The sequence below is a fragment of the Hibiscus syriacus genome, unplaced genomic scaffold (genome assembly GCF_006381635.1).
Source record: "Hibiscus syriacus cultivar Baekdansim isolate YM2019G1 unplaced genomic scaffold, ASM638163v2 tig00111276_pilon, whole genome shotgun sequence".
Taxonomy (NCBI): domain Eukaryota; kingdom Viridiplantae; phylum Streptophyta; class Magnoliopsida; order Malvales; family Malvaceae; genus Hibiscus; species Hibiscus syriacus.
Genome location: NW_024063043.1, coordinates 1471925 through 1605661, shown reverse-complemented (window position 1 = coordinate 1605661; position 133737 = coordinate 1471925). Strand labels below are relative to the sequence as shown.

The window sequence follows — 133737 nt, the reverse complement described above, 5'->3', positions numbered from 1 at the left end:
AGGCCAACAACGCCACCTTCCTAGATAAACAATGAGAAAAAAATACTTCTCAAGTTATACTTGAATCACCGAATTTATAAAGATAATTATACTTTTCATTATGTAAATTTTTTAATCAATTTGATTTTTTATTTTATGGATCTATAATATTATATTTTTTGACGTATATTTAATGATCAAAAGCTTTTTACATTTCATAAATAATGATATATATTTTATCTACTCAAAGATTTGATGTGCACGATCAACTTGAGTAAAGTACTAAGTATATCGGTTAAATTATTAAAATATTAATAAAAATATATAAAACTACTATACTTTTATACTAATATGAATGAATCGTTCCTCATACATACACTTAATAATTTGATACGTTAATAGTCTATAGTTTTATACATCATCTTTTTTTTTAAAAAAAGAAAAGAAAATATACTAATTAATCTTGGTTTCAGATTATGTGCCATCATCAACTTTGCAAATTATGAACAATTGTAGGGATATGTCATGATCCACTACTCTAGTGTAAAATTGAAATCGTTTTTACATAATTTTATATAATTTATATTTTATTAATTTAACTATTAAATTTACAACTATTATTATACTTTTTATTACTATAATTTTTTTTAATAAATCTGATATATCTTTTATAATAATTCAAAATCTGTATCAATATATTCAATGATTGAAAATACTTTACATAAAATAAATTATAAAATATATACTGTATATGGATAAAATATTTAGTGATTAGGGTAATCTTACCTAAAGTTAAAATTATATGAATATATATTCTTTATATTGTTAGAAAATGGTAGGAAGATTTTTCATGGCGTCAAAATTGGCATGCATTCATATTGGGAGAGCACTTTTGTTGTAGGGCCCTAGGAACAAATTTTAGGAGATCTTAACCGTTTATAGAGGGAGACTAACCCTAAATTGACCTAAAATAATAAAAAGATGGAACTCAAAAAAATCATGGGTTAGATTCTATTTGGAAAACAAGTAAAATAAAGGTCAAAAGAACAAATGATGGGGTGGGAGATTATCATTTTAAGGTTGAAAGTAATACGTGCAATATAGGTAAACATAAATAAATAAAAAAATTGTTATAATATTTTTTTATTAAATTATAGTGATTACAAAGTAATATATGTTTTAAATACCCTCAACTATTTAATAATGAAAGATCGATCACCTTGCTGCTTGCTGCAGTCACTGGTGCACGAACTCGGATATTTAAGAACAATAACAATTCTTTTAACCACCAATATAAGTTGATTCATGCACCATTATAATATAATTTATCTTTAAAATAAGAATCATTTAATGATATATTGAATTGATATCAAATCAATTTGTAATACTATTGACACGTACGAGACATTAAATATTTCATTATAATAAGAATAGATATCGATATCATTTATTCCATACTTTCACAACTCTAAATTGTTTAAGGAATGTGTTGAATGATTAGTTGTTGCTGAAATAAATTCGGTCTAGGGTTGGTGACTTGGTGTAGATACAGACTAGTAGTAATATATTTGAAGCCGACCGAAAGACTGTTGAAGAGAGAAATGGTGGATGAAAGAGTTGAGATCAACTCGGCAACGGCAGTTATAATCATAGAACAAAACAGTACTTTTGGACGTGTCGTGTTTTCACAAAAGAAACTTTGTATTATGTATTTATATAATGGCGGGTACTGTCTCCCACCATTTTATATTCAAAGGTTTTACGCTCATTCAGTGCATGAAAAACGATGCTCAAATCCCCTACCATTTCTATGTTTTGTTTCGTCAAATTTGGTTTATGGACACAAATTATTCACAATCATGAAAATCACCGTTCCATTTTAGGGTCAGGACTTTACGTTATCAATTTACAGGAAGAAAATAGGAAATTCAATAGTTTAAACTTTAGATGTAATATATGAATTATTATTTGATATACGAATATATAAAAATTATTTTAATTTTAAATATTAAAATCTAAATTTTTAATTTCTAAATTCTAAAATTTAAAACTTAAATTATACATTTTAAATAAAATATCTAAATTTTAAATAAAATAATTGAATCTTAAAATAGATAAATTTATACAACTTTATAAGTATTAATTAATATTAAATATATATTTTTAAAAATAAAAATTTTATCAAACCCCCTCAATTAAAAAAATTATATTTATAAAAAATAAAAAATATTTTAACCATACTATAATAAATTCTTAATTTCGATCTTGAAATCGCTCAAAATAATTTTTAAGAATTTTTTTCGTGATTTTTAGGCAGCCAGAAGGGGCCCCACGCGCCCCCACGCGTTGCCACTGCGCGTGGGGATGGTCCAAATGACCGTTTTGACCAGTTTTGGCGCATAGTTGACCGGTTTGACCGGTCATAACCCGACCCGACCCGTTTACCCGACCCGATCCGTTTACCCGACCCGATCCGTTTACCCAACCTGACCCGTTGACTGGCGTTGACCACTGTTGATCTGCTTTGACCGGGCATTAAACGACCTTTGACTTCAACCGAGTATTCTTATCCTGACATTTTTCGACGTTCCAAATCCGATTCCGCTGTCTGTTTTTTGAAATTTGAACCCGAAGGCCTCGAAATTGCCGGTCAAACCCGTTGACTTTGATTTTGACCGAAAATTTCAAATTTCCGAAAAGTCATATTTTATGCTTTCGACGTCCTGAATCCGAATCCGAAGTCCGTTTCACCAAATTCGAACCCAGTAAGCCGTCTTTCACTGATTTATCACCCAATTCGATCCGTTTATCGCAATTAAGCTCCGTTTCTGATATAATTTATGTTGATATGAATCTGAGGAATTATTGGAAGTTGAATTGAAGATCAAAGGCATTCGAATAGAATTTTTATGGTCGATCAATATTGCATGGAAATCGAGGTAATACCTTACTACCTCTTTATGCTTTATGGAACATGTTTATATTAATAAATGCATGAACAAGATAATGTTGGTCACTTTGGTGGAGTTGAATAATTTATACACTCGATATGATGTGGTAGAAATTCTGTAACTGATTACGGATCGAATGACTAATATAAGAGATTGAGGAATTGTTAGATTAAATTACAAGTTTGTGATTAGTGATAAAGAAATCAGCCATGTATCTGCAACTTATAATTTATTTCATCAAAGGTTAAATGTTAAAGGTACTTGGATGAAAAATTATGAGAATACTCCGGTAGGGTAAAATTATGAAAATACCCTTATGTTATAAAAAGACAAGATTTGAATATAGAAGTTAGATAAGAGGATTTTACAGACATATTGATCTGATAAAAATATTGATGTGCATAAGAAATGTTAGTTTTATTTGGAAATTATGGATAACCGGTTTTAATCCTAAGAGAGTTTGTGAAGGATACTAGAAGTCTATTAAGGGAATCATTTCAAGATTAGAGAGTATTCAAGAAAGTAATTAATCATAGGATCTCTAAATTATATTATTTTCGTTAAGAGCTAATATCGAAATCATCTGGTTAAGAAATTACGAAAATGCCCTTGAAAGGTAAAATAGTCCGAGTTGACCCTGAATGAGAAAATACTTTGAGGATTTGTACTTAACTCGATTAAGTACGGATATGATTGTTAAGATCCTGACTTAGTGCAGGAAAATTCCTGATATTCCATTTGTAAAATCTGAGAAGGCACTTGACCCGAAAATATCCGAGTTATGAATAAATACATGAAGAACAATTTTTCGGGGGTGTTCTGTTGTCAGAATTGTTCGAAAGGATGAAATAAATGATAAGATTAAATTTAATAGTAAGATCAGACGGAAGGAAATAATTAAAGTACACTGAATCTGTACAATGACAAAAAAAATACCCATGTAATGGAAATGACCCAAGAATATCACCAAGCTTAGGAATGATTGGATATTCTCAAGCTTAGGAATGATTGGATATCCTCGAGCTCTGAAATGAATGGAATAAAACTGAACACAAAAATTACCAAAATACCCTCATGACCTATACCAAGTAAATACGTTGGATTAATTAAGGAATCCAAATAAGCATAGGTATTGGCCTACCTTTAAAAGTAATGGAACATAATTTAAGTGAGTAGATCAACCCTAAAGCTATGTCAATACCTGAATGGCATAGATATTACTGGAATGTGTGTTTGTCTTCTTAAGTTTGACTCGATGATAAATTTTGGAAGTATTCAGCTTAGCTCAACTCTGGATCATATTCAGTACAAAGAATTAGATGTTTGTTCGACAAATCAACCACGAATACCAAACTGAATTGAACAAAAGTACAATATGTATCTAAAATTCAGGAACGCTTGAATTACTCTGGAAAATCCCGAAGTATCTGGAATGAACTTGAATGCTAAATAAATTAAGTAACCACAAGGACTGAGGATTGAATAAGTGAGTTGGATGAATCTGGAAATGTTAATGAACATACATGATGTAATGTTCTTATGGATCATGAACTACAAATCAAGCACGTCAGCATTTCATGATATAGTGAAAGCGTGAACATGAAATAAAGACATTGGAAGATTTATTTAGCGATGATTCCGAAGATGATATATGGACTAGAAATTATGGTATTAAAGAGTAAATATCCTGGAAGAACGATGAATTGACCAATCGATAAGCATTAGTTCTAGGAACTATTCATCTAAGAGTTGTTCGATAATAAGATCAAACAACATATTTTGTATAAAGATTTCTGAACACTTTCCTGATGCACATGAATCATATCGGAATTCTAAAGTATCAACCTTAAATGTCGGATTAGATTGGTTAGCAATCGATTCCCTTCAATAGGACCTCATTTTTAGAATCTGGTCAAATTACATCAGTTTCATGTTATTCATTATGATAACTACTAAGTGTCTCTGAGAAATACTTGGATATCCTAGTGTGTTCCACATGTACCACATGACGATTTTATATGTTTTTAAATGAGTTTCACCGAAACTATTGATTTACTGGTTTATGAACCATGACAACATGTTATATGTTTTCCGATTTCGGGTTTTACCGAAAAGTATGAATTATTCCTGATTTATGACATCATGGAATCTACTGGTTTTATGAACTATGTTTACTTGAAATATGTTATCGGGTTTCCTATTTTTATTGGAAAATATGATCTTGATAAATCACGTACTGAATATTTTTATGAGACAATACTCGATGTTCTGAATACAGTTTATTTTGATATCTGATTTACCACATATTTTGATATGGTTTCTGGTTACGGTATTTTTGTACATGATTTCTAAATATGAATTAATTACCGTTACAGTTCCCCCAGGTCCCTTTGCTGTGTGCAAGGGTAAGCCTTACAGTTCCCCCAGGTCCCTTTGCTGTGTGCAAGGGTAAGCCTTACAGTTTCCCCAGGTTCCTTACAGTTTCCCAAGTTCTTTTGCTGTGTGCAAGGGTAAGCCTTACAATTCCCCCATGTCCCTTTGCTGTGTGCAAGGGTAAGCCTTACAGTTTCCCCAGGTTCCTTTGTTGTGTGCAAGGGTAAGCCTTACAGTTTCCCAGGTTCTTTTGCTGTGTGCAAGGGTAAGCCTTACAGTTCCCCCAGGTCCCTTTGCTGTGTGCAAGGGTAAGCCTTACAGTTTCCCCAGGTTCCTTTGCTGTGTGCAAGGGTAAGCCTTACAGTTTCCCAGGTTCTTTTGTTGTGTGCAATGGTAAGCCTTACAGTTTCCCCAGGCTCTTTTGCTATGTGCAAGTATAAGACCTTATCGTTTTTGCATGCTCCTCTCCTTTGTGCACAGGGTAAATATGTTTTAAACTGCTACTGTTTTAAAAGATATGTATCTTTTCACTGGTTTTACGGGAACACACTAGATAACCTGTTCTGATCTCCTGAACTCAGTCATCCGAAATATTTCTCTGAACTGAAAGCTCATTGTCCATTACCACCTGAAATATCAGTATGATTCTGCTCAGCATAAAAATCTGTAAATGTCCGGAAACAATAAGGAAATATATATTTATCTGTATCTGCACGTTCATCAGCATCATCTGGTAGTTCTGTATTACTGAGCTTTTCGAAGTTCACTCTATTACTCACATTTTCAGGTTAAAAGAATTGTACCAGTGCAGCTATCGACATCAGTAAGGGAGTTCTTCCGGCGTTGTTGCAGAGTATGGTATATGTGATTAGGGGGCATGTAATTGTATTTTGATTTATATACGAGTATGGAAATTTGTTTTATTTTTAAATAGTGATAACTTTTATTTTGTAGTGGCAAATGATTTTATGAATTTACATGTTCTGATAAAAGGTTTTAAATTTTCCGCTATTTTCACAGTGGGTCGCTCCGGTGGCCCTAATGTGACTTCTCGGATCGGATCGGGTTACCCGCATCGGTCTGTGGGGGTTACAATTTTGTTAGTTTTAAAAAATACGAGTTTAAAAGTGCATGTATTCAATTAAATTTTTATATTTTAAAATTCATCAATTTATCTATTAGATTAATATTGATAATTAATTTTAATAAAATTTTAAATTAATGGGTAGCACATGCAATATCAAGATATTATCCAAATAATATGTTTACATGTTGAATAAAATTATATTATTTTTTATAATTTAATTTATTATTATTAGAGAAATTTAGAAAGGCTTAATATCAAATTAAATGATCAAACTATATCTTTTTTTCTCGAATAGGTATTTAAATTATTTTTTTGACTCATCTCCGTTATCATTTTAGGTGCATAACGTTTTTTTCGTTACCATTTTAGTAGTCCGGGCGTAAACCGTAGTTAAAAACCTTGTTAAGTGACACTGTCACGTTCTGGTAATTTTAAAAATTTTATTTAAAATAAAAAAAATATAATATTTAAAAAAACTCAAAATTTTATTCAAATCTTACAAAAATCTAAAACTTTTAAAACATTAATTTTAATCATTTTTCCATTGCCGACCACTATTAACACCGTCAATAGGCCAAACACCCAATAACATGTGACCGACCAACCACTCATGAACAAAACCCCCATACTTTTGCACGGTTGAACACCAAATCCCCTAAATTTATAAATTCGTAAAAATAAATCTTTAAACTTAATTCCCAAATCCGTAACCATAATCCTAAATTTATTATTAAATTCAACCTAAAATATAATTAATTGAAGCATGGGGATGATGGGGAGAACATAGGCGAAGCGAATAATGGGGAGAACATAGGCGAAGGGAGGGGGAACGCGGCTGGGTGAGGGTTGGAATTACACAGTTTTTTAATTCAAAAAATATTTTTTTTAAAATAAAATTTTTAAAATTACCAGAATATTACACGTATCACTTAAAGAGTTTTTTTAACGGCGATTAATGTCCGAACACTTAAAATAGTAATGAAAAAATGTTAACAAAAAAAATGTTAAACACTTAAAATGACAACAAAGAAAACATTTTATACCAAGATAAATCAAAAAATAATTTAAGTATCTATCTCAAAAGAAAATATATAATTTAAACATTTATTTTAGTATTAAGCGATTTTAAAATTTTATTTTTACTTGCGTGTGATGATATTTATGTGTATATCATGGCAGCGAGTGTATGTAAAAAGGTGGTACAAGGGGACGTTGAGAGGACGCCACTTGTGTGTGATGGTAGTTTTTGGAGCAGCCCATACAAATGGGGAAAGAAGATATGAAAGAGCAACCTTAATCTTCTGGGTCGGCAAATACCAACCTCAGCCTCTAGAAAGAGAAAGGGGCAACAGGTGTTGGCTATCTATCGATGCTACCGACTGAACAATAGGGAAGTTAGGCACTTTATAATGTGAGGCTGAGGCTGCGGCTGAGGCTGAGGGGTCAAAACTGGCTTCTCCAGTACGACCCACCACTTTTGTTCCTATCTCATTTCCTTCCCCCTTCCTGCTTCGACCCTTGTCTTCTAAGGCGGTTCGTTTTCTTGTCGTCTTATGAATTGTGAAATATCTGTTTCTTTAACCGTTACCTAAATCTCATACCCTTAACCCGGGGCACATGCATTCATTGCTGCCTAACTCTGAATCAAGTATAACTGGAGTGAACTTTGATTTTCTTTTTTTAAAGGGATGGAATGGACTGTTAAACTCGCTCTATTGCAATTAAATAGCGCAAAAGGGTGGAGGAGAACATCATCTTTTTTTAGGGTTGAAAAAGTGGGTCACCACTCGGTATCCTTTTCGAAAAGTATTATTTACTAATGTTTTGGTGACGACATCATCTCAGTAGTTCTGTGTTTCTTCGTGTTATTTACTAATATTTTTTTGTTTATATAAAATATAACGCGTTAATAATTTTACTTTAAAAGCATTTATAACATTTTTATGTCGTGTTCGTATGGTTTATATAATATATAAAGTAACATACTCTTAATATATAAAGAAAATAATCATACGTGGAAGCCTTTAATTTGGACACGTGGCTTTATTGTTTGTATTATGAAAATTTATCATATAGATGATTTTCATAATGTACTTTATTGGAGTCACTATAGAAATGTTAATCTTATTTAAAGTACTATGTTTTTTGTCTGGCATTAGGTTCAAGAATTGGGCAGAGAGGCCACACTGTTGTTTCATTTAATCAGGTAGTGTGGTCCAGAGTAATTTGTAACCACGAATTAGACGCGCAAGAAAGTCCAAACTTCATTATGAGATTGAAAAATCCATTCCAACAACCGAATAAACAAAAAAAAAGGTAGTGGGTTTTGTTTTGGGCTTCATAAATATGGTGAAGAGATTTTGGGTTAACTATATTTGACGAGGAAGGGCCACCTCTAAAATACCCTTGTAAGCTATCATTGGCAGAGATAGAATCTCCTGAACTTCTATGTATCCCTTAGTTAGGGATGACATATAGGTATAATTTCGGAAGTTTTGTATCGTGTCCATTCTAATTGTAGCAAGGATAAATATAAATTTAATGGATAGTAGGTGGGTATAGATGTAAAAGGTCATACTTGCCGTGAGCTGTAAATAGTTGATGAGTTTAAAAACTTACTCGCTCTATATTTACCCACCCACTAAGTACCCACCATATAAATTTTGTGCTATTACAAATGTTAAGCTAAAAACTCAATCATTGATTTATTTTATCATACTTCTTAATAGATGTGTTTGTTTTATATTTTATTGTTTATGTAATATGTGATATTATTTGTAAGTTAACCCCTAGTCTCACCTGTCTCACTCGTTTGCTATCTTAACCCCTGTCTAAGAAATTAAAATATTGGAGAAGCCCATGGCTTTAAAAATATAAAGAGATGTAATTTTAAAATTTTAAAAAAATTATTAGATATTAATACATTTGAGATGGATCAAAAGTCAAAACGTAAAATTATGTTGTTTGGATAAGTAATTTTTTATATAAATATTTAGGCTGTTAAACTTTTATAAACTTTTAAAAATAATTAGAAAATATCTCATCAAGTAATCAAAGTGATTACAGTGGTGAAATTTTTTTCTAGAAATTTTATGTTTAAGCAGTTGATGTATATATTGTTGATAGCTAAAAAATTTATAACAACTGATTTAAACTAATTCACATAAAATAAGACTCAAATTTAAAACTAAAAAAGAAATCCATTTTCCATGACTTGAGCAATTTTAACATGCTAATCTTAAGAAAATATACAATTAACGAGAAGCACCCAATAAAGGAACCCTAATGATTAAAAGAATAAGAAGAGGAGTGAGTTCCTAGAACTAGAAGCATCGTTTTGTGATGAACAGAGTCTGAAACACCCAATAAAGGAACTCTAACGATTAAAAGAATAAGAAGAAGAGTGAATTCCTAGAACTAGAAGCATCGTTTTGTGATGAACATAATCAAAATGGCTGAGTAGCCCTGAGAGCTGTTAAAATATTAACCCAAGAGATACTGGAAAATACTTCATTCTCATATTTGTTTAAAGTTACAAACCAATGTATTTATACAACAGCTAGGTGTCTAACTAACTTATAAACTAACTAACTAACTAATTTTCTAATTGTACAAACAAAATAATCTCCTACAACTATTTTCTACACTCCCCCTCAAGTTGAGGTATTAAAATATTTTTCATCCCCAACTTGCCACCAAATAATTGTGTTGTTGTATCCCAAGTGCTTTGGTTAAAATATCAGCAAGTTGTTCTACAGATGATATATACTCAGCCTTGATTATTACTTCTTGTATCTTTTCTCTAACAAAATGGAAGTCTATATCAATGTGCTTGGTCTTTTCATGAAAAACTGGATTTGCTAAAATTTGCAAAGCTGCTTTACTATCACTGTACAACTTTGCTAGTCTCGAAACATCAGTTTGTAACTCATTCAAAATACCATTTAACCAGACTATTTCAGCTGCAACAATTTCCATACTTCGATATTCAACTTTTGTTGAGGATCTTGCTACTGTATTCTGTTTCTTTGATTTCCAGGATATCAAAGAATCACCTAACTTTATGCAAAAACCAGTAATCAATTTACGTGACATAGGACATAAAGCCCAGTCTGAATCACAATATGCTATCAATTGACTATTGCCTGATTTCTTTAATAATATCCCCTGTCCTGGTTCATTCTTTAAATACTTGACAATTCTCAATGTTGCCTCTAAATGTGTTCTCTTTGGTTGTTGCATAAACTGACTCAGATGATGAACTGCAAATGTAATATATGGTCGAGTATGTGCTAAGTATATTAATCTTCCAATTAACCTTTGAAAATGTTAACTTTTCTTCAACCAATACTTCATCTTCCTTTTGCTGCAAATGTTCATCATATTCTGTTGAGGTAAGTTTCAAATTCTACTCTAAAGGAGTCAAGGTTGGTTTAACTCCTTTAAGACCAGTCTCCTTTAACAATTCTAAAGCATATTTCCTCTGATTCAACACAGTTCCTTCTTCTGACCTCAAAACCTCAAGCCCCAATAAATATTTCAGTTCTCTTAGAACTTTTATCTTAAAATTGCAATTTAACATTTCTTTCAGCTCATTAATCAAAGCTAAATCATTACCAGTTAATAGGAGATCATCTACATAAATGAGCATCACCACCAATCTTTCACCCTCTTCTTTTGTAAACATCGAATAATCAAACTTAATCTACTGATATCCTGCAGCTACCAATGCTTCACTAAGCTTCAAATTCCACAGTCATGAAGCTTGTTTCAAACCATAGAGAGATTTTCACAGCCGACATACCATATTCTCCCCTGGCTGCAAAAACCTTTAGGTAGCTTCATGTATATCTCCTAAAAGAGATCACCTTGCAGAAAAGCATTATGCACGTCCATTTGAAAAAGAGGTCAATCATTCATAGCAGCAAGAGCAAGAACAGTCCTAACATGAACTAATTTTGCTATAGGAGAGAATGCTTCAACAAAATCAACATCCTCATTTTGATTGTAACCTTTAGCAATAAGACATGCTTTAAAACACTCAACTGTGCCATCGGCTCTATATTTCACTCTAAATACCCATTTACAACCAATGAGAGTCACTCCTTGAGGCAAAAACACTACAGACCAAGTACCATTGTTTTCTAAGGCTTGTATTTCCTCTTACATGGTTTTAATCCAAACCGGGAGTGAAATGACTTCATAATAAGACTATGGTTCAACAATGGATGAAGTGGTAGCAAGAAAATGTTGAGTATGAACAGGTAAATGATAATAAGAAATACAAGTGGAAAAAGAAGAAGAAGACCGATTAGAACACACATAATCTTGTATCCATGTTGGAGGTCTAGATACTCGAGAAGACTTACGCAAAGGAATAACAGAATGATATGATGATTCGGGTAAAGCTGGTGACAAAGAATTACCAGGAGATATAGGAGGTTGAGACAAAACCAAGAACTCAGAATCATCCTCATAAGACTGAGCAGAAAAAAAGAATCAGATTGTTGAGGGAACTAAAAGGAAAAACAGATTCTTGGAAAACAACATCACGATTGAAAAAGAAAACCTTTTTTCAAGATCAAACAAAAGGTAGCCTTTTTGAGTGGATAAATAGCCAAGAAACACAGAATAAATAACTCTCGAAGCAAATTTATCAGTTAAATATGTCTGAGTTGCATAAGCAAGAAACCTAAATACACGAATATGAGACAAGGAAGGGGGCTTTTTATACAACAATTCAAAAGGAGTAAGCCAAGACAAAACAGAGGAAGGTAACTTATTTATCAAATAACAGGCAGCAAGAACACATTCACCCCAAAATTTCAAAGGAAATTTAGAATGAAAACGTAGGGCACGAGCAACCTCAAGTAAATGCCTATGCTTACGCTCAACTACCCCATTTTGCTGAGGAGTACGAACACAACTAGATTGATGAATTATGCCAAGAGAGGAAAACAAAGGGGAACATACTGAATTGAAGAATTCTGACCCATTGCCACTACGAATTATCTTAACAGAAGTATAGAACTGATTTTGAATCATCAGAAACAAGGCTTTTAAATGAATAACGACATCACTTTTGAGTCGTAACAAAAACACCCAAGTCATACGACTGAAATCATCAACAACATTAAGAAAGTAACGATGTTCACTATGAGTAGAAACTCCATAGGGACCACAAAGATCAATATGAAGTAATTGAAAAGGATTGTCTATTCTAGAGGTACTTAAAGGAAATGGAAAACGTGTTTGTCGAGCCATAGGACAGACTGAACAATGTTGCACATCACTAGGATTAAATTTAACAGACCGAAGAATAGGCAACTTGTGTATTTTATTAATGGCAGCATGCCCAAGTCTAGCATGCCAAATTTCAGTAACAGTAGGAGAATGATGATCAACAAGTTTACAAACAGAGGAATTTGCAAAAGAAGAAACATCAATAGGAGATGAATTAAAACCCAAGTATGCAAAAGAAGACTCGAGCAAGTAAAGACCTCCACGTTCCTTTCCAATCCCCTTGATATTTCCATTGGAGATGTCCTGTAGGATACCAAATGCAGGATAAAACAAAACAACACAGTGAAGCTTATTGGTCAGTTTAGTGATAGACAAAAGGTTATTTTTGAATTTAGGGACAAACAAAACATCATGAATTATGTGATCATTACTAAGAATGTAAGAACCAATATAAGTAATTAGGGCTTTTTTTACCATTATGGAGATGAATAAACCGATTCTTTGAAGCACATGCACTAGGATTTGTCAAACAAGAGAATTTAAAGGTAATATGATTAGTAGCACCAGTGTCCAAGATCTAATTTATAAAAGAAACATTACCTGAAGCTTGTCCCATAAGATTAACAGATGACTCAGAGGCAAGAGCTTGGTGCAACAAATTCAGAATTTGATTGTACTGTTCTTGAGTAAAAACTGGGGCAGAAGACACATGAGATAAAACGGGAGCCGAAGTAGTGACAGGATCTTCAAGTTGAACAGTAAGAACAATTGAAGCATCCTTCTTTCGATTGAATTTGAAGTCTGCAGCAAAACCATTCAATCTATAACATTGTTCCTTTTTGTGACCTTTAATCTTACAATGGTCACAAGTGCCATTGAATCAACGCCGACCCATACTGTCAGGAGATGTAAAAGAATTAGAATAAAAAATAGTTGAATCATTGATTGAGGGTATACCAGTGGAATGAGATCGCTGAGACTCTTCTTGAACCAGCATCGAGTAAGCCTGATTAACAGATGGTAATGGATGCATCAGAAGAATTTGACTACACATAACAGAGTACGAATAATTTAAACCCATCGAGAATTGGAAAAGACGTTATTGAAGAGAATTAACGGTATTTTACTGAGCATTAGCACAATCACACGAAGGAAGAGGCACCAAAGCACCATATTCATCCCAGAGAAGCTTCAATTTGGTGAAATATGACGAAATTGAAGAATCCCCTTGAACAAGGGTTGCAATTTCTCGGTGTAGAAAATAAACCCGAGAACCATCAACCTTATCAAACCTTTCTTTCAAGTCAGGCCACACAAGAGCAACACTAGAAGAGAAAACAATACCAGTTGAAAGATCATTGCTAACAGAAATGATTAACTAAGAAAGCACAATTGCGTTGCACCGATCCTATTGCGGTTGAAGCTGCTCCACAAAATCAGACCGACAACAAACCCCATCAATAAACCCTAATTTGTTCTTTGCAAGGAGAGAAATACGCATAAACCTACTCCAAACGCTATAATCATGAACGCCAGTGAGCTTGTGAGAAACAAGAACAACACCCGATGTATCGGACGGATGCAAATACAAGGGATGTGTGAAATCGATCTCTGAAATATCTTGTGGAGGCATCGTGAAGAGGAATTGAAGCAAGAAAAACGCAGAAAAAAAAAGAACTGGAATTGGGAAATTTTTCACGGAAACGAGAATGAAGATGGACTATTGTAAAAGAAGCCCAATAACCCAAGAGCCCAGGAATATACCGACTGATATCATGTTAAAATATTAACCCAAGAGATACTGGAAAATACATCATTCTCTATATATTTAAAGTTACAAACTAATATTTATACAACAACTAGGTCTCTAACTAATTAATTTTCTAACTGTACAAACAGAATAACCTCCTACAACTGTTTTCTACAAGAGCCATTATTGTAAGCCCCATAATTGAGCATCGGGCCACACAAGTGTTGCGGGAAGAGTATCCAATCAAAGCAGAGTCGTAAAGCAAGGATCCAAAACGCTAGAATTTTCATGCTTTCCCTTTGCTCCACTACCCCCGAGGTGAAAAATAATTATGTTCCCTTAATACTATAATTATCTCATTGACTGATTCTTCTTCCATCGTGCTCCATCATTTTAAGCACAAAAAACATAAATGCTTCCCACACTAAGAGAAACAAATACAACTTTTGCATTGCTTAATCACTTGAGTTTTATGAATATGATTCATCATCCAAAATATAATTTGAATTGTGGAGGGATTGTTGAATGCAGTCTCTGGTAATTGCATGAACGAACCGGATTCTTCATGAAACCTTTTGTTTGAAACAGTCGCTGGACCTTCAAACTATGATGAGGCATATTGTTAGAGAATAACAGATAATTTAAAAAAAGAAGATATATTTGCTTTTGAGATATTGGGAGGAACATATCCAAACTAATTTTCTTTTCGAATGGGAAAAGTTCTAATTCTACACAATTTTTTAGAGCTTTAAACGAACCACTTTCCAAGTCTGGTTTGGTTAATGAACCAATTTCCAAGTATGGTTTAGTTTACACAATTTTGTCCACTCGAAACACTAACTGCAAATACACTGTTTCCTTTAATTACATATATATATATATATATATATATATATGATCACGAAGCCTGGAATTCAATCATATCCATTAGCCCCAGAAAATCGTTGCCAAGCAAATGAAACTGGTGTTTCAACCATTCTCGATTTGCTTCTATTAATCAAGTTTTTTCCCCCAAAGCAGAGTTCCATACACATTAGCCCCAGAAAATATTTGTTTCTTTGATTTACACGAAATCCATTCAAGGTTTTTCATTGTCGATTTGAACACATTATCAACTTTCACGACAGAGGAACTTTCTGGTTTGCTGGAATTGTGAAAAGGAAATAATGGTGGAAGGGGGTAATATATCAAAACCAGACAAGACAGAGTTCAATGAGTGTTGGAAAACAACATGGAAGACTCCTTACATTCTTAGGCTTGCATTGTCCGCTGGTATCGGAGGCCTCTTGTTTGGTTATGACACAGGTAAAATTACGTCCTTTTCCCCCCTATCTACAGGATGCATAATAAATGTTGGTTTAGTTTGCTTACTTTGTTGAATTACAGGAGTGATTTCGGGTGCCTTGCTTTATATCCGTGACGATTTCCGACAAGTCGACCGGAAGACATGGTTACAGGTTACATACTCTTCATTGCCTCACTTCACGGAAGGAAAAAAAAAAAGTATAAAGAGTTCATTACAATTGCTGGTTGAGTGGTTTATGATGTGTTGATTTTCAGGAACTCATAGTGAGTATGGCTGTAGCCGGTGCTATCGGTGGTGCTGCGATCGGAGGATGGATAAGCGATAGGTTTGGCAGGAAAAAATCGATTTTGCTTGCTGATGGACTGTTTGCTGCAGCTGCCCTAGTTATGGCATTTGCTCCAGCTCCATGGATGATTATTCTTGGAAGGGTTTTTGTTGGTCTGGGAGTCGGAATGGCTTCAATGACCTCACCTCTTTATATTTCCGAGGCTTCCCCTGCTCGAATTCGAGGTGCACTAGTTAGTACAAATGGTTTGCTCATTACAGGAGGCCAGTTTCTGTCTTACCTTATCAATCTGGCCTTCACTAAGGTAAAAGTTATAGTCTCTAAACTCGAAAATTATCATTTTAAGATCGAATGTTTGATAGACCCTATGCAATCTTTCCTTGAACAATTGTGTTTCAGACAAGATGGACTTGGCGTTGGATGCTTGGAGTTGCAGCGGTTCCGGCATTCGTTCAATTGTTCTTGATGCTATCGCTTCCCGAGTCCCCCAGATGGCTTTACAGACAGGTTAAAACGTTGCTCTAGTCTATGCGTTGTTGCTATGTTTCGATTAAATTTATAACAATTTGTTAGTGTTCAGAACAAGGTAGGAGAGGCCAGGTCCATCCTAGAGAAAATATTTCCTGCTAATGAAGCCGATGACGAGATGAATGCCTTGAGACTCTCTGTCGAAGCAGAAAAAGCCGATGGGCACGCCATTGGCGACAATCTAATACAAAAACTGAAGGGTGCTTTGAGCAACGTTGTAGTCCGAAGGGGACTCTATGCTGGTATAACGGTTCAAGTGGCTCAGCAGTTCTCAGGAATCAACACTGTTATGTATTACAGCCCAACAATTGTTCAGTTTGCAGGATTTGCTTCAAACCAGACAGCGTTGGCGCTTTCTCTCATCACATCTGGTCTTAATGCCGTTGGCTCGATCGTCAGCATGGCTTTAGTCGACAGATATGGCAGGAGAAGGTTGATGCTTGTTTCCATGGCCGGTATCATCCTTTGTCTCCTGTCCTTATCGATTATATTCCTCGAATCTGCCAATCATGCTCCGAAAATCAGCCAGTTTGACAGCAATTTCATTCCCAATGGTACATGTCCTAGCTATATATCAGCACCTAAACCCTCACCATGGAACTGCATGTCTTGCTTGAAAGCCAGTTGTGGATTCTGCTCGAATGCGGCCAATAAGGCAAGCATATATACATTGTAACTTTCTATTTCAATTGCTATTAAACAATGTAACAAAACTTGTCTGATTGACATCGATCATTGCTCAGTACTCGCCAGGATCATACATGGAACTGACCAGGAAACAAAGAGATTTATGCCGCGGACAACATCGGACATGGTTCAAAGACGGTTGTCCGAGTGAATTCGGGTTCCTGGCGGTTGTTTTCCTAGGACTTTACATCCTTTCGTATTCACCAGGAATGGGGACTGTCCCATGGATAGTGAACTCGGAGATTTATCCACTGAGGTACAGAGGTGTTGGCGGGGGTTTGGCTGCTGTTTTAAACTGGATTTCCAATCTGCTTGTTAGTTTGACGTTCTTGAGCCTGACCAAAGCTCTAGGTTCGGCTGGCACTTTCTTCTTGTTTGCTGGGTTTTGCATCGTTGGGTTTAGTTTCATTTATAGGCTTGTGCCTGAAACCAAAGGGCTACACATTGAGGAGGTTGAGAAGATGTTGGAGACCGGGTACAAGCCCAAGCTCTTAAGGGCCAAACCCCAGTTTGTTTAAGCCCATGTAGTTCATGACCAACAAAATAATTCTTGAATTACCACAATATCTCATGGTTTCAACCCTAGAATTCAAGAATGAAACACAAATCCCTGACTTTGCTACTTCATCACCAAAAATCAACTTCCGAAGATGGCACCTTTCAATAGCCACTCTCTTTTTGAGTATTTTCTCAACTTGATAAACTATTAAAATATTAAAATGATACTCTCGTCCGTATAAATCAATCAACTATATTTCGTGACACGTCACAATCAACCTAATATAGAAATATTTTATGAATCTTTCTCACCACATAATTAAAACATGTCAACATTTTTTTAATCATCATTAAATTTAGATTTAGTTTTTAATTTTTTTTTTCCATATAGAACTAAATCTACATATCTTGTTCAACCTCTTGACTTTCTTCTCCCCCTCTATTCGTTAACCATAATCATCGTAGTCACGATCAATTTGCATTCTTCTTCTTTAACCATAATCACCACTCTATCATATTTTCCATCGATCCTCCCGATCATTCGTCTAAATGGGCTATCCCATGCGCGACCCGACTCTTTCCTCCTCGCTGCTCTATCGGGCCTTCTCATGTCTCTTTCTTCAACACTTTTACTTATCGGTTCAGCTTCAAGTACGATGTTTTGTCGGAACATCTGTCGTGTATCCGGCGTGATCCTTTGGATTCCCTCCATTTATTTATCATCGGGCTAAAAGGATTTCTTCTTTCGATCAAAGTGTTGGGAGAAACAGAAGATATTTCCCTTAAGGAGCTTTTGATTCGAACTGATTGTAAAGCAAGCTAAAAACAGATGCTGTTAAAGCTGAAAATTCCACATCTACTCCGGCTTCTGCTGTTTTCCCGCTATATGCAGCGAGTTTGGCGTTTTCGCCGCACTGGAAACACGTCATTTACTTGACGTTCCCGAGGGAACTGGTGGTTTTCGATTTGAAATATGAAACGACGCTCTCCTTTGTTGCATTGCCGCATGGCTGCTCCAAGTTCCTTGATGTGTTGCCCGAGCAGAATTAGGAGTTGGTTAACCAAGGGAAAAATGAAAAGTGATGGTGGCAATGGTGATTATGGTCAACAGAGGGGAGGGGAGGGTTAAGAGATTGAGATTTAATTTGGATATGAAAAAAACAAACAATTTAAAATTAAACCTAAAGTTAATGATGATTTAAAAAAAGTTACTGAAATATTTTAATTTTATTGGTTGGGTCTATATCTTGCGTGGTGAGAGTTCATAAAATATTTTCTCTAATAAGTGGAAAATGATACAAAGAAAGCATAAACATGATAATTCCAATCCTAATAATATGTGGGTCAAGAATTTTATTCAACATAAATTAGAACATTAAAATCTTACTCAAGTGATTTAACGGACGACAAAGAAAGAATGTGATTAACTAAATTGTCCAAAGACTTGTAAGATGAACCTCCTGGTTTTAGACAAAGATTCATCTTGTCTTTCAATAACTTGATCCTGTCTCTCATTTCCTGTCCCTCAACTTCAACCATTAATCTCCTGATCGCCTTCTCGATCTCCCCTCTCTCGATCTCAGATTCCAAATGAATCCCAACCCTCCATACATGGCTTACCAATCTTGCATCTACCCTCTAGTCACCAAAAGATGGCTGACAGATCATGGGAACCCCTTCACATAAGCTCTCCAGGGTTGAATTCCATCCACAGTGTGTCCAAAACGCTCCCGTTGCAGGGTGAACCAGGACTTCCTGTTGGGGAGCCCATTTCACTATTTGACCTCTTTCACCTACCATTTCTGGGAACCCATTTGGCAATGGTTCAAGCCATTCGGCACCCTGGACTAACCCGGGTCGAACCACCCACAAGAATGGCTGCTTGCTGTTGGCCAGTCCCCAAGCCACCTCCAAGAAGTCCATCTCGGTTATAGCCGCCACGCTTCCGAAGCTGACATAAATCACCGATTTAGGTTGTTGTTTGTCTAGCCATGATACGCAGGTCATGTCTTGAGGCAACAAGCTACTGGAAGAAGCTGGAAAATACTTGTGGAAAGGACCTATGAGAAAAGTTGGGATTGGAAAGGACAAAGAAAATTTCTTTAGATATTCTTCTTCAAGATCTTCACAGGAGTTATATATAATCCCCGAAGAGGCCTTGGTTTCTTGAACTACCATATCCATGAATTCGAGAAAGCTTCCCGGATCAGTTGCTTTAAACATTGAAATGTCTTTGAGTTTGAATTGTGGAAGCTCCGGGACTTCCATTTCTGCTTCAGAATCTGTCAAGCAATAATGATCAGTATTAAGGTATATGGAGATAAATTACTTATAAAAAAAAGCTACAAGTGATGAATACCTTGCAGTGGAAGGTAACCCTTTTGGAACAGCGATGGCATGGACGCCAAAACAAGAAAAGACAAGACATTACTTGTCCTTAAAGCAATCCTCGGAAGCCTAAGCTCATCAGCGACAGCTTGTGTGTTGTACCACAAAACATCAGAAACAAAGCAGGCCACGGGATCTTCGTCTTCCGAGCCTGTCGACATCAACTTGGCCAAGCAATCACGGAGAGGAATTTGGCAACTGGAATTGATGAGCTTTATAAAGGAGACCATAAGATTAGGATCCGATGAAATTACGTAGTTTTCGGGTAATCCATCGGGAATAGGGTAGAATCCGAAATGAGGGTAGTTTGCAGGGTTTGGGGAGTTGAAGTGAGTGTGGATTATGGAAATGGAAAAGCCTCTTTCATGGAGGATGCTTGCAAGCTGAAGCATGGGGTTTAGATGCCCTTGAAATGGCATAGGAAACAGTATCACTCCACATCCCTTCATCTTCATTTCAACTCTATTTTTTTCTCCTCTTCCCGATCTAATACCTCTACCATATGTAGCAGACATAAAGTATTCACATTTATTGTTTCATGACATATAATGACTACACCACTTTTCTGTATCAAATGAATTTTCTATTCAATCTTTTATGTTGGGACAAACATATGAAGCTGAAACTGAGTCTGCCGTCCTTGGTTTTGGATTTAATATTTGGATTATCCTATACTTTAATTAATTCTTAAGCTTCCCCTATTTCTTTTGTTTAAATATAGACATATTTTTTATATAACCGACCGTATTTGATCTATTAATCGACTAATCCTAATTCAGTATTGTATAGGTACGTTGTGAGGGCAACAATCCCAAACTAGTTTGTTCCATTCATAACGTCAAAATTCAAACCCTTAATCATATTTAAAGAATTTAATACATCATTCCAATAAACCAATTAATTGTTGATAATTATAGATATATTTTTAAGAGTTAATTGCATCATACGTCCTCAAACTATGATTCTCATTCTATATTGGTCTCTAAATGTTCTAATTTTATCCTTAAACTATGACTATCATTCTAAATTAGTCCTGAAACTTTTGAACATCTTAGTTTCATCCCCAAACTATATCCTTCATTCTAAATTAGTCCCAAACATTTTCAACATTTTCAATTTCATCCCAATTTATATGTATATACTGATCACATTCCATGTTAATAAAATCGTTAGGTTAAATTATATTATTATATGTTTGAAAAAAATAAAGTTTAAGTTAAATTATGGTTAAAATTAATTATATATTTGAATAAATTTGAGAATGAAATTGAAATATTTAAAAGTTTAGGGACCAATTTAGAATAAGGGTTGTAGTTTGAGGATGAAATTAGAATGTTCAAAAGTTTAAGGACTAGTTTAAAATGAGTATATTAGTTTGATGATGAAATTAGAATATTCAAAATTTTAGGGACTAATTTAAAATGAGGATCATAGTTTGAGAACATACGATGCAATTAACTCTATTTTTAATTAATAGTAAATATATCGAATAGTATCTTTATCATATCAGTATGATTGAATATACATGTATTTGAATTTATTAGTATCTTTGTAATCCCTCAGATTGATGAGGGTGGCCCGATCTGATTCGATGTATCATATTAGGGCCACCGGAGTGACCCGCCAAAAAAATTGAGAAAAAATTAAAATTTTACCAAACATAATTTAAAAGCCGTAAAACCATGTCAGAATAATTACAAAAATCCAGAAGACATTCAGACATTAAAACAAAATTCACTAACATGATAGAAATCAAAACAAACCACTGACTCTTATATACAAACAAAATATGACCCACATTCCCCTAATTATACAAGTATCGTACTCTACAAGCAACGCTGAAGGAACTCTCATTATTGATGTCAATAGTTGCATTGAATCGATTCCTTTAACCTATAATGGTGAGTAAAAGAGTAAGCTTTGGGATGCTCAGTAATACAATATTACCAAAAGATGCTTAAGGACATGTCGATAAATGAAAAATAATAAAACTTTCATTTTGATTCAAACATCTACAGGATTTCGTGATGAGTTTAAGTTCCACTGATATTTCTTCAGGTAATAGTAGGAAGTTTATGGTTCATGAAAACGTTCAGAGGATCATGTTCAGAAGATTGAAACAGACGTCTAGTGTGTTCCCTCAAAACCAGAATAAATGAAATCATAGTTTTAAAATTGTAGTAATTTGTTTCAGTAAAACAATTTTTTAAAATCATTGTAGTACCCTCCACCTGTACACCATATGAAATACCACTAAAAAGACATCCATAAAGACTTACCCTAGACCCCTTAGATCTAGGAGTCTAATATAGAAGATCAAACATAAAGGAATTACTAGCTAGTTGAACCTCAGAGACTCTATCCTACCCAATCAATACCCCACTATAAATTAGTTTAATAGTAACCAATAATATAAGAGATCGGAAGCCAAATATATTATATATCAGAAAATAAAAATCAGAAACTAGGTTTTTATTTAAAACACAGAGTTACCCTCCAACCGTACACCAAATGCAAATCCCAGAACAGACATTCATAAAGACTTACCCTAGACCTCTAGGATCTAGGAGTCCAATATGAAAGATCAGAACATAAAAGAATTACCAGCTAACTGAACCTCAGAGTCTCCAGACACCTACCCAGACAATACCCCAATGAAACAGTTTTAGATAAAACCAGTAAAATTAAAAAAGCGTAAATCATATATTTTATAGTAACAATAATCCAGAGAACATGTACCAAAAAATATAAAAAAAAATCAGATCAGTAAAAATAGAAATAAAAAAAATCAATAAATAGAATCATGCTTTCAAAATTAGTTAAAACAGATAAATATAACATACAAAGAACACACTAGAGGGTCCAGATATTTTCAGAGGCACTAGTAGTTATTAGGGAGGAAAAACGTAGGACTTATGTAGATTGGCCAGATTTCAGAATAGAGGTACTTATTAAGGAGTTTCATTTGTTAATAGATCTAATCAACATTTAGAAATTGATGTTTCACGACTAATTATGATTCAGGTGTATCAGGAAGGTATTCAAGAACTTTTATATCGGAGTTATTTAAGATCCATATTTAATATGAGTGATCTCATTATTCAGATCATTAGGGGTATTTTTTAAATTTTGATTCATGAAGAATTCTTGGTAACTTAATCCAATCAGGGTGATACAATGATTTACGATATGCAAGATTCATGTCGATTTCTCAGGATATCGGGTCAACTTGAACTAAACAAACCCTAGTATTGCGTTATATATTAATCATTCAGACTGAGATATCTTACGAATATTTACTTTTTAACACTGACTACGATAACTGAACTGATCACCTTCAGAGTCCTGGCTGAACAAATCTTGAAGAACTGAACTAGTATTTCAATGGTATTTATTCTATTTTTGTATTGCAATAATTTCCAGGGTGACCAACGTGCTTGGGTCGTCTCGATAATCTTTAGGGTCAATACAATATTTAATGCTTTACTGGTACTTTTAGAACTTATCCACAAAAATTTCCTTAAATTCGGATCATGAGGGTATTTGAGCCATTTCAGTACTATGGGTTATTTTAGTCATTTTGGGGCTTGAGTGTATTTTAGTCATTTAGGGTCCAATGTTAATTTGGTCACTTCATTCAATTATATCATTATCATTACTCATGGTAAATTAGTCTTCAGGTTGTTTATTCAAGAATAAGATTTTTATGTCTTTTTACAACACAAATGTATTTTCATAATTTCACCTTGTAGGGGTATTTTTCATAATTTCTTATCCAAGTATTCTCGACACTCAACCTTTAAAGAAAATAATTGGAATTCACATATCTTGAAGTCAATTGTTGATCCTGAAATTCTTTTCTATCTGTCTTCCAATTCCTTATGCAAGTCATTCGAGTCTTATTTAGTATACAAACTTTATACCATATTAAGTTCGAGTCTTAAACAATTTAATATCCTTTTACCATATTCATTTTGAATTTAAGATTATTCATAGAGATTTAATTGACTACACATTTTAAATCATGCATCAGTTAATTACCAACATGTACCATAACCCGTACATAGGGTAGTAGAGTATTACCTCGATATTTGTACCACATCGATCGATAATAAAACTCTATTAAATCACCTTTGAACTTAAATTAAATGTCCCATAATACATCAGAGTCATAGCGAAAGAAAATACGTTAGAAGCGAAACTTAATTGGGAAAACTATTCGAATCAAATATATAAATGTTGAAAATCAGCTTACCGGGTCCAAATTTGGCGAAAAAAACTTTCGATTCGAACTCAGGACATCGAAAAATATCAAATAGGCCTTCTTCGAAACAGTTGCCTTTTTCGAAAAGGTTGACTTTTTAGTCAAAGTTAACGATCAACGGGTCAAAGTCAAAGTGAACGAGTTAACAAGTCTGGTCAATGGTAAACGGTTGAGGTCAATGGTCAATGGGTTGACTCGTTCTGAGTTAACTTGGTCAAATCAATCTGAGTTGACTCACCTTCTCGAAGACTCGGCTGGATGACAACCCTATGTATGAAGGAGGTGCTTGGCAGCACGTACGCGATGGACGACAAGGACAACGACCAATTATCTCACAACGTTCCACTTTCTGAATTCAACCAACCAAATAGTTGAGATTAAGCCAAACAATGCAAAATGAATAAATAAAATGGATCGAAATGTACTGAGCAAGGATTACTATAGTGAGGGTGATGTGCCTAACCAGTGTCGAAATAGCTCCCTAGTCCCTATAGACAAAAATCAAAGGGGAAGTTTTATGTATCTGACGAAGCTTTCGAGGGCTCTCCACGGTAGACGGTAATGAGCCTCGGCGAGTAGGGCAATGAGGCTCGACGAGTATGGCGTTGGGCTATGACCGGACGAGGGAGACGCTTTTGATGGTGGTGGTGATGACACACACTGACGGTCGACAGATTGGATTGGATTTTGGCCTTCGAATGTTCTTTTATTATTTCAAGAATGAATGAAAATGATTTTAGGGGATTGGGGGTCAGGTTCGAGGTCGCAAAAGGTTGCCAGAGCAGTGGGTGGTGGCGGTGTACACCATCGCTGATCGGAGGTACGATGAAACCCGCAGATAATGAGGCAGATTATTTATTTGAGAATTTTGACTTGACTCCGGACCTGAATTTGAGTTGTTACCGCTTAAATGCTCTGTGGTGATGATCTCGTAATCCACTTTTATAAGTAAAAATATTGAGATTAAGATCTGATACCCAAGTAGATTGGAGAATAAGGTATTTGGTCCAAACCTAAGTAGGTGTTATGCCTAAAAAATATCCTGCACGGATGTACTAAATTGGAGAATTATGGAATCATGCTTGTTACAATTTTATGAGTTTGGAACCCAATAGGTTTCGAGCCATGTGCCTCAATGATTTGACTTGTATGAGATTAAAGTAAATGTTTGAATACTTGGTAAAGTGTAAATCTCGAGGTGATGCTGCTCGAATAAAAGAAAACAGTTATGTATGCTTATTGCACTGAGAGTAAACAAGTGTTATTCTGATTAAGGATTGGTAATTAAGGTAAGTTTGGTTATATGAGGAGAATTCTGTTCAAATTCTAGAATTTTGATTAGGAAAAGTTTTGCCTAGAACTATTATTCAACTGGTTAAAGTCTAGTAGAGGAATCATATACCTGTAAAGGATACCTGATAGAATGAAGATTGAATGGAAGCTCAGTTTTTACATTTCTACGACTTAAGTAAATTTTGATGACGAAATTTCTTTTAAGGATGGGAGAATTGTAACACCCCACTTTTAATGAAATTAGGGACTAAAATGAAAGATTCAAAACATTGCAGTCTAGATTTGAACTTTTAGGGAGTTCAGGTGCTAAACTTGGAATTATATATTTTTTCTAGTTAGTGAAAAATAAACCCCCGAGCAATCAATCAAAATCCCCAATTTCCCAAACCCTACCTTCAACTCGCCGCTCCCCGCCTCCACCAAATTCATTATCGTCGGACCGTCATTGAGCATACCACTACCCTCATCTGACTAGCTGTCGACCATCAATCAAAACTCGAGCCTCTTCACACCAAGCCTTGGCGTTGTTCGTCGTAAATGTTCATCGTAAAGCTTCGCCAAAACCTACCCCCATCGCCTCAATTTTTTTGCGTTTTTCGGTCGATCCGGTGGCCATCTAACCTCACCACCCTCACTGTTGCTTTCCATAGGTGAGTCCAATCAAAACCTGGTAAGGATTGTCACCTCACCATCGCTGCTCCGTTCAGCCACCGTGGGTAAGTCGTCGGTCACTTTTATAGTCTTTTTAATAATGATTTTGGCTAGGTTTGGAATTATTTGGTTGTTTTGGATGTATAGATGCTTTTAGAAAAATCAGACCGCCTTAACGACCCTTTTTGCCTCTGCATGCTCCACTACGCGCCTATAGTGCGCGTAGGATTCGTCTGCCAGTCCAGGAAGCTTATGGAAACTGTCCAGTCAAATCGGTCTGAACCAGGTCTGTTTGACCCGATCGAGTCTACCCGGACTGAGTCAACTCGTCTGAGTCAACCTGTTGACTTTGACCCGTTAACTTTAACCTGTTGACTTTGACAAACAAAATAATTTTTTTTGAAAAGTTCTATTTTATATTTTTCGACGTTCTGAGTCTGATTCTGAAGTCCATTTTGCCAAATTCGGACTCGATAATTCATTTTTTAGTGTTTTTTCTTTGGATTCAATTTGATTTCTCAATTAAGTTCAGTTTCTAACGTAAATTCAGTTGCTGTGATCCGAGGAATTATTGGACGTTGAATTCAAGTTCGAGAGTGATCGAATAGAGTTTAAATGTTCGATCAGTGGAGAACAAAAATTGAGGTAATACTTTACTACCTCTTTGCATGTTTATGGAACATGTTGATAATAGATGAACACATGGATGTGTACAATTGATCTATTATGCATGCTTGGTTATGGATGGAATCGAACCAAATATGGTTTAAGTGATAAATTGATTAATACTCGATCGGATTACATAAAGGAATTGAAAGACTGATAAGAAATTATTTCAAGTGCAGTGATTAGCATGAAAAGAAAATAACCTCAGAATTATTAAATTCTAATTATTTTCGTTAAAAGGTTAATATCGGAATCACCTGAGTATAAAATTACAAAATTACCCCAATGGGATAAAAATGGTCTAGAATGACCTGAGAGAGAAAATACTATTATTGTTTGAATAATTCAAAAAAATTGAATTAAATGGAAAAACTGGATGGAAGGAAAGGACTGTAATAACCTTAAATAGTAATTTAACTAAAATACCCTTACATTACAAAAATATCATGATTACCCCTAAGAGCAAAAAATAAAGCTGAACAGATATATATGACGAAATTACCAAAAAGATGTATGTTTGGATTGATCTGAATTACAAAAATGTATTCGAGCTACGAAATACTAAAATAATATCTAACGTTCAAATGACCAAATACCCTGAACTTTAAAGGAACTAGAATACTTTAAAGTCTAGTTTATTGGAAGTAATGTCACTGATAGAATTGCATGGAATGACGATAATACCCATAAAGCGTAAAAAGGACTATGGATGGCTATTATAATGGAGATGACCTGAGAACTTATATTTTGATCCACTTGAACCTTAGAATCACTGATTAAATTCCTGAGCTATTTGAAAAACACCAAAAATAAACTCCTATATTTGAAAATTCTTAATATGTTGATCTCAGTGTTTTTGAATGAGTATTTGAAGACTAGATTACTGGAAGTGCGACACATCGCCGAATTATTTAAATGATGGATTATCCTCAAGTTTTGAAATAACTAACGAGTCAGGACCCGATGACTAAAATAACATCGAATATCGAGATGATCTAAATACCTTTATGACTTGGATCAAATGAATATCTTTGGATAGACTATAGGAACACTTACGAACCTAAATAATGTACTGCCTCTAAAGGTTATGGAGCACGACCCAAGTCGTCGGACATTTTGGGATACTATTACAATGTGGAAATGAAATAAATACCAATAAAATACCTATTCGTCTCCTTAAGAATTGATCAAGGATGATTTTGATATTGATCAGATCAACTGGAGCAATTAGTAATAAAAAGTGAATAATAGTGAAGTATCACGGTTTGAACAATTTACAAGTATCGAAGTATTGGAATCTGTAGTTCAATCAGACTCAAAATTTTGATAATTCAATACATAATCTGGAATACCACAATTCATTGCTCTATCCTTATTGAGTTAAGTTACTGAGAATTCTCCAAGAATCAAAATATCTGGAATACTTCTATTTGTTTGAATAATTGGATCATTCATATTATATCTAAATCTTCAATAACTCTGATGTAAAAGATTCTGAATGCCTTTCTGATTACTCAATTGCCTCCACAAATATCTGAATATTGTTGATAAATCACTTACCGAATGATTGATGAATTAGTTAGCTATCAAACCCCCTTTTATAGAAATCTTGATTATGAAATCCTATTAAATTACAAAAGTTTCATGGTTCACTACTTGATAAATACCAAATAGCTCTGAAGAATATATGGCTCCTCTAAATTGTTCCTTATGTGACATATAAATGTTTTACATGTTTTAAAACGTGATTTTCCAAAATTTCGGATTTACTGATGTTTTGAATTACTTTTAAATGAAATATGGCTACATGATATGCGCCCCATTGGAAAATACAATCGTTCATGATTTATGGATCATTGAATCTAATGGTTTATGAACTATGGTTACCTGAAATGTGATATCTGATTAATTGTTTTCACTGGAAAATATAATAGTCCCTGAATTATGGATCATGGAATGTACTGGTTACTACTTGAACAATTTTTTTGGGACATTATCTGGGTAGGCTGTAGTATGGAGGTTCAGCTCTAATGAAGCTGGTAAATCCTTACAAACCTAAGGTGACCCTTGGTTAGGCTCTGAGACCCGAGAAACTTTCTTGGGTAGGCTCTCAGGCCCCAAGGTATTCCATTGGATAAATCATGGGACTATATATGGTGTACGGGTGGAGGGAAGTTATGTGATTTATTTTATGGTCACTCTTACGAGATTTTACTAGATTACAATCCTGTTATTATTGTTTACTGTTAAATCTGATTTCTACTGGATACTGCGTGGGTAGGATTTTGGAGTATGGAGGTTCAGCTCTGATCAAGCTGGTAAATCCTTACGGACCTAAGGAGATCCTTGGGTAGGCCCATAGGCCCCAATGTACTCCTTTAGGGTGGCTCTTTTGCTGTGTGCTTAGGGTAAGTCCTTATGGATGCAGTTCAGAGGAATTGAAAACGGTGTTCGATTGGAGAGTATTATGTGTTTTTAAAAATATGTTTTAAACTATAAACATTTTAAAGATTTATATACGTTACCCTGTTTTGTTGGAACACACTAGACATCCTATTTTGATCTACTAAGAACTTGGTACTCTGAATGTTTCCTATGAGCTGAAATCTTCAAGGCTTTTACTCGATGAAATATCAGTGGAACCTCAGCTCATTACAAAAACCTGTAGATGGTTGAGTCAATAAGGACAAATTTTATTGTTTTCCTTTTATCTGCAAGTCCTTCAACATTCACTTAGTAGTTATGTATTACTGAGCTTCCCAAAGCTCACTCTTTTAATCACCATTTCAGGTTAAAAGAATCGTACCAGTGCAGCTATCGACATCAATAAAGGAGTTTCACCGGCATTGCTTGCAGAGTACGGTGCATGTGATTAGGGGGCATGTAGGTTGTATTATGTTTTTATTTCAGTCTGAAACTTGCATATTTTAATCCTGTTTATAATATATGAATGGTTTTTCTGAATTTGTATTATTTATAAATTGTTTTATGATTTTACGTATTTTAACAGAAATTTTAAATTTTTCGGGATTTGTATTGAGGGTTGCTCCCTATGTGACACCTCGGATCGGATCGGGTCACCCGCATCAGTCTGTGGGTGTTACAAGACCCAAAATAACTCGACCCGAAATGACTCGTCCCAAACCCTATTTGAATGACCCATTTTCCACCTCTAACTTTGACGACGACCCCGTGGTGGCGCTTTCGACGGGGTAGTTTAACCACAGGAAGAGGTATTTGAAGTATATCAACATTCATGCAACGGAAAAACTGTGAAGGCCAAGGTTGTGGATGAATGCGAATCGACGATGGGATGTGATTCCGACCATGATTACCAGCCGCCTTGTCCGAATAACATTGTTGATGCCTCGAAAGCGGTTTGGAAGGCTCTTGGAGTGTCGGAGGATGACTGGGGTGACATGGATATCTATTGGTCTGATACTTCACTTAATCTATATTTATAATTATATGTTTGTACACTGTAATCTTTATCAAAGATTTCTTCAGCCTCTTTGTCGATGTTTATGTTATTATTGATGATACCCATTTTCATTAAACATGTACGAAATGAAACATAATTATTTATCGGAAAGGGAAAAATTAAACAGAGAGAATTTGAAAAATGCTCCAACTCAATCACAGCTATTTGATTATTAAAATTAAATTAAATTTTGATATCAAATGTCAACATATTCAAATTCAGTTATTTAATAATTCAATTTACTAATAGGACAATGAACTTTGATTTTTAAAATCTAATTTTTTTTAATCAAAATAAGATTTTTTTATAATCTGGGTAAATATAAGATAATATTTGTTTACAGATAATATTTTTGACATTGAACACTCATACTTTTAGTATTTTAGGTTCTCGAACCCGAACAAGTAGATTTGTTTTTAAAATTTTCATTATTTCTATCCAAACTAATAGGTTAGTTTTAAAAATTTTGATTTTTTTTACATAAATGAAATACTTCGTCCAAATGTGATAGAACACTCTCTTAAATGTTTTTCTCTTCAATCTTAAATTAAATAATTCATATTGATTTTAAGATATTAAGTATTTTTATTTACCTCATTAATGAGATGTCACATTACAGTCAATTAATTAGTAAGGTATTAGGTATCCATACTGATCACTTTCATTGTAGTCCAGGGATAAAAATAAAGAAAGAAATAAAAAAACTTGAAATAGAGGACTCTTCAAATTGTCTGCCCCAAGTGACACAGAGACAGAATTGGTAAGTGGACAAGTGGGGACAAAATGATCCTAAAGTTTTCCCACTAAATCTAAGCATATAATTGATGAGTGCTTCTCTACCAGCTTATTTCCCTTGCAATAATAACATTTTCTTTATCATGCTGCTGCTACTATCCCTGAAAAAAATAATCCATAACCAGATACAAGGATAAAACAAACAGCCAAGCAAATCAAACAATATGTACTATATTTATGGTAATGTTACTTGGATTCGATGTAAATATCATATACGAGTATGTATGTAATTTTCTATATTTGTTTTTATACATATATGTCGAATACTTGTGTTATATATATGCGAATATAATTCTCTATATACATTTAAAAATGTTTTGGAATGGAATACATATGATATTCGGTATGTTAATATAAGATCCATCACGCAATTTTTAATTTACAACTTACACCATGGGGATGGCAAAATAAGCTTGAAGAAGCCTAGTAATAAAGGGAGCCTGCACAAACAAAGAATAAAAAGTCATTAAAGATTATATATATTCAGAAATATGTATCACCAAAAATCCACTGCTTTCATACCCTGCCACCAGTTCCCTCTTGAAGCACCACTGGAATTTATTCCATTGGGACCATCATCTGCCTCACCCTTCTCCAACTGTCCATACAAAAATACCAATAACATGATTTCTATGTTAAGAATCATATTTAAAGTACATATTATATGAATTTAGATATAATAATAACTCACTATTCAAAAACAAAAAGGAGATATACTAATAACTCATGTTATATAGATCCTGATAAATTAATATTCTTGTCTCCCTTAAAGAAAATTCTTTATAAAATATTTTAAATTATAATGTCGTAATTTATATTATTTTTAATCCAACCCTAATGTTATACTTACATAACTGAGGGAGTCGGTGGTGGTTAGAGAAAAGTAGTCTTCTTGGCCTCCATAGTGGATAGATGAGCATAAATTGCAAGGTGCTGTTGTTTCGTAGCGATGAAGGGATGGAGTTTTGGCTTTGTAAGTTTTGCCTTGCACCTGAAATCAGATAGAAAATTTTAAAACATTGCAGCACTCAGATCAACCGGAAAAACCTATAAACAGTAGAACAAGGAGGAGGATATAACTAAAAGAAGAATTATTTTACCATTGATGGAGGAGGAAACATAGTCGCAAAAATCCCCCTTTTGGGTGAACTAGAAGGGTACTTGGGACCAAACAAATGATCCAATGATGATGAAGAAGATGAAGAAGAAGAAAAAGAAGAAGAAGAAGAGGAGGAGGAAGAAGTAAACACTTGGCTTTTGTTTTCCATATCAGACAAAACCTTAGCCCTTCTGTTTTTAGTTTTAGTTTTTTCTCAACATAAAAAAGCTTTCTTTGTCACCCAACCAACAAAACTACTGTTTAATAGATCAAACAAAACTGTGAGAAACTGCAGATTGTGAGGAGATGTCGAGTATTGGCCGACGGCTTTGGCTATTTATAAGCCCCCAATAAAAAGGGTTTACTTCCTTGAATTGTTGGGACTCTTTTTTATTTTATAATCTGAGTTTTTGTTGGTTGTTAAGATTTACCCTAATTAATCGTACTGATACCCATTACGTTTATGATAATAAATATAATAATGATAAAATCACCATTATCTTTTAATCATCATAATTTATATTTTGTGTCAGTTTTTCCAAATATTAAATAGACTTAGTTAACTACGTAATTCATAGTCTTTATCAATAATTTTTTTATCTTATTTTTTAAGATAAATATTTACCTCTTTATTACATATAACTAAAGAGTCTATAATTATTTTAAAATTAATAAATATAATTTATTAAGACTATAAATGATATGATGAGTTTGATGATAGAATATTTTTTCTTTTTTTACACATAGGTGTATAACTCAAGACCAACAGACACGTGTTCTTTTGCATTGAATTGATCGCCATGTGTCTCTTTGCGATTTAGTTTGACCCTTTTTTATTTGGAATTGTTCGAATTTTTAAAAGAGTGTAAAAGATTAATGATAACGATTTAAATCCTCTTATTTGATTTTATTTAAAAGATTTGACTCCCGATTAGTTATTTATCTATTTATTGTTGTTACTTTGAAATTAAATCCCTCTTATAAAAATTAATTTTTAGTATGATTTTGTTTATAAAAAAATTAAATTTAATTATTTTTTTAATAAAATGGAAAAAAATAGTATTGATAGGGTGAGAAGTAAAAATGTACATTGTTTTTGTTGGTGGAAGTGGTTGAGGCTGGTTGGGTTAAGTGTTCAAATTGATGTTGTAGAAGATGCCTTTCTTTCATAATAAACAGTTGACTTGTTTGTCTTTTCAACATCTTAAATGTCATGCAAAATGGAATATTGAAGCAATATATATTCGAAGAATCAACAATCAGATCCTTGTTCTTGAAAATGATCGAAAAAAGGGGTCAGCTTCGACTCATTTCTTCAAAATAAGAAAAATGAAATGATTTTCATATAATTTAAACAGGCTAGAGTTTCTTTATATATATATATATATATATATATATATATATATATATATATATATATATATATATTAAGGAATACATTTAAATATTTAATAATTTAATAATAATATATTCACTAACCAAACGTAAAAAAGAGAGGATAAATTACGTTGATGGATTTAATATTTATATTAAATTCGTAATCTTTTTAAATATTGTAAATTGAAAGATATTATTTGATTTGAATATAGTAGGATAATTATTCTTTTGAATATATCAAATTAAAAAATAACTTATTATTTAACTTTGAATATTAAAAGATAATTATATACTTTTGAATATTTCAAATTAAAATAATATTTATTTAAGTTTGAATAGTAAAAAGTTTGAAAAGTGAAAGGAGTGTATATCTTATTAATATTTCAAATCTAAAAGATATAATTATCTGCTTATTTTTTATATTAAAAGTTAACCAGTTGGAGGAATTCATCACGTCATAATTAATGTCACGATTTGAATATAACCACTTCATGAAGCTCAGACTTACCTCAATATTTGTTTTGACTTACCTCCAATTTATCAACTTAATGCTTTTGGCTGAGTGGCCCCATTTTATTACACTCATTTTACCTCTTTCTTCTTGTTTTTTTCTCTTACCTCGGGAAATTTATCGTGTCATTATTAATGTTACTGTTTGAATATAACCACTTCATGAAGCTAAGACTTACCTCAATACATGTTTGGACTTCTCTCCAATTTATCAGCCTTGTTTTCAGCAGATTGGCCCATTTTATTACATTCATTTATTAATAGGTTTGTGAGTACTTAGCTTCAAGATTTCTTAAGCTTATTAAGAATAACTTGTTATAGTATAGGTGTCATTAAAAATCAGAAAATTTCATCTTTAGAGTTCAATCCCCAAGCGACTGACCTAAACTAAATTCATTTACTCCACTATTCCATTTGCAAAGATTAGGAAGTGTGATCTATTAAGTTTCACAACTTTGTATATGTAAGTTGTTTCACTTTATCAGCTCATAAACATAACTCAATATCTTGCCTTTTTATTATTCGTCAATGGAAGGAGAATGTTAACTTCAATCCTGCAAGAAAAAGGTGTGACCCTCAAATGTAACCTTTAAAGCACGATCATGGTTATTGCTTTTACAGGGATTCAACCTTGTTTATTCATTTCATTTCATTACTCATAGTCTGAAAAAGAACAATGTTTATTCAACTAAAGCATTTCCAAAATATTCATAAAACAGAGAAAGAAAGAAGAACAAATTCAAACAAAACATGTTTTCAAGAAAGTGCAAATGCTATGTGGTGGATGGCCTCATATGTTGATCTTTGAATTTCCTTCATCTTGAAACACTTGATTTGACTTGAATCCCCATATTTTCACTTTAATGCCCGATTTGGTTTGTTGTTCATTGCTCAACCAATTATTGCGTTAATGTTCCTTTTTCAACAAGCTTCTCTATCTCTTTCATCAGTGACCAACAACTCTTAGTAGAATGTCTAAACTAAATGGAAATAACAAGCACTATTTTGATCATGGCTATAAGCAGAAGGATTTGGGACCAATTTTATCAGTCTCGAAGTGATGTACTGGCCTTTAATCAAATGAGGGAACAATTTTGATATGGGTCTTTGGAACACATCTAGAGCTTTTCTCACTCGATGAATCTTCTTTGGCTGATCTAAGCGATTAGTTGGCTCATTTCTTTTGTGATTGTGATGGCTCTGGAAATGGCATTCATTTACCTCATTATTTTTTTGCCTCTAAATCAATTGGACTTTTGGAAGCATCTTTTAAGTTTCCTTTGTTGATCGCATTTTCTATTAGTTCTCCACTTATCACAAGATTCTCAAAGCCCACTATTGAGTTTGCAAGCATTAACTCAAAATAAGGAGCTGAAAGAGTTTGATGGAACATATGTGACACTTCTTCCTTCGACATATGAGGTTGAACTCGAGTTGACATCATTCTCTATCTCAATGCATGCTCTTTGAAGCTTTCAATAACTTCCATCTTTAATTTCTGGAGATCTTGACGATTCGGAGCTAGATCTTTGACATATTGATATTGCCCCATAAATGAATTGGCCAAATCGATCTATGACTTGATTTGTTCTTTACTCAATTGATTATACCATACTACAACATGTCCAGCAAGACTATTATGGAAACAATGGATGAGCAAATTATCGTCATTTAAATATCCTTCCATCTTTCTGTAGAACATCTTCAAATTGATCATTGGACAAATAAAACCATCATATTTCTCAAAATCAGGCACCTTAAACTCACGTGGAATGACCAAATTAGGGAACAAGCAGAGCTCTCTCACTTCTAGATTCTTACAGGAGGAATCAACATCTTTCCCTACTCTAACCATATCATCTAACCGATTGGCTTTATCTTTACATTGCTCAGGATTAGTGATATTATTTATTTCATTCACATATGATGCCCTTGGATAGGTTGTCAACCCTAACATATTGAGCTGACAGCACTGATATCCCTCTGTAGGCATTTTCTCTCTATTAACAACCCTTGTAGCTAACACTTAGGTCATTTTCCCTAGTGTTTCTTGTTGAGAAATCAGTGCTCGATTTTTCATATCAAGTTGCAATGTGGTTAACTGATCTCTCATATCACCTTGAGACTTCCTTATTGCTTCCAACTTTTTATCCATAATGATAGATGATTGATATGTGAATGGATGATATCGGTATTACTGCCACATAGCCCCCATGAATTAATCTTATTTTTGAATGGTTGTAGAAATGTTTGAATAAATGCAATACAAAATGCAAATGAAGAATGTGAATGCAACAAAGGTATTAGTACCAAAAATAAATGTTCCTAGAACAATTCTTTAATAATTGAAATTGTCTCGGTACTATGGGAAAGTGAAAATCAAATATTATAGAAAATATTTGGATCATCTTCTAGTTGTTCAACTCCTGCTAATGGTTGGATAACACATTGTTCTTTATCAAATTTTGGCACTTCAAAAATCTTCATAGCTTTTCTTTATCTCCTCTAGCAAAGATTTATCGATATTGTTCATGATCTTGGGCTACTACCTTTAGCGTTGAAGCTTCCTCAACCTAGTTTATCTCCCTAATAGGTAAAATATCTCTTAATTCTTATTACTTTGCATTATCCATAGATGAATCTTTGAAATTCTATCTAACTCAACGAAAAGCATTTTTATGGGGATGTTATTTCAAGAACCTTTTAAATGAAAAGTTATTTCAGGGATAAATACCTTTGAAAGATATGACATGTTTATGCAATGATAATAAAGCATGCAAAGCAATCAGGCAAACAAGAAATCAAAGTGGTATAAAGAATAATCAAAGAAAAGCAAGAAAAATTAATCAAGAAATAAATTGTAAATACAATAAGTGAAACACACAAAATACACAAATAAATTCAAAGTCCTAATAGCATGCGTTCTAATTCTCTTAGGTTATCTATATGGCTCTAGGGGTGGACTTACTAAATTCTCTATATAACGGTTTGGTTCTAGAAAATGGTTCCCAAGTTGTCCTTACAACATGCTAAGGTTAATAAGGACTACGATTCTGGCCCATTACAGACTTTCGAATCGAATTCAGTCTAAGGGATTACACCACTAACTACGTATCTCAGAACTGATATCCTGATAAACAACTTAGGATGTTTTCTAAAGGTAATTTTTCAGACTCACGCGAGGAAGCCCAATGCTCCCGTGAGGTGTGACGTTTCCCCTAATTAGGTAAAATGGAACAGTAGCGTAAGCATTAACCAGAAAGAAAATAATTTTAAAGTTTTAGAAATATAAATTAAATAAATTCGAACTCGAAATTTCCAAATTCGAAATATAGGGTAATCAACTCGTGGGTCGACTCTCAGCTTGTTTTAGAAAACAAAATATTCCCAGCAGAGTCACCAAGCTGTCGACACTGTTTTTCTCCCTGGTGGGGAAAAAACTAGTATGACTTAGGGTTTTTCTTTGAAATGGTTTTGAAATGTGATGAGTCACCACCAACCATTTTAAGGTGCTATTGGAAGACAACAAAAACTAGGTAATTTTAATAAAACATTTTATTTTGATCAAATTACCAAGTTTAAGGTCTATAAAAACAAAAAAAATGGGTTCAGGAGTCAGATACGAGTGGGGAAGGATTAACACCCACACATCGCCTAGACATTGGTACCTAGTTGATTACCCTATATTTAAAATAAAAAATTTTGAGTTCAAAGTTTTATTTAATTTAGAAATCACTATGAATGCAAAGTTGAATAGGGTGCTCGTTTATTAAAGCCGATAATATTCACCCCTAGGTTAAATGTGGGAGATCAATTATTGTGCCAAATAACCAGTCATTGCTAAAAAAATTTAAAAATGAAGGGTTTTGAAAAGGATGTCCATCTACTTCGGGAATTACTAGTTGTTGCCCCTATAGCATAAATGCAGGAACTATACCATTAATTCATTGGTAAACCAACATTGTCTTAGTTTTAAAATCAAAATGCAATCAAATAATCCAATTATTGAACCTTTTAAACTAAGTGATTAATTAAGGCTTCCTCTATCCTAAAGTATCAAATTATGAAAATTAAAAAACTTAGAGGACTAAACTTGAAAATGAAGGCTCTACTATTATCCTTAATATTTTTTATATCCAATTATTGAATTGAATCATTGATTTGAGTAATCGAGCATTTTCATGTGAAAACTCAAATCGAATCATCCACTATTTGGACTAATGTGAAAATGACTAGAGTGAAGGCTCTAGTTATCCTAATTCAATTATATCAATTTGAAAACCTAGTTGAAATTAGGGACTAAGAGGTGAGAGACCTAAAGTCAAAGGGGTTGAACATACAATCTAAGGCTCTAACTAACCATAATTACTTAAACTAAAGAAAACCTAACTAAAAGTTAAGGGACTAAAGCTAAACTATGGCTTTAATAATTAACTTGATTAATTATTTTAATCGGAAAGTCAATTTGAATCCTTGAGCATGAAGGCAATGACCAAATTGAAAATTCCCCTAATCTTGAATTTAAGGACTAATGTGTGAAGAAACTAAGTCTAAAGTATTAAAATGAAAATAAAGTAGTAACATGCTAAAATAAAATAAAATAATTAAAAATAACATAATTTACCTTAATGAACGTACCTGAAAAGAAAGAAAGAAATAAATAAATAAATTATAATGTTAGTTAATTGTTTTAATTAAAAAAACAATTTAAAGGAAAAATAATCATTAAATTAGGAAGATAAAATAACAAAGGTGGAGAATTAATGAGAAGAGCAATTTAAAATAAATAAATGGAATGTTAGAAACCCGATTTGAATAACTTGAAATGAAAATAAAATAATGAAGTTAGTGAAATAATTAAAAATAAGGACTACATTAAAATAAAATAAAATAAATCAAGGACAAAATTGCAATTAAGTAAATTAATTAAAATCTAGGACTAAATAAAAAATTACAAAATATTTAGGGGTTAAATATTAAATAATTATGTGAATTACAATTGGTGACTAAATTAAAAGAATTATAAAATTAAGAATGAAACTAAATTAATAAAATTATGGGCCATAATGTAAAAACACAACTAAAGTGAAGGGACATGAAAGCAAATAAACCAAAAATTAGTATTGAAGTATGAAATGTAAAATAACAGAATAAGGACAGTTTAATCTAATTAAATGCATGAAATGAATTGAAATAGGGACTAAATTGAACTCAGGGTAAACTTGCAAGGTCTATGTGAGAGATTGGACCATGGAACCCAAAACACACGACATTGACTGAAACGACGTCGTTCGGATCAGCTTATAAAATCCCGATTTTCCATTTTTTTCTCATTTTCTGCTTGTTTACTCTCTCTACTATCCAATTTCTCTCCTCAATCTCTCTAGATTTTCAAAAACAGGTAAAAGCTCCGCCATCGCTGACTGTCGTGCCGGTCACCACATCATCATCGTCTCTGGTGGTCGTTCTAGCCCAAACTTCACGATTGGCTCGTCTTGGTACCGTGAACTCGAATAGGGGCTTCGCTTCACGAAAATTTACTTTATCATCGTGAAATAGGGTCGAGACCCTTCGGTTTCAAACACATTGATCTCTGTCGATAGTCGTTGGATCGAGACAATTTCAATATATGTTGCTCACCTTCTTGATGCGATCCTTCCCACCGTTCGGATTAGCCAATGGAGGTCCTTAACATCGGTGGAAGACTCGATCGAAGGTAACTTCCCATTTCCTTTGTTGTTTATTTATTCGAAACCCCTAAAATAAAAAAACTAAACCCTATAAAATGCCATGCAATGTCATTGATCTTGAAATAGTGAGATCTACGTACCGAAAGCCTCATATCAACGTTATAAACCCCGAAAGAAGCTTAACCATGTCAGGTAAACCTGATTAATCCCTCTTCCTTTTTCATTTTTGCTTCGAAAAAAAGAATTGACGAATGGTTGCTGAAAATATAAAGAAAAGTAAGAAAAAAAAATCTGAAATGGTATATGGTTGTATTTATTTTTGAATGGTGAGATCAAATGATCCTTTACATCGTGTTTTTCTGGGGTTTTTATAAAACCCCTATTACATTTTTCAAAAATAAAAAATAAACACAAAATTGATTTGTTTCTTTGTCTGTATGTGCTTGCTGAGAAGAACGACGTGTGCTGCTTTGTTATCTTTGCCATAATCGTTTTGGCATGGGTTAATCACGGGGAATGGACAACTGAGGTGGTTGAAAGGTGAAGGAGATATTTTCTATTTTGCATGATTTATAAGTGCGATGATGAAGTGTAGACACTCATTTTCGTCTGACCTCATTTGTTATTTATATTTTTATTATTTTATTATTATGTCATTAAACCATATAGTATTTACATATTATATTATATTATATTATATTATATTATATTATATTATATTATATTATATTATATTATATTATATATATTATATTATATTATATTATATTATATTATATATTATATTATATTATATTATATTATATTATATTATATTTATTATATTATATTATATTATATTATATTATATTATATTATATTATATTATATTATATTATATTATATTATTATATTATATTATATATATTATATTATATTATATTATATTATATTATATTATATTATTATATTATATTATATTATATTATATATTATTATATTATATTATATTATTATTTATTTATATATTATATTATATATATTATATTATATATTATATATATTATATTATATTATATTATATATATTATATTATATTATATTAAACTAATATTTTTCCTTTGTTTTGTTAGGTACAACTCATACAACCCAACCCAATTACAAACACAGAACCCAAACCGACCATACTAACACTCAAACCCAGCAGTGATCCAATAATAGAAGACCTGGATCCAAGTACACCGGAGCTCGACCCGAACCGTCTTAATCTTTAACACTGAAGCAATTAGGGTTTCAAAACCCTAACCTTTTTACTTCTGCCCTTCAACGACACATGACTGGCACCGTTGGATCAACAAGCCATGATCTGATGGTCAAAATGACAGCTTGGAGAGTTCTCACCCCGACCGCATCACCCACGTCCCTGATTTTGTTAAAGCCATCGTGGGAATCAAACCAAAACAGAAAATAAATTCAGTTTTCATAAGACTCTCAACAAACCGAAAAGAAATGAGCATTTTCAATCTAAGTAGGACTCTAAAACCGAACTAAAAATAGAGATTCCTAGGCCTATAAATCGGTGTAAACCCAAAGCAAAAATGGAGAAGAAATCACAAGAGAAAAACGCAAGAGATTAAAGCAAAATTTGTAACTCTCGAACGCAATAAAATGGTACTTTTTTACCTTGCTTGGCTTTTCACTTGCATGCAGTATTCGGTTTTTGTTTGTTGTTTTTTCTTTTTTTTTTTGACTCGAAAAATCAAACAAAAAAGGGATAAGCCGATGAACAAGGGAAGGTTTTCAAGAAGGTTTTTCTCAAATCTAGCCCTCCCCGATGCTATTTTGCAAAAACAAAGGTTGTTTTCGAAGAGAGGGAACCGAAAGCTTTCGGAAAATGTAAAAAAAAAATTCACCGCCGATGATCGGCGGCCGGCTCCGATCTACGGGGGACGATGAGGTAGTGGTCGGTCAGATTTTGGGTTTGGGGTTGAGTGTTCTTTGGATTTTTTGGGTTTGCGCTTTGATCGATTTGAGGTAGGGGAAAATGATATTTTGTTTGTAATGTTTGGATTTTATACTCGACCCGTTGACCCGATTTCGACACGATGACCCGACTGGATCCCCTAGGGGGATCCGTGTGTTTTTTCATGGGAAGGGGTTAATCACAATTTCAGTCCCTCATTTGTTTTCAAAGTCTGTTTTACACCTTAAATTCAATTTCAACCCCAATTTTCTTTTTAAATTTACCACCCATTTTATTTTTCTTTTAATTTAGTCCTTTCCTTTATTTTTTTATTTAATTAACGTTCAGGTCTACTTTTTTTATTTATTTAATCTTACATGTTTTTTTTATTTAATTTATTTTCATTTTTTTAATTTAGCTAACCTTTTTACTTTTTTATATTATTTTTTATTTATTTTCTTTTTTAATGTTAGACATTTTTTTATATTTATTTTCTTTTCTATTTAGCTATTTTTTAGAATTTTGACATTTTTTTTATTTCATTCCATTTCTTTTATTTTTGTTTTAGAAATCGTTTATCTTTAATTTCGCAATTAATATTTTTTAGTTTTAATTCAATAGGCCTTTTCTTACATTATTTTTCACTTTGTGTTTTTAATGCATGATTTGTTTTTTTTTTCTTCTATTTATTTCTTTTTATTTCTGTTAATCTCTCAGCATGTATTTATATCTTTCTTTTTCCTTCTATGTTTAAAGTATCATAATTTAACATACATTTTCTCTTTTGATCAATTCAGTGTATTTTAGTTTACAAATCCAACATCATTTTGGCCTCTTAGGGGTACTTTATAATCGATCAGAGGTAAATAATTTAGATCGAACTTTAATTTTTTATTTAACTTTTAATTTTCTTAATTAAGACAACTGAAAATTAAATTAGTATCGAAAGGGCAGTTGGAAAGTGTTAATTCTTCATTGATTGTAAACGACTTCTGAATCCGACATATTTCTGGCAAGACACAGATCAGGTAAGATGGTGTACGATCAACCTTAATAGTTGTTTTTAAAATGATCGGTGGCGACTTTAACATTTTATTCAAGTCGAAGCACAATTACAAACCCACCCAAAAAACGATTAACACGTTGTGGCTACTTACGTGGGTCACGATCGGGGGAGGGGACCACAGTTGTGCACGATTGATTGTTGGTGGGCGTTCACGTGAGCTGGGTAGAGGCAAAGGCGGCGGCGGCTAAAGTGTTAGGGTTCAGTTTAGCCAAACCTAGCATAAATTTTGGGCCTGCTCAGCATAAATAGGCCACTACTGGATTGTGTTCGGGTCAAGTTTACTGGGTCACAATTTTGGGCCATTGTTTGCGTAATGGTGGGTTTGATGGGTTGCGTAAAGGATTAATGGTATGGGTTTTAGAAATGGATTAATGGTATGGGTTTTAGAACTGGATTAATGGTATGGGTAATTGTAAATGGACTGTTTATGTGAATCATATTTGGGTTTATTGGTAATGGGTGACAAATATTTGTTTGGACAGTTCCACTGATTTCGGTTACACAACTTGTGTAGTTTACCATTTAAGCAAATATCAAAAGATCCCAGCAAATTATCTTTATCCACGTGAACCATAAACGGCTCCAATCGCTCTTTGTTTAGTTTTAGTTGGATTAAGGATACCTCGGACAAAATTAGAGTGTTACAGATATTTCAAGAATTTCTCTTTATCTTAAATTTTCTCTTCAACATGTTTTTATAGTGATAGTTAGGGGTGAAAAGGAGCCGAGTCGAGCTCGAGTCAAAAACTCTAAAAAAAACTTGACTCGACTCAAATTCGAAATCTTGAACTGAAGCTCGTGCGCAACTCGAAAAGGTTCGAAATGAAAAAAACAATTCTTAAACTTAACTATATTGAAGCCTCAAACTCGAACCTGAACCTTAAATACATGAAAGTCTTGCTGTATTTTTTTTTTAAAAATCAACACATAAATGTTAATATTATTAATATTTTTTAAAAAAAATAAAATCTTAATATATTATATTTTCGAGCTGCTCACGAGCTTTTCGAGTCGAAATATCAAGGCTCGTTAAGAATTCGAGTCGAGTCCATTCGATCCGAGTATTTATCGAGCCTTGACCGAGTCGATCTCGAGTAGCTCGCGATCTGTCTCGTCTCATTTACAGTCCTAGTGATAGTCGAAAGCAATGATAGTTTGTGATCTCTATTGTTGTGCTACTGTAGCTGATCATCTAGTTGTTGTATCCTAGGAGACAGACGACCAATGAACTCATGCATTAAAGATGGTCGAAAATGTCTGAAGGAAACTGTGTAGCGACATGCCTCAACTGTTTTTTATCTCAAGATCAAAATCCAGAAGTAGTTTGTCATCCATTTGTTTTCCTTAGTTTTAATGAAATTTAATTTCTTTCTTTTATTTTTCTTAGGATTTGAATTTTATCTCGGATAGTTACTTTGATTAACACCAAATTACCTAAGTGGCTAAAGGAATGATTGTTATTCCTGGAGGTCCTATATTCGAGCACCATTGACTGTAGCAAGGGTGATTAAGTGTCCATTGCGAAATGGTTGATAGCATTATTTAGAAAATATACTACTTTGTAATCGTTTTAGCTTAATCAAAAAATATTTAATAATATCATTTTTTAAATAAATAATAATATTAATTTTATTAATAATTTATTATATATTATCAAAATAAAAGTATAATATATATATTTTAATAATATAACTATAACTATAATATTAAATATATAAATAATAATTGTTTGAGTGTTTATAATGAAAAATTCGTAAAATTACTTACTGAAAATCAGACAGTAAGAAAATTAAGTTTACTAAAAAAATAAATTACATTCATCATCTGTTTTTTCCAAACTAACACCGAGAAATGAGAAAGAAAGAAAAAAAATCAATTAAAATATAAACGAACTATAGATTTTCTTTAAAAATAATTTGTTGCTTTTAGGAAAAGTAAAGATTTATGTGTAAATAAATGAGATAATTTTTACTCCCGATATTTAATTCTATTTATTTTAAAGTATATTTTTCGAAGACGCCTTGTTAAAACTCTCTTATAACTAAATTATGCTACAATATGATTAAAATGTCACGCCCTCATAACTTTCAAGTCCAAATTGTCGTAATATTAGAGTTAAGGTCTGACGGGACATACGACCTTAGACGTTTCTTGACATTTCTGGGTCTTCTCTGTGTAACTAAGTAAGCCTCCTTCAAGCCCAAACTGTCGCAATATTAGAGTTAAGGTCTAACGGGATGTACGACCTTAGATGCTTCTTGACACTTTTGTGTCTTCTCTGCAACTAAGTAAGCCTTAACCAAGCCTAATGAGCATGCAAACTCACCAAGGTTGGAATCAAACCCTTAAGGCTTCTAGGATGCGGAAGCTTTAACACCAACGTGGCTACTCCATGCCACCAAGATTAGACTATGGTGTGGAAGTGAAAACACAAGCGTGGCTACTCCTAGCCACCAAGAGAGACAACAAGCACAAAAAGAATAAAGAACAAAGAATAGAAGAGTAAATGCCTCATAGCTTTATTACTCTCCAAAGAAGATGAATGGAATGAGATGTTACAAATCAGGACGAGAGGCTCTCTATTTATAATTGAACTCCCTCTCAATCAATGGCCTAGATCAATTTACATTAACGGTTAAGATATACTCAATTAATACAAGATCCCCTAAATCAATGGATTATATCTACAAGATCTTCTATTAACTAAGGAAACTCAATCCCAATCCTATCTAATTACATCCATTAGTAGGATTCTTTCCTTGGATAGGTGTTCACACTGGATATGGTAAAATTCCCCTACAATATCTTCCTGATTTGTTATCTCTTGCCATATTTACCGAGCTCATGTGATCATCTTCGGATATGATGTCACTTTCCTTTTCTGCACGGCCAATGTGAACGTGCTCCACAACATTCTCCAAGTGATGGGCCAAGTCAGGTGGCCTTGGCAATCTCATACTCTGCATAGAACCTCTTTAGAAGACACTTGCGCCAATGTCGCGGACTTAAATATCACAACTCGTGACAAAAAAAATAAAAGAAGGAAAAAAAGTATGCTTGTAAACAAACCAAATGAACACGAACGAGAGTATGGTTATGTTTGTTCATTTAATTTTAACAGAACAAACGAAAGAATACGAAAAACTAAACGAATGAAATTTTTAGTTTATGTTCGTTCATTAAGAAAATTAGCTTGTTCGTGTTCGTTCATATTTGTTCATTTAAATTATAAACGAACACAAGCGAACGTAAACGGAAAAACATAAAATTATTTGGGTTTATATTTGAGAAGAGTTTTTTCTTTCAAAAATAATATTAAGATTTATATTTTCTTTAATTGACTTGAGTATTTTTATTTGAGTTTAAATTAATTGAGTTTAAAAATATTAAAGGGATTAAGATTAAGATCAAAATTTATTAATTATTAATATTTCAAACGGGTCTGGAGAACATAAACAAACTAACATAAACGAACAAATTATCGATCATTCACAAACGTAAATGAACGAACGAGCCTTTTGTTCATGTTCGTTCATTTAATTAAACGAACATAAAATCTTGTTAATGTTCATTCATTTAATAAATAGACGAACATAAATAAACTTCTTGCCGAACGGTTCACGAATGGTTCGCTAAACGCTTAATTCATTTATAAGCCTAAAAAAGAGTGCACCATACTAATGTTTGTTAAAAAACTGTAAATGAAAAATAAAATCATCATTATATAAGACACGGAAAAAATGATGAATTTTAATATGGTTTAATTTTGTCTACTTTTGCAAATGAGAAAAATAACAGCATACTATAAGAGATCAAATACATAAAATCATCTTATATCCTAAAGTACGATATATCCCATAACACTTAAAAAATTATTTATGCGATATAAATCCTAAAAGTTATAAAAGTCATGAAAAAGATTATATCTCTCACATCATCTCCAACTACTCAAGAACCATCATCTAACTTGCACCCACCTACATTCCTTCATCATCAAGCCTCGAAAATTATCCTGAAATTTCATTCTCAATCATCATCTCTAAAACTTTTAACCACACTGCTCATAAATCAGAAAACAGCAATCATCCGCAAAAGCAAGAGGAAAACAATAACAACAAAAATTGAAATAAAAAATGAAAAAAATAAAAAAAATAAAAAAGGATCCATTTAAGTTTGGTGGATCTCCAATAACTGGAGCGTCCATACGAAGATACCAATAGTGGAAAAGCCTCTCTTGGAGGCGAGGAGTAATTTATCTTTGTTCAAGATTCATCCAAAGCATACGACATAGATTAGAGAATAAGAAATTAAATATATTTTGGAGTATTTTTTGTTGTTGAAAAGAATAAGATATACACTATATGACATGAATTCGTGTTTAGGAGGATAAAAAGAATTTGGTAAAACTTTTCAAAACTTGTCAACTACTTACGATGGTGGTAAGTGGTGATTTATCATAATGAATGCTTGTTGAAATCATGGTTGGTTTGGATAGGGAAGAAAAAGAAAAGGAATAATAAATAAGAAAAGAGGGGAAATGAAAATATATATATATATATATATATATATATATATCTTTTATATGAATCTAAAATGATGTTATTTTGAGAGAGAAAAAAAATTAAAGTTGAGTGACCAAAATAAAAATAAGTTCAAATTCGAATGATGAAAATAAAGTTTATCCAAAAATATATAGTTAAATTTGGTCGAGTTAATTGCATATGAGATCCCTATACTGCATCTTCATTTGAATTTAATCTCTAAACTTAAAAATATTTTATATTAATCCCCAAACTATAATCATCATTCTAATTTGGTCCTCAGACTTTAAAATATTCTATATTGGTCCTTAAATTATTAGTGTCATTCCATTTTGATCCTTATGTTAATATGGTATTAGCTCCTATATATGTTAACATGTAGTTAACTCTACTAGTTAAAAAAATTAATATGTTTTTGAAGGTTCTTAAAATTAAATTCATGACCTAAAAGATTAATCTAGTTTTAAGGACATAGGAAAAAGGTTGCGAGTTCAATTCTCATCTTCTTCAAAAACATATTAATTTTTTAATCTACACAATTAATGTTACATTAATAAAATGATCAAAATACTATGATATTGATAGTTTGAAGATTGATATAAAATGGTTATAATTTTCTTTTTTAAGTTTAAGAATTAATTTAAAATCATCATAAGGTGGGGACAATGTACAATCATCCCAATTTAGCCTGGTAAAATCGCAGTAAAAGACCGTTTTAAGTGCCTTTTCATACATTATCCTGTTTTCCCTCTTTGGCTAAGGAAAACCAATGTTTCCCATTCTCTTCTTCTCTTCTCTGAAGCTTTTCCCCCCACTCGGTGCAAGAACTTTCACCCAAAACAAACACAGTTTTCCTTAATTTCACTGATCACCCATTTCCCATCAATAATCAAATATTAATTTTCGATCATCATTTTAAGGTTAGATATTTTCATTAATTCCTTGAATGTTTCTAAAAAAAAAATATTGTATTTATTTGTTCTCTACATTTTCATTAGAATTAAGATATTGCGTTGTAATTGCTAATTTAATATTGGATTTTTGTGATATGAAAGTTATTTTTTTTTCAATTTAGCAGGTTTTGGATTATACTAAGGATTATCCTAAGTGTAAATGGCATATAAAGTGAATCATGAATATGATTTCTTATTTAAGATTGTATTGATCGGGGATTCGGGTGTGGGAAAATCCAATATTCTTTCAAGATTTACAAGAAACGAATTTTGCCTGGAGTCTAAATCTACCATTGGTGTTGAATTTGCAACAAGGACTCTTCAGGTTGGTTCTTTTATTTTGCTGAGATTATGATATTATCTGTTTGTTTAGACAATTTTTGAATCAAATGGAAGATGAACCAGAGATTTTGTACGTGACTGAGCTTAGGAGCTGTTTCTTTGCAACATTTCAGGTGGAAGGGAAGACAGTTAAGGCACAGATATGGGACACGGCCGGTCAAGAGAGGTACCGAGCCATTACCAGTGCTTACTACAGAGGTGCAGTCGGGGCATTGTTGGTTTATGACATAACTAAAAGGCAAACCTTCGACAATGTCCTCAGATGGCTTCGCGAACTTCGAGACCATGCCGATTCTAACATAGTCATCATGATGATCGGGAACAAATCCGATCTCAACCATCTTCGATCCGTCTCGACGGAAGATGCTCAAGGGTTGGCCGAGGGCGAAAGTCTCTCGTTCATGGAGACCTCGGCTCTGGAAGCATACAACATAGAGAAAGCATTTCAGACAGTTTTATTGGATATTTATGAGATAATACGGAAGAAGGCATTGGCAGCACAGGAATCAGGTTCCGCAACCGGTGTTCCTCAAGGCACAACCATTAATGTCAACAATATGACAGATAACGGAACCAAGAAATCTTGTTGTTCATCCTAGAAAATTTTTTCTTTCAGACAAGAGGTTTCAGAAATGTTGCAGTTGTTAGCCATTTTGTGCATGCCAATTTTGGGACAGACATGAAATCACAAGGTGAGGATTTTAGTGGCAGTCTCATGTTTCGGTTTTGGGATTCAGAAGATGATTTTACCCGCACAGATCAAACGATTAGTAAGATGTAGAACTTGATTCTTTTTTTTTTTTTTGGTAAATGAACTTGATTCTGTTTTCATTAAAATAATAAACATAAAAAGATTTCATATACAAAAATATATTGTAATAATTATTAAAAAATGATAATATTAAAATATTGTGTTTATACATATTATAATTTGATACATACGTGTATTATAAATATTTATAATAAATATTACTATAGCAGAATATTTTAATATCTAGTTGTTCAGTTGTTTGTTTGATAGAATTTTATTAAAATGTTATTATACTCGGTATTATAAAAGCTTATACTTTGCCAACTAGTTTTGGCACGAGTGGTTGAAATTCAAGAATTTGAGCTTGTAAGGCCAAGTTCAAATCCTACCACCTTCACTCTTGATGGGCAATCTGTAAATTCCTATATAAATCCCAATTGGGTCTTAAATATATTCTAACATTAGACTGGAGTATCACCTGACCTAAACTTTTCTTTGTAAAAATAAAATAAAAACTTATACTTTTAGTTTGCACACATATTTAGTATTTTACTAAATATTTGGTATGTGAAATATTTCATAAGTGATGAAATACTTGTATCCGTAAACTTTTGATCATATATTTGAATCCCAAGTAACAAATTTTAGGGTTAACTACAAGGATAGTCACTTATGCTTGTGTTTGTCCACTTGTGGTCAATGATTTCAAAAAAATAAGATATGGTCACTTTGGTTTTTATTTAATTAAGATATAGTCACTTTTGTTTTTATTTAATTAACATGTGGTCACCTGAGTTAACTGTCGTTAACAATAATTAAATATTTTGATCCCACATTTGGTCCATGTTATTTACATATTCTTTCAATTTAGTCATACTTTAATAAACTACAATAAATTTAATCATCCAATCGAATGATGACAAATTTTATGTCACATAGGGTTGTTCAAAAATACTTGACCCGATTGACATAACCAGTCGACCCATTTAAAAAATACCGAATATTTATAATAAAAATACTCGATTTTTAGGGTAGAGTACCCGACCCTCTATTTTTTTTGTTTCTAGGTTGGGTCTGGGTCACAAAATGTTGGTTAACCGGGTACCCGCCGACCCAATACCCGATTTATTATATATATATATTATAGTTTTTCAGTTTTATTTTATATTAATTTTTTATTCATAATTCTCAAATTATTTCACTGCAACATTCTAAAATAATAATTTCTTAAAATTTGACACCATAATGTTCTAAATTCTTAATTTCTTAAATTATTTCACATTAATATTCTAAACTATTTTTTAAAAATATTTATTTTAACTTCAAAACATTTGAAATTTATTTGGATTTCTTTATTTTAATTTTTAATAAATTTTATTTTCAATATGTAATTTTATTTTTTAAAATTTATGTGTGGATTATATATATTACATAATTTTAAAATTTAAATTTTAGAATTTTTTAAATAAATTTTTTAAAAATAATATAATTTAAAGAAAAAATAAAAAATTATGAACCGGGTACCCGTGATCCTGATTATATATAATATAATTATATATATATTAATTTAAAAATATTTTTATATTAACTTATTAAATATATTTTATTATTAACTTAATTTAAAAATATTTTATTTTTATTTTCATTTAAAAATTTATAATTTATTTTAATTTATTAAAAGTATGACTAAATTGATAGAATATATAAATAACAGAAACTAAATGTGTGATTATATCAATATATTTAACTGATGTTAATGATAGTTAACTCGGGTGACCACATCTTAATTAAATAAAAACGAAAGTGATCATATCTTGTTGAAATCAGTGACCATATCTTGTTGAAATCAGTGACCAAGAGTGGAGAAAACAAAAAAAATAAGTGATCATCTATGTAGTTAACCCTAAATTTTATATTTGAAAATATAGATAACTTTTTAATTTTCTCTTTCTAGATAATTCTTAACAATTTATCTAGATATTTATTATTAAAATAAAATTAATAATATATCTTTAAAAGTATTTGTAAAATAGTCTAGATAATTATAATATCTAATATCAGGAAAATTCTACAGCGCATACCGCATTCCGTAATATACCACTAAACCGACGTACCGAAACGTACTACTAGCTAAGTTGTCCTTATTAAGTGAATATTAAAAAGGAAAAAGTATTTGTACCTAAATTATTATTTTTGTTTAGTTTTAGTACTTACACTTCAATTTTTTAAAATCATTGATGGTAATGTTTATGTGGCACAACATGTCAATTTTTTAATTAACACGTCACATTTTTTATTTGTCAGTATTTTTAATTAATTTATTTAACCAATTAGGTGGTGATTTGGGATAAAAAGATAGAAATTATTCTTACTCCTCATTAGAATTGATCTTGAGCATCTTACATGAGAAACAAATCACTCAACCATTGAGCTAAACTAGTCATTTGAGTAAATTTCACCATATTTTGAATTTAACTTATATAACAATATCACTACAAAATTAATATTTTTGGATGATTATAAGATTCAAAATTGAGAAACTTTAATTTAATCACCGAATGCTTAGTCACTCAATTATAGTGTGATTTTTTATTATACTGAACTTAATACTTACTTATATCATTATTAAATTAAAATTTAATTTTTTCACTTTATTTAAAAATAAAAAAATGATATAATTCATATATTTTATAAAAATTATATGAAATAATTATAAAAAGCTATATTTCTAATATTATAAAAATATTTATTTATTTTTTAAAATCAAAATTTTTTTAATTTGAAATAATATTATTTTTAAATTATTTGTTTATTTTTGAATAATTTAAATTTAGGGTAAATTATATGTTTACTATCCAATTATTACTTTGGTTATGTATGATATTATTTAAAATTAGATAGATAATTTAAAAAATAATATTATTTCAAATAAATAAATAATATGATTTTAAAATATAAATAAATATTTTCATAATACTATAAATAAACTTTTTAAAATAATTTAATATAAATTTTATAAGTGCATAAAACTAACAATTTAATTATTTTTTATTTCCAAATAAAGTGAAAGATTATTCTTTAATTTGATAATGATATAAATAAGTATTGAGTTTGATATAAAAAAATAGATTCACATTATAATTGAATGACTAAACTTTCGATCATTAATTTAAAATATCGTGTATTCAAATTTTATAATAAACGGAAAAATATTGATTTGTGGTGATATTATTATATAAGTTAAATGCAATTTTTGATAAAATTAATATAAATGAATGGTTTAATTCAATGGTTGAGTATCTTGCATTTCATGTAAGAGGCTTAGGTTCAATTTATGCTAAGTGCAAGAATAATTTCTTTTGTTTTATCCTCAGAATTGGTGACATGTGTCACCATTTATTAGTTGAATAAAATTAAATAAAAAATACTAACGGAGAAACAGAAAAATGATATGGAAATTAAAAAAAATAAAAAATTTGACGTGTCATACCGCATCACATTATCGTTAATGATTTTGAAAAAAATTAAAATTTAGGTACTAAAACAAAATAAAAAAATAGTGTAAGTATTAAACGTAGAATTTATTCTTTTACTATTTACTTAATAAAGTCAATTTAGCCATTGATAAGTTGGGTACGTCACTTTAGTGATATATTGTGATGTGCGCGTACGCTATATACTCATCCGTGTTTCGTATGAACTTATATGGATCAATAAAAATTTGTTAAAGTTAATTAATTGATAATTAAATTGATTTATTTTTATTTAAAATTAAACTGATAAAATTTTGATAGAGTCGATTGATTTTTAGTTAATCAAATTATTTTAAATGTGTATTTTACGGGTTGGGTTGGTTATATTGAACTTGGATTTATTTTTATTTTATTTTATATTATAAAAATATAATAAAATTGTGAAAATAAATTAATACATTTTACTTCGATTATATTAAGAAAATGGAACGTCTTTGCATCCCGTTTAAAACAAGTGAAAAAATAAAATGCAATCAAAATCCAGTTTGAATAAATAGTTTTCGTAATGACTGGAACGGAACCAGAATCGGCCATGCTTCGCCATCGCCTCTACATTGTAAACTCTCCGCGGGGTTTAATTACACTTTCTCTAACCTCCGAGTTCCAATTAAAATAAAATAATTTTTTGAATTAATTTTCATTTCTATCCCAATTTATCATTCCCCCACTTCAATTTTAATCATCCACTACTGGAGGAAAGCCAATTTTTGTATATATAGAGATTGTATAATGAATCTACTGGGTCCATCGCAGGAGTTACTAGCGGCGAGCGGCGGAGACACCGTGAAGATCTTCGACATTAAGCTTGGACCGAACGATCCTTGTGTTCTAAGTTACTCGCCTTCTCCGAGTTGCTTTGTCAATTCGATTAAGTGGAACCACACTAGTAAGCCATTTTTTAATATGAAATTGTTTGTCACCCCATTTATGCTGCTACGATCTGTTCGATTCCAGCTGAGTTGATGTTATGGCAGATTTAGTGGTGGCAAGTGCTGGAGAAGATAAGAAGATATCTTTGTGGAGGAATAATGGGCAGAGGATGTGGACGGTTCCGGTTTCTGGGACTGATTGTGGAGATAACATTGAGGTAATCCTCCTTTAGTTTTAGTACATTTTTTCATTGTAAAGAAAATTATCGAATATATTATGGAAGTACTTATGGTTTGATTGTTTGCCGCATTAATCTTTGGACTGGAAGATAATGTTTATTGAGTTAAGTATGTTAAATCCAATTTTGTTTTATGTTATGTCTCTTAACTATATATTCGCAATGAAATATTGCAAACATGTACATGAAGAAATAGGAGTTACCTATGAGACGTGCAGTCTTTATTGATTGGCTATCGGCTTAGATGCTGTTTTTTTCTTTTCTAAATCATGTGCTCTGATTTGCGAAACTAAAACCCTCAAGTTTCTATGACTCAAATCCTAAATTGATTATTTGATGATATTGAAAGTTGGATGGTCGTTAATTCCAGTCCTTGATTGGTTTCCAAGGCTATGGAAGTTTATGTAATCTTTGCATGGGCTTTAATACTTAAATTTCCCACCTTTTTTCAGGAGTCTATTTTATCTATTAGCTTTAGCAACAAGGGGTCTAGATACATATGTTCAGGGGGAAGTGGTCAAGTTGTAAGGATATGGGATTTGCAGAGGAAGCGCTGCATCAAATGGTTAAGGGGTCATACAAGCACAATAACAGGTGTTATGTACAATTGCAAAGATGAGTACTTGGCCTCTATCAGCCAAAACGGGGATCTCATTCTTCATAACCTTGCTTCAGGGGCTAGGGCTGCTGAATTAAAAGATCCTAATGATCAGGTTATTTAGTTTTGTTGCACGAGTCCGTGTGTTCTCATTCTTGTTTGCAAGCTAATTTTCCTATGATGGATTTTAAGACCAGGTACTGAGTGTACTTGACTATTCACGGATCAGTCGACACATTTTGGTGACTGCTGGTGATGATGGATCTGTCCACTTATGGGATACCACCTGTCGTAGCCCAAAGGTTCTCTCCCTCTCTCTCTGATAATATTCTTGCATTTGTAAACACATAATTAATCCATTTGCCTTTGACAGGTTTCCTGGTTGAAGCAGCACTCAGCTCCGACAACTGGAATTAGCTTCTCACCATCCAATGATAAGGTCTCATTATTTCTTTTTTTTCCCTTCTACTTATTCCAGGCTTAGTTAAAGAAAAAGGCTGAGATTTTTTGGGGAATTCAAAATGCAGTAATCCTTTTCAATGGTTAGGACATCTTTCAGAAATTTGTTAAATATTCTGACGCTTCAAGTTTCTTCTTCCTTTCTACAGATAATTGCTAGTGTTGGGTTGGACAAGAAGCTATACACCTATGATTCAGGGTCTGGAAGAGCCTCAGCTTTTGTTTCTCATGAGGCCCCTTTCACTTCATTGGCATTTAGAGATGATGGTTGGACACTGGCAGCTGGCACCAGTAATGGTAGGGTGGTGTTCTATGATATTCGGGGAAAACTACAGCCTTTTACTTCCCTTTGCGCTTATAATAGTTCTGAGGTTGGTTTTCTTTTTCCTCTATTTATCACACTTCTTGATAGCAGAAAGCCTAGACATAAAATTTTCTTTTCATTTGCATTCGCTTTCTACATTTTTTTAAAGAACTCTAAACTTGATGTAGAAATTTGAACGGTATTAGTATAAAGGATCATGTTTTATAATGGCAATAGTGATGTCTAAATATACTGTCACTTCTTGCTTGTTTGTGCTCCAACTTAAAAGGTATTATGTAAATGGACAGACTAATGGTAATCTTATTGTTGGGTCTTGAATTTTGAAGTAAGAACTAAGAACCTTGATTCCTTTAGTCATTTCCAACCTAAGTGTTTATAGCATCCATCAGGCTGTTTCAAGTTTATGCTGGCAAAGATCAAAACCATCAATTGTTAATGAGAGTACTTGCACTGCTGAAACTGTTCTTTTGGGAGTTGCACCAGAGGATTCAGTTCTTATGCCCGACCCACTTCCATCTGTGACATCAACAGGCCTTTCATCATCCACATCGATTTCTGGTTCTTCTATCCCTGGCCGTTCAGGTCCTGCAGAAGTATCTTCTGTTACAAGTAGTAGTGGAACAGTGTCAAGCACAGTCATTCTGTCTTCTTCTATGGAAACACCACAGAAAAGCCATATGTGGCCAGGTGGAACACTGATGAGATTACATGCTCCACGTTCTAAATACAATCTCAAGGATGATATGGATGTGTTTTCCCCTGTTGTGGATGTTCAACCAATTACACCCTCACTGGATAAGCTGTGGGATGATCATGATGGTGCAAAGAAAGAGAATCTACTTACTTCCTCCCTGCTGTTTGCCTCTAGTAGGAGGTTTGGTTTTGCAGATGATGGAGCTCGTGATCATCCAATATTTGAATGGAGGCCCAGTTCAATGTCTCAACAGGTTTTACGCGTTGTCATCTTTTCTTGTGCATTACATTACTGCATGGCTTATATATTTTGATTTTCCTGTACAAAATATTACTCTAAATCTTCATGGAAATGTTCCAAGTTAGTAGGGTTATACTAGTTAGTTCTCATTTTCTCTTAAAATGTGAATTTTCCTTTTGTGCATTGTTTCGTATGATTGTAGCTTTTTGAGTGTAAGTATGAACAAGTAAAATGAATCACGTTTGTTTTAAATACATGCTAATAAATTGGGTTTATATGTTTTATAGATTTCTAGGATTTACAGTACCATTTGATGGATAAATTTAGTTCTATTATCCATGAAGCAGAATTTGGCTACTGAAGAAAATATCAGACTTGTAGTTTTCTGCAGAGAGTTCTCGTTTCTGACAATGTTCATTTCTCATCTGTCCCGCATAAATATGTTTGTAATATACCACATTTTGTGCAGGATGACACAAGATCTTTTACATCTTTCGGATCCTTGACTTCAACATCATTCAAGAGTGAAGAGGCCTCCATCACTCCTCCAGAATCTTGGGGTGGTGAGAAGATATCTAATAAATTTTCTAAGCTTCGCCGCATGCCATCTCGATTTGGGATGGAGGCTTCTGGTGGTCTGGCAACAAGCACGTTTTATTCTGGACAATCTGAGTCTTCAATGCTCAGTCAGACAAGTATTAGCTCGCTAACAAGTTCTGATTTAAGCTACAAAAATTTGCAACCAAAAGATGTCTCCTCAAATCAGGAAACTTCAGTGGGATTTCCAGAACACTTCTCCAGCTCCATGTTTGCTTCTCTTGGTTCGAAAGGAATTACTGGAGCAGGCAGCCTTGACTCTCCAAAACTTTCTTCTTTAGCACTGTCTCGAAGGTTTTCAACATATGTCGAGAGAATCAGCACTACATCTGCCTTCGGAGATGGAACATCCCAATTGGGGGCTTCCCCAAAAACAAAGAAAACAGGAGATGAAACCAGAGAAGAGCTGTTGAATACCTTGTTATTGAGGTCCGATTCATTTGCTTCAGTGGAATCAGGAATTCTTCCGACTATGAACGTATGAATCCTGGTTTGGTTAAATAAGTGTTAGCTTCTACATTTAATTTATTACATGTCGGTCAGGTCAGCATGGATTGGTTTAACTATTTTTTGATATTCTGCTGTCATTCACACATTGATGAATAAATTTTATGAACTATGATCTCTTAGTTTTCCTTGGTCATGATGGTTCATTTTTTCGGACTATAACAGGGAGGAACACAACCCCACAACGCTCTTCAACCTGATCCGCAGCAAGGAAGTAACTTTACTCTTCAGCTATTTCAACATACTCTTGAGGAAACCCTGGACTCATTTCAGAAATCCATTCATGGAGATCTGAGGAACCTTCATATTGAAATCTTAAGACAATTCCACATGCAGGAGGTATCTTCCTATCATCTGCTTGTTTTTCTTACTGCTTTTTGGCTTTCAGGTAAATATTAGTAGCTCTAATTTGGGGGATCATCGGCCAGATGGAAATGTCTCGTGTGATGAGCTCCATTCTACAGAACCAAGCTGAACTAATGGAAGAGGTTAAGTCTCTCCGGAAAGAAAATCAGCAGCTTCGTCAATTGCTCTGACCGCAGATTAAACTGCATTACTGTGTCCGGTTAGAGAATGCCTTTCCTGGTTGCATTTTATCATGTTTTCTGTTTCATCGGTATTGGTCATTGTCATATCATTTTAAAAGTAAAATTGATTCTTGGATCTCAGTTGCGTAAAAATGGGGAAAGAATCATGCTAAATGAGTAAATGAAGAGTACAAATGTGGGGTTTAAGCGATTTTCAGATTGACTGTGAAACATGTATCGAAATGCTTCTCAATTGATTGAAAAATGAAACTTTCAGAAGGGTTATATCTTTTGTAGAACCGAGTTCCCTGAAACTACCACATATGTTTAGGCTTACGAAATCCTCATCCTGCAAGAGTTAAAAATGGATTTTCAAATCAATATATATATTTCTGTCCTTATTGTGCACAAATATTTTCAAATATTATTATGATTTGATTATTCAATATATTGACAACAAAGGCTTCTTAATTTTACAAACAAGATTAAAAAAAACATGTCTTCTTTATTGAACTTTTAATTTTTTAAATATCAACTAAAGACATTTAGTAATTTTCACTGTTAATGAATTGACAACTATCCCTATATAATATTTATCTATCTTAATATTAAAGTCATAACTTTTTTTTTAAAATCATAATAGTCAGTTTTATGAAATAAACAGGAAATATCAAAATTATATGAATAATAAGAATAAAACCAATTACATAAGTTGAATGTTTTCACTAAATTCATCAAATTTACAAATTGGCTATTAAAAAAATCAGAATTCATTGAGGGGCCTCAGTGATAAAAAAGTGTTATTCTCCCTAAAATTCTCAGGTTTGAGTAATTGTATCCGTAAGATGTATACGTTGTCAATAGCTAAAAAATATTTCTACATATATAAAATTACATTTTTTTCTATTATAGATAAAAAGGAAAATATAGGAAAGAAAAAATATTTTTAATATTCCATGAGAAAATTAATATTTATTTGTAATTTATAGAAGGAAAAAAATGCCAAAACAATAAAGAAGAAATAATGGAAAAAGAGAAATATAGTTAAATTATAAATCAATTCAATAATTTATATTATTTTATTTAAAATTAATTTAATTTACAATATAAATTATTATCCATTTCCAATAGTTTATATAGAGGAAAAAAATTAATATTAACACTTTAAACGTGGGGACTAATTTAAAATATTTTAGTAGTTTAGGCACTTCGGTGCAATTAGACAACAACCAGAAATTAAAAGTTTTGCGGTGAGCGTGCATCAAACACGCGACCTTCAGATCTTCCGTCTGACGCTCTCCCAGCTGTGCTATCCCCGCGTTTAATTACAATAATAGATATTATATTTTTTTTATCTTTATAAACTTCATTTCTTTTCTGCTTCCACTCCCTTGTTCTGCAGAAAACCCTTTGCCTAGACTCTCACTAGTGCCTTCAAAAAGAACATAAAACAGAACAACGAAGAAGAAAAACCCTTTACAGAATGCCTTTCATATCGAAAATCGAAAGGCAAACAGATTACAATCGATTTCCTTCATCAACTCCCATCGTCATCGACAATGGCGCTTCTTATTTTCGTATTGGGTAATTTAACGAAACAAAACCCTAACCTTTCTCCTTTTTTTTTCAAAATAATTTTATCTACATGCATTTTGTCCCTGAATTATTTTTCTCCATTTATCAGCTGGGCAGGAGAGACTGAGCCACGGGTTATTTTCCGCAATATTATTCAAAGGCCTCGCCACAAATCCACCGGTATTTTTTTTTCTTCTTCAAATTATTCTCAAGTAAAATCCTAAAGTTAAAAATTAATTATTTTAGGTTTTTCTTTTTTTTTGCAGGGGAGACCGTGACAGTTGTTGGTGACCATGATACTGCATTACTGAGATACTTTGATTGCACCCGTTCAGGCCCTCGATCCGCTTTCGATGGAAATGTTGTTTTTCAGTTTGAAATCATGGAATATGTATGTAAAATTTTAACATTTGTTTTTTTTTTGGGAATGGAATTATGAGGAGTAATGAAATCGAATTTTAGTTTGGATGTGAAATTGAAATGGCTTTGTTCTGTTCTTTGCAGATTCTGGACTTTGCTTTTGATCGATTGGGTGCAAATGGAGCTCGGGTACGATGATAAGTTTACGGTTTCCCTTATCATGTCTTGAATGTTCTAGTGTGCATCCGGTTTTGCTGGTGTTTAGGAATAGTCTTAGCAGTACGTGAATCTCAGGAACAATGATAAGTTTATGGCTTGTCTTACCATCTCTTGAATGATCTAATATGCCTCAGCTTTGTTTGGTAATTAGGAATGGTGTAGATGTGAATTGTCTTTGGATAGTAGTTTTTAGGGGAGCTTAAAACTTAAAAGCATCTTCTTCGAACATATATGTACCCAAAAATGTTCTTGCCAATGAACTTAGTTTGACATTTCCTTAATGCTACATGGTTTTATAGGCTGCAGTTTTGTTATCAATGCTTTCTATGTTTGACATATGAATTTTAATCTATTCTTTCTTGTTTTGTTGTTTATTTGAGGGCAGAACAGATTGATCATCCTATCCTGATCACAGAATGTGTATGCAACCCGGTTCAATCTCGCGGTAAAATGGCAGAACTTCTTTTTGAGACTTATGGAGTTCCATCTGTAGGTATAAAATACTCACTTTAAGTCTTTAATGTTGCTTAACATATCAGACTCGATTTGTTTTATCCAAGTGATACATGGTCTTGCTATATTATATGTGTAGTGTATCTGATGTTTGAGTATTTTTGCTTGTGATTGCAGCGTTTGGTGTTGATGCTGCATTCAGCTATAAGTATAATCAGCTGCGTGGGATTTGTGACAAAGATGGTCTAGCTATCTGCCCAGGGTTTACCACAACTCATGTCATTCCAGTATGTTTCCCAGCGTTCATAATTTACCTTGATGCATATTTTTGCAAAGTTGAAATGAGCTTTATTTAGTTTTTGAGCATGTTATCAAGTTGGTATGATGAGACTAACATGGTATGTTAGTTTCTGTGTAGAATTTTCCTTAATTCTTGTTATATCGTAGCATCATGAAAACACAGCACTGCCATCTCACCATGTCTCCACCAATAAACATGTTTACTCACCTCGTACTAACCACAATGGAAAATGAGGGCCTATCATGTAATTTACTTTAGAATGGGATTGCAAAAAATGTGATTGAGGCAATAGATGTTAGATTAAGCTACCTGGATGCAAGGATTGAAGTTCAGGTTTATAATGTGGTTTGTTTGACTTAGTTTGTTGATGGGGAGCCTGTTTACAAAGGATCCTCCCGAACTAACATAGGTGGATACCATGTCACAGACAATCTGAAGCAACTTCTTTCACTTAAGTACCCCCATCATATGTAAGTATAGATTCAGCTGGATTGCAAAAATCCGAACCTGTTTGTGTAGAGCATCTGATAATGTTGTCTAAATGACTATAATAGGGCTAGATTCACATGGGAAAAGATTGAAGACTTGAAGATGGAACACTGCTATATTGCACCTGATTATGCTTTAGAAGCTCGATTATTTCAGGTAATGGCTTCAAGCTTGTTTTTCCTTCTGTAATCCTCTTTGCAACTGCTGAAAAGTTCAATTATCATAATAGATAGGGAGCAAGGAAGCTGAAGATAAAACCAGGTGTTGGCAGCTCCCGTGGGTTCCACCACCAACCGAAGAACCTCCTTCGGAAGAAGAGATTTGCGAGAAAGGCTGCTATAAAGGAAAGACAAGGACAACGATTGAGAGAAATGGCTGAAGCGAAGCGGTCTTCTAGAGTTAATGAACTTGAAAATCAATTGCATGGATTGGAATTTCTTTTGCAACAACTTGGACAAGTTCAAGAGGAAGAAACCCCGTCTTTCCTTTCAAAAACGGGTTATGTTTCTAAACAGGAAATAGAATCAACTCTTACGAAAGTGTCACAGTCTTTAAGAAAAGCAAAAGGTGAAGCAAAGGTTGAACAAGCTGACAATGAGGAGAAGGCAGATTCTTCCGATAAGTATCCTCTTATCAACGTTCCTGATAACATGCTTACATCTGAGCAGGTATTTGTACACTTAATAACAAATATCTGATATCTGTTGTACTTCGGGGTTTTGGATTTGTTAGACAATTACATTAATCAAGATCAAATAGTATTCTGTCAGGGTCTATGGAGCAAAAAAGTACACAGTTTTTTTAACAAGGCCTCGGAGACTAATGATCAGCCTACTCAAATAGATTTGTTGTCACTGCTGATTATTACTTTTGGCTAAAATTATTATATTTACTCTTGGCTCTATTATTATGGCAGCTAAAGGAAAAGAAGAGGCAGATTTTTCTTAAAACAACGACTGAGGGCCGGCAGCGTGCTAAACAGAAACGTGTTGAAGAAGAATTAGAACGAGAAAGGAAAACCCGGGAAGATGAAGAACAACGCCTGTATGTCTCCACCTTATTGAGATGTTTTAGGGTGGATTCCAATTTGCTTTTCTGGTGTTTACTTTTTATATTTCATTGTTTATTTTTTCTATTAACAGGGAGAATCCAGAACTTTATCTAGAACAGATGCGTACTAAATACAAAGAATTGTGTGAGAAGGTTGAGCAGCGGAAAAGACTCAAGACAAATGGAGGCCATGCAAATGGGAATAGTTCTTCTGGGGGCGTTGGTCGTGGGGAAAGATTGAATGCGGCTCAGAGGGAAAGAATGCGTCTTTTGACAACAGCAGCCTTTGATAGAGGGAAGGGTGAGGATAATTTTGGTGCCAAAGATGAAGATTGGCAACTTTACAAACTAATGAGCAAAGATAATGATGATGACGATGATGGACCTGATGAAATTGAAGCTGAGCTGGCTAGAGTTTGTTCTAGGCTCCAGGTCAGTTTATTTGCCTAAGCATATCCGATATATTCCTGATTTCCGCCATAACCCTGTCAGCTGAAGGTTTGTTACTTTCTCTGTTTCTGCAGGAGATTGACCCAGCATTTGTCCCCAAACCAGAATCAACACCTTCACAGCCGACTACTGCTGAGATACCTCGTGTTCGTCCTGTCACCAAGGAAGATTTCCAAGTTGTACTTGGGGTTGAAAGGTTTCGATGTCCGGAAATATTGTTCCACCCCATCTTGGTCGGAATTGATCAAGCAGGTGTAGACGAGATGGTCGGGGTCTCAATAAGGAGGTTGTCAACTAAGAATGAGGCATTGGAAGATAGGTTAACCAGTTCAATCTTTATGACTGGTGGTTGCAGCCTCTTCCCCGGTATAAATGAACGTTTAGAAGCTGGAATCCGGATGCTTCGGCCATGTGGGTCACCCATTAAGGTGGAAAGAGCATCAGATCCAGTTCTTGATGCATGGCGTGGCGCTTCGGTTTACGCTGCTAACTTGCAGTTCCAACAGCAAGCATTTAGTAGGGCGGATTTCTATGAAAAGGGAGAGGACTGGCTTCGTCAGTATCAACTGCGTTACACACTGTAAATTTTTGGAGAGGAGATTGTAAGACTTATAATCCAACAGCTTGTTCTTAACATGTTATTCACTCACTTTGAAGTGTCAAGCATTCCGTTTTATGATATTCAAGTCTTTTGCTTCTCTCAATAACTGAAATAGAATATATTTCGACTTGTAAAACGAACTTTGGGACTCGTTTACGCAAACAATTTTTTCTTGGATAAGTTTTAATTATAAAATTTGAACCCTTTTAAAAAAAATAGATTCCATATGGATGAGTTTTGATTCTAAAATTTGAACCCTTTAAAACTTAAGCAAATGAAAGCCCAATTAGTACATGTATTGCAATGAACTCCCTAACAATTGATTCAGCAAGCTCGGACAGCAATGTACAAAAGAGTGTTTTCCCGGGGAAAAAAACTTTAAATTACAACCTGAAATGAACAGAACACACGAAGATGAACATCGAACAGGGGGGAAATTGCAAAGTGAAAAGAGCTATGGAAGCAAATATGCAAAAGTTCAGGGTATGAAGCAAAAAAAAGGGCATCGTTTCTAGATTTGGGCACATTGTATCCTTGTGCAGGGCCATGCTAATCTTCTCTGTGACACGTGGTGCTTTGTTTTATATAAAAGCTTTCACTTTGCTGTTCCTGAACCATGTTGGATACTTGGTTTATCTGAAGCGGGGTATTGAGGGGCTGCTCGAGTATTTAGAGTGGCACACAAGACTTGAACATTAACATCAAACTAAACACAATAATTAAAAGAAAACATCTGCAAAATTCAGGGAAAGGATCAGAAAACTGTTTGGGGGAAAAATATCTAAAATCTAAATAATGAATTGAGGTATCCACAGTTCCAGAGAGTAGAACAGGTCAAATCCAGAACAACTTCTTAATTGCAATCCAATGTGAGCAAAACCAACGATCATGAAAAGATCGAACTTTATAATTCTCTTGCAGTAAAGAATGTTAATCATGAAAACGGTCAGGGTTCGGAAGAAAATTCAACAAAAAATAAATAGACCATTCCTCGATTTGTGCATATCATTCTTGTGCAAGGTCATGCTAATCTTCTCTGTATCGTTCCAATTTTATCGGATGTCCTTAACAAGAGAGCAGTCAGTATTCAATACTCATTTTTATGTAAAAGGGCCTCAACTTTTGTTAATATCTTGCAATAAGCATGGTTATCCTGAACACGGCCACATTCGACATTAGTAAGATGAGAACAACAAAAGCCACAAAAGCAACAAGATAGATCCTCAAAATGTCATGCACATGCAGAACATAAAGGAATTTTGGCAAATTTTAAAACCCGAAGCATATTGAAATATAGACCATATAAATATGCAAAGAAAACTAGGAAAGCCTTGAAAGTCATGAACATTAACTTCAAACTAAGCACCAAAACCCAATGGAAACACAGTAAGGCAGAAATAAATCTACAAAAGATCAGAGAACTCTGACAATAAAAGCTATCTAAAATCTGAATAATGGATACTGAGGTACTCACAGTTGAAGAGGAGAAGAACAGGCCAAACCCAGAAATGCACTCCAAATTGCAATCCGAAGAGAGCAAAAGTTCGAAAGCCATAAACATGAACATTGAACTGAAATGAATAGAATAAAAAACGAAAGAAAATTACATAATTTGATGATACTTCCACATGATTGTTTCAACAGTTCATATCCTGTCACCTCAAGCTCATTCATCATGTTCTCCAATTTCTGATACTACTTTTCACTAAATTGGCTATATTCTAACAAGGCCATAAAATGACAGATCAACAAAATGATTTAGATATCTACCTAACATGCAAATAATCCAAGTTGATACTAGGATTTCAACCTCGACCACATTGAGTGAAAAAAAAAATCAAAGGATGCGAAAAGGTAGAGGTCGACGACATTGAAGTGAGTTGAACCACTCTTTCAAAGGTTGTACGTGTCATGTGCCAAAACAGCAAAAATGTTATTCCTTAGAGTCTTAGGGACTGTTTGTTTGCTTCTTAATGGAACCATTCTGCGCTGAATGCTGAACTGTTTAACATTCAGCGCGTTTGTTCGCACCTCTAAATGATTCAGTGCTGACTGATTTAGCAAAACAGTGCTGAATGATTCAGCACAAAAGTACATTCTAAATGATTCAGAGCCATTATCAAACATCATGTCATATTCAAAGCTAATTCATTCAGAGCCTCTGAATCATTCAGCATTTGAATTATTCAACGCTTAATCATTTTGAAGTAAACAAACAACCCTTCGAGTTTAAAAGCTTGCACATTTGCATAATATATGACCATAATTAATTGAAATTTGGATTCAGTCTGGTGTCTTCTAAATCCGGCTTAAATCAAGAACAGACTAAATGGTTTAATTTTTAGATCATATTCAAGTGGGTCAAAAATTCGACCTGATCTAAACCTATTTATGATAATTTTTATGTATAATTTATTTTATTAATATAAAGTGATTATATTTTTTTTAATAATAAATACCTTTACAGAGATTCAAGACCTTTAAAATTAATAATAATTCGTTTAATTACTAAGTTCGCCATGTATACTTTACGCGTTTGATATTCAATGAGTCTATCCTCTTGTACAAATACTAAGATCAAATTTATCCCGCAAACCAAACATTGCATCTCCCACGCTTACTCCCAAACATATCATATTATATCAAAGATCAGAAAGTCTTCTCAATTTCTCCGTTCAGCCATTTTTCAAATGCAATTTTGATCGTTCTTACTTTGTAAATAAGAAAAGAAAATACTAATCGGAAATGTTTCCGCAGTTCGGAGCTACGGCGGACACTTTGAGCAAGGCGTCGACGATGGTGTTCCGGATCGGAACCGATGCTCACCTCTACGACGATCCGGATGACGTCAGTATAGCTCCGCTTCTGGACAGTAAATTCGATTCAGAGAAGTGCGAGGCTCTCAAGCGACTCCTAGCTCTCATCGCTCAAGGCATCGACGTATCCAATTACTTCCCGCAGGTAATTTTTTTTATTTAATTGTGAAAAAATGACTAAAATTTAATATCGAACTGTATCGGTAGCTATATTTTGAATAGTTGAGAAATGGTTGAATTGAGTCTGGAGGTGTTGATACAGATAGCAGTTAGTAATTGCATCTTTGATACTGTTCAATAAGGAAATCAGGGTTTGGTAATGGCTACTGTTAAAACCTGTTTTTGTTTGCTTATTGAGGTGCTTATAGTTTTCTTCTCTTTGGTTGCTCCAATCACAGGTTGTCAAAAATGTGGCATCTCAATCTCTGGAAGTAAAGAAGCTCGTTTATTTGTATCTACTGCATTATGCTGAAAAGTATGTTTCTGAAATTTCCCTCATTTAGAGCGAATATTCTTGTAAAATTCCTCCAGCTTCTTCCATACGTTAAAGAAACAATATTAGTAAATCAAGGGAGTATTGTTACAAATATATCTCTAATTACACTGGATGGGAATGGGATCAATTTGTTGTCCATAGCAGGTAAGATGAGAGTAGTTATTAGTTATTAGATCATGGTTTTTTATGGGCTTTTCAAGGTTAATTAATTACGAATCATTTGGAAGTCCCATTCTGCTTCTTAATAAAAGCAGTGCTTGAGAATGTGGAAATTCATTAACGAGTGCACCAAAGGAGAGCCGACTATTGAATGGACTATATTTTTAATGTTTAAGCTGGTAGATTGAACTTATGGTTAATTGTTTCTAAATTAAATGTGTAGGCGCCCAAATGAAGCATTGCTGTCTATTAATTATTTCCAGAAGGATTTGGGGGATACAAATCCCTTGGTGAGAGCATGGGCACTTCGTACCATGGCTGGAATTCGTCTACATGTTATTGCACCTCTTGTTTTGGTGGCAGTGGGCAAGTGTGCTAGAGATCCATCTGTCTATGTTAGAAAATCTGCAGCCAATGCTCTTCCCAAATTACATGATTTGCGCCAAGAGGAACATGCCTTGGCAATTGAAGAGGTTCATTTGATAGATTTTTTCTTCACTGTTATTTTAGCTTTCATGTTTTCAACAATTTATTATGATCTGACTATTTGCTACTACTCATTTTCCATTGTTTAAGATCTGGTAATAACTGCTTATACAAAAACTTAATTTTAAAATGTTTGGTATTTGGAAAATAAGGTATTAGACTAGCTCGACTTGCAATATGCAAAGATAATATCCATTTATATTTTTGCTGCATTTCTTAGGAATTTCTATAATCTGTGGAGAGTACACTTACACTATATATATATATATATATATAAATCTGCTCCTTCGAATTCATATACCATAACTTACAATTTAGGGGTGTTCAAACGGGTAATTCGGTTAACCGACCGAACCGAATTACCCAAATTCCATTAACCGAATTTTTTCCCCATTAACCATTAACCAAACCGAATTTTTTCTTAAAAATTTAACCGAACCGAACTAAGTTCAGTTAATTGATCGGTTAACCGAAATTTATAAATAATATATAATATATATTAAATATTTAACATTTTTGGTTTATTCGGTTAATTTGATCGGTTAATTCGGTAAGAACTGAGTTCAAACACCCCTAAAGCTAAAATATATATATATATATATATATATATATATATATATATATATATATATATATATATTTTGGTTAATTCAGTTAATTCGATTAATTAACCCGAATTAACCGAAACTGAAATTTGAAAAAAACCATTAACCGACCGAACCCAAAATTAACCGACGTAAATTTCGGTTCGGTCGGTTAATTAGATTTTAACCGAACAGTGAACACCCCTAACTTACATACATATATAAACTTTCATATATTTGTGCTTTTTCTCTTGGATGCTCAGTTTTATATGTCTTTAGCAGCAATGGCATTTTAGACGTCTATCTCTTGTTATAATACAGATGGATAGGGTTGGATTTGTACTATTAATTATTTATACTATGCAGATTGTTGGGCTGTTGTTAAATGACCACTCCCCTGCTGTAGTTGGTGCTGCTGCTGCTGCATTTGCTTCTGTTTGTCCATATAATTTATCTTTGATCGGGTGGAATTATACAAAGTTATGTGAGATTCTTCCTGACGTGGAAGAGTGGGGTCAGATAGCCTTAATTGGAATCCTTCTACGCTATGTTATTGCGAGGCATGGGCTAGTGAAAGAATCCATTATGTTTTCTCTGCAATGTACTGAGAGTTCTCATTCTGTAAAAGATGGTTCATATGTTGACTTTGGAAAAGTAAAGGAATCCACTGACATGGGTGGGACATGTGATTATGAATTTGTAAACATGGTTTCCAGGTGTTATATTGAGGGCCCAGATGAATATTTATCTAGGTCAAGTTATGCCAACAGGGAGTCCTTTGAATTAACCTGTGAACAATTTACATCTGGAAAAAGTAATGATGATGTGAAGATCCTGTTGTATTCTACATCTCCACTGTTATGGAGTAACAACAGTGCAGTGGTACTAGCAGCAGCTGGTGTACACTGGGTTATGGCACCAAAGGAGGATGTTAAGAGAATTATTAAACCACTCTTGTTTTTGCTGAGATCCTCTAATGCTTCAAAATATGTGGTATATTACATGTCCTCACTTCTTCTGTCTCATATTGCATATATACTACGGCATCTTTATACTATGATCTATGTTTATATGAAGCTTGATATGTAGTTATGCATGCAAACACAATGTAAAATGTGCTTGCAATCTTTGAATGGTCATGGGTGGATGCTTTACTTCATTGTTTAGTTTTCCATTTCAATGAGAAACTAAGATTTTGCTTTATTTTGTGCTTTCTTATCATAATTTCAATAACTTTTGATTTAGTAGTGTCTTATACCGTTTGTGAATTATACAAAAATTGTGACTGTAGAAGTTCTGTTTTAAGGTTATAACTTATAAGTAGATATTTTATTGGTAAAGTGAGAAGCAGAAATGTAATAAAATCTGTATAATTTATAGTCAGAAGCAAAATATGTTTTCTATTGAAATGGAAAGCTTTTGAGTCCCTGATGTGGAAGTACCATGAGATAACTAGAACCTTTTTCCATTTTAAACAGAGAGCTAAAATTGTTTAAGTGTACGGGATTTTTCTCACAACAGCCTGTAGAAATTAAGTTTTAAGCGTAGATTAAATATGGTTACACTTTTAATATTATAGCTGACATATCATAAGCATACAAAGCATTATGGTTTAGTCTTGCTCCATCCATACTGCCAGGGGCAGCACATAATAACAAATATATGATGTGGATAATGCCACATTTTACAAGGTTCTCATGTAATTGAAGTTCCATCATTTTTTGTTCTGGGGTTCCTACACTTTTCACATTTCCTTCGGTATATCCAATTCTTAGATTTTGATTAATCATCCTAGTTTACATTTCAAGTTTTTATTGTTGGGAGATGGCTAGAATGTTTAATTTGATTTGCATGGCAGGTTCTATGCAACATTCAAGTTTTTGCTAAAGCAATGCCTTCTCTCTTTGCTCCATACTATGAGGACTTCTTCATTTGCTCTTCTGAATCATATCAAGTCAAAGCCTTGAAGCTTGAGATACTTTCTTCTATTGCTACAGATTCATCCATTTCTTCTATTTTCAGAGAGTTTCAGGTACTAGCTGCTGCCTTCATAAAAAACTTTTTATCATTGTTGTGATTTGCTTTTTTTTATATTTAGAAAACAGAATTGGTAAATGTCATTTAAACTTCTGTCTGGATTATTGCAATTAATTTCCTACACATCCATCCAGGTGTTCTAAAAATAAGAAATTACTGCAGTCCTAAGTATTAGGGAGGACGTTATCTCCTGCCTTGATTTTAAACAATTTGGTTTTGGAATATAAAGTTTTTTCAATCATTATTCAATGGAATATTCAGATTCTTTTGAAAAGGGGTTGCATTTTCTTTGAGCTCATCTAAGTTACCATTTACTGAAGTGCTTAGCCCAACCTTATCGATGTAGTACTTTTGGTGCTCAACTGTCCAAGGTCTTATTCTTACACTATGTACCTTGGGAAACCGGAAAAAGAGAAAGAAAGCAAGAAAACAAAAAGAGTAATTGCGACTCCCCTGCTATGTTAGGAAACACAATGTCATTGGGACGCAATGGACTTGGATAATTCAATTATGTTCAGTTTCCACTTTTGAGCATCTAAGTGACTCTAAGACATTCTATTCAATGTAACAAAAGAAATAATCTTGAAGCCAGCTGACTAGTTTTTTTTATATAGAAGTTGGAGGTCTCATTAAAAACTCCCTTCGTATTCTTCCACATACTTAGAAGTATGTAGAAGAACATAGGAAGGAAGAAAAGAGTGCCTCATATTTTATTAAATAGTAGACCAATTACATGTGGTAACACCGATCCCTCATACGGGAAATATACACCAATACAAACCATATCACCTAGAAATCTTACATCTTCAAACAAAAAGCCCCTAAGACAATAACCCTATTTCTAAAATACACCTCAAGATGTAAGATAACATAGCAAAATAAAAACCAACAATTACCACCCAAACTAGAAAACACCTCTGAATACAACCGCCTAACAATCACGATCCAAAAGGAGGAACAAGATCTAAAGAAATATCGCAATCTTCAGGGACCCAAGAATTAGGTTTGAAGGAAGGATCAACTTCATGCACCAAGACATTGAATAAATTATCACCGACCTTCAACTCCAACAACTCATCAATTCTCCCTTTAGCATTTGTGAGTATTTGAATTTTAGCCCTATCAAAAGACGATGGAAACTCACAACTGTTGTCAATTGCTATTAACTTGCCCCACTTAGTTGCAATGTTTTTGAAAGTATCCCAATTCCAAGCGTGAAAAGGGATACCTTCGCAAACTAACCACACGCGTCGGCACTCCACCGCTAGGCTCTCTGACCAAGTTTCCACTCTGGAAAATCATTCTGCAAGCGTCTCTAACTTATCATCCTTCACGCTTCTCAACGAATCAGTCATCAAAAACCATGAGAACTACATTACCAGCAGCTCTCATTAGAGTGAAACCAGCTAATCCTTTGGCTTGTATTTGGTTAGCAAGATTTCCAAGTTTTATAAAGTTCTTGCACCACCCCACAAGACAGTTGCTCAACACTTGTAGCTTATCTTCGTCGACTACGCCCTCAACTTCAAAGAGTTTATTCCTCGAAATATATTCCCTCGCAGACTTACTATGAACAATTGTCGAGGACTTCCTCCAGAAAGATTGTCGGGGTTTATATTTAGCTAAAGAGACTCTAACTTTGCTATCGCATATATAAATACCATTCATCTTTGATATCGCTATCCTGGCTTCTTCAATTGTAGCATAGCGAATAAACCCAAAACGGACCCTTTCGAGTTTCTTTTCTTAGGAATGAAGGCATCAATAACTTGGCTATTATAGCCAAAAATAGACCCAAGTCTCTTCCAATGGATCGTCTCTGGAAGGTTATCGATAAAAATCGTGTAACAACCATTTCTGATCCCATTTCCGATTCTTGGATGATTATCCTTCGACCAATTTTGAAACCCATTTCTTCTCTTTTTCGTTATTTCGGAAAACTTTTCATAGGAGTACCCTTTCGTGGTGCTCTCCTTAGTTCTAACATGATCAAAATCAGTGATAGGAAAAGCTGATGATGCCTATACTATAGAATTCTTTCTGACCTTTTGTTTCCCTCCTTGAGAAGAAGACATTCCATTGTCCTCAGTCCTAACAACAGGTGGTTGACAATCTGAAGTAGCTTTAACAAAGCAATTTTTCAAACGCCGGGTTGATAAAAGACTTTCACCCGACCTCCCTGAATATACCCTTAAATTTTGCTGATTATGGGACGAAGGCGAGTGCTTGTAGGTAGTACCATCGGCCTCAACTGTCCAACCTGCCTCACGGGCCAAGGCGGCTAGTACATCGTTCATATTAGAACACTCGGAGAGATGGAAATTACCGAACTGACTCAATCCGGCCAGCATACGTCTGGTGTAGGCTCGCCTGTTCCTTTTCCGGAGCTTTGTTCTCTCCTTTTCGTTCTCCCTCTCATGTTTTTCCTTGCTGGAATAGGAAAGAGATATTGCGTCGACGAGTCCAGAAGGGGTACTAGTGGGTTTCACAGCGTCTGCACCTCCTTTGGCTGTTGCAGCGACCCCACGAGTTCGCCTGGACTGAAGCGGGCGATGGGATTCCATGGAGAGAACTGGGTGGCTGGAAAGGGATGTATTGGAAAAACTGAAAGTTCAGAGTCCAGTGGTGAGGCTGAGACAACCACGGTCGACGGGAAGCAGCGAAAACCGGCGGAGGATCACGTGAAGATCTGTGTCGATTGAAAGTCCCAATCGCAAATCTAAGGGTAGATTTGGAATCACCGTGAGTCAGTGCTCTTTCCAGGGAAAAACGGCTTCAAACGGTGGTCGGAATGTATCGGAGGAAGGCGGACGGCGGCGGCGGACCATGGGTGGAATGTTGGAGGAGAGAAAAATTATCAAAAGATGCCTGGGCTACTGGAATTTGAAATTTGAAAACACCTAGGTTAGAGAGAAGCTGGAGCTTCGAAGCCAGTTGACTAGTTGAAATTGCATTTGTTATACAAGTATGCTAACCCCGGTCCCTGATTTCATGAATTGATGCTTATATTTTAATTTGATGTTAGGACTATATTAGAGATCCAGACAGGCGTTTTGCTGCTGATACAATTGCTGCAATTGGTCTATGTGCGAAACGACTCCCTAAAATGGCACATATATGTGTAGATGGGTTGTTGGCTCTGACTAGAGAGGGTTTGTTCTCTTTCCTGCTTGTTTTATAGTAATGTTCTCAGAATTTACTCATTTTTCGAGCCAGTACCAAACTTTGCAGAATTCGTTACTAAAGATTCTGAGTTTGGAGATCAAGAAGCGGGTATTTTGACTCAGGCAATTATCTCCATAAAATCAATCATAAAGGAAGATCCACGAAGTCATGATAAGGTATCTGTTTTTTTTTTGCATGTTTCTTGTTAAGATTTTGGCGGTATATGGCACATGCTTATTTCACGTACAATATTCCTCTCATCAGTTCATGAAATTTATTTCTACTTTTATCATTGCATTTTTGTGTGTATGTTTACTGTTATATTTTATTTGATGAGGTGGATTTAATGAGATCAGCTACTGCAGTGGTACATGTTATGTTTCTCCATTACTCTATCCTACTTTCTAGCTTCTTTACCAAGCCTTTCCGTGTTTTCACAGGCTTATATTAGTTGGTTGATAATTGACCTTTTTTATATTTTAAGGTTATAATTCAGTTGGTCCGTAGTTTGGATTCAATCAAGGTTCCTGCAGCTCGTGCAATAATTATTTGGATGGTGGGAGAATACAACTCTTTGGGAGAGTTAATTCCAAGGATTTTAAACACAGTTTTGAAGTATCTTGCATGGTGCTTTACATCCGAAGCATTGGAAACAAAGCTTCAAATTCTTAATACAGTGTGTAAGGTGTTTCCCGGAACCATAATATTCTACTTTTATTGTGCTATGATTGCTTCCTCTGTAATACGTTCCATTTACTATTTATATACATAGAAATAGTTTTAAGTTAGCACTTGGAATATTCTATTACTCCCTTCAGTATATGGGAACATTCATTTAAAAAAAAAAGCACTTGCAACACTCATGTTTTAACACCTTTCATTTATTGGATTCTTCAATATGGTGAGAGGATTTCTAATGGAAATTGAAATAAATGTCTTTCTTCCAAAGGAAATGAAAGGAAACTAAAACTTGGAAATTTGGTCATCGTTTTGTGTCCTATGTCAGATGCACACATTATACTGATGGGCAAATTGGATATTTACCTTTCTATGTGAGCTAGAATGTTATATAAATTAGAATCTGTACTCTGTACTTTTTAAATTCTCTGGAGGTAATTGATATTGTTTCCACTGTTAATTGTCCAAGAAGTTTTATCTAAGCTAATTTTTGTTCGTTATGAAGTTTTATGTAATATTCTGGTTTCTCTTGATGCCCAATGATTCCAGTGCTTATCTCTTAGCCCTTCCAGTTCTTTCCTTTCTGTTTTCGACTCTCAGATCAAGATATTCTTGATCAATTAGAGCAGTGATGTTCTATTATTTCCAGAAAAGAAGATTGCCCTTCCTCAGATTAATCGGTTTTTGCTTTACTTAGAACAGCAGTCCAGACAAGTTGTAGCAAATAGCATATCATCTTATTAGGAAACCAGGCAGCAAATTGTTTCCGTTGCATGTTTTCTTTAGTTCATTTCATTGTACATTTTGTAGTTTATCAGTTGTTTTCCTTGTTTGATGTTAATGTTCAGAAAAAATTCTCAGTTGTGTGTACTTGCTTGCAGGTTCTAGTTAGTGCATCAGAAGAAGATCTGTGTACATTCAAGAAAATTTTCAGCTATCTGGTTGAATTGGCCGAATGTGATTTGAACTATGATGTTCGTGACCGATCTCGTTTCTTAAAGAAACTTCCATCAAGCAATTTAGTTTTTATAGGACAGGAGGAACGAACAAATGATCTTCCAGAAAAAGACCTGTGTGTAGTTGCAGAATGCATATTAGGGAGACAAACAAGAAAAGTGAAAGCTGAATCATTTAGTTACCGGTTTTATCTTCCTGGGTCTCTTTCCCAGATAGTTCTTCATGCAGCTCCAGGGTATGAGCCTCTCCCGAAACCTTGCAGTTTATTCGTTGATGACCTCAATGTGCCTGAAGGAACGAGTGAAATTAAGAAAAGGATGGCCGAGCACAGTGTGACAGATGATTATGGCACATCATCTGATCGTTCAGATGACGAAAGTGCTTCTGATTATGATTCTCAGCGTTCTATCACTGAATCTAGTGGCAGTGGTCGTGGTGATGACAGTGAATTTACAAGTGAAGGAAATGATAATGCAGATCCATTGATTCAGATTTCAGACATTAGTAATGCTTATGAAAATCAGAATGGGGTTTCTCAGTCTTCTGCTGCTAATCTGGGGGAATTGATGTCAGATAGAGCTCTGGAATCATGGTTGGATGAACAGCCTGGTTCATCAAACCCAGGCATATCAGAACAAAGTGATATTCGTACATCATCAGCTAGAATATCACTTGGAGATGTTGAGAAGCGGGTTAAACCAAAGTGTTATTCACTTTTAGACCCTGCAACAAGTGGAAATGGTTTGAAGGTGGATTATTCTTTTTCATCAGAAATATCGAGCATATCCCATCTACTTGTATGCATAGAAGCTTACTTTAAGAACTGCTCATCAGAGACTATTTCGGAGATAACCTTGGTTGATGAGGAGTCTGACAGAACCTTAGATGCTGAAGAGAAAGCAGCTGATGTAAATGAAAGGTGAATTTGTTCATACATCTATTCTTGTCTTCGAAGTTTCCCAGATGTCATGTTTGTGCATCTTTCACCAACTTTTTGATTGATCAATTATCGAAAAACTCTATATTATAGTTCCAACAGATTGTCTTTTATATTTCTATCACATGAATATCCTATCCAGTATAATAACTGAATATATTGACGAGTCTTTTAGCAATCAAAGAGTGGAAAAGTGATTTAGAAGCTCAACTGAATTCACTCTGTTACGTTTTCAGTGGTATAAATTCTTTAATGGGTGATGAGTTAAAGTTTCTAATTTCAGAAGTTATAGCTTATGTTCTGCTGTTGGAAGTTCTACTTTCTTTATTTCAATGGCTGGGTTGGCCCCTGATCCCTGTACATTCTTTTAATTAATGTTCATGTAGTGCTATGTGATTCATAGTATTTTATTGTATCCAAATAGGTAACAGTGTTTTTTGAATTGTATAATATAGTCGGTCCTGAATGATTGCTAATGGTAAATATCTTTTCGGGGCTTGTATGGTATTTTAGTTGTTCAAGATTCAGTTGTTTTATGCCTTAAGCATTGCAATATTGGTCCCTGATTTCTTTGATATTGCAGCCTCTTGGCATCTTCTAATAACGTGCCAACACTAGTTCCAATGGAGTCGATTGCCTCTTTAGAACCTGGTCAGACGAGCAGAAGGATTCTTCAAGTTCGCTTTCATCACCATCTATTGCCTTTGAAGCTAGCTTTATATTGTGATGGGAAGAAGCTGCCAATTAAGTTGCGGCCTGATATTGGATATTTTGTAAAGCCTCTTCCAATGGATGTTGAAGCCTTCATCAATAAAGAATCTCGTCTCCCTGGGATGTTTGAATACACAAGGAGGTTAGTCGTCACCACTTAGTTCTTTTTGCTGGATATTTTGAGAGAAAATTTATATGTATTTACAAGTTTTTTGGAGAATATATATATATATATATATGTGGGTTAGGATCCACTTACACCCAGTGTAAAAACTAAGAATTTTACACCTTTTTACGACCGTTGGATGAGGGAAATCAAAGGCCGAGATTAACTAGTTTTTTTTCCCAGTGAATATCTTCTCATTTCCTACTGTTAATCTTAGTCTTTAATTTCTCTCGTCCAACGGTCCTAAAAAAGTGTAAAACTCTTAGTTTTACATTGTGTGTAATATATATAATCAATTTGATTTCTCCCAGTGATTAAAAAATCAGACCAGACCAGCCGTTCAAACCAATTGAATTGGGAACTAGTTGGCTATCTGGTCAAACATTGTATATTAACACGGGGCACCGGTGGACAGGATAGAATCGGTTTTACCCGTTAAAAACTGGTTTTGTATATATATGTTTTAACCTATATTTTCTTCAAAATACTGTTTGTAAATGGTGGAATTTGAACCTGAAACCTATTAATTTTATTTTGAAGATCACAATGTTCATCCAAATACATATTTTTGTTACAAGTTATATTTGGTATTTATTTAAAATTAGAAAAAAACTATTTTAAATATTAAAAGAGAGTTTTGATCAAACTGGTCAGTTGAATCGGAAACCAGAGGACCCACTAGTTTGATCTCCAGAATAATTTTTTAACATCGATTTCTCTTCTCTAGGTTATACTTTAGAATTAATACTTGTTTCATTCCTTTATCAATTATCTTATTACACGGCATTCTCCACCATATTTTCTTATGTGCAACAGCTGCGCTTTCACTGCCCACATCGAGGAGCTAGACAAGGAGAATGGAGATAGCTTGTTCGTTAAAGACAAATTTCTTGCAATCTGTGAGAGCTTAGCTCTAAAAATGCTCAGCAATGCAAATCTCTGTCTTGTATCCGTCGATATGCCTGTTGCTGCTAACCTAGACGACGCATCAGGTTTGCGCTTACGGTTCAGCTCTGAAATTTTGAGTAGTTCAACTCCTTGTTTAATTACCATTACTGTTGAAGGTAAGTGCTCCGATCCATTAAACTTGTCCGTTAAAGTAAACTGTGAAGAAACTGTTTTTGGCCTGAATCTGTTAAGCAGAATAGCAAATTTCTTAGTTGAGCCTACCCTTTTTTAATTCATTTTTGGTGGTTTTGGTTGAAATTAAAGGCCTTGTCAATGTATGAAGAATAATATGTGAGACTTGGGTTGAATGACAGGTTTGGGTACGTTTAGTTTTTCACAAGTTTTCTATGTATCTAAAATATCCTTGAAGGTCGTGACATATATGTTTGCTCTGTGCTCACTGCACGACGCTGTGTGACATATATTGAAACAACCTAAGACAATATTATTGTTCATGAGTGATGAATTCTTAATTCATTGAACTTGTTCTGAATATATGAAGTTGCACACTTCTGAAACACATTTGTTTATTTATTTATTTTGGTGCGAAGATGATGTGTTTTCTGCTTCAGCTTTTTATTAGTCGCTCGATTACTGTGCCATTTTTAATGTCTAAACATGACGATGTATCAAAATTATGATGTTCAAATTATTAACTGTTTTTTACGGTCGACAATACCTAACCCATTGCGCCATAGTACGTAAATAGCAGAGCTCCAGCATCAACGAATAATGTTTACTACAAAATGCAGACTTAAATGTGTACACGCACAACTAGGGTTGAACATGGTTTTGAACGGTCTTAACCTAAAATCATGAATCATAGGTGCAAGATCGATCTTAAAAGTTCTGAGCTTGTGAATTGCCGATATGAAGGTCCTAAACTGTTGCTCCCCCTCTGTATAGAGAGCATCAACATTCAACAGTCGACAAGGTGGGATTGTGATTTCTCGTGGTCATATTCAGTAAGCAGAGGACTTACCCAAGTTATTTCTTAGCGGCGCTTGCATCCAGACCCTTGTTTGACGAATACTAACATTTATCTTACGGGACTCAAGTGCACACGTGGAATGGAATAAAGGATTAATGTATATGATCAAGATATTAAAGGCCAAAACAATTTATAACCGCCAGCATACCTTTTTTTTTTTTGGACGGCCGTCGATAGTTAAATTACTTTGAGATAACAAAATATTTATGATTAATGTTTTATCTAAAATTAAGAGGTTAAAATGAAAATTAAATATTTTTACTAACATGTCGTGTTATCAAATTAACGATGCTTAAGACTTAATAATTAAAATTAATAAAAATGATAATATAAATAATTAAAATTGAATTTTTAAATTTAATGAATAAGAATATACAAATATAAAATGTAAATGTCCAATTGGATAGTTCACCTTGTTGTTATCTTGAAACTATATGGGCATGTTGCATTTCGAAGATATATCAATTCCTTTTGTTTTGTATTACTAATAGATCTTTTGATACTTCAAGTGCTTGGTTTAGGACTCAAAGATACAACTAAGCTTCACAAAGTATTTGCCTACCTCGAGGTTCGAACTCACGACTACGAGGTTGAGAGTTGACAAATCCACCCACTTAATTTCCATTATCGTTGAAGAAAAGACTCTGTTACCACCAACAGGCAACAGCTAAAAGGTTGGGGAAAACAAAGAACCGAAAAAATTACCTGTCACTAGTAATTCCTGCTTTCAATGAAGAGAATAGGCTTCCTGGTGCTCTCAATGAAACCATGAAGTAAGTTAGTGCTTCTTTTTCTAAATTGAAGTTTAAACATATGTGATTCAGTTGGATGGTTTATGATAACGAAAATAGCTTTAACATATGAAAAATGCAGGATGTATATTATTTTCAATAGTTAGTAATATCTTGAGATGCCAACATGTCAATCCGATTTCTTCACATAAGGGGACGGAAAAAGACTTTCTTTCATTAGCTCTTCATTCTCTATTTGTATATTTGATTAACCATGGCCTTGTTTTCAGGATTAAAAATATGGTTTCTTAGACATGTTACGATGGAAATGACCATCCAGCTCAGTTGGTAGAGCACAAGGTTCTTAACTTTGAGGTCGTGAGATCGAGTTCCACGAAGGATATTTTATAATTCGGAGGTCTCTTACGGAAGCTGGTCTCAACCTGGTGTTGGGAGCAGTCTACTATCTTACCTCCCCTTACCCCATACATTTAGGAAAAAAAGGGATTAAAAAAAAATTAGACATTTTGTTGTCACTGAAAAGATTATGATATTAAATAGTAATCATTTGATGTTGTTACTTCGTAGTTACCTTAAAAAACGGGCGGCAAATGATGAATCATTTTCTTATGAGGTGCCTTTCTTGTTTCGTCTTTTGACTGGATCACCTAAATTGATTTGTGAAGTCTATTATGTTCAGCAGCCTATCATGAAATAGGTTAATTATGTTTTTGGCTCGCTGCCAAAGGGTAGAACAACCATTTTTCCTCTTTTAGAAGAAAGCATGCCATTTAAATATTTATTTGATGTCTTCATGTCTCTTACTTGCATGAGATGCATAATGCAGGTATTGATCGTTGATGATGGGAGTAGGGATAAAACAAAAAATGTAGCTTTTGACTTTGTAAAGAAGTATGGCGTGAACAATGTAAGAGTTATCCTTCTTGGTAAAAACCATGGAGAAGGAGAAGCAATAAGAAAAGTGAGTCACCTAAACCATTCATTTGGATGTTCACAAACATCTTCTGATTCCCCCCCGCATGATAACAATGGATTGAAGCTCTTTACCTCTGCGAAAGCATTGTAAAACAGGGAATGCTACATTCACGTGGTCAATTACTTCTAATGCTAGATGCCGACGGGGCTACCAATGTAACCGACCTAGAAAAACTTGAAAATCAGGTTTGTAAAAGATTGAATACCCTTGGTGAAGACATACCATGTGGTACAAGATCATCTGATGTTTCACGCTTCAGATCCATGCAGTAGCGAGAAAAGATCATCATGGTTATTCGACAACTGGTGAGGCAACTTTTACAATATCTGATCCCAATAGTTGCATTGGATCTCGTGCCCATCTTGAGGAAAAAGCTCTAGCTACAGTTAAGTTCACTTATGAGGCTTTCTATTTAGTCATAATTTGTTTTCTATTCCAGGTTGCAGAGTTCATCTTGTTGAATTTGTTGAATCTTCTATGTTTAAGAGGAAGTGGTACCGCAATTTTTTGATGAAGGGTTTTCATCTTGTGGTTCTCTTGGCTGCTGGACCTGGAATTCGTGATACGCAGGCGTGTCCTTTGTATATATTTCTGTTTTTTTGGTTTAAAGTAACTTCTATATTAATAACACAATAGGTACTGAATCGTCAAAAACATTTTCTTGATCTGGATTTCTTCATAAAATGGAGTGTGGGTTTAAGATGTTTACTAGGTCTGCGGCAAGGAAGCTTTTTACCAACATCCGGTTGAAAAGGTGATCTCATAGATACTATCCAACACCTATCCGTAAGTACTACTTCCTGCTTATCTTGTTACCAATAATTCAAAACAAATCTAAACTATATGCTTAGATCACTGTATTCCCATCAAAATGCTCGATTTCTCATTGATACTTTGGTACATTTCTGTTGTTTCCTGTTTACAGATAAGCATTTAATGAGAAATAAACAATAACAGGTTAGAAAGTAGTTGATGGAGATGAACTCGTAATATAGTTGTTAAGAATGGGCAAAACAATACAATATAGAAAAGGGAATTAAGTAATCTTTTTAGTAATAGATATTTGTATTCAATGTTTGTTTCATCCTTCCATATCTCCACTGTCCTGAAAAGATTTTCGATATAAAATTTCAATTCTCTTTCTACAAAAACCAGAAGAATTCAAGTCTCATCTTGAACACTTTGGATTTTTTTTGTTCTAAATTAACCTGTACCGGGTCTAGCATTTTGGTAGCAAGAGAAAATGTCATACTCTATTAGGCATTGCTGGATCTCTTTGGAAATTTCTGTAACTGACTTAGCATCACTCGCGGATGATATGTTCAGGTGGTGTTTCGATGTTGAGCTAGTTTTCCTTTGCAAATGGTTCGGTATTCCGATGCTGGAGATATCTGTAAACTCGTCTGAAATTCCTGGATCCAAGGTGAATCCATTGTGAAGACACTAGTTTTTTTTACATTTGGTTTTATTATTATATTTATTATTTATTATTTATTATTTTTATTATTATTATTAGTTTTGTTATTAATATTAATATTATTAATATTATTATTTTATTACAGATACAACCCAAGGCCCAATTCTGGCCCGATTACAACCAGGCCCGACCAAATGGCCCAGTTAAACCCTAAACCCAATTTAGGGTTTCTATCATCACCAGCAGCCGTCAGCTTCTCATGACCGTTGGATCTGATTTTGATCCAACGGTCCACAGAAAGGTTCCAGATGAAACCCTAGGGTATCATTACCCTAGGGCCACGCGACGCCGCCCCAGTTTCCAATCACCGCTGCCGACACTCTTTCCCACCAGCTGTTGCCACCACGTCTACCGAAGGCTCCAGAAGGCCAGCCGTAACCGCACACGTCTTTCCCAACGGTGAGTCACCACTGGGAGTCCGGTGACTCACCGAAGAACCCCTTTCGGACCGGTCTGAGACGAGCACCGGTGATGGCATCACCCAACCTGCAAAGAAAAGGAGGAGACCGAGAGAGATACAGAGAAACAAGATACTAAAAAAAAACTACTACCAACGATCTCAACAACAACGCAGCAAAGAAACAGAAAAGAAAGAAAAGAAAAAGAAAGAAGAGAAGCTTACCAAAGAAGCCTTGACCATCGCCGGAAGCACTAAACATCGCCAGAGAACAGAAAATACCGAAGGTATTTTCATAGATTTACTCCGATTAGGAGTCTTTTTGGGGAAACAAAGGCCGGATTCGGTCTTAGGGTGTTTAGATCTATATTTTAGGTGAATTTGGGGAATTTCCGACCACCGGAGGCGGTGGTCGGCGGCGGAATTTACGGCGGCAGACGGCTGCTGGATTCCCTATGGTGAGGGAATATAGAGAGAGGCCAGAGAGAACTCTGGCTCTCTCTCTGTTTGAGAGAGAAAAAAAAAAGAAAAATGAGATAGCTGGCCCGAAGGGCCAGCCGGTTAGGGGCTTAAATAGCCCTTCCCAAACGACGCCGTTTTGGGGAGGGCTATTCGTGTAATTATTAATAGTTAAATCCTTTCCGCAGTCATACTAGTTTATAAACTTTACATTTTAGTCACTAAATCGAATTTATAATCCTTTTAATTTGATCTCTAAATTTTTGTTTTATTTATTTTAGTCCTTTTTATTAAAATAATATATTTAGGATAAATAACAGATTTAATCCCTTAAATTTAATAATTAATATTTTAATCCCGAGTTTATATTTTTTAATTTATTTTAATCTTATATTCGAATTTTAGATAAGTTTTATTTTAGTCACTAAATTAATAAAATAAGAAAATAGCATGTTTAATCCCTATAATTTTGATTAATTATGAATTTGGTTTTTAATTTTAATTTTACTATAATTTAGTCACTTATTTTAAATGTTTTTTTATTTATTTATTTTATTGCTTTTAAATATATAGTTGTAATTGTATTTTTATTATTTTAATTTTACTTGTTTATATATTTAAATATTTTAATTATTATTATGTAGTCATAAACATATATATTAAATAAATATTTATTTTTCAATAAATTATTTTTAACATTTATTTTTTAATATCGAAGAAAAGGGCAGTCTTAATACAACTGGATGTCCTATCTGGTATTTTAAATTAAATATTATAAAAATTATTATTTAATTTTATTTAAATTAATATTTACTAATATCAAAGAAAAGAACTGTCTTAAGGCACCTAGAAGTCCTTTTCGATATTTTTAAATAAATAATATTTTTATAATTTCGAAATAATAAGATTATAAATTAAAATATTTTGAAATTTTTTAATAGAGACAATTTATAATTAAAAAGTACCAATTTTGGGCGTTGTAGGGGTGCTAATCCTTCCTTAAACGTAACCGACCACGAATCCCTTTTTATTATTAAAAAAAATGAATTTTTGGTTATAAATGCAGATCAGTTCATTTTTTAATTGATGTTTTCTTAAAACACTTTTAAAAAATAATTTTTAGGTATTCGACCTACCTGACCCAAAAGGCCGATGGCGACTCCCAAATTATTTTCAAAACCATTTACTCACATCAATTTTCCCGCCAAGTATAATATTTCGTGCCTGGACGAAAACCGGTTACGACAGCTTGGCGACTCCGCTGGGGACCCTGGTCAAACTTTAAAATCAATTATAAATTGTCTCTATTAATTAAAAATTAAAAGTTCATATATTTAATTTTTAATTCTTTCTTTTCAAAATTTTTATATTTACTTATTATTTTCATAATATTTATATGTTTCATTTTATTTGCAAGTATTTTATTTCATTATTTATTTTTCTGTCAAAGGTGAACATTTCTCCTCACACACAACACTTGCATTGCATAACATAAAGCTCTATAATTGAGTTGTCCTTTTTAAGTGGGAGTGAAAGCGACGTCTTCGTGAGAATTTATTCTCCGTGTCAGACCTAGCAAGTAACTTTCGGGGTTCATATGCTCTATGTCTTCGTGGGAATTTATTCTCCGTGTCAGGCATAGAGAAATGTATCCCCTCGAATTGAACTCGATCCATTTTAGTCTGTGATGGACTAGGATTGAGGGTTAGCAACCCAAGGGGGCACTAACAAGGACAATTCGGGTACCTTTATTCTTAAATCTGAAACCCTGCATATAATAAACCCTAGAAACTCTTCCGATCCGAAGTCATGCCGAAATTTTGTCCAAAATAGGTGTACATACAGGAGAAATGAATTCTAACTTTCCTGTTAATTTATTTATTTTCGTTACTGATTAAATTACATGTATATTTAAATTATTTAAATTCAGAAAAAGCATGTTTAAATAAAAATATTTAGGTAAATGTTATTATTAAATTTCTTTATTATGTAACCTAATTCATTTCTCTTTGTGTGTTCTTTATTTTTCTATTTGCATAGCATCATACAGGATAAAAGGCATTGATCCTTGTGTTAATTGTCTCATTGGAAAGCTTTCATCCATGGATAAAAAGTGTTCAAATCAAGTAATTCTAAACTCAGAAGTAAGACAGTGGGCTGAGGACTTACAAAGACAAGAAGGAGACAGTCTGCAGGATGATTATGTATCTGACTTGGCCAGTTATGCTTCAGTTTCGCTAAAAAGAAATGATATGCAGGATTTGCGAAGTATTTGGGAAAGTTGGGACTCAAATAAAAAATTGCAGTTTTATCAGACTTACGGAGACATCCCATATTTGCTCTATGTTGAAGTTGATGATGAATTACTCAGAGCCCTAATTCAATTCTGGAATCCAGGGTACAATTGCTTCACTCTCAATAAAGAGGACTTGGTCCCTACTATTGAAGAATACACAACTTTGTTACATATCGAAGGGGCTTTGGAGAATCGAATCTATTCAAAGTCAATTAAAACTCAACCCTTTCGAGTTAAATTAGCAAAGATTGCCGGTGTACGAGAAGAATGGGTGGCATCCCGCACAAAACAAAAAGGCGAAAGCGAAGGCATTGCTTGGACCAACATTAAAGAACTTATTCAGAGCCATCCAGATATTAAAGTACGATTCGATTTATTTGCTCTGGGTATGTATGGTATGGTCATCTTCCCAAAAGTATTGGGATATGTTGAAGCTGCAGTAGTAGATTTGTTTGAACAGCTACCGAAAAAGATTAATCCTGCTTCTGCAATCCTAGCAGAGACCTTCAGATCGTTAAATGCTTGTGAAAAGCTAGGAGGTGGACGATTCTCAGGGTGTACCCAGTTGTTATATGTTTGGATCCGTAGTCATTTCTGGAGGACAGAAAATGTTTCATACCGACGCTTTAATACGGATTATTCACCATTAAAAGAATTTCTGGAGCAGGAATGGCCGAAAGAAATTAAGAAAGATATGTGGATTAATTCCTTTCGAAATCTGCAAAGCAATGACATTGTTTGGCGAGCCCCGTGGCAAATCCAAAGGGAATTCTTTTACAAATGTGGTGATTACAATTGGATAATGCTGCTCGGATTATGGGGAGGAATTGGATATGCACCACTTCTGGTCATAAGACAATATGAAGGTCGTCAATTTGTACCTGTCACCGCTGGATTACATTCATCTGAGTTCGCATTCCACAGCAAAAATTATAAAAGAAATATCATGGAAGCCGTTACAGCTTGGAAAACAACTTTTTATATCCGAGCTAAAGCAGCAAAAGAAATACTAACTCCTGATTATAAAGAATGGAGATATGTCAGGAAAAATGAAAATATTCCTCTACCAGATCAAAATGAGGATATCTCTATGGAAGACCGCATTAAGGTGGTTCCATCAGAGATTGAAATCCTGAGAGCTGAGTTTGAAGCAGAAAAAGAAGGATGGTCAAGAGAATTAGAGCAAATGAGACGAGATAAAGCTATGTTGGGTGTTGATATTGACTTTCATTCATCACAATGTACAATGTTGAGAGAAAACAAAGAAAAAGTTGATGGTGAATTTAGAGCATTAAAGAAAAATTACCAAGAGTTATATAAATCCCGGAAAGCATCAGGACCAAGCCAATCGACGGTACAGATGACCAGAGAATTGAACATCGAGAAAAGTCGAGTTGAAGATCTGAAAGGAAAGAATAGCCGTCTACTCAAAAGCCTTGAGAAAGGAAAGCAAAAAATGGAAGATTTTGAGGTCGACAGAAGAGAGCGAATTATAAAACACAAGGCTGAACACCGCGAGATCATGAATGAAATGCAAAGAGAAAGGGATCGAGCCAAAGATTTAGAAGAAATGAAGAATGACATCTTTGATAAATTTGAAGGTGAGAAAAATATCATGTTCCAGGGATTTGAATCTGAAATGAACCAGCTGATTGCTGAACTTGAAGTCAGGGGCCAAAAGATTGAAGAATTCAATGTTGAAAAAGAAAAATGGGAGCTGGAAAGAAAGAATTTCAACACCAAACTTGAGGTGGAGCAAGAAGTGGCTAGTAATTGGATGCAAAGATGCAGAAACAAGAATGTTCAAATCCAGAAGATTAATCAAAGAACGCAAGAAGCACGAACAAAACTTGAAGAAAATCTGGATCAGTCTAGAAACAAAAACTCAGAGTTTAACGCTTACATTTTGCAACTTGAAGAATCATTATTTCAAGAAAAGGTTCGTCTAGGACCTAATGATCTCAAAGAAAGTAATGAAGAAAGTGCTTCACTGCGAAGACGCATTAGAGATCTTGAAAAAATTCTGCACAATTGTCAAGTCAGAATCATTGAGTTAGAGCAAACTCTTGAAGTAACGAATGAACAATGGCAAAAGTCAACTGATTTCTATGTTGAAAGAAGTGAAGAAAGAAGTAATATGGTGTTCGAGGCCATGGTACAAATGAGCGAAGTTGCTAGATATGTTGGGGAACTAGCTGTTGAAGCCAAAATAATTGAGCATCACGTTGATCCAGTTTCTAAGTACAGAAAGAAGGTGTCATGGTTAATGAAAGAAATTATAGAGCTTAATAGGAAAGCTATGCCTTATCTGTAGTTATGAATTATTATAAAGAAACTTTTGTATGCCGATGAAAGTTGTTCTATGACAGTTAACTTTTTGGGATCAATACCTTTGTGCATACATACATTTTTCACACATTCATCATTCATTTCATAATTTTCTTTATGAATAATTTTTTTTATTTTTATTTTATTTATTAAGATAAAATTATGAATTAAAATCTGAAAAAAATAATAATAATATTAAAAGATTTTTCAATCGCAGTTATTCTGGCCAAAAGAGAAATACAACATCACTACGGTACTAGACAAGCTACTAAGAGAATTATGGAGGATAAAATACAGCGTATTGAGGAGCAGCATAATAAAGAACAAGCAGAAATGAGAATGAAGCTGGAGAAAATTGAAGCCAATATTGCAAATTCACAAGACAGCATGATGCAGAAAATAGAGGACATGTTTAAAAGACAGGCTATCATTGGAAAAATGCATGAAAATCCTGTATCTTTCGACCAAGAACCTATGTATCCTCTAGGTTTTCCACCAGAACCAATTTATCATTCTGGTACTACACCTATACAAATCAATGCTCGTACATCTGCATTACAAGAATCCAAATCACATGAAAAACAACAAGTGGATCCTGCATCTTCAAGCAAAAATCCGCTTATATCAGATGTGAAAATAGGGGATTTTAATACTGAGCATTTAATCCCAGATTTGAATGAGCTGAATGAGAAAGAAAAAGTAAATGAAGAATTGACCAGACAGATCAAGAGCTTAGAAGAACGAATGAAATCCGTGGAAATAACTGAATCATTTTATGGGTTTGACGCTAGTGAGTTGAGTTTGGTTCCAGACCTAATCCTCCCCATCAAGTTCAAAGCTCCCGAATTTGATAAATATGACGGTACTACATGCCCTTCATCCCACATTACTATGTTTTGTCGCAGAATGGCAGGATATGTAAAAGACGAGAAATTGTTAATTCACTGCTTTCAGGATAGTTTGACAGGACCAGCTTTAAAATGGTATACTCAATTGACCAAAGCCAACATTAGATCCTGGAAAGATTTGGCTAAAGCATTTTTAGAGCAGTACCGCCACGTAACAGACATGGTCCCTGATAGATGGACTCTCCAAAACTTGGAGAAAAAGAATAATGAAGCATTCAGACAGTATGCCCAGAGATGGCGTGACACGGCAGCCCAAGTTCAACCACCTTTGTCAGAAAAAGAGGCCACAATAATATTTGTCCATACATTGAAAGCTCCTTATTTAAATCATCTAATGGGGAATGCAACCAGAAATTTTGCAGATTTGGTCATTTCTGGAGAACTCATTGAAAATGTCTTGAAAAGTGGCAAAATTGAATCAAATGAGGGGTCTAGTTCCAAAAGACCTATGTACCGGAAAAAAGAGAATGAAGTCAACAATGCAAATTCTTACAAAAAGGATTCATCGAAAAGTGTTACAATAACCCAGCCAAGGGTTAAGACAGAGGAAACAAACACTAATCGAGCAGAGTCCAGAGGATCTCGAAAGGAAAATGAAAGGTTGTCTTTTACACCTTTACCAGTACCATATGCGGAGATCTATGATTCGCTGTTAAAAGCAGATGTCATACGGCCCTATCCTTTGGTTCCCATGCAACCACCATTCCCTCCTTGGTATGATACAAAGGCACACTGTGTTTACCATGAAGGAATTACGGGTCATTCTATCGAAAACTGTTTGGCATTCAAAAGGGTAGTTCAAAATTTGATCAATACTGGAAAGTTGGAATTCAATACACCGTCTGCATCAAATCATCCATTGCCAAATCATTGAGATAAAAATGTGAATGCAATTCAGGAAGAGAACAGAAAGAAAGCAAAAACTGACATTTCTGAAATTAAATCTCCTTTTGTTTGGGTATTCCAACAACTCTCTTTAGCCGGTATAATTCCACAACAATTCAAGCCAAAACAGAATGAAGGCAAGAATTATTGTGAATATCATCAAGAGAAAGGGCATAAAATTCAACTATGTCCTGAGTTTAGGGATTTGGTGCAAAAATTGATGAACAACAGAGAAATAGAATTCTTTGAAGAAAAACCAGGGAAAAAAGAAGATGATGTTTGCTCATCATAGGATTCTAAACCTAGTTAAAGAATAAATGATCCTGTGATCATTAATGTGAAATCATCTATGGTGATTCCTGCACCAATAAAGCCGAAAGTAGTTATCACCACTCCTCTACCATTTCCATACAAAGATACCCGCAGGGTACCTTGGAATTATACTACCAATGTTTCAATGGTAGGATGATCTGTTTCTCTAGAAAAAACAGAAGAGAAAATACAGAGTTTGGGTACAACATCGACGTCTGAAGCAGTGAGCGAAGTCGGGTTCTTTACAAGAAGTGGGAGATGTTACTCTCCCGAAACATCCAATGCTTCAGAACAAGTGAAAGCAAAAGGAAAAGCCATGGTAATGCCTCAGAAAGTATTTGATGATGAATCCCCTCCAGCATTCAATGAGCCTGTGACAGAAAAACAAGCGAGAATTTCTATTCTTGATCTATTGGTGAATTCTTGAAATTCTTGAAACATAGTGAGTATAGTGTGGTTGAACAACTACACAAACAACAAGCGAGAATTTCTATTCTTGATCTATTGGTGAATTCAGAAGCACATAGAAATGCTTTGATGAAAATTCTCAATCAAACATTTATCCCTGAAGATATATCCCTCAACAAACTTGACAGAATTGTGGGACATATAGCCGCTGACAATTACATAACATTCACAGATGATGAAATATCGGAAGGCGGAATGGGGTCAGTAAAAGCTTTGAATATCACGACACATTGTCATGGTCATGTGTTGCCAGGAGTATTGATTGACAATGGATCCGCTCTCAACTTGATGCCTCTTGTCACACTTCAAAGAATGCCTGTGGATCAATCACACATGAAGAGCTATCAGAATGTGGTACGAGCCTTTGATGGTACTCAAAAAGAGGTTCTCGGGAAAATGGAAATACCGTTGTTAATTGGACCAGTCGTGTACAATATTGACTTTGTGGTGATGGACATCCACCCTACATATAATTGTTTATTAGGGAGGCCATGGATTCATTCAGCAGGAGCCGTTCCTTCTTCATTACATCAGAAATTGAAATTTGTTGTTAATGGACAACTAATATGCGTAGGAGCTGAAGAAGAAATCATTGCGTCTATAACAAGTGATGTTCCATATATTGAAACCAATGATGATGCACTTGAATGCTCTTTCCGAGCTCTTGAATTTGTCAATGCAACCTTTATTGCAGAAGGAAGCAAAATTACATATCCCAGATTATCTGATTGCACCAAGATGACGGTACGACAAACTTTAGGCATCGGAGCTAAAGCTGGGAAAGGTTTAGGAAAGAATCTTCAAGGGATTTCAGTTCCTGTCAGTATAAAGATGAAGAAAGATCGTTTTGGGCTTGGATTTAAGCCCAATTTTCAGCAAAAGAACAAAGAGATGAAAAGAAGATGTGAAAACAGAAAGGCAAAATTGAAAGGGGAAGAAATCCTTTGGAAACACATGTCTTTCCCACAATTGAAGTCCACATTCAGATCAGGAGGAACCATTAATGTAGAACAGCAGCTTGTTGAAGCCTTTAAAGAAGAAAAGTTGACGAAAGATCAAGACATAGTTGAAGAAGCTATGAATGGATTATTTATCAACATGATCATGAATGACAACAAGACTGGCAAATACTTGGATAGGATTCGCCCATGTTTTCCTGGAGAAACACTCAACAATTGGACCACTGAAGATCTTCCTATAGTTTTTAATATTAACGCAGAGTAATATTCAGAACTAATCTTTATGTTTAGCTCAAAAGTATGAAAACTTTTTGTTATCTTGTAAAAGAAATTATGTTAAATATAAGAAATTTTCTTTAAAATTTTCAGATGGCAATCATTCTTTACATTTTCTTACATTTATACATTTATTTATTTCATAAATTAACTATATTCTTTCGGAAATATGTCCGACTTAAATTTGCAGGTGTCACCATGTTAATAGCATGTTTATTCCTAAATTTAATCAAGAGATAAATTTAGAGCAACCTATATGTCTGGAAGAAATCAATGGGTGTGAGGATGAACTGGAATGTGATGTTCCTACTGAACTATTAAGATTGGTAGAAAAAGAAGACAAACAAATTCTACCCCACAAAGAAGAGATTGAGACTGTGAATTTGGGAACAGATGAAGAAATGAAAGAGGTGAAAATTGGTACTACTCTGACAATCCAGATAAAACAAGAATTGATAAATCTCCTTCAAGAGTTCAAAGATATCTTTGCCTGGTCTTATCAAGATATGCCTGGTTTAAGCACAGATATAGTGATACACAAGCTTCCAATCAATCCAGAATATAAACTGGTCCAACAAAAGCTCAGACGAATGAGGCCAGAAATGTTGTTACAGATCAAAGAGGAAGTGATGAAACAGATCAATGCAGGTTTCCTACAGGTATCTAAATACCCAGAATGGGTAGCTAACATTGTTCCCGTACCAAAGAAAAATGGGAAAGTTCGAATGTGTGTGGATTACAGAGATCTTAACAAAGCTAGTCCGAAAGATAGCTTTCCATTACCCCACATAGACACATTGGTAGATAATACTGCAGGACATGCATGGTTTTCATTCATGGATGGTTTTTCAGGATATAATCAGATAAAAATGAATCCTGAAGACATAGAAAAAACAACATTTGTAACCATGTGGGGCACATTCTGTTATAAAGTGATGCCATTTGGATTGAAAAATGCAGGGGCAACATATCAAAGAGCCATGGTAACTTTGTTTCATGACATGATGCACAAAGAGATTGAAGTATATGTAGATGACATGATTGCCAAATCCCGAACTGAAGAAGAACATATTCAAAACCTGAGAAAGCTTTTCCAGAGATTGAGGAAGTATCAATTAAAGCTCAATCCCGCAAAATGCACTTTCGGGGTAACTTCTGGAAAACTTTTGGGATTTGTGGTCAGCAAAAAAGGAATCGAGATTGATCCAGATAAGGTAAAAGCAATTCAAGATCTTCCACCACCCAATACAAAAAAAGAAGTTCGAGGCTTTTTGGGAAGATTAAATTATATATCTCGGTTCATTTCTCAATTAACTGACAAATGTGATCCAGTGTTCAAATTACTTCGAAAGAACAATCCTGAAGTCTGGAATGAAGAATGTCAAGAAACTTTAGATATTATTAAGAAATATTTATCCAATGCCCCAATTTTAGTATCACCAATGCCTGATAGACCATTAATTCTCTACTTGACGGTCTTCGAAAATTCGATGGGATGTGTACTAGGACAACATGATGAATCTGGAAGAAAAGAAAAAGCTATTTATTATCTGAGCAAGAAATTTACTGATTGTGAAATTCGATATCCACCAATACAAAAATTATGTTGTGCCTTGGTGTGGGCTACTCGAAGACTCAGACAATATATGTTATACCATACTACTTGGTTGATATCCAAACTTGATCCTTTGAAATTCTTAATGGAATCACCAGCTTTGACAGGCAGAATGGCTAGATGGCAGATGTTATTATATGAGTTTGATATTGTATATGTCAACCAAAAAGCGATAAAAGGAAGTGTCATAGCTGATTTTCTGGCCAGTCGTGTATCAAATGATTATCAGCCTTTGAGTTTCAATTTTCCTGATGAAGATTTGTTATGTATATCCATGAATGAAGAAGTCAGAACAAATGACACATCTGCATCTTGGAAGCTTTACTTGACGGAGCATCCAATGCTTGGGACGAGGAATCGGGGCAGTGTTAATTTCTCCAGAAAATGTTTATTATCCCTTTACAAGTATACTGGAGTTCTTTTGCACCAATAACATGGCGGAATACGAAGCTTGTGTCATGGGATTGAAAGCAGCTATAGAAAGAAAAATCAAATGTCTCAAAATATATGGGGATTCATCGTTAGTGGTGTATCAATTGCGAGGAGAATGGGAAACAAAAGATCCTAAATTGTTGGAATATCGAAATTTTACCCTCGAATTAGTGAAAGAATTTGAGAAAGTTACCTTCAATTATCTCCCTCGAGAAGAAAATCAAATGGCAGATGCTTTGGCTACATTAGCTGCTATGTTTCAGGCAACTAAGAAAGTTGACATGATGCCAATCAAAATGCAAGTATATGAAATTCCTGCACATTGTTATAGCGTGGAAGAAGAGGTAGATGGTAAACCATGGTATCATGATATTCTACAATATATCAAAAATCAAAGTTATCCACCAAATGCATCGAAAATTGATAAAAGAACCTTGAGAAGAATAATTGCTGGATATTTTCTTGATGGCGAGATTATGTATAGAAGAAGCAATGATCAAATGCTATTGAGGTGTTTAAATACCAGCGAAGCTAAAAGCATCATTGAAGAGGTACATAGTGGAATATGTGGAACACATGCAAATGGTCTTTCTATGGCCAGAAAAATAATGAGATATGGATATTATTGGGCTACCATGCACACAGATTGTATTGATTATGCAAGGAAATGTCATAAATGCCAGATATATGCAGACAAGATTCATGTACCCCCATCTCCTTTACATGTAATGACAGCACCCTGGCCATTTTCTATGTGGGGAATAGATGTCATTGGAGCAATCACACCAAAAGCATCGAATGGACATTGCTTCATCCTTGTGGTAATTGATTATTTTACCAAATGGGTTGAAGCTGCTTCATATACCAATATTAAGAGGTCCACAGTCTGCAAATTCATAAAGAAAGAGATAGTTTGCCGATATGGTCTACCAGAAAGGATCATTACAGATAATGCTCTGAACCTGAACAACAAAATGATGACCGAACTTTGTGCACAGTTTAAGATCAAACATGCAAACTCAGTGGCATATCGTCCAAAGATGAATGGGGCAGTTGAAGCAGCAAATAAGAACATCAAGAGAATCATTACAAAGACTACTGAAACTTACAAAGATTGGCACGAGAAGTTACCTTTTGCTTTATATGCATACCGAACTACAGTTCGAACATCTACTGGGGCAACACCGTTTTCTTTAGTCTACGGAATGGAAGCAGTCTTACCAATTGAAGTTGAGATTCCATCGCTTCGAATATTGAGAGAAATAAAATTGGATGAATTTGAATAGATCCAAGCTAGAGTTGATCAATTGAACCTTGTTGAGGAGAAAAGATTGAAAGCTATTTGTCATGGACAGATGTATCAAAAACGGATGATGAAGTCTCATGACAAAAAAGTACATCCAAGAGAATTCCAAGAGGGTGATCTAGTACTAAAAAAGATTTTTCCTATACATAAAGATTTTCGTGGGAAATGGATGCCTAATTGGGAAGGGCCATACATTGTGAAAAAGGCCTTTTCCGGAGGAGCGTTGATCTTGACAGAAATGGATGGAAAAATTCTGAGAAATCCAATAAACTCAGATTCTGTCAAGAAATATTATGCTTAATGAAAAAAATAAAAATAAAAAAAAGAAGAAAAGAAAAAAAGAAAAAGAAAAAGAGGGGTCAAGGTGAAAACCCGCAAAGGGCATCTTGTAACCAAAGGAAGGATTTGAGTTGAAAACCTGAAAAGGCGGCTCAAATGCAGGTTGATATTAGGCATCTGGCAATTGAACTCTCTTAAGATTTTGACAGTTTGGGAGAAACTTCACATCTACAAGCATTTTGACAACGTTTGAGATCTTCCAGACAAAAGCTTACATCATTTCTCTAAATTGTGTCAACTTGATTAATTTAGAAATACTTATGCTAATAATTTGTTGAGACATTTGAATTTTTATCATTCTTATGCTTGCCATAACTTTGAATACAATTCTATCTATTTCAAGTTCAATTTATTTGAGATTCAATTTATTTTCGAAAATTCAATTTATTCTTTTATTGAATTAACATAATTTTGAAATAATTTAAAGATTTCTGAATATCACTTTATGTTAATACCTTTTAAAAGCATGGAATACAAATTAAGCAAATCATCACCATCTTAAAGCCATGAACAATAAGGTTGTCATGCTGGATACAACCGACAACAAGGTCGAATTCGACAAATCTACTCATAAATTGCTCCAATCGATCATCATTCAGTTCTTGCACATCTGCTTTCAAAAGTATGCCAAGACAGTAAAAGGCAACTTCTGCATCATTAATCCCAGAGAAAAGAGACAGGACATTGATACCACCATGGAACATGTCTCTATACAGATTATTGTGCATGGTTTTTAGAGAAACCTAGAAGCATTTCCACCTCATCAGATCCAAGTGGAGCAACTTTATTCCTTCCAACCCATACTAGATTCCATTTTCAGCACTCATCAAGAACATACTTTTGGACATTCGAATGTGATTCATTGTCATAAGCTTCAAGAGCCTTACAGATCCTTTCTATCAATTTGGCACTTCCTGTACATGTTTATAAACAGTTCAACTTTGTTCTTGGATCCCAGGAAGGCCATCATTTCTTTGTCAATGGAAAAGCATCAGCACATGGAGGAAGCAGAATAAAGAGAAAATCTGTTCTTAATTGGCAGAATTATGAATATAGCCCTTTTCAGTGTAGTAGCATGAAAATGTTTCGAATCTACAAATTATGGCTTTACATCTAATAAGTACTGTGATATCCCAGTCCAAACATTAGCTGGAAAGATGAATGTGCCCAATAGCATCTTCTGGAAGTGTTCTTTGAGTTATCTGATCTGGTTTGGTAAAACCAATCATTGAATTGGAAAGATGAATGTGCCCAATAGCATCTTCTGGAAGTGTTCTTTGAGTTATCTGATCTGGTTTGGTAAAACCAATCATTGAATTTGGAAGAGGAATGTGCCCATAGCATCTTCTGGAAGTGTTCTTTGAGTTATCTGATCTGGTTTGGTAAAACTAATCATTGAATTTGAAAGATGAATGTGCTCATAGTATCTTCTGGAAGTGTTCTTTGAGTTATCTGATCTGGTTTGGTAAAACAGTTATTGAATTTGGAAGATGAATTTGCTCATAGCATCTTCTTGAAGTGTGCTTTGAGTTATCTGATCTGGTTTGTTATGAATCCCAAAACCAATCATTGGATTTAAAAGATGAATTTGCTCATAGTAGAAATAAGGAGACCCAATAGCATCTTCTGGAAGTGTGCTTTGAGTTATCTGATCTGGTTTGGTATGAACCCCAAAACCAATCATTGGATTTAAAAGATGAATTTGCTCATGGTAGAAATAAGGAGACCCAATAGCATCTTCTGGAAGTGTTCTTTGAGTTATCTGATCTGATTTGATATAAAACCCAAAACCAACCATTGGAATTAAAAGATGAATTGCATGATCATCTTCATTAAGAAGTTTCTTTTCAAGCTTCTTTTGCTTATTCCTTTCCCAAAAATCATAGCCCAAGTTTCGCCTTTTCTTGTAATTGGGATCATTGCATAATGGCTTCCCATCTTTTACTGGAAGAAATGCGTCAGTAGCCTTAGCCATTCGAGCAGCACATATAAAATTTGTCAATTCTGCAATTGATGAATCTGAACCACATCTCTCCATGGCTATTGAAGCTTTAGCCTCTGAGAATCCCATTTTTGTCAAGTGTAACAGTTTATTCTCCTCATCAGAATCAGAATTCAAGATTTCACGGTATTAAAAGAACTATCGATATTTGTGAAATTATCTTGAAAGGTCATTTCATAATCAGATGAGTTGTTATCAGAATCAACATGTCACATGCAGGCAAGCTTTTCAGGAGCCTATACTATTGAGTTTTATTCTCAAGAGATTTTGTGACATTATATCTACATTTGTCAAAGATGATAGATTCTCTGATATGAAGAAGAAAGATTTATTGGGTTTCTACAACTGAAGAAATACTCAGTTCACCAATCTGAAATCAAATAACTTAACATTCATGCATCATATTTAGGTATTTGCAAAATTAGGTGCATTTTCATTCATTTTTATCCATGTTGAATTTTTAACAGGAATTTCAAAGATTTTAGCAAAGATTTTAAATCCATAACAATGGATCAACATTTCCAGAGAAAGTTCATAATGAGAAGAACTCATCTGAAGAAGGAAGAAGAAGTTCATAATGAGAAGAACTTGTTCAACCTTTTGCCTGAATTCATCACTTGATGGATCAGCTTTTCCAGAGAAAGTTCATAATGAGAAGAACTCATCTGAAGAAGGAAGAAGAAGTTCATAATGAGAAGAACTTGTTCAACCTTTTGCCTGAATTCATCACTTGATGGATCAGCTTTTCCAGAGAAAGTTCATAATGAGAAGAATTCATCTGAAGAAGGAAGAAGAAGTTCATAATGAGAAGAATTTGTTCAACCTTTTGTTTAAATTCATCAATTGATGGATTAACATTGCCAGGTAGAGTTCATAATGAGAAGAATTCATCTGAAGAAAAAGTTCATAATGAGAAGAACTCATCTGAAGAAGAAGAAGTTCACAATGAGAAGAGCTTGTAACACCCCCAACCCGTATCCGACCCGGATACGAGTCCGAAGTGTCACATTGACTTTTCAAACCTTGACTCTTAAGAAAAATCCCGGGAAATTTAAAACTTTATTTAAAACAAAATACAGACTTTATCAGAGTGCTCGTACTTAATGACTTATTACATGCCAACACTTTATACATAACCAAAAACATACTTTGTCAAATATTTCTGATCTGATCTTTTGGTAAGGAAAACTGACCTGTCTTACTCCGCATCACTCCTTACTCTTCTCGAAACCTACGTGTGAAACAATCACACGCTAAGTCGAAGACTTAGTGAGGCATAACAACTTATAATGCACTTTAAAACATATATTGATACATGCATGTTCTGTTCTATCATGTTATAGAAATTCCAGGCATTTTTCATATCGTATAGAATCATATCAGATTAATCGCAGTAAATTCATACATACACATAATTCATCATTCACATGTTATCATATAATCACATAATTTTTCAATCAAACACTATACACACAACATCATATACTTTCTATAGCATTTATCATACCACTAACTTATATTTGTTCATATCTCTGGATTAGCCCATGCATATATGTGAGAACTATCGATATGTGAGTCTATAGAGGTTGTGCACTATGCTGTCACCACAGCTCGTATAAATGCACCGAAGTGCCCCGTAGAATTGCACCGAAGTGCCCGTAGAATTGCACCGTAGTGCCCGTAGAATTGCACCGTAGTGCCCGTAGAATGATGTCCATAGGACCACGTAGAATTCCTTAAGAATCATATACATATACTATGGATCAAGTATGTGTCTTTCAAGACTTCACACAGGTTCCAAAGGATATACATATGTCCTAAAGAACCGAATAAACCCTCGACTTGGCATGCCAACTATACCCCTAGCTCTCATGACACATAACATGGGCGTTATCATTATTTCATTTCAAATATACACATAAACTTGTAATTCACTTTCACATATCACGTATCACATAGCTTCTTTTCATATGATCACATAGTCACGTAGTTCACTTACCCGTAGATCATTTCCATATAATTCGCATGTCACATATGTCATGTTTTCATATAATTTCTATCATTTCTCACCCAATCACCTTTATTCATATAAACATACTTATCATATCTTGTTCACATAAGATCATATACTTCATATAATATCGAAACACCTAGAACACTTTCACGTAGCTTATAGTCATAAGTTTGTCTCGTATCATATACTTATAGTCACATTGCTTATATCTTAATCGTATGCCTTCTCTTAAACATATATATTCACATGTTCAGGTAATTCACCATTTCATCACATAATTGGGTATTCATATACTCATTTCATTTCATTTCATATCTATCTATATATATATATATCCTCAAGATTATCCTAATATAAATCATATAACACTCTTATATTTCGTATTCATCTAGGGCAGACTTATAAACATATCTCACTTCTATTATTTCTATATATAATCTAATCTGTTACTTAATTCAATTTCTTATAGCTCTTATAATCTTCTCATATAACTTCACAAATTTCTATCATTCAACCCATGTGTTATAGTTTTATTTAAACCTATGAATCTTTCCCATCTAGCTTATCTTATACGTTCATCTTATCATTTATGTTCAAATCCCCTAGTTAGTGTATTATTTTCACTTCATCCTATAGATCAATATTATCCAGCTTATTTCACTTATCATATAATAATATAATTATATTTTCTATGATCACATAGTTATATCTCATACTTTGCTTTCTCATGTTCACCTATATCATGTCATATGGCTCATATCTTTCTCATGCAGTCACATAGTTCAGTTTTATTATATATATATATATATACATTATATAGCCATACTTCTCATAACATTACATTCAAAAGCATGTCAACATATATTCATGCATACATACAACTCATGTCATTCATATACGTATAATCATATATTCATGCATTCTAACATAGGAAATAGGCTTGTCGCAAGTCTTGTTTCCATTTAGCACCATAAACTAACTAATATGCACTCACCTGGCCTCACTAGCCAATTCCAATCTCTTATCTTTCCCTTGATCGATCTTACTTGCCAAACGTTCCGGAATTGCTTTATGCGTAGAATCTACATAAATGTACATTTCGAGACCATCATTAGGTACCTACACCTTGCAATTGGATACTAGCAACTTAAACAACTTATTAAACCCATATTCCCAATTTCCTTTAGGGGGAATCGGTTCCCCCCCCATGGGGGTATCGGTTCCCCTATGACATACTGGAAATTCTTGTTCGTTTGAAGGGGTATCGGTTCCCCTTGAATGGGTACCGATTCCCCTTGCCCAGAAATCATATTTTCAACCCGAAAATTACTTCATTTCCTCTCAAACACTTCATATATCATCCCCTTTTCATCCTTAACTCTAGTGCACATACTTAAACCATCTATATTCATTTATTTCATCTTAAACCTCAAAATTCTATCTTCCATATAAGATTCAAAAATCATACCAAATTTCCAATGTGTTCTAATTCCAATTCTAACACTTCCTACCTCTTAATTTAATCCTTGACAAGTCAAATTCAACTTCACAATCTACTAACTCCTTCCATATCAAAAATTCACTTAAAAACTCATTTTTCTTAATTTCTCATAACTTGTTAATCTTTGAGGTTTAAGCCTCCTAAAGCTTTCCTTAATCTTTCTTAATATCCCAAGAATCAAAACAAGCTTTAAAACGAAAGAATTAACCAACTAAAGACTCACTTACTTATACCAAGCTTCACGGGGAGAGGAGGAAGAAGAAGACTGAAGAATGCTCTGGACTCTTCTTCATACGTGCTTATTACCCTTAAAAAAAATTATAAAAAATCTTTCTGGTCAAATGACCATAATACCCTTAATTTCCTTTAATAAATACCAAATAACCTTCAATATATATATATATTCAAATAATCATTGAATTCTTTCATTCTTCTACTTTAGTCACCAAATTCTGAAACTTTACAATTTGGTCACTAACCCGGTATTACGGATGTTACAAATCTCCCCTCCTTTTAAGAAAATTCGTCCTCGAATTTTTTTTTCACTGAACATCTTAGTAAGAACATATCTTCAAATGTTCTTATGTTGCTTCCTTTACTTATTCTTTCTTGTCATCATGAGAAACTTACTTTTCAATCCTTAAGTTCCAACTATCTTTTTTTTTTTTGTTTATACATTCCTCTTCTGTTGCTTATCATATAACCAATAGCATCAGTTCTTATCACTCAAACTCCTTAATCAATCAAATTCTTTATCAATCTTTAATTACCTTATAACCATACCAAACTTGTATTTCGTCATCATTTGACCAAAACACAACATTAAATCTTCTTCAATGTGATTAAATCTATACTTTAAGGAGTCAAACAATATTTTCACATCACTTTGTACACTTGTCTTATTTCTATATCAAAATTGTCCTCGGTACTTCCATAGTCATCGTATCTGATCCTTTAAATCAATCCCTTTCATTTCTTTATTCCTTATTCCTTATACATAAATCATATATTTCCTTTCATGCTCACATACTCTTGTCTTATTACTTATACTCATCTTTATGTACCAATCTTCATTGCATCCTCATTACTTTAATAACCCATCTCTTATACATAACTTCATTCTTTATCGTCCTTATACTTGTATTTTTCTTCCTGAAGGTTCCATGCAAATACTTATCTCAGTTTCTACATCATAGCTATCTGCTCAGAGTATACAACCATATTCAAATTCACATCGTAATCAATTAACTCAACTTTATCTTTTCCTTCAATCTTATTATTCTATCCCTTTTACTCTGACAGCTAGTCAATAATATATGTTCAATCTAGGGTACAAACCCTAATCAACCAAACACATACATCCTGTCAAATCGAAATTATCTTAAAAATTCACTTACTCAACTTATCAACTTCACCTCTATTCTCATATATCCCGAAATTTCTTTTATTCATACTCAACATTCTGACTTCATGTGTCCTATAATCTGATTATCGATATACATATTCTCAAACTCTTCTTATCAATCCTCAGCGTTATTTAAATATACCAATTCTTACTTCCTTTTCCTTTACTATACCACATTACTATTATCCAAATATGCAACTGTATCCAGATCCATTGCAGATCTGGTTATTATATCCTGAAAATATCTTATAATCTTATAATTCCAGTACATTTTTATCACATACTCTAGGTAGCCAATGCTAACTCTTTCCATCTTAACTGCAAACCCTTATCATAAACACACTCTTGTTTATGCGCAATATTATCACTTCGTTCCAAACTCATAAGCTCTGACATATACATCTTATACGCTTGTCACTGATGCACTTATCCTTGAGTTCTTCTATACGTAATCATCACGTCATTAGATCTTTTTAACATTCTTATGGTGACACCCGTTCACCATATTCTATCTTATTCACATAATAGCAAAACTACTCTACATCGTTTTTCCGATTCCAAACGATGAAAATTTTCTATCATTATTCAGATATGATTTCAGCTTTCTGAAATCAACTTTTGATCTTACTAGGCATTTCCTGAGGTGTCCGCTCTTCATCCTGCCTGGCCAGGGCAAGTGAATAGCTATCACAATCAGGAATATCACCTTTCACTTACTTCGAAATTATCACGATCGGATTTCTACTGTGTTAAACTATTCTTATTTTATTAGCAAGACAACGTATTCCTTACAATATCAGATCAGAAATTTTTCAATCTATGTTGGCATGTACACCTTTTATGACCTTTTTGGACTTCGGTTTATGCCGAGAATCGGCTAAACCATGGCTCTGATACCATTAAATGTAACACCCCAACCCGTATCCGACCCGGATACGAGTCCGAAGTGTCACATTGACTTTTCAAACCTTGGCTCTTAAGAAAAATCCCGGGAAATTTAAAACTTTATTTAAAACAAAATACAGACTTTATCAGAGTGCTCGTACTTAATGACTTATTACATGCCAACACTTTATACATAACCAAAAACATACTTTGTCAAATATTTCTGATCTGATCTTTTGGTAAGGAAAACTGACCTGTCTTGCTCCGCATCACTCCTTACTCTTCTCGAAACCTACGTGTGAAACAATCACACGCTAAGTCGAAGACTTAGTGAGGCATAACAACTTATAATGCACTTTAAAACATATATTGATACATGCATGTTCTGTTCTATCATGTTATAGAAATTCCAGGCATTTTTCATATCGTATAGAATCATATCAGATTAATCGCAGTAAATTCATACATACACATAATTCATCATTCACATGTTATCATATAATCACATACTTTTTCAATCAAACACTATACACACAACATCATATACTTTCTATAGCATTTATCATACCACTAACTTATATTTGTTCATATCTCTGGATTAGCCCATGCATATATGTGAGAACTATCGATATGTGAGTCTATAGAGGTTGTGCACTATGCTGTCACCACAGCTCGTATAAATGCACCGAAGTGCCCCATAGAATTGCACCGAAGTGCCCGTAGAATTGCACCGTAGTGCCCGTAGAATTGCACCGTAGTGCCCGTAGAATGATGTCCATAAGGACCACGTAGAATTCCTTAAGAATCATATACATATACTATGGATCAAGTATGTGTCTTTCAAGACTTCACACAGGTTCCAAAGGATATACATATGTCCTAAAGAACCGAATAAACCCTCAACTCTTGGCATGCCAACTATACCCCTAGCTCTCATGACACATAACATGGGCGTTATCATTTATTTCATTTCAAATATACACATAAACTTGTAATTCACTTTCACATATCACGTATCACATAGCTTCTTTTCATATGATCACATAGTCACGTAGTTCACTTACCCGTAGATCATTTCCATATAATTCGCATGTCACATATGTCATGTTTTCATATAATTTCTATCATTTCTCACCCAATCACCTTTATTCATATAAACATACTTATCATATCTTGTTCACATAAGATCATATACTTCATATAATATATCGAAACACCTAGAACACTTTCACGTAGCTTATAGTCATAAGTTTTGTCTCGTATCATATACTTATAGTCACATTGCTTATATCTTAATCGTATGCCTTCTCTTAAACATATATATTCACATGTTCAGGTAATTCACCATTTCATCACATAATTGGGTATTCATATACTCATTTCATTTCATTTCATATCTATCTATATATATATATATCCTCAAGATTATCCTAATATAAATCATATAGCACTCTTATATTTCGTATTCATCTAGGGCAGACTTATAAACATATCTCACTTCTATTATTTCTATATATAATCTAATCTGTTACTTAATTCAATTTCTTATAGCTCTTATAATCTTCTCATATAACTTCACAAATTTCTATCATTCAACCCATGTGTTATAGTTTTATTTAAACCTATGAATCTTTCCCATCTAGCTTATCTTATACGTTCATCTTATCATTTATGTTCAAATCCCCTAGTTAGTGTACTATTTTCACTTCATCCTATAGATCAATATTATCCAGCTTATTTCACTTATCATATAATAATATAATTATATTTTTCTATGATCACATAGTTTATATCTCATACTTTGCTTTCTCATGTTCACCTATATCATGTCATATGGCTCATATCTTTCTCATGCAGTCACATAGTTCAGTTTCACATATGTATATATATATATATACATTATATAGCCCATACTTCTCATAACATTACATTCAAAAGCATGTCAACACATATATTCATGCATACATACAACTCATGTCATTCATATACGTATAATCATATATTCATGCATTCTAACATAGGAAATAGACTTGTCGCAAGTCTTGTTTCCATTTAGCACCATAAACTAACTAATATGCACTCACCTGGCCTCACTAGCCAATTCCAATCTCTTATCTTTCCCTTGATCGATCTTACTTGCCAAACGTTCCGGAATTGCTTTATGCGTAGAATCTACATAAATGTACATTTCGAGACCATCATTAGGTACCTACACCTTGCAATTGGATACTAGCAACTTAAACTAACTTATTAAACCCATATTCCCAATTTCCTTTAGGGGGAATCGGTTCCCCCCCCCATGGGGGTATCGGTTCCCCTATGACATACTGGAAATTCTTGTTCGTTTGAAGGGGTATCGGTTCCCCTTGAATGGGTACCGATTCCCCTTGCCCAGAAATCATATTTTCAACCCGAAAATTACTTCATTTCCTCTCAAACACTTCATATATCATCCCCTTTTCATCCTTAACTCTAGTGCACATACTTAAACCAATCTATATTCATTTATTTCATCTTAAACCTCAAAATTCTATCTTCCATATAAGATTCAAAAATCATACCAAATTTCCAATGTGTTCTAATTCCAATTCTAACACTTCCTACCTCTTAATTTAATCCTTGACAAGTCAAATTCAACTTCACAATCTACTAACTCCTTCCATATCAAAAATTCACTTAAAAACTCATTTTTCTTAATTTCTCATAACTTGTTAATCTTTGAGGTTTAAGCCTCCTAAAGCTTTCCTTAATCTTTCTTAATATCCCAAGAATCAAAACAAGCTTTAAAACGAAAGAATTAACCAACTAAAGACTCACTTACCTTATACCAAGCTTCACGGTGGAGAGGAGGAAGAAGAAGACTGAAGAATGCTCTGGACTCTTCTTCATACGTGCTTATTACCCTTAAAAAAAATTATAAAAAATCTTTCTGGTCAAATGACCATAATACCCTTAATTTCCTTTAATAAATACCAAATAACCTTCAATATATATATATATATATTCAAATAATCATTGAATTCTTTCATTCTTCTACTTTAGTCACCAAATTCTGAAACTTTACAATTTGGTCACTAACCCGGTATTGCGGATGTTACAGAGCTTGTTCAACCTTTTGCATAATTCTATCACAGAAGTAGATAGATTAGCATCAACCTTTCCAGAAAAAGTTCATAATGAGAAGAACTCATATGAAAAAGAAAGAAGAAGTTCATAATGAGAAGAGCTTATTTAACATTTTTAATGACTCTATCACAGAAGGAAATAGGTCAACATCATCCCCAGCAGAAAGTTCATAATGAGAAGAACTCATCTGAAGAAAGAGAAGAATTTATTCAACATCTCCATCATAATCAAATGAAGTCAAATGAAAAAAAAACTTATTGTCTTTTCATCTTTGCCCTATTCTTGTTAACACAAGAATGAGCAAAGAGGGGCAGCTGAAGACACTAGTTTTTTTTACATTTGGTTTTATTATTATATTTATTATTTTTATTTTTATTTTTATTATTATTAGTTTTTGTTATTAATATTATTATTATTATTAATATTATTATTTTATTACAGATACAACCCAAGGCCCAATTCTGGCTCGATTACAACCAGGCCCGACCAAATGGCCCAGCTAAACCCTAAACCCAATTTAGGGTTTCTATCATCACCAGTAGCCATCAGCTTTTCATGACCGTTGGATCTGATTTTGATCCAACGGTCCACAGAAAGGTTCCAGATGAAACCCTAGGGTATCATTACCCTAGGGCCACGCGGCGCCGCCCCAGTTTCCAATCACCGCTGCCGACACTCTTTCCCACCAGCTGTTGCCACCACGTCTACCGAAGGCTCCAGAAGGCCGGCCGTAGCCGCACACGTCTTTCCCAACAGTGAGTCACCACTGGGAGTCCGGTGACTCACCGAAGAACCCCTTTCGGACCGGTCTGAGACGAGCACCGGTGATGGCTATAAATCCATCACCCAACCTGCAAAGAAAAGGAGGAGACCGAGAGAGATACAGAGAAACAAGATACTAAAAAAAAATTACTACCAACGATCTCAACAACAACGCAGCAAAGAAACAGAAAAGAAAGAAAAGAAAAAGAAAGAAGAGAAGCTTACCAAAGAAGCCTTGACCATCGCCGGAAGCACTAAACATCGCCGGAGAACAGAAAATACCGAAGGTATTTTCATAGATTTACTCCGATTAGGAGTCTTTTTGGGGAAACAAAGGCCGGATTCGGTCTTAGGGTGTTTAGATCTATATTTTAGGTGAATTTGGGGAATTTCTGACCACCGGAGGCGGTGGTCGGCGGCGAAATTTGCGGCGGCAGACGGCTGCCGGATTCCCTCTGGTGAGGGAATATAGAGAGAGGCCAGAGAGAACTCTGGCTCTCTCTCTGTTTGAGAGAGAAAAAAAAGAAGAAAAATGAGATAGCTGGCCCGAAGGGCCAGCCGGTTAGGGGCTTAAATAGCCATTCCCAAACGACGCCGTTTTGGGGAGGGCTATTCGTGTAATTATTAATAGTTAAATCCTTTCTGCAGTCATACTAGTTTATAAACTTTACATTTTAGTCACTAAATCGAATTTATAATCCTTTTAATTTGATCTCTAAATTTTTGTTTTATTTATTTTAGTCCTTTTTATTAAAATAATATATTTAGGATAAATAACAGATTTTATCCCTTAAATTTAATAATTAATATTTTAATCCCGAGTTTATATTTTTTAATTTATTTTAATCTTATATTCGAATTTTAGATAAGTTTTATTTTAGTCACTAAATTAATAAAATAAGAAAATAGCATGTTTAATCCCTATAATTTTGATTAATTATGAATTAGGTTTTTAATTTTAATTTTACTATAATTTAGTCACTTATTTTAAATGTTTATTTATTTATTTATTTTATTGCTTTTAAATATATAGTTGTAATTGTATTTTTATTATTTTAATTTTACTTGTTTATATATTTAAATATTTTCATTATTATTATGTAGTCATAAACATATATATTAAATAAATATTTATTTTTCAATAAATTATTTTTAACATTTATTTTTCAATATCGAAGAAAAGGGCAGTCTTAATACAACTGGATGTCCTATTCTGGTATTTTAAATTAAATATTATAAAAATTATTATTTAATTTTATTTAAATTAATATTTATTAATATCAAAGAAAAGAACTGTCTTAAGGCACCTAGAAGTCCTTTTCCGATATTTTTAAATAAATAAATATTTTTATAATTTCGAAATAATAAGATTATAAATTAAATATATTTTGAAATTTTTTAATAGAGACAATTTATAATTAAAAAGTACCAATTTTGGGCGTTGTAGGGGTGCTAATCCTTCCCTAAACGTAACCGACCACGAATCCCTTTTTATTATTAAAAAAAACGAATTTTTGGTTATAAATGCAGATCAGTTCATTTTTTAATTGATGTTTTCTTAAAACTCTTTTAAAAAATAATTTTTAGGTATTCGACCTACCTGACCCAAAAGGCCGATGGCGACTCCCAAATTATTTTCAAAACCATTTACTCACATCAATTTTCCCGCCAAGTATAATATTTCGTGCCCGGACGAAAACCGGTTACGACACATTGAGTATACCGAACATGCTTTGGGAGATTGCCCTCACGTCTGTAGGGTACAGACTCGTATCTGGAAAATTAACTCCTGATGTCGATCCATTGAGCAGCGGTGAACAAAGAGAAGCGATGCAACTGATTTTGATAACCTTGGGTTTAAATACGTTCTTTCAGAAAAGCAGTTTATGCGAGCTTGTTCTTCCTGCAATCCACCGGCAGTCTTTTCCAGTTGTAATATTAACTGAGGTCAGGTGACACTTTTTTTACTGTTTGATAATTGAATTACGAACATATTTCTCGGATTAAGTGCTTTATTACGCATTTTACGATTTCATTTAAGCAGTTTAGTATGGATTGGATGTGTACTTTTATTCTATATCTATATAGAAAGAGAGAGAGAGAGAGGGGGAGGGTAACATCTAGTTATACAATGAAAAATTAAAAAAATTGGTACTAATTTAAGATTATTGTATGAGTGAAAATAAACGGTTGAGATTAATAGTAGGAAATAAAAAGATATTCGTTGAAAAAAGATTTAAGGAGATAATCTCAGTTGTTTATTTCCACTTAACTAACAGTAATAAATTAATATAAAATTAAAAGTTTTTACATCGTGTAAGTGGATTGTAACCCTTAATTTTAGTATGTAATATTAAAATTGTATTTAAATATAAAATATTTAAATAAATTTAACTAAACTAATCATTTATAATAATTTAAAATTTGTCAAATATATTCTTTTTAGGCTTAATTAGAAATCAAGGGTCCAAATTATACCGTTTTTCCCAAATAGGTGTCCAACTTTTTTTCGATTCATTCATGTGTCTAACGTTATAAACGTTATCACTTTAGGTGTTTGGTTAAGTAATGGGCGTTGAATTATACCATTAAGTGACACGTGATGCGCTCAGATAATTTTAAAATTTTTATTTCAAATTAAAACTTAAAATTGTATTTTTTTTCTTAAAAAAACTAAAATTTTAAAAAATCTTAAAAATCTTCCCCAAAATTTGAAAACCCTAAATTTAGTTCCTATACACACATCAATTGTCGTCATTTTCGTATATTGAACCTCCACCCAACCTCGTTTCCACCGACGACCAGTTATCTGATGAACAATCACAATAATAACAATCGATGAACCCTAATCGCGACAAACAAAGCTACCACGACGAACCTAATATGACGACTCCACGATGACCATCGCAACTCCACAACAAGGAAAATGTTGTCTGACTACATAGATGGCAAGGACGACGTCGGCGACGGTGGTCGTGGTCGGAAAGGGATATAAGATTAGGGTTATGGTTAGAGATTTAAGGGTTTTTTTTTGTAATTTTAGATAAATTAGGGAGTTTTATAAATATAATATTTTTAAGTTTTTTTTTAAATATTTTTTTAAATTACCGTAACGTGATATGTGTCACTTAACGAAGATTTTTAACAGTTGTTACGATCGAAGCACCTAAAGTGATAACGTTTATGACGTTAGGCACCTTAATGAATCAGAAAAAAAGTCTGGACACCTATTTGAGAAAAGCGGTATAATTTGGGTACTTATTTCTAATTAATCCTTTTTTTCAATTATTGATATTTATATCATATTATGTACATTTTAATATTTTTGAGCTTCACAAACAAGATTGTTTAAAGGAGGGGTTGATCTGAAAGAATTTTACAGAGGTCTGAAGAACAAAGGTAACTCAAATTCACACAAACAATAATTGCATGAGGAGATTGGTAGATTGAAATAAAAACATGTAACTATCTCTAGTCCCACACTCCAACTTGCTTTATATCAGTTAATGTTATCCATATTTATTTTTCTTAAATCCAAAATATATTGGAATTTATATATATATATAGTTTAAAATTTTATATACATAAAAGAATATATTTGAAAGCTCAGAAGTTCTAATATATTTAGATGTAATTTTATCTGATTTAATAATTAAATATAATTAATAGTTTCTACATTCATGTGTTCTATTTATATTTTGTATATTTTTTAAAAAAAATTAAAGAAAAAACAGACCAACATGAAAGTTGATATAACACAAAGTAGCAATATAGAGATCTTGATTATGATTCGATAAAATTTATAAACAAGACGAGAACACATGAATTGCTAACTTTAACTAAGACGAAGTACCTGAGAAAGAAGTTCGAATTTGGTGTTGATGAATGTGGTTAAACACTTCTCCTCTGTTCTTATCAACGATGATTGTGACGAAAGATCCATCTTCTTCATCTCCGAGATAACCTGAAGAAAGCTTCAATCCGCCATTTTTGTGAACATCTTCCATCAGTGTTTCCCTGTGAAGCTTCAGTTCAGCTTCTTTCAAGAACTTCAACCTCGGCGAAGATGATGGACTTAACCTATCGAAATCTACATCATTCCGTGATTCAAACAAAGGGTTGAATCCGAATTGGAGAGCGAAACAAGCATCGATCGGAGTTAGCGGGGGAGTAAAAAACGGTGGAGAAGCAAAAGGGGTTAAATATGGGGTCTCAAGACACTCCAAATCCTCCATTGTCTCTTCAACGATTGTGAAGAGAAACCCAGGTTGCTGCTCATCGTTCCCATTCCCATGGTCCCCGTTCAAAGGCTTCAACTTCATATCCTTGTTCTGTTGCTGATGATGATGGCATTGTTGTTCTTCTGCAAATCTAATCTCTTGAGGAGTGAAAGCAGAGTTAGCCATGAAAACTTGATGGAATTTTCCAGCAAAATATGTGAAACAAATGAATGAATGAAATCTACCTGGGTTTTTGAAACCATTTTCTAGATCTGAGTTTGTTCTTAACCTGTTCTTCCACCATAACAAGTAATATATTTCAGCAACCAAAGCTAACAAAAGACACCCAAAAACTACGCTCAAACCAACCCCTACACTGCTCAAAGATTTCATCTTCATTTTCACATTCCAAAGTTCGAATGTCCAGAGAAGCAAAGCAAAATAAACTTTTTTTTTTTGCTCTCTGAATATTTTCCTCGGAAATATACCCTTCAACTTTACCTGCAAAAATCTCAAATGGTAACTTTTATATATATATATATATATAAAGAAAACTCCCCATTTTCACCTTTGAAAATCAAACGCCATCAAGTATGATTATGAAAACTAATTTTAATCATTGAGAAACAAATGATATTGTTGAATTAATAATAAACGATAAATGAAAACCAGAAGAGCTTTGTATTTTATGGTTGAGCCTTGGGAAGTCCCTACCTTCCTCAAATGGGATTGGGATCACGTGTTTTTCTCATGCTGCCCCAACACCCTTCCATTTTTAATATAAGTGAGACATTATATATTCAAATAAAACATTAATGTGTTAGCTTTCAAATAAATATAATATTATAAAAAGGAAAAAAGAATAAATGTAGGAGACATTGATTTATTGGTGAAAGGTATACAAAAAACAGAGAATTTATAACTCCTTGGTTGTAGGCAATTGGATTAAATATATTCATAGACAATTTCATTTTTTAAAGATAATGCAATTTATATTTTAGTTAAATATGTTCATTTAAATTCAATTTGAATCAATTTAATTATATGTTTTATTGTTAAAAATTAAGGGATTGTTTTTATACGTATTTTATGTTATTTCTTTTTATTTTAGGTTAAATGATTTACAATAATGATAACAATAAAAAAAATCAAGTCTATCATAAAATTTGGTGGCATAAACCATCGATGGAGATGTTACCATCATTGCATCATGGAACTAAACCTTTGACAATTATTTTTTTGTTTAAAATTTTGTGGGATACATTAATTTAATTATACGTTTTGATTTTTTACTGTGTTTAAGTTTATAAAAAAGAAGGAAATAGTTAGATTATGTTGTGCAGATAATAATATTAATTAAATTAAACTTAATTGATAAAAGAATTTATTTATAACAACTTTATTCAAATAAATTAATAATTCTAACTAAAAAAGAGGTGATATTTTTGAAATTTTTTTATTAAATATTTTTTAACTTGGGATGTATAACAAGTTTCCCGTAGTTAAGACAAAGATTAGTTATAATAGTTGTACCAATCTTTAAATCAATGAGTTTCCCGTTAAACGAATCTTGGGGGAAAAAAGGTTTTCTCATCAACTAGGGATGTAAAAAAGCTAATATGATTTGTAAAATTGATTCAAACCGACTCAAGTTAAAATTGTTTGTGACCTGAGCGGTGGTGATCCGAAACCGACTCGAGTCTGAATTGGCGTTTACCTGAACTCGAGTTAGACCTGAAAATTGTGTATATGAACCCGACTTGCACCCGATCTAAGAATGACCTGAAACCAAATTAAACTGATAATATGATAACCGAACTCGACCTGCATCCGACTGAAACGAACCTGAACCCGAGATTAACCTGATAAATAACTGGTATTACCTGACCTATTTTGAACCTGACCTCTAATTGATCCAACCTGTAAATGATCTGAATTGTTATTGAACTGATTTGATATTTACATGACTTATAAGTTACAATTGATGAAGTTGTGAGATTTTGAATTTATAATAAACTATATTACTTATAAGTTACAATTGATGTAGTTGTAAGATTTTGATGAAGTTGTGAGATTTTGAATATATAATAAACTATGATAATTAATATGATTATTTTTTAAAAGTTAAAATAAATTGTTAGTTATGATAATTAAATTAATAAATTTACTTTCTATATTAATTATAATCATTATATTGTAAATATTAATTATAATAATTAATTTAATTTAATTAAATAATTTATTTATTGAACATGATTTTATTAGATTATATAAAATTAGTTTAAATATTTATAAATTTAATTTAATTTATATAATAATTAAATCATAATTTAAATATAATTTAACTTTCAATTTTAAAATATATATAAAAGATGAATTTATTTGAGATTAAAAATTAAAATTTTAAAATTTAAATACCGATTTAAAATAAATTATATATATATATATATATATATTCACATGAGTTTAATCAAAAACAAATATTCACATGAGTGGTAGGAATTTAAAGGTGAGAATTGGCAAATTATGATTTTATAATTGGCATATTTAGAGGTGGGAAAAATTTTTAGGGAATTTTGGCAATTTGCATTTATAATTTGGAAATATTTTAAGGGAAATTTTCGGGTATAGCTGGAAGGTTTTAGTGCCCAATGAAATGGTTTGGGTTAATAATCCGCAATCCTCCATCAATGTGCACTTTTTATTTTGTTATTTGATTTTTGATTTTTTTTCATTTAAGCATGGTTTAATTGTAAATCACTTATTAAATTTTCAATTCAATGCAATTTAATCATGTATACATTCTAATTACTTTTAATTTTTCCTTCTTTCTTTAATGTGCATAATTATTAAATGTAAATATTAATTTTAGAATCTTTTATTTTAGTCACTTATGTTTAATGATATACTTATATATATAAACGTAAGTATATATAGTTATGTGTATACTTATATATACATATGCTTATATAATATATACTTTATACTTATATATATATATATATATATATATATATACTTATGTACATACATCATACATATATACTAATGTATATACTTATATTTATATATATACTTTATAGTTTATATACTTTATATATACACACACACGCTATATAGTTTATATCCTTATACTTTATATACTTTATATTACACATATTCTTATATATATATATATATATATATATATATATATATATATATATATATATATATTATAAGTATAATGTATACTTATATAAGTATATTTATATTGTATGCATAAATATAATGTATATTATGATATATATACATGCATCATATTATCATAACATTCATCATATATATTATATTATATATAATATATATATATATATATATATATATATATATATATATATTATAATTGTTTCAATTTTTTTCTTCAACTTTTGAAATGAATTCAATTCAATCCATAATATTCATCATACATTATATTTTTATAATGTAATGTACATTATATATACATGTATGATGTATCATAACATTCCTTATGTATATATATATATTATAGTTGTTTCAATTTGATCCTTGCATATTATTTAATTTATTTAAATCGTAGTTTGGAATTTCATGTTTAATCAATTTAATCCTTTAAATTATTTTATAAAATTTAAAACTTTATAAACTTTTGTTCCTCAACTTTTTAAATGAAAGCAATTCAGTCCATTTTTATATTAATTTCAGCTTCACATTTTACAATTATTTCGATTTGATCTCTACTTGTTGTTTAATTTATTTAAATCTTAACTTCTAATTTCATATTTGTTCAATTTAATCCTTAAAATTTTATTTGTATCTAAAATTGGCCCATACTTATTTATATTTTTATAATTTACTTCAAACCCAATAAATCAAATAATAAACTTCATTTCAAACTCTATAAATTATATCATAATCTCCAAACCCATAAACTTTTTAACTAACTTTTTAAATGGATTCAGTTTTGTCCTTGTTTATATTAATTTCAACTTAACATTTTATAATTATTTTGATTTGATCCCTCATCCATGTGTGTTGTTTAATTCATTTAAATTCTAGTTTGTAACTTCATGTTTGTTCAATTTAGTTCTTAAAATTATATCTTTATTAAAATGACCTATAATTATTTATATTTTTTGTAATTTACTCCAAATCATATACAATTACAAATTATAATTCGTCATTTATGAAAGACGAAAAATAATTAACCAAAAAATAACTCGACCCGAACTCAATCCGTACTCGGTAAGACCCGACCTGAATTTTGTCTATCAATGATGTGACCCAGTCTGAACGAGATCCGCCTGAAGTCCATACGAACCTGAATTAACCTGGTATTTAACTGCTTCAGACCTGAACCGTTTTGACCTGAAATGATATTGATCCGAACTGAAATGAACCCAATTAACCTGAATTGAATCTGATATCAAATCAACTTGAAAATAACCCGAACTGATTTAACCCGAACCCGACCTAATCCGAATCAAATCATAAAATTGACCTGACACGACCTATATCCGATTTGACTAACCTGATAGAATCCAACTAAAACCTGAACGATTACTTGATTTTACATCCCTATCATCAACCAAACATCATGTAGGTTATATTGGTTTCTCATGATACGAACTTCTTTTTTCTCAAATGTTACAGTCAGGTATTTTAAAAAAAATAAAGATTATAGAAATTGAGTCTAAAATTTATTTAAAAATCAAGTTAAGTTTCAAATAAAATAAATCCTTTTAAAACCGAATCAAATCGGGTGATAGATAAAAAAATTTCTGAATTAAATTTGATTAGACTAAAAATTTGATCCAATCCATGGGGATCCTTACATGTAATGGTTAGTTGAGCAACCTTGTATCATTTTCTTTTATGAGTTTGGTATAATGGAGGAAAAGAGTGGAGTAAGTTAAGAAGATATTTTCGAAAATTTGTTTTCACTTATCAGATTGTGTGTGTGTTGGACCCTACAAGCATTGGTTGTACTAAATTAGCACGTGCGGATGATGTGCGAGCGACATGCTCAGCACATCACTTGAAGTGGGGTCTAATGCTAAAATATCACAATTCCCATGCTTCATAATTCACTTTCAACATGCAATAATACACCATTGATCAATGTTTTAAACTTCTATAAACTATTTTAAAAATTGGTATGTATTTATCAATAATCAATAATTTAAAATACTCTTCTTATATATATTTTTTAGTTATTATATTTCTCTTAAACTTAAATTATCATTATTTTCACCTTTTTCTTAAACCACATCTTCCTTTCCCTTCCTCAAAACTTCATCAAAACCTCTCTCAAATTTTCACCCTCATTTTCTCCTTCTCCTTCCCCCTAAATTTTCACTTATATCTCATCTTCCTCTTTGAAGCCCTCATCGTCCCCTCCCCTCAATTAAATCCTCACCGACATCACCCTCTGATGAGAAACCTGATTCATGGATTAGAAGAATGACTTTTGAGAAGAAGAGTGTGGGTTCATTTTGAGAAGGAAATGTTAGAGATTATATAGTAATAATATCATAACAATAATATCATGAACAATATCATGATTAATGTTCACGTGCACTTTTATGGGTGAAATTTGACCATAATGATATTCTCCAATAATATCATAATAAATAAAGAATCACATTGATTCTTTAATTGTTCTATATTTATAGACAATAACCATATATGAAATTTTTATTTTTTTCCATAACAAAGAATCACATGTATTCTTTTATTTACGAAAAAGGTAAATCGCCATGCGTTTGTGTATTTGTACAAGTTAGTTCATAAGTGAGCTTGCAAAGCAATTTGCATAAAATCTTATTTATCATTGCGCAATTTCAAATCAATCTTGTTTATTTTTATTTTTTAATATCGAATAAAAACGTTTCAAACTTAGTAACCAACGTCACTTTAACGAAAATTTCTATTAAATAGATTTGTCGACTTTGAAATTAAGTAAACTCGTTAAAATGGCAGGATAAATCCCGAAAATGAATTTATTTGTTTATCTCAATTTCTTCAAGATTTTTGAATAGTTTTAGATTTATTTTTTTTTTCCAAAAAGGTAGAAAATAGAATATGTCTTAAGATTGTTGGAGGTATAAAAATCTGAGATGGTAAAATAATAATTATAATCAAAATATATTATTTAATAAAACAAAATTAATTTGCACGCCACCTTTCATCTTGCAACACCAATCAATTGCATGAATTGTAACAAAGCCAAGAAATTATACGTGAGTACAAATCATGTAATTCCCATGAGTAGATTCACGATTTATTTCCATGGTGATTTAACAAATTGGGGCAAAGAACAATCAACACCTCGGTAGGATCTCGTCATAAAGTTTGTGTACATGAATCAAGAATATAACAAAATGATTAATGAGATGAAAAAAATATTTTATTAAATAATCTAAAGGAATATAAAATAGAAATAAATACACGATAAGAATCGAAACAACTGATTTGAAACAAATTGAGGCATGCAACTACACAGTTTCCTTAAGATAAATTTTCAGCCACTTCTTAGTACTCTAGATCTTTGGTCGTCTATCTCTCATGATAAAACAACAAAAACGCATAGTAGCACAACTGCTGAGATCACGAACTATTCATTGTCTTTGCCTATCACCAAAAACTAGAGAAAATAATTCCTTTGAATTGGTTTTTGAGTTGTTTTTGAATTGTATTTAACCTAGTAGGTTAATACACTATTTATAGGGAAATTCACATTGTGAACATTTGGAAATTTTTAACCTAATGAAGCATTAATCAGAATTAATCAATTAAGCAATTTCCAAAATTACTATTTTAATTAAAGTAACTTTTTAATATTTATCCTTTTAATTTCAAAACAAATTTTTAAAAGATACGCTCTATTTGAGAAAAATATTTCACATTTGGGTTAAAATATCTGCAAGCCCACAAAAAGCCTGGCTGGTTCAGACATTAACATTACCCACATTGTTCACATGTACGAACCAATGATTGGTTTCACATTTTACTCAACAATGTTTGGATCAATTTCTCATTCAAAGCTGCAAAATTAACAATTTTTCCAACAATTCCCCACAGGAATGAAATTGATCATTTTATCAAAACCATTTTTACTCGATGTGGTGACAAACTCTACGATCAATAATTGCATAGGATACGTAGGTGTCCTCCTTTGAACATTCCCTTGTGACAACATAGTTACTTTACTAGCTGACCAGTAGACGTGATGTCCTAGAACTATTCTACAGTTTGTGTAAACAATGATATACTTCACACAACTACCTATCTGAAAAGTTCTCATGAGTATGTCCTTCAGGCCATGAACATCGCCTGGTTGTAACACCCTAAACCCATACGACACACAGTCGACTAGTTAGGATGCTACACGAAACCATCGGAGTAGCTGTCCAAACTTTTTCTCATTTCTTTTTTCTTAAAACAACTATTTTATACTAGAAAATCATTCATAAAATACAATTTAAAACTTTTACATCAGATAGCTCTCAAAATAAGTATATACATTTAAAAATATACATACCATCTCTTGATTGACTTTATGACTTAACCTTACATCAGGGTTTATAAATATACACGCCCTTTCAAAATCTTGAGTCATACTCTGATCTATTCTACTCTGGTATGAACATCTTACTCTCTAGGCCTCCTTGAAATCTCCACCTAATCTACGTATGGAAACAAATTCCAAACGCTGATCTAACCAGCTTAGTGGCACACTAATAACTAGCTCATACTAAAAGTGCATCGAGGAAATAAATCAAACTATCTCATCTCAATCATTAGTGAGTATCACGAGGATACTCACTCTCTACTCTATGGTAGACATCATGGTGCGATGAGGGATCTCTGCATCTTGGAGCTCACACACCCCTCTAGTCTACCGAGGATGGTGTATGGAATCTCTACATTTGCTAACACCCTCGACTAACCCATCCCTCGTGGGTGTCAAACCTCACACCCTAGTTAGTCAGTTTAAAGTGCATCGCGCATTACCTAAGGATATTCGGATTGCATCTATGTTTTTGAAATCTCTAACTCTTCTAAAGGAACTAGGGTGTCTAAATTATTTTTCGAGCATCAGTCAAGGCTAGTCTTATATCACCCTAATTTATCTCGTTTCTATGCTTAATTAATTATTATTATTGTTCTCACTTGTAATCTTATTTAGGAGCTAAATATAAGCTTTTTGGGAAACATTTCCTGCTTCTATAGTTCTCATTGCTTTAAAATCTAAAACATCATCTTAGTATCAATACTCTCTCTTCAGTATCGATAATACCCAACCTAGGGTATCGATGCCACAACTCTGAATTGCCTTAAAAGAAAATGAAGTATCGATACTAGGACCTTAGGTATCGATACTCTATAAGTACCGATACCAAAATGGCATTCTAGAATCTTGATCTCGATACCAAACCCTCACTATCGATAATCCTTTAAAGGGTATTGATATTGCTCCTCAAAAACTAAAATTTCATGGTTTCCTTAAGAATAGTATCGATACTGCTTCATGCAGTATCGATACTGCTTCATGCAGTATCGATACCAACACTAGAAAATACCTTATTTCGGCACAAATTCACCCTTAAACTCTCCAATTTTGCTACCTTGAGGTTTCCCAATAATTATTAAGTCTTATGTGAATACTAAGGATCATAAATAAAACTTAAAAATATCTCATAACTCTAAAACATGCATCTTACTATAAAAATCTACTCAAAATGCTTAATCTTATCTTATAAGCTCTATTGCATTTCTAATGACCCACTAAGGGTATGAAGGAGTTGTGAGTGTGTTACCTGGCCTCTTTGGCTGTTAAATCTTCTCTCGAATCAACTAGGAATCACTTTTTCTTTACCTTTAGCTTTGGAACTGTAACACCCCAACCCGTACCCGACCTAGATACTAGTTTGGGGTGTCACATTGACTTTTCAAAACAATTATTTTTTCAAAAGAAGGACATTTCTAACTTTTATTAAATCAAAATGCATAAGTTATACAATTTAACTCAAGGAATTTACAAAACTTATCAGAGCAAATACAATTCCAATCTTTTAACTACATGCCAACTAGATTCTATATGACAAAATACATATTATTTATTTTTCTTCTGATCTGACCTTCGGTAAGGAGAAACTGACCTGTCTTGCTCCTCTTCTCTTCTCTTCTCGCTTTCTGGAACCTATGTATAAGACACTTACACGCAAAGTCATAGACTTAGAGAGATATGTTAACACATATACAACTAATAATGTATGTACATATCATATAATACACATCTGACTTACATACATATTAAACCATTACAAACATGCTTATCATTACTTAATTTATTATCATTAATTCCTTTCTCCCATATGAGCATATACTTGACATAAACATATTATATAATCTCTACATCACCCCAATGCATGAACCATTACTATGATCATATCATATACAAACTCATAGCATATCATATCACAAATACACATATGCATTTATTATCATTGTTATCTTATGAGTATAAACTTATCACTTATACATGTCATATATCACATATACTATTTCACGAAGAACACACATATTATCATAGCAAGTTATTTATTATCTTTAAAGCCCATGCACACTTCTGAGAACTTAAGGTATGTGTGTACATAGAGGTTGTGCACAATGTTGTCACCACAGCTCGTATAAATCCCACTAGAGGCGCGTAGAAATTTGTCCCGAAGGACCACTATGTCCCAAAGGACCACATATAACACATATATCCTGAAGGACCACATAGAACATATGTCCCGAAGTTCCACGTAGAACCCTCGACTCTTGGCATGCCAACTATACCTATAGGTCTCATGACACATGACATGGGCATTATCTCTTATACCATTTATCATCTTCACATAGGCACATAATTTACTTTCACGTAGCATATTTCCATGTAAATCACATTCACGTATCACATATAACGATGCACTCAAAAATTAGACACATACATTTACTCATATATACATCTAGCACTATATCATTACATGATTATGCTCTAGTATTCATAAATATCATATCACCCCATGCTTGTATTCTTATACTCATGTCATCTATTATCGGAAATAGACTCATCGCAAGTCTTAATTCCTTACACATTACGTACTCTTAATATCATGTACTCAGCGGGTCCCAATGAACACTATCAAGCTATTGTTCTTTCCTTGTGAATCTTACTCTTTCGAACTATCCGAACTTTGTTTTTGATCGATGACTACACAATCAAGTATTGATACATATCAATATTCAAACTACTATAATTATACCTTTAATCTCTTAGACTAAACAAAAAGTCTATTTTCAATTTCCTTTTGAAGTGTATTGATACACACTATAGGGTATCGATACATCCCTTCAGTAGTTTATTGGTACACTGCCTATGTATCGGTACACAAATTACATTCGAAATTTCTCGTTCCAAGGGGGTATCGATACACTCATTAATGTATCGATACATCATTAAGATGTTCTTCAAAATTGGTCTTAGTGTATCGGTACCTGTTGAATGTGTATCGATACACCCTACCCAGAAATCATATTTTGGAGCCCCAAAATTCACTCAATTCCTCCCAAATACTTCATATTTCAACCCTTTACATATTCATAACTCATAAATACATGCTTAAACCCATTTCTAATCATTAATCACATCTCTAACCTCAAAATCCTATCTTCCATATGAAATTCAATAATCATACCAAAATTTCTATTTGTTTTAAATTCAATTATATCACTTCTATCTTCTTAATTAAACCCCTGACAAGTTAAATTCATCATTAGAACTTCAAAAACTTCTTTATATCAAAAGTTTATTTCTAAACCCTTAATAGATTTTCCTTTCTAATTCTCTCTTCTTAATGTTTTAAGCTTATATAAGCTTTCTTTAACCTTATATAACACTCAAAGAGTAAAACCCAACTCAAACATTCAAGAATTAGCCATCAAAATTTAAAACTCACCTTTGAGGCTTGAGCTTAAGCACACGGGAAAAAAGAAGAAAGAAGAAGAAGAAGAAGAGCTTTAGATAACTCTTCAAAGCCCACGTGTTTCACTCTTATTAAGGGGGAAATATCTTTTAAGCTTAAATTACCAAAATGCCCCTCACTTATTCCATAATTACAATTTAATCCAACATTGAACTATTCTTATTTAAATCCTTGAACTTATCAATTTTCCTAAATTGATCCCTAAATTTCAAAATTTTTCATGTTAGTCACTAACACGATATTTGGGATGTTACAAATCTCCCCTCCTTTAAGAAAATTCATCCTCAAATTTTGATTGCACTAATAGATTAAGATATTATCCATGGAAATCCTATTCATATTCTCTGGTTGTCTCCTCACCTTAATCTTTTGAGTTATTATTAACAAACTTGCCTTTCATTGCTTCACTTTTTTAACTATTTTTTTCCTTTTTACATTCATATTATACCATTTATCATGTATTACTCATCATTTCTTTCACTAAAAAAATCATCACTTACTCATTTTCTTCATCAACCTCTAATTGCCTTGCAATGATCACCAACTTTTATTTCATCATCCCTTGACTACTTCTTAAACCTCCTTAATACATATAATCCTTATTTATTTCTCTGATAAATCTGCTTAATCAAAATGAAATTCATAAATCTTCATCATAATTGATTAAAACATACACTTTACTGAATCAACTAATCTTTCACATCATCTGACATACCGTTCTTACTTCTAATCATATTTACAATCCATGCCTCAATATAATCTTTATCATACTTGATCCTTTAAAATTTAACTTCATCTTAAATTTTCCATCAAGCTATTCTTCCAGAAATAAAAATCTCCTTAAAACATGGATCATATCTTTTCCTTTATACTCATATACTCTTTTCATATCCTTCATACTTATCCCCGATCATCAATCTTTATAACATTTTCATAACTCTGATAGCCAACACTCCTTGTACAAATCTTATTCTTTGTAAAATCCTTGTTCGAATCACAATATACATATCTTTTTTCATCATCTTAAACTTTTTATAAATCCTTAACTTCCTTCAACTTATCCATATATGTTACAATTCCCTTATTTCAATTCATAAACTCCATCTTCGTATATTTTATACACTTGTCACTGATACACTTATTCTTGAACTCTTCTACAAATACTCACCATATCCTTTGATCTTTTTAACGTTCTTATGGTGACACTTGTTCATCACATTCTATCTTATCCACGTACTAACAAAACTACTCTATATTGCTTTTTTGATTCAAAACAATGAAGATCTTCTATCACTATTCTAATATGATTTCAACTTTATGAAATCAACCTTGATCTTATGAGGCACTTCCTAAGGTGTCCACTCTTCATCCTGCCTGGCCAGGGCAAGTGAATTGCTATCACCATCAGGTTTACCTCTCACTTCATTTCGAAATCATCATAATCATACTTCTATTATAACTTAACAATCTAATTCTATTAGCAAGACATCATACTCCTTAAACTATCAGATCAGAAATTTTCACTCTATGTTGGCATGTACATATTTTTAAAACTCTTTTACCTTCAATTTAAGCCTAGAATCGGCTAAACCTTAACTCTAATACCATTAAATATAACACCCCCAACTCGAACCCGACCCAGATACGAGTCTGAGTTATCACATTGACTTTTCAAAACAATTACTTTTCAAAAGAATGATATTTCTAATTTTTATTAAATCAAAATGCATAAGTTATACAATTTAACTCAATGAATTTACAAAACTTATCAGAGCGAATACAATTCCAATCTTTTAACTACATGCCAACTAGATTCTATATGACAAAATACATATTATTCATTTTTCTTCTGATCTGACATTTGGTAAGAATAAACTGACCTATCTTGCTCCTATTATCTTCTCTTCTCTCTTTCCGGAACCTATGTGTAAGACACTTACATGCTAAGTCATAGACTTAGTGAGACATGTAAACACATATGCAACTAATAATGTTGTACATATCATATAATACACATCTGACTTACATACATATTAAACAATTACAAATATGCTTATCATTACTTAATTTATTATCATTAATTCCTTTCTCCCATATGAGCATTTACTTGACATAAACATAGTATATAATCTCTACATCACCCCAATGCATGAATCATTACTATGATCATATCATACACAAACTCATAGCATATCATATCAAAAATACACATATGCACTTATTATCATTGTTATCTTATGAGTCTAAACTTATCACTTATACATGTCATATATCACATATACTATTTCACGAGGAACACACATATTATCATAGCAAGTTATTTATTATCTTTAAAGCCCATACACACTTCTGAGAACTTAAGGTATGTGAGTACATAGAAGTTGTGCACAATGTTGTCACCACAACTCGTATAAATCCCACTAGGGGAGCGTATAAATATTTCCCGAAGGACCACTATGTCCCGAAGGACCACATATAACACATATGTCCCGAAGGACCACGTAGAACACATGTCCCGAAGGACCACGTAGAACCCTCGACTCTTAGCATGCCAACTATACCTATAACTCTCGTGACACATGACATGGGCATTATCTCTTATATCATTTATCATCTTCACATAGACACATAATTTACTTTCACGTAGCATATTTCCATGCAAATCACATTCACATATCACATATAACGATGCACTCAACAATTAGACACATGCATTTACTCATATATACATCTAGCACTATATCATTACATGATTATGCTCCAGTATTCATAAATAGCATATCACCCCATGCTTGTATTCTTATACTCATGTCATCTATTATCGGAATTAGACTCATCGCAAGTCTTAATTCCTTAGACATCACGTACTCTTAATATCATGTACTCACCGGGTCTCAATGAACACTATCAAGATCTTGTTCTTTCCTTGTGAATCTTACTCTTCCGACCTATCCGAACTTTGTTTTTGATCGATGACTACACAATCAAGTATTGATACATATCAATATTCAAACTACTATAATTATACCTTTAATCTCTTAGACTAAACAAAAAGTTTATTTTCAATTTCCTTTTGAAGTGTATCGATACACACTATAGGGTATTGATATATCCCTTCAGTAGTGTATCGGTACACTGCCTATGTATCGGTACACAAATTATATTCAAAATTTCTCGTTCCAATGGGGTATCAATACACTCATTAATCTATCGATACACTATGAAGACGTTCTTTAAAATTGGTCTTTGTATATCGATACCTGTTGAATGTGTACCGATACACCCTACCTAGAAATCATATTTTGGAGCCTCAAAATTCACTAAATTCCTCTCAAATACTTCATATTTCAACCCTTTACATATTCATAACTTATATACACATGCTTAAACCCATTTCTACTCATTAATCACATCTCTAACCTCAAAATCCTATATTCCATATGAAATTCAATAATCATACCAAAATTTCTATTTGTTTTAAATTCAATTCTATCACTTCTAACTTCTTAATTAAACCTCTGACAAGTCAAATTCATCATCAGAACTTCAAAAACTTCTTTATATCAAAAGTTCATTTCTAAACCCTTAATAGAATTTCCTTTCTAATTCTCTCTTCTTAATGTTTTAAGCTTATATAAGCTTTCCTTAAGCTTATATAACACTCAAAGAGTAAAACCCAACTCAAACATTCAAGAATTAGCCATCAAAATTTAAAACTCACCTTTGAGGCTTGAGCTTAAGTAGACGGGAAGAAGGAAGGAAGAAGAAGAGTTCCAGATAACTCTTCAAAGCCCACGTGTTTCACTCTTATTAAGGGGAAAATATCTTTTAAGCTTAAATTACCATAATACCCCTCACTCATTCCATAATTATAATTTAATCCAACACTGAAATATTCATATTTAAATCCTTGAACTTTTCAATTTTCCTAAATTGATATCCAAATTTTAAAAATTCTGATTTTAGTCACTAACTTGATCTTTGGGATGTTACAGGAACTTTCTCACACCTATTTGGCTAATCACAAGCAAAACTAGAAGTTACTAACTTGTTTAGGGCTTGAAAATAGAGTTAGGAATACTCTAACAACCAAATTTTACTAAAACTAGCTTGAATCCTTTGAACCCTTTAACTTTCATAAAAACCTATTTTTGGAAATCTTAAGCAAAACTTAAGGTTAAGGACTCAAATTGAAGCTTGAGGGAATGAGATTAAGGTTCTTACATTGGTTGACTCAGTCTAGGCTTGGAACTCTTAAAGCTTGGAACTCTTAAAGCTTGAGGGAGGAAATAAATAGAGAAAATAAAGATATTTAGGGAGCTTAGGTTATCACGAGAAATCTTTCAATCTTAAGTGGGTTTTATCCTTTAAAACATGTTATGTGTAAACTATACTTTTGGTCCCTATCCCTATTACCTCTATTTAAAATCATCACTTATCTTATGCTCTTGGGCCAACTTTAGGCCCAATAGTCTCAGAAATTGCTTTCAACTGCTCTAGGAGATCTAATGGGCTCAACTTATGGGTCTCGGGTTGACCCAAACTATTGGCCTGAGATTTGGGGTATTACAATGGTTCTGCAAGAGTTTGAAAGAACTATGCCCAATAGTCTCATTGACGCGACCCCACTTAACTCTCACATAGGTGACTTATGTTTCTTGACTTATCGAAGCACATAATGGTCATTAAAATCTTTGTTTAATATATACCAATTTGATCGCAATTTATATCATAAGAATGAACTTGGGATAAGAAACCCCCACAGTAACTGCACATGGTTTATGGAATTAGGTTGTTCTTTTGAACCTAGATCTTGGGATCTCTAGTAATTTAGGTAGAGTTTTCCTTCACATAACACCTACAATTTTTCATGGGCTTTGGTCTTATTCCTTTAGATATTTTTTCAACTTGATCTCGATTTTTAACCCTTCGGTTAGTGGATCAACAATGTTATCCTTTGATCTTACAAAATCAATAGTGATAACTCCATTTGAGATCAGTTGTCTAATGGTATTGAGTTGATGATGTATATATCTCACTTACCAATATATGAATATTATGGGCACAAATGTTGGTTGTTCAAAAATATTCTCCAAGAAATTCTAAAGTCAATTAACTTATTCTCTAGACTTGTCTAGAGCTACAAACTCATATTCTATTTTGGATTTGGTTATTACTGTTTTCTTGAGGATTTCTATGACATGGTTCCTCTTCCTAATATGAAACATATTCACTTGTGCCTTTGATATCTTGAATATAAGATATTCAACTGGCAACATATTATCCTTCTAAAGAAGCATGATCTTGGGATAATACAATCCATACTCTTGAGCATATATGAGATATTTCAATTCTCTCATAATTTCTTTTCAAAGGTTTTTCATAATGACAATATCTTTGTTTCAACCTTTCGTTGAACATCTAGACTTATCTTTATTGATAGTCTTAAATTATCTTCTTTAGTTATATAAGGGAATATATTTTTAAAGAATGAGATATTCTTTAATTTCATTATCGTGTTCTTGTGAATCTCGGGATTCTTTGATTCATACACAAAATGTCGATATGTCTTGCTATAATCTACATAGCCAATATAATCCACCGATTTGGGATTTCGTTTCCTTTTATAATGAGATCATTATTTTTACAAGACAACCCACACATTTTTAAGTAATTGTGGAAAGATTTTCTATATTTCCATAACTTATATGGTGTCTGGTTAATTTTTTTCGGAGAACCTTATTTAAAAGGTAATTAGTGGAAAAACAACTTACCCCCACATGTTCTGTGATAACCCAAAACTTCTTAGCATTGTGTTTATCATTTCCTTTTTAGGAATTAATTCTTCTATTTTGCTACCCCCATGATGGTGTCACTTTAAGAATAATATCATGTTGTGCACAATATTGACCAATTAATGGTTCAATTTATTCACCACCATTATCACTTCTTACCATCTTAATGATTTTATTAAGTTGGTTTTCAACTTCGAATTTATAGAGAATAAATTTCTCTATAGTTTCACCTTTGTTCTTTAGCAAATATATATCAATACTTTTTGCTATCACCAATGAATGTAATAAAATATTTATTCATTTTTACTTGTAAATGTAGATCAAGTAAACCCATTATTATGACATAAATTTAATTTCTAAAATAAATTTACTTTCAAGATCTCACTTTACAAACATATCTAGATTTTAAAGAAATAAATTTAACAATTTCTTTCTTTCTTTCGAAATAGAATCATACTTGATTCTCAAGAAAATAAATTCAATCCACTGATTTATTTTCTTTTACAAATCATGAAAAAAAACTAATTATTTATTTCTTTTTACAAACAAGAATAAAAAAAGATTCCTAAAAAATAAATCCAACGGTTTATTTCCTTTTACAAAACAAGAAAATGAATCCAACGATTTATTTCATTTTACAAAATAGAAAAATAAATCAAACGATTTGTTTTGCTTTGTTTCGATTTATTTCCTTTGACAAAATAGGAAATTTATTTCCTTTTATAAACCAGGAAACTAAATTCTATGATTTATTTCCTTTTTCAAAATAGGAAAATAAATCCAACGATTTATTTTCTTTTATATATCAGAATCATTCAAGATTATTAGGAAAATAATTTTACCGATTTATTTCCTTCTCAAATAGGAAAAATAAATTCTACAATTTATTTCCTTTTACATATCAGAATCATGTGAGATTCTCAGGTAAATAAATTCAACAATTTATTTTCTTTTACAAAATAAGAAAATAAATTTAACAAATTATTTCTTTTACAAAACAAGAAAATAAATCCAACTATTTATTTCATTTTAAAAATAGAATCATATAAGAAAATAAATTCAATAATTTATTTCTTCATTCAAGATTCTCAAGAAAATAAATTTAACCCTTTAACAAAATAAAATCATTTAATATTCTCAAGAAAATAAATTTAACAATTTATTTCTTTTTAAAGGATAGAATCATCCACAATTCTCAATAAAATAAATTCGACAATTTATTTTTCTTACAAAGTTAAAATCATTCAAGATATCCAAGGAAATAAATTCAACAATTTATTTTCCTTACAAAGTTAGAATCATTTAAGATTCTCAAGGATATAAATTCAACAACCTATTTCCTTACAAAGTTAGAATCATTTAAGATTCTCAAGGATATAAATTCAACAATCTATTTTCCTTACAAAGTTAGGATCAATGCAATATTCTAACGATGAAATAAATGCAGTGATTTATTTCCTTTATATTCTATTAACCGATGGGATTAGTAACACTAAAACCCGAAACATGTTTATCACAACAACTCGATTCTGTTTAACAAACATATCAAAAGGAATTAATCCTTTAATTTTACCAACCCAATAATCAAAAGGAACTAATCTTTTAATTTTCGCAATCCAATAATCGAAAGGAACTAATCCTTTGATTTTACTTTTGGCAACAGAATAATCAAAAGCCTTGGATTAAACTTTAAATACTTTTTTATCTACAAAATTTCTTTTGAGAAATTTTTAGTACAATATTCAAATTTATAAGGTTTCCAAAAACACACACAATAATTATTATAACATTTAATAATAATTATAAATGTCAAAGGTATTCATTATTCATGCCACATTTAATATTTTATATTAATAGGACAAAGGTTATATGATAATAATACCATAACAATAATATCATGAACAATATCATGATTAATGCTCAAGTGCATTTTTATAGGCGAAATTTTACCATAATGATATTCCCCAATAATACCATAACATAGAAATTATCACATTGATTCTTTAATTGTTCTACATTTATAGGCAATAATCAAATATGAAAATTTTATTTTTTTTCCATAACAAAAGAATTACATTTATTCTTTTATTTACGAAAAAGGCAAATCATCATGCGTTAAACTCAATGCATTTATGTATTTACACAAGTTGGTTCCTACGTAAGCTTGCAAAGTAATTTACAAAATCTCATGTATCATTGCAGAGATTCGAATCAATCTCGTTTATTTTTAATTTTTTTTATTATCGAATAGAAACAATATTTCAAACTTAGTAACCAACGTTACTTTAACGAAAATTTCTATTAAATAGATTTTTTTACTTTGAAATTAAGCAAAACTGTTAAAACAACAAGATAAATCCCGAAAACGAATTTCTTTGCTTATCTCAATTTTTCCAAGATTTTCAAATCGTCTCGGATTTTTTTTCATAAAGATAAAAGATAGAATCTATCTTAAGATTATTAGAGGTATAACATTCTGAGATGATAAAACAATAATTATAATCAAAATATATTATTTAATAAAACAATAATTATAATCAAAATATATTATTTAATAAAACAAAATTAATTGGCACGCCACCTTTCATCTTGCAACACTAACCAATCGCATGGATTGTAACAAAACCAAGAAATTATACGTGAGTACAAAATCATGTAATTCCCATGAGTAGATTCACGATTTGTTTCCTTGGTGATTCAACAAATTGCAGCAAAGGGCAATCAATATCTTGGTATGATCTCGTCATAATGATTGTGTACATAAATAAAAAATACAACAAAATGATTGATAAGATAAAAAAAATTATTCTATTAAATAATCTAAAGGAGTATAAAATAGAAATAAATACACGATAAGAATCAAAACAACCGATTTGAAACGGTTTGATGCATGCAACTACGCAGTTTCCTTAAGACAGATTTTCGGTCACTTCTTGGTGCTCGAAATCTTTGGTAGTCTGTCTCCCATGATAAAACAACGAGATGATCAGCGCGCAGTAACATAACTGCTGAGATCACGAATTATTCATTGTCTTCGCCTATCACAAAAAACTAGAGAAAAGAATTCCTTTAAATTGGTTTTTGAGTTGTTTTTGAATTGTATTTAACCTAGTATGTTAACGCAATATTTATAGGGATTTCACATTGTGAACAATTGAAAATTTGTGACCTAATGAATCATTAATGAGAATCAAGCAATTAAGCAATTTCTAAAATTGATTATTTTGATTGAAAGAACTTTTTAATATTTATTCTTTTAATTCCAAAACAAATTTTGAAAGATACACTCTATTTGAGGTAAATATTTCACATTTGGGTTAAAATATCCGCAAACCCACATTAACGAATCAACGATTGGTTTCATATTTTCTTCAACAACGTTTAAATCAATTTCTCATTCGAAGCTCCAAAATTATCGAATTTTCCAACATGAAAGATGAGTACAAAATTATTATAATTTGAAACGCGAATTACTAAAAAAAATCACGATAATTTGAATCCATGGAAATAACTTATCTTCTCAAAACCATGGTCGAATTCATAGTGAAAATTTATTGAGAAAAAAAAAATAAAAGGGTTTAAAAACGATGATTTACGTTGTGCTACTGAAAACAGATTTATTGACGGCAGCCATGTGATTTGAGAAGAAAATATTTTTCTGAAAAATAGTGATAATTTTTTTTCAAGTGAAAATAAGTGAAAATTTGAAGAAAATGATTTACTTTTATCTTAAGTTTTTAACTGAACAAATATCACGTCATAACATTATCAGTTAAGAAAGTTCAGTTATTAAATTAGAACTTTTTAAATATAACTAATCAAAATAAGAATATGAAGAAAGTTGAGTAATGAATTAAGTAATTTATCCTGAAATAAACTGTGATAATATTGCAAAGAAAATGAACCAAAGAGTAGAACAATTCATGCTTTTCAGTTCACCCATAAACTGAAGGGGAAAAACTAAATGCTTCATTCCAAATTCAGTAACGCTAAAAAGGAAAACATAGCTAAAATTAAAAGGAAAAAAAAGGCAGAAAGCTGGGAAAATACATGAAAAAGTAAAATAAGAGAGGGATAAAAGTAAAACAAATGCATTGATCTCGCGGAATTTTGTATTTTAAATAATGAACACAATATTAAATATACAGTTAATTTTAATTATATTTAAGAAAATAAAATAATTTGTATAAATTTAGCATCTATACTTTTTTTTAATAATATTAGTGATTAAAATGTAGTACTTGTTTAATTTTTTTAACCAATTAATATCGTACACACATCTTGTAGATATAATTGCTCGAATTAAAGACTTTTAGAGATAACACTATCTTCTTGCACCCTTGAGATCATTTGATGGATTCTAACATATATAATTTTTTATTAAGTAAAAGCAGATTTTTTTATACGTACTAAAATCAATTGCAAGTTAAATATAAATACAACTATAATGTGCCATAATTCTTATAGGGAAAGTTATGTATTTTTTTAATATAAAAAGACATTCGACTCCCTTGTACTTTTAAAAAAATCAATGTGGTCTTTGAATAATTTTTTACTTAATGTGGTCTTTCGTCTTAGAAAATAAACTCAATGTAACTTTTTGATCAATGTTTTTTGTTGTTGACTATTATGATATTGATGTGACAGTTTATGATATTGATGTGACATTTTATGATATTGATGTGGTGATTCTTAGAGTGATGTGACGGTCCATGGTGTCTGATGGCATAGTGAAAGGGCTAAATTGGTTTATTTGGTATTGTTCGAGTGTCAAATTGATTTTTTTAAAGTTCATGGACTTATTTAAATTTAAAAAATATAAATATTTAAAATATAAATATTCACATATTTAAAAAAATAAATTAAAATTTATAAATTAAAATTAAAATTATTAAAATATTATATATTTAAAATTACCATTAAGAATTAAATATGTTAAAATAATAACATATAAATGATTAAAAACCCAAAATATTTTTAAAAATATATATTATACATAATTTATACATCTAACATATGGCCATACATCAAAACTTATACAAAATACTCTAACTAGATTAGTTGAGACCTACAAATGTTGTATCTAAATATAATTAGGAAACATCGTAAGTTATTGGCATTAATACACAAATCTAATCATATTTCAGAAAAATTTCAAGCGTATACTAGTTTATTAGACGATGTGCAAAGGTTCATGAATAGTCTTTAAAATTGTTTGAAGTATGATTAAATGTGTGTTGATAAAAAATATTATTATTTTTAATTATGCTCAAATGTAAAATTTATAAGTCTCAACTAATCTAGTAAGAATTCTTTATTAAGTATTGATGATATTACTATATATTATACCTATATATTATGTATATTATATATTTTAAAAATATATTATATATTTTAAAAATACATTTAAGTTTTTAATAAGTTATAGGTTACCTTTTTATAATTCATGATACATATTTAATTTCTTTCATTTTTTAATAGTATTTTTAGTATATATATATTTAATTTTTTTTAGTAATTTTTTTTAGTATTTTATATTTAATTTTTTAAATATTCAATTTAAAATTTATTTTTATTTTAAAAATAAATAAATAAGTTCTCGGACTTAAAAAAGCAATTTAGCCATCGAAAAAAATAATAAAAAACTAATTTAGCCCATTTGCTATATCATCTATCGCGTCATAAACCACTGTAGATCGACATGTAAACATTGTAATAATAAACGACAAGAACATTGGTCAAATGATCATATTGAATTTTTTTTAAGTTGAAAAATCACATTATGTAAAATTCAAGAGTCACATTAATTTTTTTTAGAAGATATGAAAACCTCATATGCATTTTTTTTCTTTTTTTCTTCTCTTTTTTGATAAAAGAAATAGCCTAGGAATAGAGGAAAACAAGTTTGTGCCAACTTATCCATATGCTTAGAATGTGTTGGTCACTAATAAGTTTGGTAATGGTTTGTATTTGTGGATTTGTATCTTCAACGAAAGTTCAATTTTGTTGGATCTCTTCCTTTTTTTTCCTTTATAACTTGAGTAAATTTTATTGATTAATCCAATTTTTTCTTTTTTAATTGTGTTTAACTGACG

At 32.8% G+C, this 133737-nt stretch overlaps 8 protein-coding genes, 1 non-coding gene and 1 pseudogene across 9 annotated transcripts; 6 read left to right on the top strand and 4 right to left on the bottom strand.

The window, feature by feature from the left end:
* Positions 1-15301: 15301 nt before the first annotated feature.
* Positions 15302-17806, top strand: LOC120157797 (inositol transporter 4-like). Its single transcript, XM_039168818.1, has 6 exons — positions 15302-15688; positions 15770-15840; positions 15944-16279; positions 16375-16482; positions 16556-17158; positions 17247-17806. The coding sequence occupies exons 1-6, from the start codon at positions 15550-15552 to the stop codon at positions 17706-17708; spliced, it is 1719 nt and encodes a 572-aa protein (XP_039024749.1). The 5' UTR covers positions 15302-15549; the 3' UTR covers positions 17709-17806.
* A 1219-nt stretch (positions 17807-19025) lies between these two features.
* LOC120157815 lies at positions 19026-20535 on the bottom strand (annotated as a pseudogene).
* Positions 20536-31182: 10647 nt separating this feature from the next.
* On the bottom strand, positions 31183-32613 carry LOC120157808. Its single transcript, XM_039168825.1, has 5 exons — positions 32327-32613; positions 32077-32217; positions 31749-31824; positions 31617-31666; positions 31183-31327 (listed from the first exon to the last, which is right to left on the bottom strand). The coding sequence occupies exons 1-4, from the start codon at positions 32492-32494 to the stop codon at positions 31650-31652; spliced, it is 402 nt and encodes a 133-aa protein (XP_039024756.1). The 5' UTR covers positions 32495-32613; the 3' UTR covers positions 31183-31327; positions 31617-31649.
* A 15640-nt stretch (positions 32614-48253) lies between these two features.
* LOC120157804 (ras-related protein Rab11C-like) lies at positions 48254-49418 on the top strand. Its single transcript, XM_039168824.1, has 3 exons — positions 48254-48371; positions 48530-48729; positions 48860-49418. Exons 2-3 carry the CDS (start codon positions 48565-48567, stop codon positions 49343-49345), a joined length of 651 nt encoding a protein of 216 aa, XP_039024755.1. The 5' UTR covers positions 48254-48371; positions 48530-48564; the 3' UTR covers positions 49346-49418.
* Positions 49419-53707: 4289 nt separating this feature from the next.
* Positions 53708-58312, top strand: LOC120157816 (protein NEDD1-like). The gene is made up of 10 exons (XM_039168829.1): positions 53708-53916; positions 54005-54117; positions 54591-54851; positions 54934-55038; positions 55110-55175; positions 55345-55566; positions 55910-56467; positions 56924-57529; positions 57724-57897; positions 57987-58312. The coding sequence occupies exons 1-10, from the start codon at positions 53760-53762 to the stop codon at positions 58092-58094; spliced, it is 2370 nt and encodes a 789-aa protein (XP_039024760.1). The 5' UTR covers positions 53708-53759; the 3' UTR covers positions 58095-58312.
* A 1187-nt stretch (positions 58313-59499) lies between these two features.
* LOC120157835 (actin-related protein 5-like) lies at positions 59500-63686 on the top strand. Its single transcript, XM_039168840.1, is given in 13 exon segments — positions 59500-59669; positions 59770-59840; positions 59927-60051; positions 60165-60209; positions 60630-60732; positions 60870-60979; positions 61354-61463; positions 61548-61638; positions 61712-61804; positions 61806-62150; positions 62399-62526; positions 62625-62964; positions 63057-63686. Coding segments are annotated over 13 exon segments (2172 nt in total). The 5' UTR covers positions 59500-59568; the 3' UTR covers positions 63567-63686.
* Positions 63687-64556: 870 nt separating this feature from the next.
* LOC120157849 lies at positions 64557-64661 on the bottom strand. Its single transcript, XR_005519176.1, has one exon. It is a non-coding gene; the product is annotated as a U6 spliceosomal RNA (small nuclear RNA).
* A 1498-nt stretch (positions 64662-66159) lies between these two features.
* Positions 66160-78184, top strand: LOC120157776 (AP3-complex subunit beta-A). Its single transcript, XM_039168805.1, has 11 exons — positions 66160-66544; positions 66798-66874; positions 67278-67527; positions 68491-69117; positions 69983-70156; positions 73187-73313; positions 73393-73502; positions 73811-74011; positions 74886-75880; positions 76482-76751; positions 77592-78184. The coding sequence occupies exons 1-11, from the start codon at positions 66329-66331 to the stop codon at positions 77953-77955; spliced, it is 3411 nt and encodes a 1136-aa protein (XP_039024736.1). The 5' UTR covers positions 66160-66328; the 3' UTR covers positions 77956-78184.
* Positions 78185-78538: 354 nt separating this feature from the next.
* Positions 78539-108550, top strand: LOC120157763 (dolichyl-phosphate beta-glucosyltransferase-like). Its single transcript, XM_039168793.1, has 10 exons — positions 78539-78688; positions 79375-79487; positions 80034-80079; positions 80293-80427; positions 80538-80627; positions 80702-80827; positions 80929-81012; positions 81132-81196; positions 81769-81873; positions 108307-108550. Exons 1-10 carry the CDS (start codon positions 78539-78541, stop codon positions 108548-108550), a joined length of 1158 nt encoding a protein of 385 aa, XP_039024724.1.
* A 1822-nt stretch (positions 108551-110372) lies between these two features.
* Positions 110373-111302, bottom strand: LOC120157791. The gene is made up of 2 exons (XM_039168812.1): positions 111060-111302; positions 110373-110972 (listed from the first exon to the last, which is right to left on the bottom strand). The coding sequence occupies exons 1-2, from the start codon at positions 111211-111213 to the stop codon at positions 110434-110436; spliced, it is 693 nt and encodes a 230-aa protein (XP_039024743.1). The 5' UTR covers positions 111214-111302; the 3' UTR covers positions 110373-110433.
* Positions 111303-133737: the final 22435 nt, after the last annotated feature.

Coding starts and splice junctions, on each gene's coding strand:
- LOC120157797 (XM_039168818.1), top strand. CDS start 15,550: ATGGTGGAAGGGGGTAATATATCAAAACCAGACAAGACAGAGTTCAAT. Junction 15,689..15,769: donor CTTGTTTGGTTATGACACAG/GTAAAATTACGT, acceptor GTTGAATTACAG/GAGTGATTTCGGGTGCCTTG. Junction 16,483..16,555: donor CCAGATGGCTTTACAGACAG/GTTAAAACGTTG, acceptor GTTAGTGTTCAG/AACAAGGTAGGAGAGGCCAG.
- LOC120157808 (XM_039168825.1), bottom strand. CDS start 32,494: ATGGAAAACAAAAGCCAAGTGTTTACTTCTTCCTCCTCCTCTTCTTCT. Junction 32,218..32,326: donor TGTTTCCTCCTCCATCAATG/GTAAAATAATTC, acceptor ATCTGATTTCAG/GTGCAAGGCAAAACTTACAA. Junction 31,825..32,076: donor CCACCGACTCCCTCAGTTAT/GTAAGTATAACA, acceptor TTGTATGGACAG/TTGGAGAAGGGTGAGGCAGA.
- LOC120157804 (XM_039168824.1), top strand. CDS start 48,565: ATGGCATATAAAGTGAATCATGAATATGATTTCTTATTTAAGATTGTA. Junction 48,730..48,859: donor TTGCAACAAGGACTCTTCAG/GTTGGTTCTTTT, acceptor GCAACATTTCAG/GTGGAAGGGAAGACAGTTAA.
- LOC120157816 (XM_039168829.1), top strand. CDS start 53,760: ATGAATCTACTGGGTCCATCGCAGGAGTTACTAGCGGCGAGCGGCGGA. Junction 53,917..54,004: donor GATTAAGTGGAACCACACTA/GTAAGCCATTTT, acceptor ATGTTATGGCAG/ATTTAGTGGTGGCAAGTGCT. Junction 55,567..55,909: donor GCGCTTATAATAGTTCTGAG/GTTGGTTTTCTT, acceptor AGCATCCATCAG/GCTGTTTCAAGTTTATGCTG.
- LOC120157776 (XM_039168805.1), top strand. CDS start 66,329: ATGTTTCCGCAGTTCGGAGCTACGGCGGACACTTTGAGCAAGGCGTCG. Junction 67,528..68,490: donor ATGCCTTGGCAATTGAAGAG/GTTCATTTGATA, acceptor TATACTATGCAG/ATTGTTGGGCTGTTGTTAAA. Junction 73,314..73,392: donor GTTGGCTCTGACTAGAGAGG/GTTTGTTCTCTT, acceptor CAAACTTTGCAG/AATTCGTTACTAAAGATTCT.
- LOC120157763 (XM_039168793.1), top strand. CDS start 78,539: ATGAATCATAGGTGCAAGATCGATCTTAAAAGTTCTGAGCTTGTGAAT. Junction 80,080..80,292: donor ATGAATCATTTTCTTATGAG/GTGCCTTTCTTG, acceptor TGCATAATGCAG/GTATTGATCGTTGATGATGG. Junction 81,874..108,306: donor CCTGGATCCAAGGTGAATCC/ATTGTGAAGACA, acceptor CGGTTACGACAC/ATTGAGTATACCGAACATGC.
- LOC120157791 (XM_039168812.1), bottom strand. CDS start 111,213: ATGAAGATGAAATCTTTGAGCAGTGTAGGGGTTGGTTTGAGCGTAGTT. Junction 110,973..111,059: donor AAATGGTTTCAAAAACCCAG/GTAGATTTCATT, acceptor TCACTCCTCAAG/AGATTAGATTTGCAGAAGAA.